At 39.8% G+C, this 144,179-nt stretch overlaps 4 protein-coding genes and 1 long non-coding RNA gene across 5 annotated transcripts; 2 read left to right on the top strand and 3 right to left on the bottom strand.

Moving 5' to 3' along the window:
• Positions 1 to 13,970: 13,970 nt before the first annotated feature.
• On the bottom strand, positions 13,971 to 36,997 carry SH3GLB1 (SH3 domain containing GRB2 like, endophilin B1). Its single transcript, XM_005146535.2, has 9 exons — positions 36,723 to 36,997; positions 32,213 to 32,354; positions 29,955 to 30,083; positions 28,110 to 28,243; positions 27,639 to 27,731; positions 21,180 to 21,269; positions 20,557 to 20,657; positions 15,105 to 15,336; positions 13,971 to 14,446 (listed from the first exon to the last, which is right to left on the bottom strand). The coding sequence occupies exons 1-9, from the start codon at positions 36,792 to 36,794 to the stop codon at positions 14,339 to 14,341; spliced, it is 1,101 nt and encodes a 366-aa protein (XP_005146592.1). The 5' UTR covers positions 36,795 to 36,997; the 3' UTR covers positions 13,971 to 14,338.
• A 1,552-nt stretch (positions 36,998 to 38,549) lies between these two features.
• Positions 38,550 to 62,377, top strand: LOC117436306 (uncharacterized). Its single transcript, XR_004549732.1, has 3 exons — positions 38,550 to 38,735; positions 41,437 to 41,570; positions 62,351 to 62,377. It is a non-coding gene; the product is annotated as an uncharacterized lncRNA (long non-coding RNA).
• On the bottom strand, positions 43,828 to 62,114 carry LOC101874175 (calcium-activated chloride channel regulator 1-like). Its single transcript, XM_005146554.3, has 14 exons — positions 61,956 to 62,114; positions 60,017 to 60,157; positions 59,641 to 59,791; positions 59,091 to 59,199; positions 58,196 to 58,367; positions 55,665 to 55,892; positions 54,372 to 54,596; positions 52,861 to 53,038; positions 51,084 to 51,190; positions 49,763 to 49,987; positions 49,359 to 49,626; positions 46,649 to 46,813; positions 45,889 to 46,107; positions 43,828 to 44,594 (listed from the first exon to the last, which is right to left on the bottom strand). Exons 1-14 carry the CDS (start codon positions 62,112 to 62,114, stop codon positions 44,170 to 44,172), a joined length of 2,772 nt encoding a protein of 923 aa, XP_005146611.2. The 3' UTR covers positions 43,828 to 44,169.
• Positions 62,378 to 69,745: 7,368 nt separating the features above from the next.
• ODF2L (outer dense fiber of sperm tails 2 like) lies at positions 69,746 to 90,960 on the top strand. Its single transcript, XM_034064143.1, is given in 15 exon segments — positions 69,746 to 69,869; positions 70,184 to 70,338; positions 71,046 to 71,186; positions 74,089 to 74,268; positions 77,162 to 77,283; positions 77,495 to 77,543; positions 77,546 to 77,716; positions 78,299 to 78,361; positions 78,933 to 78,994; positions 82,680 to 82,833; positions 84,786 to 84,871; positions 84,958 to 85,120; positions 86,459 to 86,584; positions 88,566 to 88,781; positions 90,281 to 90,960. Coding segments are annotated over 14 exon segments (1,728 nt in total). The 5' UTR covers positions 69,746 to 69,829; the 3' UTR covers positions 90,281 to 90,960.
• A 7,567-nt stretch (positions 90,961 to 98,527) lies between these two features.
• Positions 98,528 to 128,119, bottom strand: ABCD3 (ATP binding cassette subfamily D member 3). Its single transcript, XM_034063653.1, has 23 exons — positions 127,959 to 128,119; positions 115,240 to 115,276; positions 112,948 to 113,049; positions 111,282 to 111,370; positions 110,455 to 110,524; positions 109,562 to 109,659; positions 108,783 to 108,906; positions 107,763 to 107,819; positions 106,432 to 106,574; positions 106,022 to 106,091; positions 105,517 to 105,586; positions 105,294 to 105,391; positions 105,124 to 105,215; positions 104,557 to 104,645; positions 104,407 to 104,479; positions 103,397 to 103,460; positions 102,876 to 102,953; positions 102,722 to 102,787; positions 102,536 to 102,625; positions 102,200 to 102,319; positions 101,702 to 101,806; positions 100,314 to 100,370; positions 98,528 to 99,642 (listed from the first exon to the last, which is right to left on the bottom strand). The coding sequence occupies exons 1-23, from the start codon at positions 128,072 to 128,074 to the stop codon at positions 99,565 to 99,567; spliced, it is 1,986 nt and encodes a 661-aa protein (XP_033919544.1). The 5' UTR covers positions 128,075 to 128,119; the 3' UTR covers positions 98,528 to 99,564.
• Between the last annotated feature and the right edge of the window lie 16,060 nt (positions 128,120 to 144,179).

Below are 144,179 nucleotides of genomic sequence, written 5' to 3'. Positions count from 1 at the left end.
ATTGTGAACCAAAAGCTAATGCAGGCAATCTAACTCTGTCCCTTCCTATCTCCCCAATCAAAGTCTCCCTCCCAGCACAGCACCTGATCCCTGATGATACACATGCAAGGATGGGTATCATTGTCACCATTGTAAAACCACAGAGTAGGACTGTGAAGAAAGTGTATTTAGGACATTTGTCACACTGATACTTGCTACAGAATTGACTGGGTGACAAACAACTGCAGTAATCACCACCTAGACAGAACCAGCATTTGGCAGCATTGCCACAGAGTGGGCTACAATAACACACTCATCTCTACTTTTCTTCCCAAATGATGATCGCTTCAAAGCATTTAATTCCATCCAGAAAAGACCTTACAAATACATAAAATCAATGTACAAACCATCCCACTCAAACAGGCACATTTACAATGTTTCCTGGACTCAGACTCCTAAGTATGCTACACCTTGCAAGTACAAAGAACACATCACCCTTTCCTGAAACCAGAGCAAATAAAGGTTGGATTGAAAACACACAAAACTTTGCGTAAGCTGAGAGCAGCTCAGTGGAGCAAAGAAACTAATGCCACTGGCTCTGGTCCTCTATGGTCAGAGAAGCAGTGGCCTACAGAGGCTGCTAGGACAGAAAGTACCTGGAAATGTCCAGTCTAGGAAGAGCTACAGTGATCCAAATCTCCAGAGAATTAAACTACCTCAGTATTCATCTGGAACCAAAAATGTAAATAGCTCCCCAGTCAAACTCTTTAGTGCTTTAAAGACATTAAGCTACTAGTCTACTTCATCACACCCATCTGTGAACTGCCATTCACCCAGACTCCCCTCATCTCTAATCTTAACCAGTTTCCTTATTTACTCCATCAGCCATTCCATTGCTATTTAGGTGAACATTATTTAGCTTTAGGCATAGCTTTAAATTAAAAATCTTACACCAAATTCTGCAGATCACACTTTAACACAATTACCAAAAAGCTTTATGTTCCTTCCTTGTTATCACAGATTTCTCCAAACTTCTCAGCTTATACACCACAGAATCACAGAATCCCAAGGGTTGGAAGGGACCTCAAAAGATCATCTAGTCCAACCCCCTGCAAGAGCAGGGTAACCTAGAGTACATCACACAGGAAATTGTCCAGGCAGCCTTGAATATCTCCAATGTAGGAGACTCCACAACCCCCCTGGGCAACCTGTTCCAGTGCTCTGTCACTCTTACAGTAAAGAAGTTCTTCCTGATGTTAACGTGGAACCTCCTATGCTCCAGTTTACACCCATTGCCCCTTGTCCTATCACTGGATATCACTGAAAAAAACCCAGCTCCATCATCCTGACACCCACCCTTTACATATTTGTAAACACTGATGAGCTCACCCCTCAGTCTCCTCCAAGCTAAAGAGACCCAGCTCCCTCAGCCTCTCCTCATAAGGGAGGTGTTCCACTCCATTCATCATCTTTGTGGCTCTGCGCTGGACTCTTTCAAGCAATTCCCTGTCCTTCTTGAACTGAGGGGCCCAGAACTGGATGCAATATTCCAGATGCAGCCTCACCAAGGCAGAGTAGAGGGGGAGGAGAACCTCTCTTGCCCTACTAACCACACCCTTTCTAATGCACCCTAGGGTGCCATTTGCCTTCTTGGCCACAAGGGCACATTGCTGGCTCATGGTCATCCTCCTGTCCACCAGGACCTCCAGGTCCCTTTCCCCTTCACTCCTTTCCAGCAGGTCAACCCCCAACCTGTACTGGTACATGGGGTTGTTCTTCCCCAGATGCAAGACTCTACACTTGCCCTTGTTGAATTTCATCAAGTTTCTCCCTGCCCAAGTCTCCAGCCTGTCCAGGTCTTGCTGAATGGCAACACAGCCTTCTGGTGTGTCAGCCACTCCTCCCAGTTTAGTGTCATCAGAGAACTTGCTGAGGGTACACTCGGTTCCCTCATCCAGGTCGTTGATGAAAACATTAAACAGCACTGGTCCCAGCACCGACCCGTGAAGGACTCCACTAGTCACAGACCTCCAGCTAGATTCTGCCCCATTGACCACAACTCTCTGCCTTCTTCCTTTCAACCAGTTCTTGATCCACCTCACTACCTGATCATCAAGCCCACACTTTCTTAGCTTATCTATGAGGATGCTGTGGGAGACAGTATCAAATGCTTTACTGAAATCAAGAAAAACCACATCTACCGCTCTACCATCATCCCTCCACCTAGTCACTTCCTCATAGAAGGCTATAAGGTTGGTCAAACATGACTTCCACTTCATAAAACCATGTTGGCTGTTCTTAATAACCCCCTCATCCTTGATATGCCTAGAGATGGAGTCAAGAATAAGTTGTTCCATCACCTTTCCAGGGACGGAGGTAAGGCTGACTGGTCTATAATTACGCGGGTCCTCCTTCTTGTCCTTCTTATAGACTGGTGTGACATTTGCCATCCTCCAATCCTCAGGCACCTCTCCCGTTTCCCACAGTTTACCAAAGATGATGGAGAGTGGCCAAGCAATGACCTCCGCCAGCTCCCTCAGCACCCATGGGTGCATTCCATCCGGACCCATTGATTTATAGATGTCCAGATTGCATAGCTGATCCCTAACCCAATCCTCATCTACCAAAGCAAACTCCTCCTTTGTCCTGACTCCTTCTGCGGCTACAGGAATTTGGGGCCCCTGGGGAGAGTCTGCAGGAGTAAAGACAGAGGCAAAGAAAGCATTCAGCACTTCTGCCTTCTTTGTATCCTCTGTCTCCAGAGCACCCACCTTGTTCAACAGTGGGCCTATATTGCCTCTTGTGTTAGTTTTATTTGCTATGTATTTGAAGAAGCCCTTTCTATTGTCCTTAATCCGACTTGCAAGATTAAGTTCCAAGGAGGCCTTAGCTGTCCTAATTGCCTCCCTACATCCTCTAACAACTGTCCTATATTCCTCCCAAGTGGCCAGCCCCTCTTTCCATAATCCATAGATTCTCCTTTTCCACTTGAGTTTGCCCAGCAGTTCCTTGTTTAACCACGCTGGTCTCCTAGATCCCTTACTTGATTTCCTCTGATCCTGAGCTTGGAAGAAGTGGTCCTTGAATGCTGACCAACTATCATGAACCCCTTTACCACCTAGTACCCTTTCCCATGGGACTTCCCTTAGCAGTTGATTGAAGAGGCCAAAGTTGGCCCTTCGGAAATCCAGAACTGTGGCCTTGCTAGGTATTCTATTCCTCCCACACAGGATCCTAAACTCCACCATCTCATGGTCAACTGCAGCCAAGGCTGCCATTGACCATCACCACTTCAACCAAACCCTCCTTGTTGGTGAGTACTAAATCTAGCAGTGCTCCTCTCCTAGTTGGTTTGTCCACCATTTGCATTAAGAAGTTATCATCAATGCACTGGAGGAACCTCCTAGACTGTGAATGATTGGCTGTGTGAGTCTTCCAGCAAATATCAGGGTAGTTAAAATCCCCCATAAGGACTAAGGCATGCAGTTGTGAGGCTACTTCCAGTTGCCTGTAGAAAGCCTCATCAGCTCCTTCATCCTGATCAGGAGGTCTATAATAGACTCTCACAGCTGTATCACCTGTACCAGCCTGTCCCTTAATTCATACCCACAGACATTCCACTTTCTCCTCATCTGCCCCTGGACAGAACTCAATACATTCTAGTCGCTCTCTCACATAAAGAGCAACTCCACCACCTCGCTTTGCTGACCTATCTTTCCTAAAAAGGACACAGCCATCCATGACCACATTACAGTCACGTGAGCTGTCCCACCATGTCTCTGTAATTGCCACTAGGTCATAACCTTTAGACCGCACACAGACTTCTAACTCCTCCTGTTTATTCCCCATGCTGCGTGCATTGGTGTACAGGCATTTCAGGGGGTGAGCAGAGCATGCTGATGGCACCCTTGGGAGGTGGGAGGCCTTTTGGTCTTCATTAATAGTAGAACAATGCCTCACTAGTTCAGCTATGACCCCCTCGCACTTTGAATCTAACCTGAAGCTCTGTGAGTGAGCTCTGCTAACTCTTGTCCTAGTACCCTTCTTCCCCTGCAGGACAGGGTCTAAACTATCCTTTCCCACAAATGAAACAATAGATTGATAGTCCTCCCTAGTCTGCCATCCTTCAAGCCCTAGCATGTTTCTCTTGGGCTTGTCCCTAACAGGCTCAGTTAAATCCCCTCCCCCCTTCATATCTAGTTTAAAGCCCTGTCAATAAGCCCTGCTAACCCCTGCCCCAAAACCCTTTTCCCCCTCTGGGACTGGTGTATCCCACCTGCCACCAGCAAACCAGGTGTCTCATACAGCAGCCCATGATTGAAAAATCCAAAACCCTGCCTATGGCACCAGTCACGTAGCCATACATTAATCTGCAGAATCTTCCTATTTATTTCTTCACCCTTGCTTGTAACAGGTACAGAGGCAAACACCACTTGCACTCCAGACCCTTTAACCAGCTGCCCCAGGGCCCTGAAGTCTCTCTTCATTGCCCTTGCCCTCCTTGTAATAATTTCATCACTGCCAACCTGAAAAACCAGCAGCAGATAGTAGTCAGAGGGCTGCACCAGATCAGAGAGTTTCTTTTTAACATCTCTAATCCAAGCCCCAGGTAGGCAGCAGACTTCCCTGTGGGATGGATCCGGTCGACAAATGGGCCCTTCTGTTCCTCTCAGAAGGGAGTCACCCACCACAATTACTCTTTTCTTCTTGGTTGGGGAAGTTCTAAGGCATGGGGGTGAGTGACAAGCCCTAGGTGACTCACTAGATAGATGTACCTCTCCATCTCCATTTACCTGGCCCTCTAGTACCAAGACCTCATACCTGATATTAAAGGGCAGCTGGGAGGGAGGAAGGGATTGCAAGGGTTTTCTCTTACCTCTCCAAGAAGGGACCTCCCTCCATCCATCCTTGTCCCTTAAGTTCTCTCCTTCTGTCTGATGGTAGGAGGGAAGGGGATCCATCACTTGTTCAACCACTTCCCTCTGCCCCTGCCTTCAGGTGTGGCTCCACCAATCTATTTCACTTTCGCATTCCCTGATGGCTCTCAACCTTTCTACCTCCTCCCTCAGTTCAACCACCTGCCTGAGCAGATCATTTATTTGCTCACAGTGAACACAAGCAGTGTCACTGGCTCCCTCCAATACAAGTGCCGGGTTCAGGCATTCGCTGCAGCCAGAGACCTGCACGGCCGCATGTCTGCAGGAAGGCTCAGTCTGGATATCCACATTATTACTCACTACCGCTTTTGATCGTGTTGTAACCATGACCTATGTGGTCAATCGATCCGTCTACGTCTCTCCACACAAGCAAGCTCTCCTTCCCTTCCTGAGCTCCAGGCGAGTCCTGTTGATAAGGCGGTTACCCCGCTTGCCTGCCCGCGCGAACTGCTGTGCAAACTGCCTCGACCCGCTCTGTTTACCTGCTCTGTTGGCCTTGCTCCTGTTGGCCGCGCTCCCTGGGTAGGCTTTTAACCACTGGCAGCTGGTGCCAAGCCTCCTAGCTCTGCCCCCTGGTGAGTCACCTCCTCGGGTAGGCTGAGCTGCCAGCTCCTGGGCATGTCCTGTTGAGGACTTGGGGCTCCCTCCTCAGTGGCTCTTGTTGCTCTGAGCTGAAGCTCCTGGACACTGATCTCTTCCTGCTCCGCTCCGGTGTTGCAGGCGTCCTCTCTCCAGCTACTCACCTCAGCAAAATGATACTTTTGCTCACCAAATACATGTATTAGATAATGACCCCAGCTTGGATTGCAACTGGAACCACAGGGTCTTCCACTGCACACTGAAAACTCCAGGTTTGGGTTTTCTAATCATTCACTTCTCTCCATCCATAGCTTTACCCATCTCTTACCTTCTTGCCCACCAATGGGAGGGTTTGAGCCTGTCTGTGAAGCTGGAGGGAAGAATAATCTGCACTTCCAAGAAGCCATCTCCTGTGGCACAAACGCTGCAGAGGAACTTAAGACTCCAGTGGTACAGCAACAGAGCAGGTGTGGAGGAGTCAGGACTCACCCTTCGATTCACAGCTAGTGAAACCAGTCGTGTGAGCCCAGTCAGGTGCAGCTTGGCAATGCTTTAGGGTACTCATAGTGACTTGTAGATCTTCACCTGATACACTAGAGCATTACTTATGCTTTTAAATAAGCTGTTCAAGAGCCAAAGCCACAGAACAAAATGAAAGTTTGGGGAAATCAGAAACTAATGTCAGGGTCTCCTTGCAGGACAAGTGACAAAGAATTACATCTGAAGTGCTTTTTCCTTTTGCTTTAACACAAAATCTGAGCTTATCCCTTGAGAGATCATCTCTGAGCCAGCCTTTACAGGAGGATACAACTATGGCATAAGCCCTGAGGAAGTAGTAGGCTCAATCACTAATACAACATGGATGAATCATTCCTCACTCCTGTGCTGCAAGTTTCAACCAGGTAAGTGGACACAATGACACCTTTGTAAAGAAGATTGTGATCAGCAATATAGAGGCATTACACTGAAATTGATGAATAGTTTCTCTGCAAGGGGAACAGGATTAGAAACATAGAAACTCTCCTAGATGCTTCATATTCTCAACAGAGAAACACCAATGCTATTTCCACTGGATGGCATGTAAAGGTTGCTGTGGAAAACACAAAATTAAGCCTCAATGCATTGTCCTTTTTCTTTTCCAAAGATACATAGAACATAACTCCCCAAAATCTCCAAAGATACATAGAACATAACTCCCCAAAATGCTCAAAAAGGGGATTTCAGCACTTCAAATACTTCTAACATGCAAAAAAAGCCCTATGTGTAAGACTCCTGATAGGTATCAACATCACTGTTGAGTATCTAGAGCTAAAAGCAATTTAACTCAGAGAAGTAAAACTAGAAGATTATTTCTGGTTTCAAATGTTTCTCCTTTCGAAGAATCAATGTCCTCACTCATTATTCCAATCCCAGCACTTCTGCTGCTGCCTAGAACTGCATAAAAAGCTTTAATTCATTTTGCAGTTCTAAATAGCTTCCCTTAATCATTCATGTCAAACACCTATTCCACATTCCTGGAGAATTTATAAAACAATTCTGTGCTGTCAGGAGGAAAAAAAATCCTTAGCATTCAGATCATTAACTGCATGCAAACTCCCCCCATGCTAATGTGCTTCCTATCGCTCACTGCTGGCAGGAAGCTGTTTATAAGAAGGTGTAACATGCATACTCTGTATTCATGGTGCATTTTCTTAGCATTCTCTCAGCTAACATACAGAATTCCATTAAACTACCTGATTTGTTTGGAAGGGTTTCGCACTGCTACATGCTACCCTGAATGCTCCCTGTCACTGAACAATGGTAAGGGCAGTAGCACAGAAGACAACTGAGGTTGTGGCTGTCAGCCTGACTGATGCCTTTGCGTTTTCACCCAACACAAGCTTGCATGGCTAAGTGAAACTAACAAGCTTGCAATGTACGGCCTTGTACTTCCATTAACAGCTGTGTGATTAACTGGTTACAGCCCATTATATTAGAACATACACTGGTAGGAATTCTACTTAAAAAGGAAATTAATCAGGGTTGGTCTGCAGGCAAAGTTTTGCACGGATTTTCAGCAACTGATAAATTCTTAGGGTGAATGAAATGGAGCAAACGACTAAAACAGTTTTTCAAATAGGTCCGAGACATGGGGATTCAACTCTGGTCTCACACAACTCAGTAGACATTGACACTAAATAAATATATACATTGGGCAGTCCATTGAAAATAAGCCAGCCTAATTCTGCTGTCCTTGTCTAGACAGCACTTGTAACCATAGAGCCAGAAAGGCAGCAACTTAACTTCCCATCACCTCATACAGATACAAGCATCATCTGCTAATTCTCACAAGGAGGTTTTGTTAAACAAGACTCCAGGACTTAGTTTATTGATAACCATATCCCCATCCCTGAGGTATTTACTTCAGACAAGACCTGACCATCTAAAAGACTTTTAAAAGACTAAAAGCTTTGAATAAGGGAAGCCACAAACATATTATCTATCATCAACTACTGATTAGAAGTTTAAATGTTAAATCCTTTTGCTCTAAGTTTAATGTGCAGTTGCATGGCTAGGTGGAGACATGCCACAATCCATGAAAGATGGATTAACAATGTCATAGAGCTTCACTGCCTTCCACTGACAATTTCAGTCTCCATTTTTTGGGAGAACTGAAAGTCTGTTTCCCTTTATGCTCAAGTATTTTTTGCTGAATACAAGTGGGAACACTTTTACCTGTTCTAGGTGGAAGCATAAAAATTACTAATGGCACTCCTGATAAGTTTGAGTCAGAGAAATAATAATGATGTCTTTTCAATGGAGAACATTTGTTTCATAAGCCTTTCATATTTGTGGGTTGCCATGAGTGCCTTTCTATGTACTACACTGAAATGGCAAATTCTTGGGGATTCTGAAATGAAAACCAAAGAAGATGCAGTCTGTTGCTGTTTCCATACAACTCCACATCACTGCAGCACCGTTCTTAAACCCCAGAGGAATGATCTATTTCACCATGTCAAATTTTTGAGCCCTCCCAGCCTTCAAGGTAGGATGAAGCACAGTTTAGCTATTCCAATCGATTCTGATGGTATTATGTGACACTAGTACCAAAATTCTTTACAGTGAGCAATACCTTTGATTCTGAAACTCCAGACAAGGTGTTTGTACAGTGCACATAGCCAGCGTAAGTGCTAGCAAGTTCTATTTGTTCTCATGTTTTCTGAATTGCCATATATTCTTGGTATGTTCTACCATTCAGAAAGCCCATGCCAGCTCCTTGTAAAATCTGCAGTATCCACATCTTTACTCTGCAAAATACAGTTGAGGCCAATCCTGCCCAATTTGCTTTCCTAAGTCATCCTATATAAAACCCTGGCTATAATGCTACACGCATGAGTAAAGATGAGGCTTACTATCAGTAAGCTACCAGACCAGTTCAGCCCTCACCAAGCACACAGCAGTTTAAGTCCTAACTATAGTTTTCATCTAAACTTAGATTTCTATGAATAGAGGAGACTACATCCTGCACTGAAGAAACTTCTCTGTACTATATGCTGTGAATTTATCATTCACGTATCTTGCTGACTGGTGCATGTGCTCCCTTGTTCCTCATTGCCCTGTAGAAAACCCACAACAGGCTGTATGCAGGCTTTCTTCCAATACTGCAGTCTTTAAGAATTAGCAATTCCTGCCTTCCGAGCTGCTTATTTACTTCTAAATACTTGAGTTTGCTCTGGTGGGGAAGAGTTTTTGGAAAGCCTTGGTGGCCAGTTTCATAGCAACAGACACACCTGGGAGTAAGCTAAGAAAGGAAGACAAACAAAGTTAAATATAAATTCAAGGCACCTCTATATTCAGCACCGCCAGTTATAAATGAAAACAGAATTATTCCAAGACAGATGAGATAGCATGGCCAGACAGATTCCTAGAAACTGAGACCTTGGGCACCACCACTAATCTGGTTCTGTTCAATATATCATCTCTTAAATCTACCTTCCAGGGATTACTGGCATTATGCTGCAAAGATTCTGCACAAAGAAGACTTCTTGTCATATTAAATCTTCAATTCTAGCATAGATATCTTATTATTTAAAGGTATAATGTCTTCTGAAGAAAGAGCAAAACCATTATGAAGCAGCCCATATCCCCAGTGGATTCTGCCTGTGCTTGAAAGGAAACATTATAATGTCTTGTGTTGTTGCCAAGCCTAAAAGCCAGATGGACATACTGCTGACGGTGGAAACTCCTTGCTGGAGCCAGGCAATCATGACCATAATGAGTACTGCATATGTTGTACTTCTGATGCTTATTTTGTGGCACGACAGTGAGACCATCGTAAAAAGCATTGTTATGGGATGTTAAAATGACAATTGGTGTTGAAAGTGCCTCTATGGATGCACCAATGCAGATATTAAGGATGGGCAGAAAGCATTTGTCAAGCTCGCAGATGAACTTCAATGAAGCTGCTTGGTAAAAAGCATTCTTTTAAGAGGAGACTGGAACGGCCAGACGTAACATATGAAAAGCCACATTCTACACAAATGCACTGAAACTGCATACATTATATCAAGATTTTGGTATTGCTAATTTTTTTAACCACTGGAGAGGCAAATTAACTAATATTCATGTATTATCACACCTAGGTTCCAAGAACACACCTCAGGTCACTCTTGCACAATCTTCCATGAAGAACTGAGATCTACAAGGCCATTATTCAGTGCTGACAATCAAACATGCAGGAATTAATTGGTTTCTGGTTAATTTCTTTTAACCTATTGATGACTTTTAATTAATTCTCAATTAATCTCTAAATGTATTACTGATAACAGAACCAAAACAGTTTTAATGCTGTCTCTTCTTTGGGCAAGATTTGAAAGTAGAACTGTCATGCATTTTTCTTCTATTAAGAACAACATAGCTAATTGCAATTAGGAAGCTGCATCCTCTGGCCAAGTTAGGGTTCTACATCCGAAAAACTCAAGGTGCAACTACCATATGTTAAGTATTTAGTCTGAATTACTCTTACATTTTCTACCAATGGTGTGTTCCAGAATGCACCTATGCTTTCTCAGTGGTTACTTACTATAACCCATATGCTAAGCATATACATAAACTCCAATTACTTGCACAGTTTTGTCAAAGTATCTTTAGGTTTCACGTTTGAGCATTTTCCTTTTTGCTTCTCTTCCCCCAAAACATCACAACCATCTTTTGGAAGTATCAGTTGGACAAGGAATTGCTGGTCATTGGGTAAGCAGCTTGTAATTCTCTCAAGTTCTGTTGTAGCAGAGCACCTAAAGTCATTAAACTTAGTGCTTTAGTCTACTGCTACAGTAATCTGAAGATGTAAAAAATACTATCTGCATTGTGACAAGAAAGATGCTCTCCTTACAGTGTTCCTTAAAGGTATAGGATATCCTGACAACCAGAATATATGGGTTTAAGTCTACCCTTTCTCCCAACTTCCATAATGTTCAATAAATTGCACATTATAGAGGCACCTCAGCGAACACCTCTGACACTAAAAATTAATATGGCACCATACTAATTCACATACTGTGTGAGATCCAGAGATGCTAGCTCCAGTCACAAAGGCAGTAAAGCTGCAATAACAGTGTTGCTTGTGGGCTAATTATGCTTGCCTTTCAGAAGGCTAATTAGTTTCAGCAGAGCCTAAGTTCAGCAGAGCTAAGTTTGGTATCTTTGCATAGTCTTGTTCTTCATGGATATACTTCTTTCCTTCCTCCACCTTCCCACACACATTTGCCTGAATTAAGACACTATATACTGATGGTTTTACCTGTAGCCAAAATTTCCATATGGTAGAGAATTCTGCTCCAAGATACAACACTACTATAGAAAGAAACAGAATTAATAACACAATTATAAAAGCCTCATGGATTGCAAAAAGTCCAAACATGGAGTTACTTTTCAAGCTTAGTCTGACTAAGAAAGCATTAAAAACAGCAATTATGGTAGAAAATGGTTCAAGCTAGTATTTAGTTTTCCAAAAGCATTAATTTACACTAATGATGCCATATATTACCGTATCTGACACAAAACCTGTTAATCATTGATTTGTTCCATAGTATATAGGGGAAGGTTATTCTGGTTTAGAATCTCCAAAAATCTTAGTATTAATTAGAAAAATTAAGCAAAATGCCAGTAAATATAGGGAAAAGAAGGTATAGATTTAACAGCAATGGATATATTTATCACCTCATGCAAACATTTTCAGGTATCATTGAGAATTCACTTATCTTGTGAAACCAGTTATTAAATATAAGGTAATGCATATTCTATGCTTTTTTTCCACATTTGAAATCTTATTTCTCAAATGTCTGGAACTTTCATATGAGGTTCTTGTGGCCTGCTTTACCTTTTTTCCTTTATTTCAACTAATAAAGCTTATGCTAAGAAGAGGGAATTAACCAAAGAAATGAGAGCCCCAAAGCCAACTTCAGTTACCTTCATTGAGAAAGCAAAACCAAAGAAGTCCAGTCAATTTTTGTTTTAAAATTCCCCACAAAATGACACAGAGGTTGAGTGTTGGGACTACTTGCAATGAACTTCAATTTAACACTAGAATTAAATGAGCACTTTTCTCACAGCTTGCTTTCTCAATGATACAGAGAACCTCAGGATAGATGAGTTTAAGAAAACAGTAAGAACTTTAACTTCAGATGAAAATTACTTTTGGTTTAAAATCAAACAGAAAGAGGGAGGACTGAGAATATGGATTTGCAGTTTTGTTGGACTTAAAGATCAACTGCAGCTTTTCTTACACATAGCTTAAGCTGCTGCCAGATGTTGCTGTCACATAACTGTACCAATAAACAACCAACATCTTTTCAAACACTGCCATACAATATCTTTTATAGGAAGTAAATGGTCCAATATAGCAAAGAATCAACTAAATTTTGAGGTTTTTTATATATGTATTCTTCAATACTCCATAAATTAAGTAGAATGAATAATACTGATTTGAATTTAAACACAGTTGATGGCAGTTCATATTAGAGAGGACTGGAGAAAACCACCACTGCAGTTAAAGTTCTTTTTTTGCTTCTGAACTGCAGGGCTTTATCTTCCCATGAATTTTATTCAAAGCATCGTGAATTATTCATGGTTATTTCTAATTCATCAATAATTATTAGGATTGTTTCCTCTAATCCTTGCATTTAACAGACCGAATAAAACTAGGATTTTCTATTTAGTTACCCCAAGAAGGTTCCAATTGATGAACCAACTCCATGTATTTATTTTCATGTAACCTCTGTACTCTAAAGGTATTTCTGGAAGTGCAATTCAAAATCAAAACCATCACTTTTTAATTAAAACATCCCATTGCCAAAATGAATACAATTTTATCCATCCCACTGAAATGGGCTGGATATCTAGTATCACCGAGTTTCACAAAACATAGAAAGGTTTGTGTTGGAAAGGACCTGAAAGATTATCTAGTTCTGATGCCCCTGCATGGGCAGAGACACCTCACACTAGACCACTTCCACATCACTTCATGTTTGCAATGATAGAGCTAAAAATTCTTTAAAGAGTTATCGTAGCAAGGTTGCTGATAAGAGAGAGTTAGCTAAGCATCTGGTACCAGTGTACCCCAAGAGCTAAAGAGGACCCCTGTCAATGTTGGTTTTCTGCAAGGAGAATCATTTCCTTCCCAATTGAAAGAATTTCTCTCTGCAAGTCAAATCAATTAATTAAATACACTGGAACTTAAAATTATTCCCCTTAATCCATCCTTTTAATCTTTTTACAGCCTCGAAAATCTGCTACTTCTGGAACACTGAAGTGTGCAATGTTTTGGGAAAAGTTATGTTATTTGCAAATGAAACTAGCTTTGTCAGAGCCATTTTTAGGTTTAAAACTTTTTTTTCCTCCCCATGCATTTAAAGGAGGTCCTCTTGCAAAACCAGAAGAATGTAAGGCAACTTCCATCTAATGAGAACATGACAATCAGCTGTTGCATGAGAACTGTGTACGCAGATTTTCATTAAAATAGATCAACTGAACAAATGTATGCTCATCCATAGAACTACTAAGACATAGAGAGAGAGTGCATATTTGGGTAGCAAAATGCAGTGCTTAATTTAACTTAAAGGCTGATTTGCAATTGAAAGAGTACTTATAATTACTAATCAAAATTAATTATCCTCCTTTCTGGCAAGCAACAGAAAGGAAAAAATACAAGGCAAGACGAAAAACAAGTGAGAACATATGTCATTAGCTTGTGTCAATCCACCTAGGTGCAGTTTCAAGTCTTGACATACTAGCAATTGGTCTTAAATGTTCATACAGAAAACAACCTTTTCATTCTTCAAAGGTGATTAAATGCAGAAGTTACTCAGCAGATAACCATATATACCTCAGCACACAGTAATTCCACAATTGTTTGGGAACAGAACCATATGGACTTCTTTTAAGGTTTATGTTTCATGTTTAGATTTTGTTATTCAAATAATGTGCATTACACCTGCATCAGTTCACAATAAGTTTATTTTATGTGAAGAAAAGCTTTGCCATTAATGAAAAATTTCAGTAGAAAACAGTACCTCCTGCTTTCAATCTAGATTACTCAAAAGTATAAGCTTGTATTAGTGAAAACTTCAGTAGAAACAAATCTGTAGGAAACATGTTCTTGGCACATGAAGTAAAAGCTTTAAACACATTAAGTTTGAATAGAGTATTTACCATGCAACCATGCTGGCAGAAAAGCCAGTTTCTAATGGCTGGTATTTGTCCCTCAAGACAATAACATGGAAGACACTTAAAACCTGCTTACATAACGTTAATTGTATATAAATATGGTGTTGCCATAATTGACAGTCTTTATTCAGGCCAACCATTTAGTTTAGCAGTTCTAAATAAGTAATAGGCACTTTGCCTTTCTGATTTCCCCTTTCACCCATCAGCCAGTCTGAATCCATGCCAGGGATACTGTACACTGTTATCACCTAAAAAACAGAAACACATGATTATAACCTTTCCTTGCCTGGAAAAAGAACTACAGTCTGCCTTCATGTGATGCCCAAGGTCTTAGAATTGAGATTAACCACCAAGTCAAATAGAGCATTTAAAATAAACATCCATGAAACATAACCTAGTGTTTATAAAAACTATTTCACTGATCAATAGAAAAGTAACATTTTTTTCCCCTGATGAAATTCAATTCATTACTGTTTCTTTCATTTTGTTATCTATAAAACTTTCCAATCACCACCAATTGTAACAGGCAATCTAAAAGAAGGTTTGTTGGATCTTCAAGTGCATGACAGCAAGACAGATGCTGTTCACATGCTTTATCTTAACAGAAAATCTTAGGACACAGCTTCTAACTCACTGTCTAAATGAGAAAAAAAAAAGTCAGATAGAAATATTTTAATAATGCACATTTAAAATGCCAAGAAGTCTGAAAACTTTTTTTGCTGTTGTCTAGTAAATGCTCTTGCAAGCTAAGCTGGTGTAACATGGTAACTCCCAGTACAGAATATAGGATATACAGGTACAGAACAATGCTATAAGAGTACTACTGAGGTTTAATTAAAAATCAGCTACACAGATTTCTTGATGTAGCACATCTTAACTGGCTTAAGGTACATAGAAAACTCTTACCTCATCTGCAAGTAGTGATAATTCACTGCTGTTTGCAGCATCGTAATCGTAGAGAACTCTAGCTTTCCTGCTGCCACTTGATGACTTCAGTTCACTGATGCCTGAAGTAACTATTGAATTGCTTACTGAAGGCAATGAAGCAGGGGCTGAGGCCAAGACTGAGGGGGCAGAAACACTCTGCACAGGAGTTGAGGAAGACTGATTATTATTAGAGAGGAAAGTAGATGGAAAGCTGTGGGAGAAAATGAAACAAAGACTTCTGAGTGAATCAGTTCTACATGGGGAGTTGTACCTGCCTCCTTGCCTGAATCAGCATTCTTAAATTTATCAACTACAGAATAAACACCAGTAGACAGCAGTAATGGAATAGCACTGATAACCTATATAAATAAGGTATAACCTAAATAAAGATACTTTTTCCTAACCTGTAGTACAAATCAAACCAACATACTTAAAAAGAAATACTGCCATCTTAAAAAAAAAAAAAAAGACTTGGTAAATGCCTAAAACAAAAGCAAAGCCAAGAAAGCACTGTTGGTCAGACCCAATTCAGGCTTTAGTTTAATAAACATTGCTTTTGACATCTCTGCCAGTAAAAACAGCCTCCACCTCCTCCTGCTCATTCCTCAATTATGTAGCTACACACAAGAGTGCTGGTTAACCAAGACAGGGAAATATAATGCAGACTAAAAACACAGCTTCCCTCTGAAAGAATTCATGCCCCCCCCCAACTGTTTTTGTAATCCAGATCAGTTTGTTGATTCAGCTAACTGCATGATGTAAAACAAAACTATTTGTTATGCTAAGGATCAACTTATATCAACTTAAACCCCTCCTTTCTAGGTTACACTGATGCTTGTTCAGCAACAGCTGTAGTGCTTGCCAGACCCTTCTGTGAGGTCAATTCAATTCACTAACCTGCCTGGAGAAAAAGATAAAAAGGAAAGTGTATAATCTTCTACAAAGTTAATGAGCTGAATAAAAAATCCAACACTGATGAGAGCCAGAGCCAGTACAAGGGAAAGGACAGAGAATAACACGGCTGAGATGTGGAAAGAGCAGAAAGGAGAGCAAAGCAGCAAGTGGAAGAATAACCCCATGCACCAGTACAAGTTAGGGGTTGACCTGCTGGAATATAGCTCTACAGATCAGGAGCTGGGGGTCCTGGTGGACAACAGATTGTCAGTGAGCCAGACACGTGCCCTTGTGGCCAAGAGCAGCAATGTTATCCTGGGGTGCATTAGGAAGACCATTGCCAGCAGGTAGAGGACAGTTATCCTCTCTTATCAAGCCTGGTGAGGCTTCACCTGGAATACTGTGTCCAGTTCTAGCTCCCCAGTACAAGAGATATATGGAACTCCTGAAATAAGTCCAGCAAAGGGCTACTAGAATGATTAAGGGTCTGGAGCACCTCTCAGGCAAGGAAAGGCTGAAGGAACTGGTCTATTCTGCCCAGAGAAGCAAAGGCTCTAGGGATCTGATCAATGTGTATAATTATCTGGAGAGATGGTGTCAAGAGAATGGGGCCAGACTCATCTCAGTAGTGCCAGGCAGTTGGACAAGAGGCGACAGGCATAAACTAAAACACAGGAAGTTCCTGTGTTCCGGATATTCAAGACCTGTCTGGACACAATCCCCAGTAATGTCCCTTGGGTAACCCTGCTTAAGGAAGAGGTTGGACTAGATGCCCCCTCAGTAGTGCCTTTCAGGGTCAACCATTCTGTGATTCTGTGGGATAGGGGGAATGGAACAGCATGGGAGGCAATGATGAGCTGTGATACTCTCTCACATCATTCTGCCCTCTATCCTTGAATGCAGTTCTGGGGCAGACTAAGCTAACTTATCTAGCAGCTGATGTAGTCATTCCTCAGCCTTGTGCAACCTTTGTCCCAAAACTCATCTGATTCTACCTTAAAAGCAGGTCAATAAAGGTTTTGAAAAGTGGTACAGCTGATGCAATGTAAAAAGGTCAGTAACCAGGAGTTGCACAGTCAGGGGGAGGTGGAACTGCAGCTGCATTTCCTTTGATTCTTGTGAGCAGTCTACATATCCACTAGTCACTCCATTTCCACATAACTTTCCTCATCAATCCTCCTACATAGATACTTTTTCATTAACATCTGAGATGCAGACATGTCATTGCCTGCCCCCCCAACAGGGTGGCAGTGTAAATTTAACATACGAAGTACAGTTTTAAACCATACTCCTTCTCTGTGCAAATGCTCATTCTCTGTCATTTGAGTCAGATCCAGCAATCTATTGCTTTTGAGTTGATTCAACAACCTGATCTAACAAAAATCATTAGGATTACTAACTTTCCCTCAGAACAGCTTGTTTAACATATTCACCATTGTATCTGATTGAGGGAAAACAGCAGGAACATATTGCAAAGGACAGGATTACCCTTTTACAGTTAAGACTGAATTGCATATAAAAATTGAGTAGACTTTCAGGAGACTGTTATGAGTAAACATAACAGTTCAATACTGTCCAAAGGAGCAAGTCCCCACTTCCCTTCTGGTTTACCTTGACCCTATTTGATCATCAAGAACTGGTTCAACTCATAGAGAAGAGACTGCAACCCCACTGATTTTATTGTTTTCATTTGCCACATTAGATTGTCAAACCTATTCACCATGTTCCCAGAGCAAATCAAATGATCACAACAAAGGGAAGAAAAGCTAGACCCCACAGTTTTATAGGAATAACTGAGCTGTGCCTCATGATGTATTTATTACTTGGTTAGCTGGCATTCAAATAAAGGGATTTGAAATGACAATCAGCTGTTCCCCAATGTTGTTAAGTTACTGCTTAATACACTGCTAAACCTGTTCTGTTAACACAGTGATTATGTATAAATCATTCTCAGTTCAAAGGGTCACTGATTTGTACAGCTAGGGGAAAAGAAAGCCAGAGCTTTATAACCACTGTCAATCAGTGAAGCATTAAGTCCCACTTTTACAAAGCCAAAGTAGGCATGTTACTGGAAAGCTTCAGCCATACAGAGTTTGTCTGGGAGAACACTTGAGTAACAGAAGTTTCACAGTGTAGAGTAGGGGACTAGTGATGGGTAATTTGAAAGACACAATGATACCAACTCTTGGCTGTTAGGGAAGCTGAGAAAATTCAGAGCAAAAGCAGGTATCAGCAGGGAAAAAGCCAACAGCTGGAGTACCAGAATATTTTAAACAGATTTGTTTAGTTTATTCTGAGGAGCTAAGAAAAAAGAAGAAGAGAGATTGCTTTTAACCAGGGAGTTTCAATTTCTTAAGCAGCCCCACAGGAGAGGAATGCAGAAGGGGGACAAGCAGCTGGCACTGCCTTAAAGAGAAGCATCCATAAAACCATGTCTATTTATGTAAAGAGAATCGAGAACAAGTTTTCCCCCCACCTTCTCTACAGCTGACTCTGGAGAGTACATCAGGAAAGTCAGTACTCAGCTTTGGAACTTGAATACTCTCAGTAGGAACCAGGTTAGGGTTTATGCCCTAGATTCTGACCCAGGTAAAACATAACATACACATCTACTCTGAGAACCAGGTTTCTGTTTCAAGTAACAAACTGGATCACTTAAAGGCTGAACACCTTTGGTCCGCCAACAGCTTCAAAACAAAATGAAGTCACTCACAGGTCTTGGCTTTCATATGAGAATATGGCACAACATCATTCTTAGATGTGCAAAAAACACATGTAACTCGGTACTACAGATGCCTTACTAACCAACACAGCACTGGCAAATATAACCAAAATCTAGCTGAGCTGGCAAAGACTATTTGGTACTGCATCTGCCTACATGTAGCACAGGAAAACAATACGCATATCCTGATCATCTGTTTATTTAATGCAAGTGCTATGCACCCAATGCCTATAAACTGAGGAGTCTTCCAAAGCAAGGAGCACAACTTGAGACTTTGTCCCAGTGCTCTCTGTTACAGTTCAGTGGGACTTTTTTGCACAAGGAAGGAAAGACACACCCAAGATCTAATACCATGACTGTTTTAATAGGCAGAGAAAATTCATGTGGCTGTTGGAAGCACTGAAGATTCTGCAAAGCTTCCATGCTTTTGGTTGTCTAGCAGCCCCAGCAGTCTTATCAAAAACACTCATCAGATCACAGCCACATAAAGAAGCATCCTTCTGTTCTCCTGAAGGCAGTACTTTCTTCAAATACACTCTTTTACACTTGGTAGCAGTTTACACAAATTTTAAACAAAAACAGCTATTCTGGACATGCTGTACAACCTAAAGCAAGAAATTTTAAAGAAAAATACGTTCTTCCTCAGGCCAAGGGTATTATGCTTAAAGCTTTCAGCTTAGTAAAGAGATACGGATAAGAGTACAGACTTTAGACATCCTCTCAAAATAGCTGTGTAAATATACCTCACTTAACTTCTAAGAGGTGCTTGCCCTTAATCCAGTAAAGCTCTTTTCAAGCTTTCAGTAAATGTGTTTATGAGTTACCAAATTTTATGGTTGAATATTGTTTTGAATAGAATATAACTTTAAAGATGGAGAGTTTTTTTAAAGCAAACCAGTTTTAAAGACTTTAAGTACCCATTCAAACAAACTGAGGGAAGGAAATCAAACACCACAGGAAGCTGCAAGTCAGGAAAAGGACAAAACTCAAGAACACTTGTTTTTGCTTCCTTATGAAAAACATAAAAGGAGATACTTTATAGAGATAGTTGCTCAGAACAAACACTTCTAAGTACAGACAGTCCTTCAATGCATATGCTCACCCTACATAATATGATCTGGTATAACCCTAAGAAAGGCTGATTTGTGAAAAACAATTAGAAATGTGAAACTTCGTGAGAAGTATTTATGCAGATATCTTTCCATCACCAGGAGCACAAACTAACAATCAAATAGCTTTTTCTCTTACTTTAAAATGCTAAATCCACGAAACAGTAGAACTAGACAAACTTGCTCATTCCACTGCAAGCACTTTGGATTGCTGATTATAGATATTGTGGACTACACTTCTACCTAGACACAATACCTATATGCTGGTAATTCTCTTAACAATGAAGAACGCAGTTCCACTGAAAATCACGTAGTGCCCTGCAGCATATTAAGAGGTAAAAGGAATTTACAGAGAGTGCAAAACCTTATCCCACACTGCATAGCATAAAGCAGAAGACAAATGAATTATTATGTCTCCAGGAATTCCTTTTTATGCTGTTAAATGAGGTTACCATGGGCTCACCTTCCTCAATCAGGAAATGCACAAAATCTCAGTAAATTAACCCTCAAAAGGCACAAGTGCTGTGTGTAGGCTTAGGGATGTAGTTTGCACTAGCGTAATCACATATTAAATACCTGAGAAGAAATATATTTCCTTTCAGTCCAGCATGCCTCTGTGTTCACCACTCTTACATCAGTTTCCTACTATTCATAAGTGCTTAGGAAAAAATGTGTTTTTTCTCTGAAGTTTTTACAGTATTACTACCTTCCAAGTTGCTTCTGGAGATCCAACATATATTGGTAACACTGTGCATAATAGGTCATCTGAGCTTCAACAAAATCATTCAGACAGCGAAGATGATGTGCCTGCAATACAGAAAAAAAAAACAAGTTTTTAGTGTGTAGAAGTACTATGCTGCATTAGAATGGCTCGTCTCCTAGTCAGGTGATAACACTATTACATAGGGATTTATGCCCCATAGGCAGAGTGCCTCAATTTATCAGGTAACTGGGATAAAATTACACCAAAATTAATATTTGAGCACAAAAAATAGGTGCTGTACAAGCATCATGCCAGTTACCCATGTTGTTTCCACAACAGAGTAAATATTTTAGGATGTTTTTGCAGTTTCAACATTCAGTTAATCTGATGAACAGGAAGTTGAGTTTAAGGAACAAAAATGAAAGCACCTGTCTTTTCAAGCTTAACAGAAGACTGATTCAGTAGCTATTAAACTAGAACTCAAAAACCAAAACAAACAATAGTTTGATGCTTTACCACACTGAAGTGAAATCTCATAGCCCAAAGTTCCCAAATAGCTTAATGGAGCTATTTTTAGGAAGTGCCCCAATTTTGACTTTGCCCTTCTGTTTCTTCTGGGTACTCACATGCGTGCTGCTAATTCCTTCCAGCAGAAGCCTGGTAATTTCTGCTTGACGATCAAATTCACTCTGAGTAATCCGCACTTCCTGTTCAGACTAAAAGTAAGGATGAACATTAGGTATTTGTACAATGCACTCTTTTATACCTTCCAACTAAAACAGTTCCATTTTATTCAGAGCTACTCATACAAATGCATTCATCACAAGTTTAGGTGTTTGAAATGTGCTTTCGCTTTGCGGATCTAGGCAAAACAATAACTGTACTTGGGGTCAGAAACATTGAGGCCCTGTATATCAAGGAAACATCTTTATCATCAGACCCCTACCTCATGGAGTCATTGTATGCAAAAGGCAGGCATTTTTCTGCCCTCACCTCTCCCAGTTACAAACCAAGTGTTCACTGGCATAACAGTGTCTACACCAGGGCTCTGACCAAACAATTTAGGGTAAACCTCGCATTGTGTTTGTCTTGTAACCAAGCAGCAATCAGCTGTAACATAATTTCTTTGAGGACAAGTTTTAACAGGATAGTTCATAAATTATTGTCTTATACAGGCCACCAAGCTACTACAACTATTTCTGGAGCTTGTAATTGAGGTATCTTAAAATAAATCCAACTATAGCAAATGTTCTAACTTCAATTAGAGTAAAACTTCTATTAAAAATTACTTGCTTTAAGTTTCATATTTAAATAACTCAAATTCAAATTTATTCCTTGTTGCGTATCATTCTCAGCAATTTTTAACTATGTTAACGCTGTTACAGCAGTTTTAAAGGACTTGAATCTCACACAAGCAGGAATTACTTCAGAGTATTTGGGGCAGGGAGAGAAAGGAAAAGGACACTACTCAAAACCCCAAACACATAAAAATGTGTTGTAAGATTTACAACTTACTGTTCCAAGACAGAACACCCTCAGCCTGGAATCTGGATTCCCTTGCCTCAGTGCTTGTATGCACTTAGTAACTTGTTTCTAAAAACCAACCCAAAGGCAAGAATTTGCATCAAGTTCAAGATACAGCAATTACTGTTCTCAGCAAAACAGAGTAAGGAAATCTACTTCCAGGAAAACTCATAAGGTGATACCAACAGAACATTGGTTTCAAAAGGTTTTTGTGTGTCTGCAAACATTCTGCTTTTGCATTCAACTCATGCTGATCCATATGAAGAGTCACATGGAAGGATCTTAACCACAGCAATGAGTGCAGAACAATGCAGTTACCCAAGAAATGCTTTTCATATGAGGTCACAGCAGCTGGGAAGGCTTTCACACTAATCAAACAGTGAGGAAGCAGCTGTGTGTTTCTTACTGATAGAAGTGCATGTATCAACTTACAAGCCAATTAGGTTTTCAAAGTTTGTTGTCTCTGAAAAGCAAATAGTTTTATTCATTGTCTGATAGCATCAAGATTAGTTTTTGTTACAGCAGTACCGCTCCCCTGACATCTTTTTCCCCAACAGTACCAAGTACTCCAGCAGACACATTCACTTAAATAGCAAAATAGTTCTCAAACTTTAGGATCAAATGTGACCTAATCCTCCTCTTACAGTTCTAATCTCTAAACTCTCACACCCTACACGTACACCCTATGTTTGCACCATAACTCACAGAAAATTGGAGTAGAAAACCCTTCATTTATTTTATCTCACAACCCCAATGGTTTCGGCCAAAGCTCTACATCCCAGCTTCTAACAGCAAGTCCCTAACGCCTCCCACAGCTGCCTACCTAGTCCCTTTCTTTAAAAACCATACTCCAAAGCTCCTTCCCTACAACTACCCTGACTCTGTATCACTGCCCTTTGTTCTTATTTCCCATCCTCTACAGAAATTTGCCAAGAAATCTTTTCTTAATTGCTAGCACAGCATCCCACAGCCTGTTCCCATCACTGCTTTGTCAGTGCCAGTGCATCCAAGAACAGCCCGTCTTGTAGCACTAAAGAAGCTATCACCAATATTCCATTAGCTCCACTGACTGTGTCCCTGTGCAAAGGCTGGCATGACAAGAGAGAAGGCTTCAGACCCTCTCCCCAGTCTAATGCTCTATTTATGAACCAGCCTTCAGCCCAGGGGCTATTTTCACTTGCTTAAGCACAGCATTCTCTAGTGACACTGGGGAGAAAGGCAGGGAACAAAAAAAAACAACAAAAAAAAACAAACCCCAAACCCCAAACCACCAACCTCCAAAACTGAGTTTTCCAAGCTTCACGCACACACTGCAACATTTTAATTACTACTTCCTGTTGTGGGAAGTTGAACACCAGTGTTTTTGAGGACATTTTAGATTAGATTCCAACCTTTCTGAAAACTTTCAAATAAGCTCATTCTTAAGAGGTAATTTTTAACAGGATGGCATACCAGTACATTTGGAAGGAAGTCTTGTAGCTCTTTTTCTTTTGTATCTTGTTGCATGAGAATTATATGGTACTAAGAGAGAGTTGGCCAGAAACAGCTTACTATGAAACAAGCCTGGAAGTTTGAAACACCACTGGAGTTTGAAAGGCCCTAGAGGAAACCAGTGTATTCTGATGTAATGCAAAAGGCTGCCAACATTAGACTGAGTCAACAACATGCAATACCCTTTATTACATTAGACCCGCACAAGTTATAGTTTCAGAATTCTGCAACTTCTAGATAGTTTACTTACTTTCGTCACTTCCTCAGCCCATATCTAGTCAGCATTAAGGGGGGAGGGAGGAGAATAAAAACACAAACTTAGACATTGGTGGTGCTTCAATACAGGATGCAAGGATATTCTGGCTTTTAACCACTTTCCTGCCCTTAGAGCTTCACAGCAATTTAAGGAAGCATAAGTTAATTGACCAAAGCACTTCATATACAATGAAACTACGATGAGTATGGCTAGCACTACATCTGTGAAGTAAGTTAGGTACTGAAGAGTGTATGTATGACTTGTAGAACTTGCATGTTAAAGGAATCTATTTAAAACAAGCTATCACAACACAAGACATTACTTAGAAAATGAGGTGGATCATACAAACTGCATTACCTTATGGAGGAATTTAAGTTACCTTAATGTGTTAAAACACTGCAAAACTACAGAAAGCTATTCTCATTTAAACACCATGTTAAGTAAAGAATGAAAGAGATGAATGATTTCTCTTGCTAATTTCATTACGGGTTTCCTATTGCACAAGCATTTTTATTGAAACCTAAATTCAATTAAAAATGCTACAGAGGTACCTCGAACTGAGTATTACAGTAATGGCAAGTAGTACAGCAAAAATCACAGAACTGCAGGAAATTTACTCTAGAAGTTAATTACTTCAACTTGCTGTTCCAATTCCCTCTTGCAATGCAGCTCTCCTTTAACCTTCATTTTCTGCAGTTGTAAGAAGATGACACAGCTGGGACTTTGGTAGGAAGAAATGTGTATAAAGATTGCAAAAATCAAGTTATAACAAACAAGTTTATTTGCTCTTTTATCTACTTACAACTGAGAAACCTGGAACACTAATTAGATGAAACCCACTATACTGTGCGTATCCAAGACCCAAACCAAGTCAGGCTGAACAGTACAGTCTATGTTGTACATGATTAATTAACACCTTTTCCACTTCCACAATTATGGTGCTAAAACCAGCTAAGCTAACAAGTCCCTGCAACACATTTAGGATATACTGTACTCTAAGTTAAGCCATTAATTTATGTGACCTTTTCAGGTTGCAATTTGTAAAACATTACTTGAAAGGAATAATTTTTACCTATTTCTGGCACTTTCACATAATTCACTCTTACTCATATTGAAACAAAACCAGGAAAGTGAAGTAATTCCTGTTCCTTCAATGGGTGAAATTAATTTCAGCAGTGATAAAAAAAATCAACTCCTTTGCATCCTAAGTTTACATTCATAAACTCATAAAAATTAGAATATAATACTGTATATTAGAATATAATACTTCAACGTACCAGAAATATTCTGATAAAACCAACATCTAATGCTGTACTGACATAAGTGCACTTAGTACACTATACCAATTCAGTCTGGAACAGAAAACATCTGAAGCAAGACCAAAATGAGGTGGGTAGCAAGAGGAAACATTTGATAGGAAAATGAATGAACACAGGAGGCCAACAAACCTTTAGCCATTTTACATGCAGCAAGTTGAGCACGTAAGAGACATTTACCATAATGTTATTTTCTTCAGGCTGAGAGGTGTTTAGTTGCTTAAGTGCATAGATAAAAGACAAAAGCAAGTTAAAACACTGAATATAGCAGAACAGATTACTGGCACAAAGCACTGCAAGTTTAAGCTAAGCAAGATTGAACTGAGTATAGATAAAACTGTTCAGATTTCTATTTTAAATACTGATCTAAGCTACTTCAGTTGTACAGTAAGCATGCGAGAATATAATTTCAAATATTAAATATCCTTATAACAGGGAGAAAAATAAATGTAGATGAAATTTATCACTTTATCCTGTAAAAGAAAGTTTTAAGACATTAAAGTTTGCATCATAACTCAATACACTTTGCTAACCTATCAGTTCAGCACAGACTGTCAGATATCTTCCTTCATAAGTGAGCCAGGAGAAGATGAAACATTTACATCACATCTATATCCAAGTTAGCTCTCATCTTTGTATTGCAGAGGGTGACAAGATGCAATTTTTTCACTTCTCTGGAAATTCTACAATCCAATACTTCTCAAACATGCACACTGCTGTTAAATTGTCAATAAAATTGATGTACATGCAAGGTAAGCATGTAAGAGGCCTAGAGTTTTATGCTCTACCAGCACTAATTCATTTGTGCATAAACCTATGAATTACTTGATATGTGAATATTTAAGACTGCTCAAGCAGTAGCAGCAACTGGCAACAGTTTTGTCCAAGCACCAAGCTCTGGATGATTATTCTGGTTATATAATAAAAAACTCAAGTATAGAGCCTTTCTTTTAATACCAAGCCCAAGGGGAACTATTTCCCTATTGCTTTAGATAGTAAAGCATATACCTCCTACCAGATGACAAAAGGAAGTTAATAATGAAAATACCTTTTTCTTTTTTAAGCTTCATTGTGAACAAAGCCAAGCAAAGGAGTAAGTTCACTGTCCACTGCTTCCCCATACATTGCTTCCAAATCCCACTGCTAGCAGACCAGAACCCTGCCCTGCTCACCATTGCTAGTCTTACAAATTAAGAAAGCTTAACAAGTAGAAAAGTAACTTTTTTGCATAAAATTTACATAACCTAAGGGGAAATTCATGCATGGACTTAACCACAGACAATTTAAATACAAAAGGACAGTGTACCTGACAAGGAAGATTACAACACAGGTAGAGATAATGTTGTCCTCTTTAGAAGGATCACTATCCCAGGATGGGAGGTGCTTTATCTACAAAGCTGAGGTGAGTCTTCCAAGATCTTTCAGGACAGTGGTCCAATTGGAGAAGCCAACAGAATCTGACACCCCTGCTTCTGCCTCTTATACACTATCCCTGTGTATGTAAATTATCCATACTTCTTCAGCATCTGTGTGCATAAACCCTCATGGGAAAAAAAATACTTCACTATCAATCATTAACTGCTACACTTTAAGAAACACAGTCAAAAGATAGCTCTGAAAATAATATAAGCTGAAGCTGCATACATTCAATTATCTATTCCCTCATTTAGAAGCATTTTAAGAGTTTAAAAAGCAAGAGCTGTTAAGTCTATAGCAATTTTAATCTCCTTGAACAAGCATTTTGTGAGGTAATAAGAACAGTTACAAGATTTGAAACTTAAACGGCAGAGGTTTAGACTGGATATAAGGAAGAAGTTCTTTACTGTTAGGGTGGTGAGGCACTGGAATGGGTTGCCCAGGGAGGTAGTGAATGTTCCATCCCTGGCAGTGTTCAAGGCCAGGTTGGATGAAGCCTTGGGTGATATGGTTTAGTGTGAGGTGTCCCTGCCCATGGTAGGGGGGTTGGAACTAGACGATCCTAAGGTCCTTTCCAACTCTAACTATTCTATGATTCTATATGAGGCTGAGTCTTTGCACTGTTTGGTGGTGTGAAATAGTAAACAATATAGAAAGAGTAAACTACAAATACTTTTGATATAGAGAAGTATAGATAGGTCCATCAGTTGGAAATAATTATACATATGCTTGAACACTTCTGGAGATTCAAATGCCAAAACCTGAACTCTGTATGATTTGTATTCACAACCATCTTGGATGATTGTAGCAAATGGCAGTATAGGCTCATGTAGTATAGAATGAGGCAAGAATATTTACTTGTGACAAGTAAGTTCAACTTGATGAAATATCTACAAATAGAAGACTAACACCTTAACCAGTAATTCACTTTTGTTTCCTTGTGTTCTACTGAGGCATTTCTTACCAAACACCCAGAAAAATAGCAGGGGTAAGAAGTAAGGCTGGAAACATAACCAAGCAGTAAACTTTATAAATACATATCAATAAGTTAAAGAAAACCCGAACACACAAACTCTACTTACTGCAGCTCGAGCTTCTGCAACTTTTGCCTTCTTCAATCTGGTTTTTGCTGCATCCAAATCTAGTCTTTTATTTTGTAATAGCTTTCGTTCTTTCTGAAATAAGTGAAGTTATTTTGTGAAAATAGGTACATGTTCTCAGAAGCAAAAGCCTTATTACTTGAAAGTCTTTTTAATAATCACATACAAAAGCTTCTTCAGCTGAAGCAGCAGAATCAGATCTTAATTATTCTCACATTTTATACTGAAGATACATACATTTAAGAGAACAATAGTTACAAAAAGCAAGTTTTCAAAATTATTTGGATTTCACCTGATCAAAAAGGAGGCAAACACACCAAGGGCATTAATTCTACCTGAGTTTTTCTACATTAGTTTGAGGAAAGCAATAATGCCCTATTGTCATCTACTTCATTTTGAAGACCTACAGTTGAAATAGGTGTGAAATGCTGAAGAATGGACAATTTAACTTACAGTAATAGTTTTGTAATCTCCTTCAATAAAGTTTCTTAGGGGAGTGAGAAAATTTATAGCAGAAGTTTGAATGAGTTCTCTGTCTGCTGTCCCAATTCGCTTTTGTGTTTCTCCACATTTAATGAGTGCATTTCCTGCAGAGAAAAAACAAAAGCTAAGTTTCAGAGTGAGTCAGGCAGGTGGTGAAAAAAAAAAAAAAGACAAACCAGGTTTCTACAGGCAGGAAGGTTTAGGAAAGCAGTTTAGAAAATAATCCAATGCCACCACAAGGGCTCTCAAAAGAAATCTGAATAAGATACAAGAAAAACTGAAACAAATCAAACCCAAAGAAAAATCCCACATGCACCAAAATAAACAACCCCCCAAACCAAACAAACCCATGCACTAAACCAAACCATTTTATTAGTAACAATCACAGGTCAAAACAAGATTTCAGTGAGAACAGGTGCAGCTCTGCAAAAGTGCCATTAACTATGGCAAACTCCATTGTGAACACTTATTTAAGAAAGAGGTATCCCACCTAACTATTTTAAGCCAACAACCTCCTCCCCTTACGCTACATTTTTGTTTTAAGTCAAGAGTAGTTGGTAGCAATGAAAAGCTCACTTAGCTACTGGAAAAAAAAAAAAAGTGCCTTTTGCTATACCCATCTACTCCATCCCCATCTACTCTGACTTCTAAGCATGCATTTGTGGTCAATTAGACAATACTTCAGACACTTGGTTGTGAGTTTGGTATGGAATCTGAAGTTAGTGTATCAAGAATACATGTACTATGTTTCAACAGGCAGATACAGCTTAGTTAGAAAAGAAGCTAACTTCTCAGAGAACTAACATGTTTTGTGACACCACATGAAAGCTTACAGTGTATCTATCTGTATGCTGCTAGTTTGTGTTATATGCCTGAATTCTAAAAATTCTGCAAGTTAAGGGACAGTGTGCCTGAAAGCAGAGCTCTATCTGATGTTAAAAAGCAAGACTTGAGGCTGGGGATCAGAAGGAAGGCCACAGAGAGCAGCATAAACCATTAGGGTAAGAGAAACATACCCTGCCATTACTGATTTTGTGTCCATTACACCTTCTGTAAACTACTTACTTTTTTAAGTGCCCTTTCCTTGTTTTGAAAAAGAACACCATTATTTCCAGATATAAAGAAGTCATTCTTCCCAGAATGAAAGCTTTCCCTCCTATCAGACCTTAACTGCAGACTGTACTATAGACACCTATGCATTTCAGATGGTTAAATTATCTGCAAGATCTCTTATCAGCAACTTTAAGAGTTGTGGAGAACACTAGAATTAAGAATTCTAATTAATGCCAGTGTAAAAATATTAGCTATAACACCCCCAACCCTCCTGTCATGGGTATATATGTTTGCTGGAGAAGAAAGTTAGATTATGTTCTACACTCTCACTTTTAGCAAAATATTGTAGAATAAGAAAAGTAGGAATGCTGTAAAGTTCAAAGACTTCTTACTGAAGTTAATTTCACATAACATTGTCACTCTGCACCACAAATAAAATGCATAAATGTTGTCAGATGCATTCCTCCAATGAGGAAAATAAATTTCAGAATGATTTGATCTGGTAAGAAAATTATCCACCCACAAAGATGGTTATCATTCCAACAGCAGACTCTACATTATAAATATGGATAGAAGCCTCACCATTGATCCACTAATACTCAGAGATATACAGCAAGTCACTTCAAACTGACACAAAAATCACTGAATTGCTATCTAGAGGAAGACAAGAAATAGCATTTTATATCGTAAAGAGAAACAAGATCTGTGGATTTTTCCTCCCTTCATTTCTTGCAACACAAGACATATTAGTTTGCTACCTACCATAGGCTGTTCCCGGACCAAATTCATTCCCAGCATCAATCATATACTGGCCTAGTAATTCTGGATTGTTCATGCGACTTGGTGCTTTGCGGTCCAGCTTCTCATACACAAATTCTTCTATTCTGGCATCTAAAAAATGTTTATTTGAAACAATTACTGTCATTCAAAATACAAGTTAGAAACTTGTCCAGAAGTCTTTATTGTAAAAGTGTGATAGAACAACTTTCCTTAACAGAACCAAACACTCTTTTGCTTTATATATATATATATGATCATTAATCTCCATCTATCACAGTATTAAGCTACAGCATGTTGCTTTGGTAAAAAAGCCTTACGGACATAAACAGGGACACTTAATTACAATAGCAAACTCCTCAGATACAAAACCCCTTTTCTCTGACCAATTGTTCTGACTTCATAACTCACTCAACTTATTTACGCAGTCAGTATGAACTAATTTCAGCCTGCAGTAGTATAGACAACCACAAAGACAATGAACAAACCTGCCACTTTGATGCAACCAAAAATAATACTGTTAATTAGACAACCTTCATCAGCATTGGATTAAATAACTAGTCTCTCATGAAGGTCACAAAAATTAACCTGACACAAACACAGGTACCACTGCATCCCCTGGCACCAAGGTTAAAACAAAAATGATCCAGGTTCACTGGGTTTTCTTCATCCATAATATTTATTTTTCACTAAATGACAAAAGAACTGAGAAGTACTATAAAATTATTGGACTATTACATGGGTCTGACCTAAAGGGTCAATTAAAAATGTGACCAAAAGTAATTTTTCCTTCCCCAGACAGGGTCACTCCATTAACAACCAAAAGAAGCTCTCTATAGCATGTGATAGTTCTCCCAAACAGGCTGCCTAACAGCTGAAGTTACATTCACAGACGAAGACCAGTGCTTAACACTGAGTATTTTTAGCTATCAGAAAACTGATTGGTCAGCATAACTGAGACACTATCATATATTAGCCTCCTACTGAATCTTCCTCACACAGTGTCAGCAGCCTTCAGTTAGTGATTCAGTATTTCTCAATTACAAGTTTCTGAAAAAGACATATATTACAAACACTGAATTAAATTAATAAGACAACCATTTTCTCTGGCCTAGACAGAAGCAAAACTTTGAGATGTGACATTCTCTAAGTTCTGTTGCATCCTTCACATAGGATTAGTTGTTTTGGGGTTCACATTTGTTTTGTAAATACTGCTTTTCAAGAACTAAAGGATGCATCAGGCTTCAAAAATCATCCTTCAAAGATAAGCATTATAAAGAATTTCTCTATTTGACATTAGAGAAGTGCTATCAGTGCATTATTTATCTAGACTAATAAATCCTAACTCAGTTTGTCACTAGAAGGAATATATTTATGTTTTCAGTGCAGAGGTATTAGCAGCATTATAATTTTAACATTTGAACGAACCTAAAGGACATTTAGCTATTTTTGCTAATGGTAGTGACTAGACTGCACTTGAAATCCAGATTATATGCTAAGCAAATTCCTGTGGCTGCCAACTCTAGTACAACTGCCATGAAGGGCACAGATAACCATAGGATACGAGTCCTAAACCAGTATCTTCAACAGTATCACCCATAGCAGCAATTTCAGAAAGAACTATTTAACACACCAGAAAATTACTCTTCCTCTACCCATATTTTTTTCTGTGGTTTTGCATCAAGAGATTCACTATTGATGAAAGCAAATTTGAAACTTTATTGATATAACATACTTAAGCAATATAATCATTCTTTAGTAAAGAAATTGTTAAAGATAAGCTTTCCAGTTCATCTTGTCCACTTCAAGCTGAATAGTATTGTGCTGTTTAACGTAATGAAACAGTAATTAAATTTCTTAAGCCACTGCATCTGCCCCATGAACTTCAAAGTTCTTACAGCTACCTAAGATTTCTGGAATTAGAGTGGGAAATTCAATTAAACAGGAAACAGCTCAGAAACGAGTCAGCCTGAGGGTGAACAGAGTAGGGAACCAGTGCTGGAGTCTGAGAAACTCTGTCTAAGGCTTTTTCCAGTTGAAGGGTTAAGGAAGTAGCAGTAATTGGTGCAGTGTCTCTCATGCTCAGTAGCTCTTCAAAATGTGCTTTCCCTAATCCCAGCTTTCAAATTTTAAAACTGGTGTATTTAGTCATAACTTGTGTAATACCTATTGCAGTAAACATTCACATTGGCAAATCACAAGTTGCAAAAAAAAAAAAACAAAACACCTGAAGGGCTACCTACTTGGATTTGGCTGCAATAAGACTTCTGTTTGTTTCATTATTTTTTCTGTCCAGAGTTTTGTGCATTCTGCTTTGCCAAGAAGGTTCTCCAGGTGAGCATCCAGTTCAGTCTTCTCTGCTTGACCAAGCTTTTCTTCAGTGAACTATGAGTCAATCAGGTTGAAAATAGTTACAGAAATAATTTCTGAGGACATTCTTAAGACACTAACTATTCACTCAGTTACAGATCATGTTTTCAAAGACATAACTGTTATCCAGTCATCAATAAAAATCTAAGGATAAATTGGAAAGTTGGCAAATTCAACACTCTTACTATCAGGAATAAAAGGAGCAGGAGGGTATTAAGCAGACCAAAATGATGACAGTAACTTAAAACATTATGAAGAAATCCTCTGCTTAACTTGGTAGTAAGAGCTCTCACTTGACATTTTGCCCAGTTTTCATGGTGAACTTTGAAACATGAGCCAAAAGGAAAGAAAGTGCAAAGGTAACAAAGACAATTAAATCACTATATTCTGTATTTTGTAATTAAGTTTGTCCTTTCTCTCACAGTAAAACCTGAAGACACAACAGACTCTCATTGCAGCTACCTTTTAATGTGCTTAAGAAAAAATTGTCCTGTGCACAACAAGCAGGACAAAGGTAGTGAGTTTAAACTTCAGCATGAAGATTTATATTAGAATTAGACATTAGAGAAAGCTTTTAAAGGCAAGGATTAAAAGCTAAAATAAACTTCCCTGGGAAGTTGTGGATTATGTATCTTTGAGGCTGGGGGTATTTTGGTTTTTAGAATACAAGTCAGTGTTGGATGAACTGCTTAGATATAACTGATCCTGTTATGCCTTACAGAAACAGTAAGATGACCTCTGCTGTTTACTTCCAAGCTGACAATTCATTTCACTTGATATTAAATTCATGCCAAATCTTATCAATCCACAAGCAGCCTGTACTTCAGTTCCAGTTCTCTGTGCGAGGGGGAAGCCACAATTTCACATCAGGGAACCAAGCAAAACCGGAACTGAGGGTTTGGCCTGCTGCTTTCCAGAGCAGTAGTTCCTCATGACAATGATGACCTCATCACTTGACAGCCTGTTCAAAGTCAGGCATTTTCAGAAGAACCTGACTTATGACTCAATCTCTAACAAGCTTGCCTTTTAAGAATATAATAAGGCCAGAAGCATTCTGTCTAACTTCATTCTTTACAAGTTCTTCTGTGGGCAGTAACAAACAAGAATACACATAAACTACATTGCCTGAGTTTGTTTTAATTTCCATCATAAGTACAATAAAAACAACTTCAATAACATACTCACCTGAAGTCCAGATAAATCTTGTGGCATTTGCAGCTTTACATAAAAGCAAGCTGCCTTTACGAGAAAGTTTAGTAGCAGCATTGGGAAGAATAGAATTTATTTATGAATGTGTTACCACTGTTTAAAAAACTCTTCAAAAATATATCAGGTACTATAAGTTGTTCTCAAAAGCTTCATTACAATACAATATAAATGGTCTTGAGATTGGTTTTTACTAATTACAGAGAAGAGTATTTGTACACAAAAACAGGGTTTCCTGTTAATATTTCCATAAATCTTTTCAGCAGTGTGAAGACTGCTTAGTGAATATCACAGTGATAGATTTCACATATCACAATGATAGATTTCTTTAAGAAAAAACTTCATTTTAGCAATACTGAGCAGCATGTGAAATAGTAGTATGCAATAGTAAATAGAAGTATGGTTTCCAGCACCAATTTTATGGAAACAATGCTGCCACTCTTGATTTCCCATCTTGATTACCTTGAAGCCTAAATTTGAACTGTTTTTTCTGTAGGAAGGTAGTGCTACAAATCAACCATGTTTCGTCTGCTTAGAAGAATTGTTCCAACACAGGCAGATACTATTTTCTACTTTGATTAGAGCTCTGAAAGTTTTCCTTTTTACTAGAAGCTCAAAATATGTCAGTTACTTAATGTAAGCACCTGCTGGAACAAGCCATATCAGTAAGCCATCTAATCCACCCATCTATCTTTATTAAATTCAAAATATATACACAATTTGCCTGACTGTGACCAGCTCATGCAGAAGGAAATGGTACTGTTTTGCATACACCTGAGCTATCGCAGCTGAATTGACAGTTCAAGTCTACATTGCAAAATTACTAGGAGGAGAAACTGCATTAAAATAAGCCTCTAACTTCAGGTAGAGGTCTTGAACAATAAAAACGCTCCTGCCATCAAAGAGTAGAAACCCAGCTCATTCCTGATTGCAGCTTGTCAATTACAGAGTCTGGCAACAGGAAGGACCCACATTCCTGTTACTACACTCTATGGCGTTATTTATTTTACTCCAAATACCACTAACTATAACCATTTGCTACTTTGTTCTACAAACTGCAGCTATTGCAAGACTGACTCCCTCAAGCATCTTCTGCCTGCTAGAAGGAAGACTAGGCTTTGGAGTAAGTAAACTTAATTTTTCTGCAGATTGCTACATAGAGCATGACAGTCTAGACACAGTATAATCTCATCCACAGAAGGAAGAAGTTTCCTGGCACACGAATATCAGGTGGTTGTGGGTAAACCAGCCCCAGTCCCCTTGTAAAACAGAAGTCTGATAAGCCTGTGAAACAGTAACAAGGCATTCAACCTTTTCTAAATTAAAATAGAAGATTTTAAGTGGTTTTCCTACAGACCACTTTATGCTGTTGGATTGCTTTATAGGGTTTGGTGGGAGATTTCCATTTCCAATATCCCAAAGCAACTAATGACAGAACATAGCATGTCATCCAGTGAAGCCTGAACATAAGAGTTTAACTCGACATACAAATTTATAATTTTTACTGGAGGCCAGAAAATTTACATCCAGGCAATTTTAAGAAAAAACAAAACCAAAAATCATAATTCTTATCCAGCAACATTATCTGTAGGCCTTACATAGTTACTTAGGAAAACAGAAGAAACAACAGTAGCACACAGAACATGAGTTATTCAGACTGTAACAGCATGTCAGGGATTTGCTCCTTCCTCTCATGGCTTCCTTCTCATTCTAGGGGAAAGTGGCAGCTGGTAGAACAAAATTATTACTTCCACATTTCCCCTGAGTTTTAGTTTAGGTTAAGCAGATAACCAATGTAGTTATGCAGATGTAAACCAACAATGCAGATAGAGCATACTGCAGTAAAACACAGTTCACATCACCTTTAAACCATGTCAGACTGCAAAAACCTACCTTAGATTTAAGGCAATAAGCCGATTTAAATGTAAAAAGCCAAGATAAAAGGGACGAAATCACAAGGTCCCATCAGAGGATCTTGCAATGAAGAGTGAACATCTTTTTCTCCTTGTCCAGTCAGAAAAGGGAAAGGGGCGGGGGGTGGAAAGGAAGAGATGATCTGGGAAACATGCAGACCTGGCAGAAGCCGGGGAGGTGGGGGGGGAGCCGGGATTGAAGCATGTAAAGCCCTCCATCACAAAGAGAAGCCACAACGACTACTTTAATTTCATTTAAATTCGAACAACAATGTTTTCCGACGAGTTTGCATTTTCAGAACTCTACTGTGCTGCTGATCATTGGTTCTGCTTGAATATTGAGATTTAGGGCGATACATCAGGCCGATCAGACCAGATAACAGTGCTAATCACATTCCAAACTGCACAGTTTGACCCAGCGAGAACTCGGGAGAAACCCAAGTGCATTGCTACGCACTGCTTGGATGTCCCACCTCCCTACAGGAAATCTGTTCAGGTTTGGTTATATAAAGAAGGGCGATTACGGCTCAAGACAACAGCTAAGGAACAAAAGCCAATTACAGTGCCCTTTGCATGGAGAAAAGGAAGACTGGTTCAGAAACAATACGCTATCAAACAAGCTTAAAAACGAGACTAAAGCTCAAACAAAACCAAAAAAAAAGCCTAAGCAGACAAGATACTTTCACGTATCACATCGAGAGATCCAATTTTACTGATCAGACAGCGGAACACATTTTTAGCACCAACTTATTTCAGGCTAGACACACCTTCTGCCTCTCCACGACTAAATCCTATCCTATCTCCTCGCAGCTGATGCCTGCTCAACTCGTTCCCCCGCCTTCCCTCTGCCCAGGCGCCCTCTCCCCTTCTCGCCTGCCCTGACCTTGGGCTGCCCCAGCCTTCCCCCGGCTTTGCAACCGGCCTGGACAAAGTTCCGCCATGCCCAGGACTAGTAGGGGACCTGCGGGGAAGAAGCTGGCTGGAGGACGAGGCACTGACAGCAGCACATCGCTGCCCAGCCAGGCCAGGGCTCTGGGATCAACCCTCGCCAGCACAGCCACTCAGAGTTGGGCCCAACCACCACCCTAGCCCCTCCCGACCGCCGCTCCCCCGGTCCAGGGCGGAGCCGAGCTCCCCGGCCAACGCCCCACGCCGCGCCAGGCCCAGCGGCGGCCCCGCGGAGCTCGGCCCGCTTCCCCCAGCGAGGGCCGCGGCAGCGAAGCCCAGTCCCGGGAAGACCCCCGCAGGGACGGGCGGCGCGTACCTGCACGGCGCGGCTCAGAAAAGTACCAGCATCGGCCGCCAGTTTCTTCACGTTGAAGTCCATGATGTTCATCTTCGGCGGGGGACCGAACACCCACCGAACCCAGCCACCGGCGGCGTCGGCCGCTCCGGCCCGGCCCTGTGGGGAGCCGCCGGGGGGCGGTGCCAGGCCCGGCGCCGCCGCCGATTGGCAGCTACCACAGTGTCTGCCACAGAACCCGGATCAGCCGGTGGAGTGGTGGCGACGCCCGCCCCGCCCCGCCCCGCCGTGAGGGAAAGGTGGGCGGGGTCTCGGGGGTGAGGGGCTACCGCCCCTTAGTGTCCTGTGCTCGCCTTCGCGGAAGGGAGTCGTTGCCATTATCGGCGCGGTGCAGGGCCTACGAATCGCCCGCCGGCCGAGGGGGAAGCGGGACTCTGTGGAGCAGGCCGCGGCCTTCACCGTACAGATCGGCTAGAGGGGCGGGCAGAAAAGGCAGAATCCCCTTATGCGGTTGGTAGTGGCCCCCAGCGGCTGGAACCGTCTGACAAGTGTCCTCTGACGGTACAAGGTCCAGCCTCCCACCCTCAGCCCCCATTTCTTGAGTCCAGTTTTCTAAGTCAACCCTTGTCTTCATGAAGAACAGTGTTCAGGCGTGAAAATGTCAGCTGGGGAAGAGTTGTTAAGTTCAGGAAAAGGGTGTTTATTAAAAGAGCTTGTTTAGATAAATGTGAGTTTAGATAAATGCAACTGTGATAGAGCACCAAAGCATCAGAAAGGGAGAATATGTTGAGTTTAGGAACTTAATACCACCAAACGACCAGATTAGAAGAAGAAAATTGTCCCTAATATTAATAATTTCCATTATTTTAACATCTCACATGATGATTTGCAAATGCCCAAGAAAAAAAGAATGGACCTGCCTGGAGAATAGAAGCTGTGTGGAGACCTCAGAGCAGCTTCCAGTATCTGAAGGGGGCTACAGGGATGCTGGGGAGGGACTCTTCACTGGGGACTGTAGTGACAGGACAAGGGGTGATGGCTTCAAACTGAAACAGGGGAAGTTCAGGTTAGATCTAAGGCAGAAGCTCTTCCCTGTAAGGGTGCTGAGGCACTGGAACGGGTTGCCCAAGGAAGTTGTGAATGCTCCATCCCTGGCAGTGTTCAAGGCCAGGCCAAGTCTTGGGTGACTTGGTTTAGTGTGAGGTGTCCCTGCCCACGGCAGGGGTTGGGACTGGATGATCTTAAGGTCCTTTCCAACCCAAACCATTCTATGAGCCTACTATTCTATGATCTTTCACCTGGCCTAGCAATTAGAGACCACATTTATAATGTGACATCATTGGCAAAGAACTAATATATTCCCATTTTGAAAATGATCCTGGTCATTCAGTTGTTTACCTCATAATCCAAATAGTAAGTACTGTTTGGCTAAATTTGATAAAGTCGGAGGAAATCCTAGGGCATTATGACAAGAAGGGAATTCCAGTAAAAGGAAGTAACTGTAACAATCAAAGCAATATTGCTTACATGCTGGTTAGATTCCAGGAATTAAAACCAACACAAAACCAGGCTCTGTAAAGTTCCCATTGTACCCTTAGTACTGATAAGGAGAGGGCCTGAAAGCTATTGTGTGTATGTGTTTGCTTTGCTCGAATGTTTTACCTTTTTTAGGTTTTATTGTCTTATTTATGTGCAGATGTAAGTGCTTATATGTAAAAATTATATAGCAAGTTTCCATTGCTTAAAATGAGTTTTACTGGTATATAAAAATCTTATGAGTCTCTCTTGTAATGCTCAGCGCTATATGGTCTATAAAAGCTGATTATGATTTCTTCTGATATCAGTGTAGGACGTGAAGGGACAGCAACATCGAAGATTTTAAATGTGGACACACAGATGCAATTAGATCACTTCATAGATTTCACTGGTGCTAAGCATCAGCAGTTCCCGTTGATGGAGTTCCAGAAAAAGACAAAGATGCCAAACAACTTGAGAGCAGCAGTGCCTGGCTGTGAGGCAGAAGCACCACCCCAGGTAAGACCTGTACCCCAGTAATGCCTTGGGAGAGGGGTATCGTAAGGGTGGAATTGGCAGCAACCATCACAGTCTAGCTCTTCCCAAGACAAAATACTGCTGGTTCTTTCCTGAAGAGCCCTGCTCCTGCCCATGACATGTGAGCCTCACCTGAGAGAGAGGGATGTGTTGCTTTCTGGGGTTATATTGACTGACAGCCTTGACACTCTGCTTTTTCCTTCAGAAAATGGCTTGATACCTCTCCTTTCTAGCATACCCTGGATAGAAGAAGAAGACTCCCATCCTTTAAGCTCCCGTGGGTTAGAATGTTCTTGTAGGATTTGGAATGCCTACTTTTAATTGCTGCTTTCCTAAGGAGCCCTAAACAAAACAGTACTATTTCTTAGGAAAATGTGGGAGGTAGATGGTACTTCCGCCTTTAGCAGATGGGCTGTTTGGCATAAGTGGGGCATCAGATGTGTTTTTTTTCAGTTCTCACTTTTAACATCCTTCCTCCTTTCATGAATGTTTAAGCAGTCAGAATGTGAGTGAGAGGGAGAAAGCAACTCTTCAGGCTAATAGTTGCTACATTTATCTAAGAGGAAGATGTGTTTTAATGTATGTTTATGAATTTTATCTAAACTCACAGTTTGGAACGTTTTTCCCTATTTAATCCTATAACATAAAAATAAATCCTGTTGTTAGATCACAACCTTCAACTACATGCTTGAGTCCCACAGTATTCCACTGCTCTTAAAATACTTCCAAGTTACTCCCTTTCTTGAAATTCTCTTCGTCCACATCCTGTAGGCCTATAACACAGTGTTCAGGGGAAACTAGATTTTATTACTATTGTTAATTTTACATCCTAGAAGGAACAGACATTCAGGTGTTAAGGGCTGAACCCTGAAGATTCCTGCAGTCATTTGAAGAGATTACCACATGCTGGCTGTCTGCCCCATCTTTAGTGGAAGCTTCAGTACCTGGTTCTAGGATGAAATGGTGGTTCCTTTCTACAGCTGCTGTTCAGAGCCAGAAGCATTGTCAGGGTTTTGAGTTTGGGATAAAGTGATACACTTGGTTCAGGTAAAGAGAGACATACCTAGCATGTGGGCTTAGTTACAAGCTAGATACTGACCTAGAGAGCTCTGCAGGTATATTCAAAGATCCTGTAGCTCCTTCTGATAAAATCAGCTGCAAACAGCTGAGGAGTCAGCATTTTTACTACTGCTACCTGTGCTGGAGGAGCAGTAACTTCCTTCAGAAGCGTAGGGTAGAGAGCAGGGCTAGTCATTTGTAAAAGTGCTGGAGTATAAGCCATGAGAGAATCTACACAATTGTCTCAGGCTGAAAAAAAAAAATTGAAGCATGGCATGTCCTCTCATCTCTGATGATTATGAAAAGAGTTGGTGACCAGTGCACCACCAGATATGGTGAACACCATACTTTGCCTACTGCCTGATCTTCAGCCTTGCTTATAACATATCCAGATAGAAGAAATAACCTTTTACAGCATGGTGCTGTTGGATATAAGCAGACTCTGAAACATTCCTGTCCATGATCAGAAGTAGAATTTATGTAAAGAGCTTGGTAATTGAGTGAGGACTTCGAAGATTTCTGATTACAATTCCCTGAAGTGGGAGACAAATAAGACCAGTGGTTAGAATCACTGTAGTTTTAGCCTTTTGTATCTCTCTAGATCATCATATTTGTCTACCTAAGTCTTGGTCATGTAGCTGTAAAGCTTTGCAGTGAAGTATTACATTGGAATACACTGTTAAAATAGGGTAGGAAGCTTGAGATCTGTAGGTTGAATGACTAGATGCTGCAGCACAGTTGCTGTTATTAACTCTGCTAACTTTGCTTTTGTGTCAGGCTTATCAATGAAAAAATTCATCTTAAGGTTTTATTTCTTGTCATTAGACTTTTCTTGAGAAACTTTATGATAATCAAGAGTATTGAATATGTGTGGAATCTTGAGCATTTTTTAAGGTAAATTTCCAGAAACATTGTAAGCCTGGCACAGTTTAGTATGGTTCAGAATGGCTTGATAGATAACATCCATCTTTGTTGACCTTGCCATTAAGGTGTGCTTTAATTTTAAGGAATGTATGATTGTTTTAAATTATTTGAATTTTAAAACAATCCTTTGACTACCACATGCCAATATCTAGTGTATCCACTGGGAGGGATTTCAGTATTCTTTCCTTGGTGCTAACCAGTGTTGGACCACATCCTTAAAGACTTATGCTTACAAACAAACTAAACAAAATTATATTAATGTAAAGCTTTATAGTTTAATGAATAAAATACTTTTATAGAGAGAATAATAGCTTGTAACTTAAATGCTTCTAAGCTGACTCCCAGAACTGCTTTCTGACTGTACGAGAAAGTAGTGTTTAAATCAAAAGCTTCGGGGTAAAAGATTTAATGAAGGCAAAAAACAACCCCCAAAATGTCTCCATAAGTCAGTTTATATCATTGTGAAAGCACATTAAAATAAGTAAACACATTTTTGTAGCATGTCTAATCCCAATAATGTAGTATCTATGTTGGGTTTCATACGTATTTAGTTCTATAATACCTAGAGTTTTATGAGTCCCATCTTGTGTCACTGTGTATCTACACTACTCCCCATTCATTATTATCTAGCTTCAGCATATATTGGTATAAAACAACTGTTTTATTAATTTTTATGTATTTATGTAATCTTTTAATGCAGTTAAGCAGCAGAAATGGAAGACTTCTGGCAGTTTATTACCAGTCACAGCTCTGCAGAACTCCAACTAATACTTTGAAGAACAGCAGCAATCCTGGAACCAGAGTTTCAAAATAAATGTGCATGAAAATCTGAAGGTAACTTTGATTTAACATTTATTAATGGAGTGAAAAGACATATAAAAATAAAAAAAGAATGTGTCATTTAAAATGAAAATTATTAAATTATAACTCTATTTAATAGTCAAACTTGTTCTATTAAAATAGGCAAATGCATTTGTTTGTGTGTGAGTGTATAGCTTCTGTGCCAACATTAACAACTGTGAGCTTAGCTTGATGATAACCAGTCAAAGATTATAAAAGCAGTAGTGCCAGCTGCCTGGCCTGTGTACAATCAGGCTTTCATGAAAAATCTGGAGCCTGGATTTGACAGAACCAGAAAGCAGCTGTTCTCAACAGCAGCTTCCGCTCAGAAACTGCAGCTATCCCAGTGAGAATTAATGCTCCCTTTCACTTAGTGCACTCTTCTACTGGTCCTTATGGCAGCTGTTGCTGTGCTTCCCCTAAACACTTCAACAAGGATGTACTACAACTGCAGGCAGCAACCGACAAAAGAGTTAGCTGGCAAAAGTCTTGACATTTCAGGGAACTGGACTAGGTAAATCATGTGTTCTTTTTGTGGTCTTTGTCCTTTCAGTATCATACTCCCTGGGGCCACAGCAGGTTAGTTTGGTACCCAGGCAGGATCATAATTTGGTCCCACACCCCAGCTGTCTGTCTTAGAAGAAGCTCTGTATCTTATACTTGGAGGAAGATTATATGGAAAATTCTATAGGCTATAACTGGCCCCTAGGGAAATAAAAACAAAGTTTTGGGATTTCTTCCTTTTACTCTGCAATAACAGTTTAGTGACTGGACGTATATTTGCAGCTCTTCACTTCCCTGCTGATGACTGCAAGAAAGTCACTTTATCACATGGTACTACATTCTCTTTACAAGTGGCATAGGAATAATCAAACTTACCTTCTCCACGGAACACCATTAGGTCTGTATAGGAGGCTGGAAGCTTAGGTTATTTTAAGAGCATTGGGAAGAACATATTGAGGAACAAAGCTTATACAGTTTTGACTTTAACTATCACATCTTTTCAGGCCAGTCTGAACTGGCATGTGGCAGTTGTGTCAGTGATTGGGACCCCAGCCCACATAGCTTTTGAGCGTACATACTGTTGGTGTAAACATAATCATTGAAGTCAGTCAGTCTTACCCTGTCATTTTGCTCTTCATGAAAGAGCAAATTTTGTTTGTGTTTTCCCCACTTTGGGGAGGTGCAGAATCCTGTGTTACTTGAACAGAGTCCTTTAGAGATTTTACCATAGCAAGGGTGCAGTAAAGTGAAGCTCTGAATTAAAATAAATCTTCATACTCCTATAGTAAGAACCAGCCGTAAATGCTAAATTCAGTCTTTGACTATTCATATTTGATTGTACTTTTAAATATACATTTATATGAAAGTCAGAACATCCCGGAGAGCAATGCTTTGATCTAAACTGAATTTTAGAGCATTTGGGAAAACCGTAAGTTTTGTTGGAGCCCACTAGGTGTCATTGCCTACACACCATAGACTACTGCAGTTCTGGTCGCTAGGCAAGGTAGGACTGGGAGTTTTGAGAGTAATGGATGAGTAATGGATGGAGATAGGCTATAGCCTATCTGTCATACTTTTATGTAACCCTAGAAAATAGTTCCAGGAACACTGCTGCAACGCATTTATTCTGATTCTATGTATGATGTAGTCCTACAAATTTATATGCAGTAGAAATACTTTAGGGAATAAGAAGATGCATCAGGAGCAAATGAAAGGAAATATTTCTGAATAAATGGACATTTGGTGACCTAAAATCTGTTAGAGGAAACTGATATCAGCAAATAGTACTTTGATTTCTGACTCTTCTCCAAAGGCGTCTCTCTCCTCTAAAATGTGACAGCTATTCTGGCCTTGATAGGAACTAAAATTACAATGTTTGTTATTGTTTGGCGAAATGGAATTTTAGATCTGAAAACATATCCAATAGTAAGGTTCATTAAGAGAAGAACAGAGGAACATTTTCCATGTGCTCATTTGCATTTAATCTGCAACTCTTGTTCTGGAAATATTTATATACTCAACTCTTCTACACACTTATAGGTAGACATACTTCAATATTAAAAATAAAATAATCATCTTGGAGATACATATTTTAAAATATTTTTTGAAAAATAAACAGCTTTGAGGTACATACCTGAAAACAGGTGGAATATATATAGGAAGTCTTTGCACTAACCAAAGATATTTCTGATCTCTTTACCGCCTTGCCTTACTTGATTGTTATGTGGAGAATAAGGGAACTCTCATATTCCTTTGCCTTCTTTATTTAAGAAAGAAAACTACATTACATTGGAATAATATTGCAACAGAAGAGTTGAGTATTTCTATCACCTAGAAACAAATGAGAGTACACATATTATACTTTACTGTATTTCTGAGTACATGCTTTCATGTTTAACATTTAACCAGTGTACAGGTACTTGAATATGAGATACTTTTGAACATTTACATCTATAAGCCTATCAGAAAAGAAAATACATCTGCTGGAAATCAGTGCTCTTATTTTTTTAATGCACAAATACCTCTTTCCCTACTTTCAAACTTGTGTAGCAAAAATTGCAGTAAATTCCTTCTATTTTTTCATTTTATTTTACACATGCCTTTGCATTTTTTCAATCTCCAGTCTTCCCTTCTTTTTGCTAAAAACATACAAAGTTGAATTTATGATAGTACAGACAACTGCTACACACAGAGCTGCTACTGCCACTATTACTGGAATGTTGACACCACTAGTGCTGCCTTGATGATTTAAAGGCACAAATGCTTTTGGAGGAAGGAACCATGTGGTTTGAGCTATATTAGACACCTCTGAAATCAAGTTGGTATCATCAACAGCACATATAGCAAAGTAGATTTTGGTGCCATTTTCTGTTTTATTTTCTGGTTGAATTTCAAATGATTCTTCTCTACCAGCTTCCTTAGGTATGAGATTAGAGCAATTCACAGAAGTAGCACGATCAAAGTTATTCCTTAGGTGCAGAAGATTTTCACTGGTTTTTATTATGTAGTGATCAGCTAGGGGGGAAAAAAGCATTTTAATAGCAAGCAAGTATAAATGTTTTCACATCCTTTCTTGCTGTGACAGTATAGTACTTCTAGAGCCATTTTGTAAAAAAAAATCTGCTAATGATTCCTGTTTTACTACTGACTATTACTCAGCATGGAGGATTGGCAAGTTTGCTTCTAAGCCTTATTGTCAAAGGTCTGTCGTGGCTGGGTCTGGGAACTCCTTCTCAATTCAAAAATGAAATTGAATGTGCCTTAGAGATATGATTTCACCAACACTCCTAGCTTTGTGCAGATCTGTGCAAAACGTAGCTGAATGAGAAACTGTGTTGTCCAAGTGCAAACATAAGATGAAATGGCAATTAAAGTATATTTGTATATTTGTAGATAGCAGGGGCAAGCTTTGCATCTGATCTGTATTCTCTCTCTTAGCACAAGCTATGTAGTGAGGTGGGGTCAGTCTCTTCTCCCAAGGAACAAGGGATAGGACAGGAGGAAATGGCCTCAAGCTGCACCAAGGGAGGTTTAGACTGGAGATTAGGAGCAATTTCTTCCCCAGAGAGTGCTCAGCATTGGATCAGGCTACCCAGGGCAGTGGTGGAGTCACCATCCCTGGAAGTGTTCACACATGGTGTAGACCTGCTATCTTAAACTATAGTGCAATAGTTTTAGGTTAAAAGTGTTTTAGACATAGAGTTGCTGAATAACAATGAAAGAAGTTGAGATTTGCGGGTTTTGGGATGATTTTTTTTTCCTTGTATGGCTATTAAGAATTTTAGATAAATGTAAGGTTTTCACCTGAAACTGTAAGCTGCATAACTGTAGACTGTAGATTTTAACATATAATCTCTGGCTTATGCAAGGAAATGCTTGTACATTTCATCTGGAATTAGTTTTCATTTTTCCTGTACAACAACCTTAAAAGGGGTATTTTAGATAGAACATTACTACATATCTGTGGTCCTTTTACATCTTTGAAAACAGAGTAAAGATTTATATCTTCCATGTTGGTGTTATGCACAGCCATGGACAATCTACGTATCTCTAGTGGTTGTACTATAATTTTATTTATTTGATTTGCTTATAATATTTCTTGGTTTACTAGTTGGCTGTTTAGGGCTTTTTTTTAACATGAAAAACAAGGAGAACTGAAACAGGTACTATGCAACAAGGTAAGTTTCTGTTTGGTTACATTTTCAGGCAGGAAAGATGTAGCCCTCACCCCTGAGTGTTGGTTCTGAGGGTGTGTCCTTCCAGATAAAAATATCAATCTCATCTCATAGCAGTGTAGTGTCTCACTCACCTTTTCCATTGTCAAAGTCACCTCCTGGAGCTGTCCAAGACAACACTATTGTTCTGTTTTCTATACGAGCATGAAGGTCTGTAATTTTACAGGGTGGATAAATAGGAGCAGGATCTCCTGTACTCACTACGAAAGAACCTGTTGAAATTCTGCTGAAACTTCCCAGCTGGACTTCTTCATCAACAAATCCAGGTCTTGGTGCAGTCAAGTAAATTTTACCTGTTTAAAACATTTTTCAACTTTCATTGTGACAGAAGTCTGAATTGCATATTCTTCTCATTTTTATTATCTCTTCTCATCCTATACATTTTCTTTAGCTTATTCAAATATAGTGGAAAGTTAGTGAAGTAAAGGCAGAAAAGAAGGTGATGTCACGATTCTCAGCATAAAATAAACCCCAAAACCAGACAAAGTCTGAAATGTGTAAAAATTAGAAATGATGCAACCAGTAAAGCAGGTTGCAGATGTTGGTGAGCCAAGGCTGCAATAAGGTATTTTCATCCATATCTTTACCCATATTGCAGGCCTTAAGAGAGTTTTGGTTAAATAGAATGTACTTTGTGAGGTTTTAAACTATTTTTATCCTGATTTTTCTAAATTTCACAATGTAAAAGTGTAAAAATGCTACCTTTTAATATAATAGATGGGACACCTTTTAAGATGAGATGTCGTTTTTGTGAATCTAAATGATCTCATTTGCTAACCTTTACACACCCCTCCATACAAACAAAGAACTGTCTGTTTCATAAACTCTCCGTACCATTTTCTCTGTAGCCTGAATTATAGAAGGCTTGATTTCGCTTGAGGCTAAGACTGGTGGTTGCATTTCTCCCATGGGACTTCACTTTTAGACTGTATCTTCCAGTGCCTTGTAAAGAAGTAAAGTATCTTGAATAGATTCCATCATTCTTCATCATGTCAGCACCTTGGTATAGAATTATTGAGAATTACTAACTTAAAATACCTGCTGGTAAACAAGGTTATTTTTGCTCTTCATAGATAAACATAAACCCTGAACACTACTATGCAGAAAACCTGGCAGCGTTTTGTAATCTGTACATCTTTAACAACAGGAATGGCCCCACTATGACAGCCTGTGTTTCATATATATTTTGTTTAAAAGAACCATTTTGCATTAACACCTTTAGGTAAATCTCTTGTTACTGTATGGAACCACCAAGTTAATACTTATTAGCCATCTACTACATAAAGCACCTTTAAATTAGAGAAGTGTCATAATTTCCCCTTTGGCCAGGAATTTATCAAGGATTTCTTCTCTTTAAGTGTACTTCTGCAGTTGTACCTGACTGGCTGCAGTAGGTGATCTACTGGTGGCATCCAAGCTCACAATTAAAATTTGCAAGCCTGGCAGCAATGTAAAAATAACTTCACAGGTTTCAGACTACAGAAGATGTTCAAAAAACAAAGGGTAGCACACTGAAATTTTGTTATTGTCCTGGGTTCAGCAGTAGCAGTCATTTTTTCTCCTTCTTGGTAGCTGGTGCAGTGCTGTGTTTTGATTTTTGGGCTGGGAATGGTTGCTGATAGCAAGTATGTTTTGAGTTACTGCTCAAATGTTTGGTTTGTCCAAGGGCTTTTCTGAGCTCATGCTCTGCCAGGGAGGAGGGGAAGCCGGGAGGAAGGAGAGACAGGACACCTGACCCAGGCTAGCCAAAGAGGTATTCCATACCATAGCACGTCATACCCAGGATGTAACCAAGAGTTACCCGGAAGGGCTAGAGAGCTCTGGGGGATGGAGGAGGTATCGGTCGGTGCTCAGTTGGGCAGGGTGGGGTGAGTTATGGGTCAGTGGCTGGTGAGGTGTTGTATTCTCTTCACTTGTTATTGGCTTTATCATTATTATTTTGTAGTAGTAGTAGCAGTAGTGATTTGTGGTATACCTTAGTTATTAAACTGTTCTTATCTCAACCCGTGGGGGCTACATTCTTTGGATTCTCCTTCCTAACTCTGCGGGAGTTGGGGGAGGAAGGGGGGAAGTGAGTGAATGAGCTGTGTGGACTTGGTTTTAAACCACAACAGTTATATATATATGTGAAAGCAAGGACAGAATTAGGAGGCACTGCTGGCTACTGCTGCACTTACAAAGCTACAGATCTACAGGACTGGTGAGAGAAAAGAAGAGGAGAGATGAAAAGAGATTTGAGGGATGCTGAATGCCAGGAATGTCTTACTGTTGTTCTAAGAAAGAGTATTCTTGAAAATAATTGAATAATTTAAATGCAATAAAATAAATAATGCAATTATAAATAATGCATATATAAAAACAGAGATGAAGCTGCAAGGTCCTACGCCTGGATTGGGGCAATCCCAGGCACAGATACAAGTTGGGCAGAGAAGTGATTCAGAGCAGCCTGAGGAGAAGGACTTCGGGGTGTTGCTTGATGAGAAACTGAACATGAGCTGTTTCAGTGTGTGCTTGAGCCCAAAACCCCCCCCGGGTGCTAGGCTGCATCAACAGGAGCATGAGGGAGGTGATCCTGCCCCTCTGCTCTGCTCTGTTCTCATGAGATCCCACTTGCAGCACTGTGTGCAGTGCTGGTGTCCTCAACATAAAAAGGACATGGAACTGCTGGAACAAGTCCAGGGGAGGCCACAAGGATGATCAGGGGCTGGAGCACTTCCTGTATGGAGACAGGCTGAGAACATTGAGGCTGTTCAGCCTGGAGAAGAGAAGCTGTGTGGAGACCTCAGGGCAGCTTCCAATGTCTGAAGGGGGCTACAGGGTTGCTGGTGAGGGACTCTCCATCAGGGACTGTAGCGATAGAACAGGTTAGTTCTAAGTTCAGTTTAGATCTAAGGCAGAAGCTCTTCCCTGTGAAGGTCCTGAGGCTCTGGCATAGGTTGCCCAGAGAAGCTATGGCTGCCCCATCCCTGCCAGTGCTCAAGGCTGGGTTGGACAGGGCTTGGAGCAACCTGGTCTAGTGTGTGATGTCTCCTGCCCGTGGCAGGGGGTTGGAACTGGATGAGCTTTAAGGTCACTTCCAACCCTTACCATTCTGCAATTCTAAAGCTAACATTTAGTGAACAAATTTTAAGACTGTAGTCCAGCTTTATAGAATATGAGATGGACTGACAAAACTGTTTACATTTTAGTTTGCCTCTTGAGGGCAGATAATTACGTGAAGTACACTTTCAGAAAGTATGTATGAGCAATATACTGTCTACCATGCACAGTTCTTCTGTATTCACCCCCAATAATAGCACAGGAAAGAAAGTAGAACAATTCTGCAATTCTGCAGGTAAAGATCCATGTCTGTTTTCCTCCACAAGTTTTGTGGCTTACTTCCATCCTAAAGCAGTAGGATTCTCTGAATCCTTTTTCATTTTTCTTCTTGATATAGGGCATAGCTGTGCCTCAGTCCTTAGTGATACATCTGAGGGGAACCTGTAGACTTGGATTCCAAAATGCATAACTGCTAATGTTTTTACTATTATATATGGAATCTTACCTGCACCATTATCAAGAAGTTCAAGGGTTACTGCTGTAGCATCATCCTTCTCTATAGTGGCTGTCACTGTTGCACCAAGAACAGGCCAAAACCCTTGGCTAACCTCTGCATAAACAACCACTGGATTAAATGCTGTATTTGCCCTGTTCATGTGAGCTGCAGCAATCACAGGAGCAACATCGTAACGTGCTGGTCGAGAGGTAGCTGTTACTGATATACCTTGAGTCACTGTATGAACATTTTTAATATAAAACTGCCAATCACCCACCTGTAAATAAAATACAAACTATAAAAACTAGAGAAAAAGCTTCATGTTCTAACAGGACAATAATAAAAAAGTAATTAAAGAAAACCTGTATGCTAGTCTATAGGGAATGTCAATTCAGAAAATGTTTAGTTTTTACCTCTGCAGTGCCACTTATGTGGAGTCTAGCTGTGTAGGTGTTTGAATTATCAACTGTAAAGTCTGAGCTTCCATATTCTTTTCCTTTAGGGTCCCTCAGGAAAAAAAATGGCTGAGACAGGTTCCATGCAATGCTGAAGTAAGTGTCATTTCCCACAGTTTTGTCAACAGGCACAGTAGTGTTCATCCATGCAGAATGCTGAACAACTAGCTCTTTGCTTTCAAGCTGTGGATAGAGAAATGAAGCTTGTTCCTATTTAGTAAAGAAGTATTTAACATATTTTCAGAGTGATTCCTTGTCCATTGCACAATATGGTATCCTTTCACTGCTGACTTAAAATGGATTAGTCTTGGAGAAGGGAATTGAAAAGCATTTATGCCTTTTGGAAACTACCATGAAAAAAGATCCCTGCTTAAGTGTTTCTAACTCAGAGTTATATAGAAAAGATGGGAGGCTTTCTATTTCTGCTCTACCTACAGGAAAATTAAGAGCTATCTGGCCAGCTGTTGAATGAAGAAAACTAATAAAATCACAGGTTCACTTTATGAAATGGCTGCTTGCATAGTAACATTGATTTCAAGTGTAAAATTGTAATAAACAGAATAAGTTATAGTAAGTCCTTCATTTCTGTATCTATTTATCTGCCTATCTAAAGCATTGTGCCAGTAAGCTGTATTTCCACTGCAGTCATAAGCTTAGATCTTTTTCCTTGTATAAGTGGGACAGAAGAATCAATTAAAGACAGTAAAACAATTCAAAATATCGCAGATCCAATTTTCTAACCTACATTAACTGCTGCTTATAATCTAGCTATCTCTGTGAGTGGTATATACATAAGTCCAGATCTGTATTAAATATTAACAAAATGAGGAATGCATTGCTAAATTCTAATTATCAGTTGTTCTAGATTAAAAGTCTGAAAGTTTATATGTTAAAATTATACATATGTCTTAGGAGAGAAGTTGTATTTTTAGTTGTATCTTTGTTGCTTGAATTAGACTGTTGAAATGCTCTAAAAGGTAATGTTTCAGATAGGAGTGAACTAAATGTCCTGTGGGGTTTCTACTTGCTTTTCTCTCAAAGTCTCTTGGACTTTGACAACTGTGATAAATAATTTTCTTGATATTTTTGAAATCAAGAATTATAGAAGTTATTAAAATTATAGATTTATTTCCTTGAAGTGAAATGTGGGAGATCACTCAGAAATGGACTTGCTTTTTTTTTTTCCGAGATTGAGCCACTGAGCACATCCGTGTCTAAATGAATTCTATTACTGATCACCTAAAAGCATAAGAGGAAACACAAATGTTGAAATTCAAACCTGAATAGCTTGTTCAGAAATATCTCCATTTCCTGAGGTAATTGCACTGAATACTTCAGTTAATTTGCTGGGAATAGCTCCATCTAGAGCACAAAGCTTTAAACCTCCTGAAAGATAAGAGCAAAAGAATTAGAAATACTAATTTTGACTCTAAAATTGCTCAGTTTTATGTGACTTCTGGTACTGAATGTTCTACTGAGGCAGCCAATTTGTTACAAAATCAAAATGTATATTTTTATTAATGTGTCAATGCATGTGTCATAGTAAATTCTGGCTCATGCAATCACTTCATTTTATCTCATTGGTAAAGATGCAGCATGTCATCAAGTACAGTATTTTCAGACTTCTAGTGCTTTTGGAGTCACATATTATCCTTTCAGTGAAATTCTGCTCTGAAATACCTGTGTAGGAAAAACACAGTGGCATATCATGGTTTTTAACTCTTAAAATCCAGATCATCTTTATTTCCAAACATGAAGTTTATATCTCTTTGCATGCAGTCTGAGTTCAAGCAGCCCTAGTCCATTGGAAGTTCTCATACTAGTGCAGGGCTGTTAATGAATTCATTGTGAATATGGCTTCATACTGTTCCACTGAGGCTCATGTCTCACCATCTGCACTTCATGCACTTGTCACAAGTCTCTCTCAAACTAGGATCATACGCGTCAGACATAAACTGAGCCATCACTGTGCTCTAACTCACAAGTTATCCCTCTCCCTACCACCTAATGCCTCTCACCCCTGTCCCTCTTGCACACACTGACATAAGGTGTGCAGGTTACATCAGGTGTATGGCTGTGTCCCATGAGAGAACACATGGAGTAATAGGAGCTGGAGGAGGTCTTACCTGAGAGATCTATTTAGTAACTTTGCAAAACTGACTCTTGTTTCTAAGCAGGAAGACCTGCCAGTTGACAACTACATGCTGAAGGATTATCTGGGTTCTTTCTGCCCCAAAAAATCATTCTTAATAGACGGAGAGCTTAAACAACAAATTTGGTCTTAAAATACAAGCCAGGACAGAATTAAAATCTGTACTCCACCATTGTCCTTGTCATGTTGATCTAATAATGTTGAAGGGTGTGTAAGGGTATTTCAAGTTATTTAAATTTGTAAAACAAGTGGATTGTACTCTGAAAATGCACAGCATGTGCACCCTCAAATAAGAATCTTTATTCAGTGTATTTGTCTGGAGTCAGCTTGCTTTCTATATCTACTCAAGAAGTTCTCATTCTTCCCTGGCACTTCCGGGTGCAGTAGCATGAAGCAACACCTCTATGGACAGTTTTTAAATGGTTGTTTTCAAACTAATTATGTAGCTTCAGCTATGTTTGCTAATGACAAGGGTAGTCACTGTGCTTACAATTTCCTAGCCAGTGCACTTCAGCTGCAACAGCTGAAATCATTATTCTTTGTGTACTAAAAATGCTTACGAATAAAAGCATATAGAAAGTTCTAGTCATTGCATGTAATGCCAGAAATAAAACTCTAGACATTTCTTTTCATGTTAGAGAACAATATCATAAGAAAACTTCTTAGTAATAGGGTATTGTCATGTTTTAAACCAAGACAGCTTTTAAAGGATAACTATGGATCTAAAGAGTTCTGCTTGCCTGCATTAAAAAAAGCTGCTCATGATAACAAAATTTCCTTAAAACTAGATTAGTTTTTAATTTCTACATTTAAATCTAAAATTCCAGACCGATGGCATTTCCATGCTTTTACATTTTCATACTTGAACATGTCAGAGAGCGAGAGTGTGTTGTAGAATATTTACCTGTTAGTTCTGAAAGTTCTTCTAGTTTCTTGTCTGCCTGTGGCCCCAGTGCAATGGTGTGAATTTTAGCCCCACTTTGTTTCACCAAATTAAAGCAAGCTGCTATCCCTGGGTCCTCTCCATCTGTCAATAACACAATTTCTGAACCATATGTAGTATTCATTTTATTTGCAATTACCTGCATCGAGAAAATAATTCATGATATAAGCAGCAGAATAATTTTTAAATACTAGTTTATCCGAGGACACAGTCAATGTATGCATTTGGGCTGTTAACTTTCAATATAAGACAAATTCATTCTTTAAGAAGTGTTTGAGATTTTATTTAATGCTAGAACTATTACAATATTAATTATTGCAATTGATATTGCGGGCTTTAAATGCTCAGATTAGTAAGTGTTCAGTTATAAATAGTGAATATTTAATATATGCTTTTCTGGGGCAGGAAACTGTCCCAAATTTAAGATGTCAAAAGCATTTTGCCTGCATATGCTTTGCTAGTTCGGGGACTGGATATTTAAGGGCATCATATTAAACACTTCTGTCCACTGTCCAGAACTACTCTTTATTCTCCAGTCAAAATTTCAGGAGTACAGAAGGACAGACTTCTGTCTAAGGATGGACTCTGAGGTAACTGAAGGTGGGGCATAAAGGGGTAGGAGGCTGTTCCATCCCTGTCTGGTTGCCGGTCGTCATTCTGATGTCTCCCTGTCTTGAGCCTCCTCCCTGCTCTGGACTCTCAGCCACCTTGGAAGTCTCATCCTTCTTTGTGCAATTTCTCTCCTTCCCTTCCTTTCTTTTTCCTACATGCTGTTCCTTATTTTCAGGTTTGCATCTGAATAAGGTAACATCTGGGACTTCAAACTGCCAGCCCAAGGAAGTATAACAAACAAATAAATAATAATCATAGACTCATATAATGGTTTGGGTTGGAAAGCACCTTAAAATCATGTAGTTCCAACCCCTTGCCATGGGCAGGGACACCTCACACTAAATGGTGTCACCCAAGACTCCATCCAGCCTGGCCTTGAACACTGCCAGGGATGGAGCATTTGCCACTTCTTTTGGCAACCTGTTCCAGTGCCTCACTACCTTCACAGTAAAGAACTTCTTCCTTATATCTAACCTGAACTTCCCTGTTTCCTGGTCTCCCAAGCTCATGAGATGTATGTGGTTTCACAGTTTTAGGGGTTTGATTCATGACTACTGAGCTGTGGGAATTATTCACAAATCTAGATCACTCTTGTAGTTAATTTTGGAATTTCATCTTCTTTTTCAACAGCCTTTTAAAGCATGGACTTTAAGACACATCTGGACTGTCTTCTAGCTATACTCTTCCTAACACCATATAATGGTAATGCCAATTTCTATACCAAATTTTCTTCTGAGAGATTCAAGAATCATCTTATCTTTCTTAACTCTACCATTGCATCAGAAGTCCATGTAGAAGTACGTTTCTCACTTCTTCCTCACTTCCCTACATCCCAAGGATATTTCCACATTGTACTTTACCTTAAGTCCTTTATGTATCCCTGCACAGATATTGGTCAGTCCACTAGGAATTGTAGGCAAAAATTGCACAAGTTTTTGGCGTGTCTTATCATCAGTTATTTGTTGCAAATGAGCTCTTTCAGTTGCATCAGAGTCAAATGTGACAATTGCAACCCAGGAGCCAGTTTCAATAATGTGGAGCAGATACGTCTCTGCAGCAGTACGGAGGTTTTCCATGCGGTTGTGCTGTATGTGAAAAAAAACATCCTTAGAATGCAGTCTCTTTGAAAAGTTGTGGCTATGAACAACATGTAGGATTTATTGATGTTGTCAGGTTGTAATTAAAAACTATCTGCCATAATGTAACTCGTGTATGCTCAGTTTGAGAAGAGAGGAGATGTAAACCATGTCCTGGTCTTGTGAAATCACAGCAAATTGCAGCTTCTAAGAAAGATGTAACCAGGCAAAGTTCATCTTCTGATGTCACAACTTCATTCCTAATCAAGGTTTTTGTCACTTTTTATTGGGTTTGATAGCATGATGGCAATGCAAAAGGACAAAACGTATGATGCATGAGCAGTAGATTAGTCTAGAGACTAAGTATTTTGAAATTAGAAATAATACTCTAGTAAAATTATGGCTATTTTAAATGCAAATATTTGAAGGGATTACTAAAAAATATTATCTTTTAAAGCATTTATCATTGAGGTGTGAAGTCTACTAATAAATTATGAGACAGTTGCCTTACCTACCCAGATAATTTTTTCATCTTTCTACAAGATGATCCAATTTATGCAGATTTATAAAAGTATGAGGATATTTATGGAAATAAGCCTATATTCAGGGATGTTTACTAAACCTTGCATCCATAAACAAGCTCAGTATCTCATGCCACAAGAAGCTGTAAAAGAATAAACCTATGCAAAGTTTATGGAAGAAAAGGGAAAAATACCCCCAGCTATGTTAAAATTACATAACATTACTTCAGCTTACATTCTTGATTCCGAAGAGCAATATTGTAATGAGGAAAGAACATCTAATTTATTAATGTATCATGACCTACATATTTACTTTAAAATTTAGAATCTTTCATAACAAAAATACAGTGTGAAACTCCATCTATGATATATTGCTGCTAGGAAGAAATACAAGGGCATTTTCATTCTAGGACTGGAAGAAAGGTAGGAAAGGATATAAAATTGATATTTGGCAACAAAAGAAAGACAAAGTCTGCCCTACAACTCTCAATACTTTCAAGTGATATCTTGCTGGGAATTTTTGCTAAAAAATTGCTTATAAAATGCATATTCTTACCATTCTCATGCTCCCAGAAATATCCAGTACTAAACAAATTACTCTTTCTTGGGCTTGTAGTAGCCTGAATGTAGTCTCAGAGGAGGGTGCAGAAGTATTTAGAACAGTCGAGTTGCGAAAGTCATCAGATTCCATAATTACCTCCCACGTGCTTTTGTGGTTGCATATCTTATTCTGCATATTTGGAGCCTTGCTGTTGTGAGTGTTTTGATCACAAAATTCAACCACCTAGAAAGTCAGATTGAAGCGGATAATAATTCTGATCCCAACAGTATGAGCATAAGAAAATATCTCAGAAAAAATGAAGTTTGTGGTGGGAGACAGGACAGATGGAGGTGTTCTTCTCCATTGAATGTACTCTGTGCCCTGGTGCCTGGCTAGCTAGGATCTTAGAAGAGGCAAGTGAAGAAAGCGCTCGCAAAGAACTTACCTCAGATTCTACATAAGCACCAGTGTGTTGTGACATGTAGAAAGCAAGCATTTTATCTATGAGTACTGAGATCTTTGGAGTGAATGCTTCATGGAGGTCCTACTAGATTTAAGCCTGCTAACATAGATAGTGTGGCTGAACAGCATGGAGGTCAGTTCAAGTTAGCAACCTGAAAATTCAACCAACTTCTTGGGTTAAGCTGGTGTTCTTAGACTGGTTCATGTAAGTTTTCTTGAGTCAAATAAGGAAATATGCTGTTGTGGTTTAAAACCAAACTGCACAGCTCGTCAACTCACTCCCCCCCTCGCTCCCCCAACTCCTGGAGAGTTAGGAAGGAGAATCCAAAGAATGTAGCCCCCACGGGTTGAGATAAGAACAGTTTAATAACTAAGGTATACCACAAATCACTACTGCTACTACAAACAGTAATGATAAAGCCAATAATGAGTGAAGAGAATACAACACCTCACCAGCCACCGACCCATAACTCACCCCACCCTGCCTGACCGAGCACCGACCGATACCTCCTCCATCCCCCAGAGCTCTCTAGCCCTTCCGGGTAACTCTCGGTTACATCCTGGGCATGACGTGCTATGGTATGGAATACCTCTTTGGCTAGCCTGGGTCAGGTGTCCTGTCTCTCCTTCCTCCCGGCTTCCCCTCCTCCCTGGCAGAGCATGAGGCTCAGAAAAGGCCTTGGACAAACCAAACATTTGAGCAGTAACTCAAAACATACTTGCTATCAGCAACCATTCCCAGCCCGAAAGTCAAAACACAGCACTGCACCAGCTACCAAGAAGGAGAAAAAATGACTGCTACTGCTGAACCCAGGACATATGCAAAAGATACAAAATCAGGATTTTGAGAGAAGCAGAAATTAATGTTTTAGATGTTTCAGGATGTCCATGGCATACTGCTAAGGGAAGACCATGACCTATCATGAGTTAACCATGGAGGACATGTTAAGTACCACTCTTCCTCCCGTGCCCCAGTAGGATGGGAGAAGAGCAAAGGAGGAATAAAAGCAAGAAAACTTTACTGTCAAGATTAAACAAAAGAAAGCAAGAAAAAAGTCATTTAGTAAGAGAAGGATAAGTGAAAGAAAAGAAACAAAGTAAGTGATGCAAAGGCAATCTCTTAACACCTCCCATGGGTAGACCAATGCCTAGGAAGTTCCAGAGCATATATGGCCAAGCCTCCTAAAGCCCCCTCTTTTCCATTTATTGCTGAGCATGACTCCAAATGATGTAGAATATCTCTGAGGTTAGTTTGGGTCATTTGCCTGGTTTTCTCCCTTACAGCCTACTGTGCACCCTCCAGACTATTCATTAGTAGAGGCAGAGTGAGAAAAAGAAGACCTTGATGCTGTTCAGCTAAAGCTAGAACATTAGTGTGCTATTGGTACTCTTTTGGTCAAAAATCTAAAACACAGCATCATATCATTCATTATGAAGAAAGTTATTGTATCCCAGTCAAGCCCAGTACACCCAGGAAGTTCTTGGAAAGAGCTTGCCAAAGAAATAAAGGTGATAGCTGGAGGAATTTTGATACCATACCACAGAAACCTAGCCTTCAAGGATACTGTCCATCCTGCTAACTCCTGTCTCAAACATTGCCTGGTTATTCTGGCTGTTTTCAAGATAAGTGGGCTGCTGCTTCCCTGTTAAGGCTAGATAGACACACCAGATTGCTCTGCAATGGAGTGTAATAGAGCTAACCAGGTAACACAGTTCAGGAGCCAGTTTTCATAAGGAGTGATCAAAAACTACAGTTACCTTATGGACATGGCATTTGGCAAGAATGCTTCACTTTTATGCTTCACTTTTATGCCTGTTAACCTGATTTTCCAAACACGAAGAAATAAGGATTCTGAGGCTGCTGTACATCTCTCCCTTATTGACACGAAACAGCTCTCAAATAATTTCTAGTAGCTCCTTTGTCTTCCATTTTGAGCAGATTTTAATAGAACTGGTAGCATCCTCCATAGTCTTTGGAATTAATTAAAGAAGCACGTGACTGATCATTCTTCCCAGCAGAAATCACTGGTTAGACCCTAAATGTTACAAAATTCTTAAGTCCAGAAGGGTATAGTAATACTTACAGGACGTGCATATTGCATATACATAATAGAACACGAGATATTTTGGCGTATATCAGGAATAAATACACATCCTTTTTCATATAGCTGGCCATCATATCTACAGCTTCTTGGCTTACATATGTCTCCTCTGCAGTCTTGGAAAACAGGAATACCAGTCACACCAGCTGGACAGCTAAGGGAAGAGAACATAAACAGGGCTGCTTAAGAACCCATAATATAGTCTGTAACTGGTTATTTATTTGAATTTTGACTGCCCAAAGCCAAATTGCTGTTGACACACCACTGCACTAGGTGCTGCACAAGTCCATATGTAGGCTTTCTCTGTGCCTGGCAGGGTCCTCAAACTAATCTATAAATAGTTGAAATCATAAAACCATTGTGGTCTTTCGTGATCTTTCTTGTGATAATCATAGGCTATGCAGAAAAGACATCCTTGCAGTACAAAAGATTGTATTGGTATGCCTGAGCTAGGAAAAAAGGCAAGCCTGAACTAATTCTCTATATTTATTTAGTTATTGTCCCTTTTTGTAGAAACTGTTTAAAATCACAGTGGTTTCAGTAGGCAATTTCAGTGCTGATGATGACTGCTCTTTGATAAAATCAGGTCAAATAGGTACGAAACAAATAGTGGCTGAAGTCTGCAGTTGCACACAGAGAAAAGATTGTCCACCCTCATCTCCTGAACCTGTTACAAAACAACACCAAATGCAGCTGTGGTTTTCTGGGCTGCTGAGCAGGCAGTAGATGTTGCTGGCTAAGTATCTTTAAATCACATGAGCAGGTCGTGGACAATCTGCAAAGTACAGACTCAACACAGATGACAAATGTAATGAAACAGTTATTGAAATGTTTAAACTTGAGTAATGTAAAAGCAAAAAGAGGAAAAACATACTACCTTGTTGCTTCAATAGTTGCTTTTTCAGACACATAAAAAGGCATGTCTCTGCTGTATTCATCAAACACTCCCCACCGAAAGTGAGCCCATTCATGGACAAATACTCGACCTGTTGAAATAGAATAGCATATGCGCATTCTAAATAAAACTGCTTAAAAGCTGCTCAATGTTTTCCTTAGACTTTTTAACAAATTGAAGTAATTCTTCTTGGAGGTAATAGAGGAAGATTGAGAAATATTTACTAATTAAGGAATAACTATTTAAAGTTTTCAAAGGAATGAACAACTCCTGGGTAAAGGTTGGACTTGATGATCTTAAAGGTCTTTTCCAACCTGGTTGATTCTATGATTCTATGGATCCAGTGTTTGAATATTTAACTTCAGATATTTCACAGGTATTTACTACTTCTGAAAAATATGTCTCAGAGGTTTTTGCATTTTAACAAGCAAATTAAAGTATCCATATTCATTATTCACTAAGGAAAATCTTGGCCTTTTTTGCATGAACAATAAAACAGGCAATTAAATTAAATAGTATTAAATAGTATTACCTTTTTCTCCATAAACATTAGTCAGATTTTCATTTAACAGGAAGTTAGGTGTGAAATGGATGTACCGTCCTTTCATCTTACATCCTTCATACAGTAAGGTATAAGGATCATCTACATGTTTCATATAATAATCTGCTATGATGACATCTGCCTGAAAAAGTAAGACCAAAGTTATACATGACATGGGTGTAGAGAAGAGTTGGGTTATTCTTGTTGAATAAATTCAGTCCTGCAATTCTTTTTACCCTAAAAGCACACTCGACAATTTTGAGTAAGAACTACCAGAGTCAGTCCTACATCTTGCCGTGATTTGTAATATAGCCTCATCAGCATAGGTTTTCCTTGTTCTAATCATAAAAAGTTCTCTAAATCATACCTGATCATATGATTCTGTTTTTATTCTTGAGTAGTTGGTGGTTTTCTTCCATGTTTTAGGAATTATAATTTTTACAGACTTGAAGAAAAATCGATGTTTTGTCATTTCAAACAAGTAATTAGAAGCATTTTTAATCATGTTCTGGGGTATGAAAGAAAACAAGATATCAACATTAGTATTAAACATTTGACTGTATGTGCAATAAGCCTTATCAAGAAACAGCAGTGCAGAAAAGTAGAAGTACATAGCACAAAACTAAGAAAGTATTACAATCTTTGCTAAGAAAAGAATAAACAAAAAAGCCAAGGACTAAGCTGTCATTCTTGGAATTTCTCAGCGGTTCTATAATCCTGTTCTTAATCAGAGATTGTGATAAAACTCCCACTCTAGCCTTCATGTGAGGTGAAAACTACTAAATACAGGGATTTTAGCCTTAAATTTATACTGGCCTGGCAGCACATGTGGGCAAGATTCAGCACTGCACCTGCTTTTCATTTATCTGACCAATGTCATATTTTCCCCCTCAAATTCACCATTTCTCATTTCTTCTTATTTGTATGATAGTTACTATATGTCACCATGACTTTCCTTTCCTCGTGATCTTTCACCACTTCTGTTGGAGTAGAGGCATCAGAAAAAGCTTTCTCTTTCTTTGTTTTTCTCTCCACTAACAACCAAGTGTTCAGTGGAAAAAAAAAACAATCAGGAAGGAGGGACCTGAAATCTGTCTCGCAGGCTTTTTTTTCATCATCTAAGAAACAAGCTCAGACAAGAGGCTCTGGAATCAAATGTCCATGTTACATGTACATAAAAGTCAGCTAAAGGGGATTTCTTTAAGCAATTCAATTTGCCAGGACTGAGAGTGACAGTGAGTGCTAACCCATGAGAAGTTAAGAAGTAATGGGGCATGACACATCAGCTGTCCCCATGTGACCCCTTGCATGCTTTTCAGGTAGAACAGACCAATTTGACTAGCTCAAGGGAACTGAAAGAATGGTGTAAGAGCAAGTCTCATAAGGTCAGCCCTAATGTGAATTTGGTATGTGCTAGGTATCTCACACTAAGAGTAACCATCAGTCATACACTTCTGTCTTAAAACACACTCTCAGTGGTTTTCTCCTTAGTGAAAGTTGAGTGATCTAAACTCTACTTACTCTTAAAAACAGGGATAGCCAGTAACTGAAATCACCTCCACTTTTACTCCATGTAAACCTCCTCTCACAAGATAAAAGAAATCTGGAAATGTTAAAAATTTGATGGTATCCATTGTACTTGATCTTATGGATGACATGGGACTGATACAGTCCTACGTCAGGTCTAGCAGGCATTAGAAATACTGCAGAACTTGGGCATTTGTCAGAAGTGTCCTGTTGAGACAGTTTGCTCTAAAATGGTTTCACTTGGTGGAAAACAGTGTCTTTGCCTTGAGAGCTGGCTAGCATTCCAGTGGCATTTATACACTGAGGCAGCTATGTTAACTGGAATAAAACTTAAGCCCAGAAATATCACTAAACCAAACCTTTTTTTTTTCTCGTTTTGTTTGCTTTTTTCTCTCATTTACAATTTTTAAAGGAGCATAATAAGACATATTACCTAATGAAAGAACAGTAGTATAATCAATGGCTATTAAACAAGCATTAGCAAGACATTCTTTCAGGTAAACATAATTTGGAAAGCTACTTAAAAGAATCTCACTCTGCCTCTCAACAGATATTAAAGCATTGTCTGAGAGAATTAATGTCTTAGTAGCAACAACATATGGCAAGATGAATTACAAATTACTATTTTAGTAACTATGGGATTGATCCATGACTAAGTCAAAACAACATGAAAAACCTATAGATGAGTGACAGCTGGACCTGATTCATGCTACTTTCCAAGGAGAAAAGTCAAGTCCCAAATGCCAAGAAACAAAGCATATAAATGCAGACTTTCTTACCATTGTGTTCAGGATTATGTTGGCATCTTCTGGCACCTGGGGATTAATTGCAACAACCAGATCCTCGTAGCCATTCTCATTTAGCCATACTGTAGAACCTTTTATCACCTGCAAGAGCTGAAAAGATAGCAAAAATATCACACTCTGAGTCACCCCCATTACTTGTCTCTGACTGGGAGATTCTTGGATAGAAAAGTGATGGCTTTATCAGTCTTATTTATATGACTGCGTGTAACGCAAGACTTTGTTATGATAACCCAGAACAGTTCACCTCCCCCATCCGAGTATGTAGAGTCCCAAGCACATCTTATCTTTTTGTTACAGCAGCTAGGATAGTTTCGTTCTTCCCATCTGACTACATGGAGTCCCAAGCGTGTCTTATCTTGTTGTCACAGGTCATCTGCTTCCCCCCATTGCTTGGCCACCAGCATGACAGCCAGCTGTGGATCTCAGAAGTCAGACAACAGGACCTGCATTACATCAGTGAGTTTGCTAGTGAGCCAAACAGCACACCTCATATGTAGGATATGTTAACCAGCACAAGTTTCACTTTGCCTTAAACTTCACTCCTGAGCAGGTCCCCGCTTTGATCTATGTCAGTGTCCTGGGGCTCCCACCATGATAACAATACACTTTCCATAAAGTCAAAGCTTTCACTCCCTGAGGGATTCATACCTTCTTTTCACTCCTGACACTGCCTTTGTGCTGAAAAGAGGTGCAACAGTCTGTAACAAGACACTGATGTTCTATGCAAGTACAGTTGTATCAGATATGTTGGCTGCATTTAGTTATGTGCCAATTTTAGGAAGAAACAGTTCATATTTTACTGTGTACTAAAAAAAAAAATAAATCAATTTTCTTATGACTCTTCAGGTGATCTATGTTCTGCTATTTATTTTATAAGAGAAATAATTGCAAAAGCACACTTGGAATTTCCTGGAAAAAAAATCGGAACAATGCATTAATTGTGTAGTGCGGAATTGAAACAATAGAAAAAAAAAACCCCAGATTAGATCAGTGAGACAGTAAAATGCCAATAAATTCTATATTTGCGATGTAAAGTCTCACATTTAAAATGTCATCGTTTGCCTTTATATGAATAACCAGATTACTCTGTGTGGCTCTCCTATGTCATCTTTCACTTCATACTTGAAGAAACTTGTCCAAAAGTGGCTTTATATTTACTCCAATTCCTTGTTAAAGTATTTCATAGCATCACCCCAAAACCCTGATTCACAATCAGTTGAGAAATGTCTATTAGATGATGATTCCCTATCAGACACTTCTTGAGATGTCTCAGCTAGGTAGTTCCTAATTTCTATAGGAGGTGCTTGCTTAATCCCACATAGCACTGTGTTTGGAATGGGGCTATCACACAGTAATCAGTTCACAAATATCTTATGATATAGTGGTATTGTTAGTTAAATTCATAATTCCATTAAAATAATAAAAATGGAATGAATGTGCTACTGATTGACACTGGTTATATTTTCATCCTTTAATACATTATTGATGGAATTTCTGTATAAGTAATTTCCTGAGCCAGTCCCTGATAAAATGATATTATCAAATTTTATTATGTCATCAAGTTTAATAATTTTACATGGTGGATGGAAACACATCAGCTTTAGGTCCCAATAGTACTGTAGATATTATGAAGAAGCCTTCTGCAGCTATGGAAACCTCCTCTTCTGATATGAATATCATTTTTAATAACTGAGGGTCTTGATGGGTCCATCTTGATTTTACCTAAAGCAGTAAAAAATGCAGATTAATCTTGACTATAAGCGCACTCCTGTAGTATGCAGGTGACCTGAACTACACCTCATTTATATGTTTTTAAATCTGAAAAATCCATTAACCTAAATGAAGTGCAATAATTTCTACTGCAATAGCTATTTCTGTAGTTTCAAGAGTGGTAATTACTAAGAAAGCCAATATTAAATGGAAGTAACTGTTACTTGTTATAAAATAATTACAGGAGAGTTTAATTTACTAAAACTTTAACAGTTTTTAATTTAAAATGACTGATTATAATATTTCAGTTAACAAACCTACAATTACTCTTTTCACAGGCAAAACACAAATCCTGTCTATCTGTATTACATAGGCATAGCTCTATTATAGAGTTCACAGTCTATTTTAAATATTCTTCTGGAGAATACTGACTTTCCAGGTTTTGAAAAGCATTCAAAACTAAACAGCTCTTACTTGGGCTATTGTTGCTCTAATGCTACTGCAAGTACTTATAAAGGGACTTGATGTATAGAGGTGCTGGAATACATAACTATGTCATTTTCTCTGTGTTACTTTGCAGTTCTGTTTTGTACACGACCTGGTATAGACATGGCATGACTCCATGGCACTGCAGACTGTGGCACGATAGTTCTGTTAGCTTGGATGTGAACTTTCAAGCTGTATCTGCTTTTCTCAAGAAAAGCAAACAAATACTTGAAATAGATCCCATCATTCTTAACAATATCAGAACTTAGATATAAAAATTACATCAATTAACATCAAACAGAAATTGGTGTATTTATTATGCTTTTTAGATTAATTTATCTAGAAAATAAGAATAACAGGAAAATTAATCTTTGATATGGTGAGGCACTGGAATGGGTTGCCCAAGGAAGTTGTGAATGCTCCATCCCTGGCAGTGTTCAAGGCCAGGGTGGATGGAGCCTTGGGCGTTATGGTCTAGTGTGAGACGTCCCTGCCAATGGCAGGGAGGTTGGAACTGGGTGATCTTAAGATCCTTTACAACCCTAACTATTCTATGATCCTATGATATGCAACCTGTGCAGCTCCTGGTTTTGATGGTATGTTAAAACTGTTAAAGACAACTGCAGTCTGAAGTAAGATGTCTTTTGGTACTGTGTTTTAACTCAAAGAAATGCAATTTTCTTAACAAAATCATCTGTTATTTCATTAGAAGCTAAAGAACAGATGACTTTCAAAATCAGACCAGCTTTTAATTGCTTCTTATATGCTTCTATAGTCACATATTTGATTCTGTTATGATTGAGTTCTACTTATGCTCATTTCAGAATTCAGCCAACTATGATGATAAACAAATAGGCAAAAATCAGAAGTAAGCAACAGAAGGGTAACAGATAAAAGCAGTGGTGAAAATAAATCTTCACTGCTGATTTAGGTAGTTGAAACATCAGCTGATGGTAAATCTCATTTTACATTAATAACAGTATGCATTACGGTTGATTTACTTACATAAAGATTGAAATGAATGTTACATTTAAAAAAGGAAGAACAAATTTTGTAAGAGAATGTTTCATTGAAAGAAATCTGTTCTTATGTGTTTATACATACAGATTATAAACTTTGGATATACATTATCAATGATTCCGCAGTTTGATTTCATTCAGGAGTACATACAAAGCCTTCCTCAAAAAGCCATGTTGGCCTATTAACAACACAATGTCCTTCAAAGCAGGATTTTTTTTCACATATGTAGATGCCAGGAAGATCAGAGGAACACCTGAGGATAAAACAGAATATATTTCCTCTTTAAAACCCTACCTGATAACCAGAAGCACCAAACCCCAAACCTTCCCATAAGCATGAAGGATGCCTGAGTGGAGCTAGCACGGGGTGCAGAAGCCTGCAGCTCCATGCATAGGAGGGTAAAGTGGGTACCTGCCAGGCTCCCCTCCCTGGCTAGCTCTGCCCCAGGAGCAGCTTCCCACTGCTTCCTCAGTGATGCCCACCTTCTTCCTGGTTTCCCACCATGGGATGAGTCAGGGTCTTTCTGGCCCATCTCTCTCTGCCAGAAAGTAGCTGGCAAAATCCTGAGAGCTGGAGCCCACCAGTGTCCCAGTGGGGCTGACCTCTGCAAAGGCACGGCCAGGCTTGTGCTAACCATAGGCAAGTGAGGTCAGCCCTCCCTCCATAGAAAAGCAGGAGTTTTTAGCTATAGGGACTGCTGCTCCCTCAGAGAGTATGCAGGACTGGGGAACCCATAGCCTACCGGGGCTTGAGGAGAGATTTGATAAATCCCTGAGCAGCACCCTGAACAACCAGCTGAGGATGGGATCCCTGCTGTTACACAGAGAGAATGGCTTGATGTTGTTATGGTGTGTTACATCCACCCAGGCATCTGCTCACAGTTCCAGCTGGCCACATAAAGCACTTCTAATGAATTTCCCATTTTCCTGTAGGTATTGTTTGTGTCCAGCTAACTGCAGCCAGCTATCTGCTCCACCCATGCACAAAAGGTTCTCTGCCTCCACTCCCTGCAAGGCAGAACTTCCATGGCTACTCATTAATGGCCTGTCACTGATAGGAGAGAGAATTTGGCCAGATAAAGGCTCATGCCTTCCCAAAATCTGTCAAAAGTTGAAGTTATATGTTTGAGTGTGCCCCTTTTTCTTGGAAAGGAATTTCTGTAAGTAAACTATATTAATACAAATTAAGCTATCTTGATCTTGCAAATACAATGTGCTTTCCATTGTTCCTACCCTTTTGCTTGAAACTCCACTTTGTAATGAGTCCTCTTGCTTTTTCCTCCATCCTTAAGGTGTCTATCACATAGTCCAAGTCTTGAACACATTCCTATAGTACCTGTCCCAGTTCTGGGACCTCAACAGGCTCTCTGGTCATTTTCCAGTGTAGAAAAGGGGCTGTAGCCATTTAGGAACTGGAGCAAGCAGTTTTGCAGGAGATGAGCATCCTAAGGAAGAGGAACGAACAGGGTTCATGTTCACCCCCTGAGTTGCTCTCACAAGTTTAAATTGAGGAACAAATGCAAGTGGATTTAAGGACTGCTTAATAAAAGAGAAATGCATTAAAGATAGTTTCACCTCCTCTGAAGATCTGAAGTCTTCTGCAAACAATTAGTGTCTGAGCTGGAAGCGATTCACATGGAAATGAGGAGTGGCACCAGTGCAGTTGGATTTATGGTGAATAATTAGCACTGGGAACTCTGATCCAGGAAAGTCAATACATGCAATAAGGAAAGTTCTGCATCACCTTAGCTGCTATAACTTGCATCTGGGGTAAGGTGTTTCCAGACATCCTTGGCTAAAACCTAAGAAGACCAACACTGAATTATCAATCTCCATATGAAGGACTCCTAGACCTGCTGCCATGTAAAATCCCTTGCTACTAGTAGGGCCTCCCTGCTACTTCTCTGCATCTTGGAATTGACTTTTATTTCTTCCATGCCATAAGTGTGTACAGAAACACCCGCTGCTGCTCTTTGAACAGCAAAGATGATCTACTGCTCAAGTCTGTGCAAAGAGATTCGGTCCTGGAGTGGGTGACTATGGGGAACTCCACAGCACTACAGCATCATAACTCCAAGTGGCAGCTCACCCCAGTGCCCACTACCTCGATACACTATAGAGTGAAGGACTTTGGTGTCTCCCTGCTTGAGAAGTGGCACGCTATGAGATGAAGCGGGAGATGCTGAGAAACAGGCCAAGGAAGTAGCAAAACCCACCATACCTATTTTACAAAGAGTGTATGGGAAGGAAGGTCACTGCTTCACCTGTGTGAGATATATATTTCTATGTAAGATAGTGAGTGTCTAAGCATTGCTGAAAGAAATTCTGGTCAGTATCATGTGCATGAAAGGATGGAGAAGGAACAGCATATAAACAGGGTCACAGCAAATCTGCTGCTTTTGTGAGACTTTTGTGCTACCAGGCTATTGCTAAAATTAAGCAATGAGCAAAGAAAGGCATTGGAGTCGTGAATTTATGATACAGAAGCTAAAGGTTCCTTTAGAGCAGATATAGTCATGAGCCATGACAAACACTTGGCAGAGCTCCTGTGGTATGTAAAGAAGCCTCTCTCCAGCACTTCTCTTTTGTTAAGGCTTGCAATCATGTCATCGTGGAACTTTGTCCTATTTCCTTTAATTATTTTCCACTCTGTGGATTGTGCCAGTGTCATTAAAATGTGCTTTAAAGGACTGACTCTGTTCTCTGTTCATGAGATACAGAGTGCAATGCTAACTATCATGCAAATTAGCCTCACCAATAGGTAGTGGATGCTTTATTATGTAAACAATAATCACATTTTTAGACAATTGCAGCAATTTGTTGCTTTCTTTTTAAATTAAGGCACTCATATAGCAAGTTCTGGGAAGCTGGGATGAAGACTTGTGTCTGAGCTGACTATGAGAGACCAAAGGCACAGCTCACAAAACAAGCAAAGGTCTGGCTGAGGTGGTTAGTTCACTATTCATCTCTTCTATAGAGACCAAAACATTAGGCATATGAAAAGAAAACATACCCCTTGTCATTTGGGTACAAACAGGTACTCACTCCAGCATGGATAATGGAGTGATTTCATCACTACTAGAAAAAGAAAATATTGAAATTTAGCCTTTGATTTTTATTACTGTGTACACATCATAGAATCACAGAACCACAGGATGGTTTCGGTTGGAAGGGACCAGTTCCATCCCTTCCCATGGGCAGGGACACCTTCCAACAGAGCAGGTTGCTCCAAGGCCCTGTGTCCAACCTGGCCTTGAGCACTGCCAGGGATGGGGCAGCCACAGCTTCTCTGGGTACCCTGTGCCAGCGCCTCAGCACCCTCACAAGGAAGAGCTTCTGCCTGAGAGCTCATCTCAGCCTCTCCTCTGGCAGGTTAAAGCCATTCCCCTTGTCCTGTCCCTACAGACCCTTGTCAAGATCCCACTGGCCTGCGCTCCCTCGTGTCACCAGGCCCCCAACAGGCCCGCCCCGTGGGGAGGGTGCCACAGCCTCGTCTCGCCCGCCGCGGCTGGAGCGGGCTGCGGCAACGGCCGGTTGCCAGCAACGGCTCTTGGCGGACAGCGGCAGTGAGGTGAGAGGGTGCCGAGGGGCCGCGCTGAGGGGAGGCTGCCCCGGGGCCGCGGGCAGCCGGGCAGAGGGGCGTTTGGAAGAGGCGACGGTGCCGCGGTGACAGGCGCTGGTGGTTGGCCCGGGCCCTTGCGGTTTGCCGCTGCGAGCTTTACTCCTTTGGTGTGCGTTGACGTTTGTGCTGCTGAGGGGTTTAGTTTCCGTGCGCTATATGTGTGAATTCAGTGCTGCTTCAGTGCTTACAGGTTACGAATACGTGTGCAAGGTCTCAGCTGCATGATCAGTGTTAAATATCTGATGGGTTCACCTGGTCTGGTACACTGTATTTGCTAGTGTGAACGACCTGGGACGCTGGTAATGTATCAGTTACTATTCTTGTTAACATATACTGTCTTGTTACACAGTGTTAACTCAAGACTGTCATCATCACTGCCATGATCCTCATATTTACCTGTACGTAATTGTACTGCACCTCTGTGGGACTAGGATCTTCAGGGGAAGGTGCTTCTTCATGCCACTGAGGCAAGTTCATTCTGTTCCGTTCAGCTTGATTTTTTCATACTGTTTCCTTTGTTAACAAGATTCAAAACGTATTTCACAACAACCTAACGACTGATGGGAAGTACATGATATTTCAAAAAGTGGACATCAAAATGGTATACTGAAACTATGGAAGAAAAGTGTTATGTTATTTTCCACTTACACAGACGGGCTGGGATAAATCAAAGACAAAGTTTAATCTTTCGAGATGCTATTTTCACTAGAAGTAATTAAATTCGAGAACTTAGTTTTGTTTAGATAACCAAGAAAAACCTGTAGAGACCTGTGCTGTGTTGCACAAATTGAGGTCTGCTAGGAAACGTAAGCCTGTAATAAACCAAGATACATAACCAGAGTGTAGTATCTGCCTTATGGCAACAGTTGAAAGCAGACCAGTCTACATTCTGATTCTGTGAGGAAGTGTTTGGAGAAGGGGTGAAGGCGATAGTGGTGCATAACAAGGAAGTGGTGGGGGAACAGGATGCACTTAGGTAGTAGGCACTGACAGTTGGCTCTGGACTTGCCATGACACGGGCAGCATCGTGTTCCTGTGCAGCTCTGCCTGGTGAGGAGCTTTTAGCTCTTCCAAACTGGGAAAAGAGAAATGCCATTGCTGCCTCCAGATTGGAAGAACTCTGCTGTGGTACATAACATTGGTGTCTGAGCAGGAGCTGGCCTCCACCTTTGCTGAAGGCAAATTGCATACCTTTGTACTATATGGATTAGGTGTGTTCTGTGAGTGATTAGTTTGAGTTTTAATCACTTCTTGTGATTCTGCTGAAGAGCTGACTTGTTTTATGTTGATATCCTTGAATTAGTAAGATCAGTGTCCAAACTGTGAATGATACTAATGTTACATAATTATGAATGCTGTTTCAGGGAAAAATGGATGTGCCACCTGGAGAAGCACCTGTTCGCTGATTCAACCATGTGAAAAGGATTACCACAGAACTACACAAGACATCAAAGATGGAAAATATTTTATTGATCTAGGCAAAGAATCTGACAGCCTAGAACACCAAGTAAGAAAATATGTAAGGCATAAACATAGAACCAGTATGAGTGTACATTTCTTATATGAGTCTTAAACAGTCTTATTACCTTCTTTAATAGATCTGTTGGGAAGATTTTTTTTTGTTATGTCCTATGTACTAAATTGGACAGGACATAACAAAGTTGGAAGGCATTTGGTGGGCTAAATCAATTATCATCTTAAGTATTTTTCAATGTTTCCTACTTGTCTTGCAGTTAAACAGTAAAAACATGGACATGCTGATGCAGAATTTAAATAAAACCATGTTCCAAAATGCTCTAAGTAAATTAAAATTTCTGTCTCTCTTTGTTCTGTGCTTGTACATCTGAAAATGGCTGCATCATGGGATCATACAGTTTGAAGTGACAGTGGCAAAGTGGGAATCTTTGTGATGTATCATTGCAATGTAGGATCTTAGGGTCTTTCATCTTATAGCTGAAATGTTAATCATTGTGCAGTAGTGTTGCATTGCTGTGTTAAGACATTCAAATAATGTTTGGGGGTTTGTTTTTTTTTTTTCCAATGAAGATTCTCAGGAGAAAAACACATGAAAGGGAGAAACAGGTTAAAGAACTTACATCCAGGCTTCAGCTCGAAAAAATGAGTGATCAGTTGTGTTGGAATCCATATCTTCTCCCAGTGTAATAAATAGCATCATACGGCATGTTTCCATAGACTAATAGATCTCTGTTTATTTCTTCTTCTTAGGCCAATGTACAAAAGGGAGACCATTTGTCAAGATCAGCAAAGATCATTGACCGTTTGTCAAGATCAGCAAAGTACCAACTTCACCTGCAACATCAGATTCAAAGAAAAGAAGCAGAAAATTAATTAAAAGAGAAAATACAGGTCAACATAGTTTTTAAATTGTGCTAATTAATAAACCCCTTAATACTGACTAAAAGAGAAACACTTTAGAATAATGCCTAACCTCTGTTTAAGGTAGCTGGAATTCCATTTCCTATTCTATAAAATGAGGTAAATTTGGGCATTTGCTTCAGTTACTGACTTTAGAACAAGGCAAGGAAGAGGTGTTGTGTCAGAGGCTGGAGCATACATACCCTCAAATTTCAGTGTTTGAAACTTGTCAAGAGCACAGGCATGACTGAGAAAACATTGGCTAAAAAAGAATGTATTTCTAACTTCTAAACTTTTTTTTAGTAGCATATATCCCCTATTAATTTAATAATTTGTTAAGGAATCTATAGCAACTCAGTTTCCAAAAAAGTAATGTATGTCTATGTCTGTATTAAAACCTCTTTTTCTCCTAAATAAAAATTGCTTACTTGTTCTACTTAGTACAACTACAGAATTCCAACAGCATTTTCATTAAAGTAACTTGTTATATAACTGTATTTTCATTCAATCTTAATTTACAATCTTGACTCACAAGTTTTGTTTGTTTGCTCTTCAAAATGTGCTGAGGTCAGTTGATAGCTTAAAGCCTGTTGATGATTTTGTTAATAATCTGGACAAAAGCTTGCGAAAGCTTAGCAATACCCTTATGAAATCAATCCTTCATGAAAGTTTACCTCAACCACTGAATAAGGCCCAGAGCACTTATTGTTAGTGTGACTGTGACATGCTGTGGTTATAACAAGCGATAACAGCTGTGTGCTTAAACCAACATTTAAAGAGACCTTACATAGACTCTGATTTTCTATTTGTTCTGTTTACTGAAGGTGTTCTTCTGCTGCCCTGCCCAAATCATGTCTTTGTTCATCAAATGCCTTATAAGCATCTATATATGAGAAGTGCTTCCAGCCTATTTGGGTTTTTTTATCATTTTTTGAAGCAGTACTGTACCTGAGACCCTCTTTTACTTGGAAAACCACACACATTTTTCATTAATTGTGGAAATGTTTTGGGGCCATTAGCAGGACCTATTCTGACAAATACCCTGTCATATGCATAATATGTGTATTTTATATCAACTGGGAAATAGTAGCTTGAATATAAGGCTGGCACATCAACATAGTAGGTAAATGGCATGTCATTCTGGTCTTTATTCATGTAGAACATAATTAAGTGTCAGACCTAGACTCAAAGGAAGAAAACAGATGCATTAATCATTCTTAACAATTAGGATTTTTATCAGTGACTTGAGAAATTAATTTACACTACTAGCTTACTTACATATCTGTAGTTTGGCAAATTAATAAGTGGTAAGACTGGAACTTGCACTTGTCTTTATGAGGGTAGTTGTCTACTGGTAGCTTGGTCATATTTTTGATTAAGTTGTACGTACCACCTTATGAAGAATCAAATCTGAGATTCTCTTTGAAGTAGAGTCCAGTATTGCTTTTATTATATGTCATTGTGCAGTGTTTTAATGTCTGGTGTTTTTTTCTCATTCATATTTAAATAACAAATTATATGTAGATGAAAAATACAAAAGTAACGAAATTAGAGAGGTTAATAATCTTAATTATCTTCCTGGACTGGACGGGGTTAATTCATTGCCTTCATCGGAGTGATGTAAAAATCCAGTTAGTCAGAAATATTAACAGTGGTAGAAAAGATAATATAATGACAGTTGTAGAACCCAGTTCTCATCTCAATTGCATTGTACACATTTCATAATATGATTAAATGCATTAAAAATACATTTAATGCAAATGTATCTTATTTCCTGAGTGTTGCAAGTTCAAGCACTCAGGAAATTATAAGTTGTCCTTACAATGTGTGATTCAGTGCTGTGGGTTAAGCTTTATCACAGCCTGGTTTAATTATCTTTAAACAATTGTCTGCTGTGGGCAAGGCAGTGCTTAATTGCCACGGAATGGACTCAGTCAGAGATCAGTATGATCAGACAAAGAGCCATTTATTGCAAAGAATTAACTCCTTATATACTATTGTTTACACACACCTACAGCAGTTTGGCATATCATGATTGGATACTTGTCTTGAAGACCCTTAGTGACTAACATATAATTGGTTAAGCACAGGTGTGAGAACTTGACCTCAAGCTTGCCAACAGTCCACAGTTCTCATCACTCAGTGAATTCCAGCTTCTTCTTATCTTGCTTGCTTAAGCCTCCTCGGGCCTCTCACGGCCTTGCTGTATCTTTCAGTTACTCAGAGTTCATGTACCAAATATCCATTCTCCTGTGAGAACACTGTCTCCACACTTAATCTTTTCTTTTACATTTTCTCCTTCACTATCTGTTGAATACAAAATACAACTTTCCATAAAAAATTGTTTCTCTTTCCATAAAAAATAGTTTCTTCACTAAAAATTCTGTTTCATTATTACAGTGGGGCCATTATATGCATGGGAAAAAATCAGAGATCTTTCAAGAAGATAGTGTATTGTCATCTCATACCAGACCATATCATAATGTGTGTATTCAAGAAAGACCCCAGCCTTTCCTAGCTTCTTGACTTAAAAAAGCCCAAATCCAAGATTTAAACTTTCATATGTCAATTTCATATGCAGTTATACTGATGTCCAGCCCTAGTTATGTGCATGCTCACCACAAATTCAGAGCACATACTGCTACTACATCGGTGAATATCACGTCCCTCATATTCTTGATCATCTTTGTCCTGAGTTTTCCAATAGGTATTTTCTCTTGCTTACTTCTGTATCTATCTTGACCAGCTCTTTGTATCAACAGTAAGGTTTGAGGTACAAAGATATTATGGAAACAGATTTTAAATGTAATTGGTATTTCTGATGCCTGTTATGTCACAAAATGATCTGTAAGGTACAGAAATTTAAAAGATTTGATGTTTCGTTATTCTGCAGACTCTACAGAAGAAAATAGCAGCATGGAAACTTCAGTTTGGTGAATACAAGCATCAGATGTTAGCCTTAAAGGAAGCAAGTAAGCAAAAGGAGACTGCTCTGAAAAATGCAATCAGGTGCCAGAAACAAAGAGCTCAGCACTTCGAAGCAGCTGTGGAAAAATTAACCTCCAAAATAATAGTATGTGTGAGTGACTACGCCGTAAGCAATTGGGAGACTTTCTCCTGTAGAAACAGGAAGAGCTGGTTGGTCAGTCCTGCTGTGTTTGTATCTCTTTTTTTCCTCTTTGGTTAAGGAAAAGCTTGCTATAACTGACATGCAAGCTGTTACTACATTTTTTTTGTTAAAATTCAGTGAATGTCTTAATCCATGAAGTTGTACAGACTGCAAAGGTCAGTAGCATCTTTCCTGATCTTCCTGTTAGACCTTTATCACAGAATCCCAGAATCCCAAGGGTAGGAAGGGACCTCGAAAGATCATCTAGTCCAACCCCCCTGCAAGAGCAGGGTAACCTAGAGTACATCACACAGGAACTTGTCCAGGTGGGCCTTGAATATCTCCAATGTAGGAGACTCCATAACCCTCCTGGGCAACCTGTTCCAGTGCTCTGTCACTCTTAGAGTAAAGAAGTTCTTCCTGATGTTAACGTGGAACCTCCTATGCTCCAGTTTACACCCATTGCCCCTTGTCCTATCACTGGATATCACTGAAAAAAGCCTAGCTCCATCATCCTGACACCCACCCTTTACATATTTGTAAACACTGATGAGCTCACCCCTCAGTCTCCTCCAAGCTAAAGAGACCCAGCTCCCTCAGCCTCTCCTCATAAGGGAGGTGTTCCACTCCATTCATCATCTTTGTGGCTCTGCGCTGGACTCTTTCAAGCAATTCCCTGTCCTTCTTGAACTGAGGGGCCCAGAACTGGATGCAATATTCCAGATGCGGCCTCACCAAGGCAGAGTAGAGGGGGAGGAGAACCTCTCTTGCCCTACTAACCACACCCTTTCTAATGCACCCTAGGATACCATTTGCCTTCTTGGCCACAAGGGCACATTGCTGGCTCATGGTCATCCTCCTATCCACCAGGACCCCCAGGTCCCTTTCCCCTTCACTCCTTTCCAGCAGGTCAACCCCCAACCTGTACTGGTACATGGGGTTGTTCTTCCCCAGATGCAAGACTCTACACTTGCCCTTGTTGAATTTCATCAAGTTTCTCCCTGCCCAAGTCTCCAGCCTGTCCAGGTCTCACTGAATGGCAACACAGCCTTCTGGTGTGTCAGCCACTCCTCCCAGTTTAGTGTCATCAGCGAACTTGCTGAGGGTACACTCGGTTCCCTCATCCAGGTCGTTGATGAAAATATTAAACAGCACTGGTCCCAGCACCGACCCCTGAGGGACCCCACTAGTCACAGACCTCCAGCTAGATTCTGCCCCATTGACCACAACTCTCTGCCTTCTTCCTTTCAACCAGTTCTTGATCCACCTCACTACCTGCTCATCAAGCCCACACTTCCTTAGCTTATCTATGAGAATGCTGTGGGAGACTATCAAATGCCTTACTGAAATCAAGAAAAAACACATCTACCACTCTACCATCATCCCTCCACCTAGTCACTTCCTCACAGAAGGCTATAAGGTTGGTCAAACATGACTTCCACTTCATGAAACCATGTTGGCTTTTCTTAATAACCCCCTCATCCTTGATATGCCTAGAGATGGAGTCAAGAATTAGTTGTTCCGTCACCTTTCCAGGGACGGAGGTAAGGCTGACTGGTCTATAATTACCCGGGTCCTCCTTCTTGTCCTTCTTATAGACTGGTGTGACATTTGCAATCCTCCAATCCTCAGGCACCTCTCCCGTTTCCCACAGTTTACCAAAGATGATGGAGAGTGGCCTAGCAATGACCTCCGCCAGCTCCCTCAGCACCCGTGGGTGCATTCCACCCAGACCCATCGATTTATAGATGTCCAGATTGCATAGCTGATCCCTAACCCAATCCTCATCTACCAAAGCAAACTCCTCCTTTGTCCTGACTCCTTCTGGGGCTATAGGAATATGAATATTATGTATATTATGAATATACACTGACTTAACTCAGAAGTACAGTTTACTGAGGATTCATGATTGGGGTTTGAAGTCTTTGTTTTCTTTATCAGTGTAAGACATCTCATGTCACACTTATACTTCATTTTCTGTTTCTAAGCTGCTTGCTCTGAACCTTTTCAAAGTCCAAGCAGAAAATTTCTTTCATCCAAATTGTTCCTTAGATTCTTGCATTGCATATCCCCACAGCGTGTCATTGTTCAAAAAGGCCAGGTGGATCAGAACTGTGCTGAGATCTTTATTGCCTTATTTAGGCTTCCTAGGAAGAGTATATTTTCATGCCTTCAGATGTGTTGCCATAATTTTGGATATGTCAGTATTAAAGGTACATTTTTCCAGTTATTATGCCAGGAGATGATTAAAAATGGGGTGTTTTTTGTTGTTTTCTTTGGTCTTTGTGAGAAGACAGTAGTGGATCCTTACCTACACTTAGTAGTACAGAGGGATGACAGCTAACTCCTGGACTTTTGATGTTTTGTAGTCACACTGTTGTTTTCGTTCCCCATTGACCTAGTATGTGCTGGTTAATTATTCATACTTCTTTGAAGGACTTTACCTAACTTTGCATTTCTTACTCAGTAGTTATTTTTTATCCTTAAACTGTTTTAGGAGGATTTTGGTTTTGCATAGATTTTTGTAATTTCTATGCAGTAGAGATGTAGTGGAGACAAATACTTCTGTTGGAAGAAAAAGTTTTAATCTTAAATTTTGAACTAAATGGTTGTATTCTACAGTGCCAGTGTGACTCTCCCTTGAAAGTAAGTCTCAATTTAGACTTCAGTTGTTTAAAATGTGAGTAGTTTTGTTCACTTTCTCTTGAGACAAAATTGTCATTGCTTTGTACCAGGGAGATCCAATAAAGCCATCTTATATTAAATTACTCTTGTGTTTAGAAAAATGGGTAGAACGAGATGGCATTTTTCAGTGGCATTCTTTTGTTTCATAATCTGTAATTCCTGTATTGCTTAGGAAGCCAAACTGTCTGAGATACTGTCAGCTTCTAGCACCTGGAAGAAGCAGCATGATAGAGTGGTTAAAGAAAAAACAATGTTAGGAATTCAAATAGAAGATCTTATGAAGTAAGTTAAACTGTTGATCTGTTCTTTTGTTTCTGTAGTCACGCTGTTGATATTTAGTAGTGCAGCACTCAGTGCTGACAGTGTAAACATGTTTCTGTAGTCACATTCCTAAATTCTGAGCAGAATTTAGAAGTTGCAAACTGCCACAGATTTCAAGATTTTTGGCCTCCTCTGCTGTATTTCACAACTTGTTTTAAAACATTTTATGATAAGAACACTGAAGAAGTATGTTAAGGTACAATTTAATATGCACAGTTAGAGTTTTGGAAGTATTGTGTATTTTACTGAAGTTCTTGCCTATCTAACAAGGCAGACCACAAGGCTTTTGGAAGACCTGAGAAGAAAGGAGGAATGGAGAAGAAACTCAGATGAGGAGATTCTTGGAAAGCTAAATGCTGTTGATTCTGAAAATGAAAAGATTTACATTGAAAATGAAAAATTAAAGGTGAGGCCATTATAAATCATTGTTGAGTGGCTTTGCATTTGTGATACAATAATGAAATAATCACAGTAATTTCCTTTGGACTTTCTGTATAGAGATCCCAAACCTGTTGAATAAATTTTGCTATCCAGTTTTTACAGGAAGTGAAAATGAGACAGAAAATTTATCAGTGAAAGTCTATGGCAGAGCTAGGAACAGGGTTCATCTAGACTGCTAGACTGTCTATTCATCTGTCTGTTAACCAGGATGCCATTTATTTCACTGTCAGTAACTACACAATTGCTTAGCTAGAAGTTGTTATTTTACGTTTGTAAAACTTCCTTTCAGATTAAAGAACTGAGTTTAGCTCAGTTATTAATTTCAACTTTTGAGGGGTTTACAGGTTCTTTGGTTTATTTATCCTCCAAAGTAAATGCTCTCATGAACTGACAAACCAGCTGTGGGCTCTCATTTTTGCTTGACAGGATAAATAACTGTGTCAACCTTTTGAATGCCTGTAGGTCACTTGATATTGGTATCATATGGTAGATTGTGTTCTTTTAATAACACTCTTAGAAATCTTGTATTTTCCATGTTTTTATCAAGGCTTATCTTGACACATTGAAAAGCAATACTGTTTCTGTTGAAAATGAGCTGCAAAATCTGCAAGTGTCCTGGGTTCAGCAGTAGCAATCATTTTTTCTCCTTCTTGGTAGCTGGTGCAGTGCTGTGTTTTGACTTTCGGGCTGAGAAAGGTTGCTGATAGCAAGTATGTTTTGAGTTACTGCTCAAATGTTTGGTTTGTCCAAGGCCTTTCTGAGATCATGCTCTGCCAGGGAGGAGGGGAAGCCGGGAGGAAGGAGAGACAGGACACCTGACCCAGGATTCCATACCATAGCACATCATACCCAGGATGTAACCGGGAGAGACCCGGAAGGGCTGGAACTCTGGGGGGATGGAGGAGGTATCGGTTGGTGCTCGGTCGGGCAGGGTGGGACGAGTTATGGGTCGGTGGCTGGTGAGGTGTTGTATTCTCTTCACTTGTTATTTCCTTTATCATTATTAGTATTATTGGTAGTAGCAGTAATGATTTATGTTATACCTTAATTATTAAACTGTTCTTATCTCAACCTGTGGGAGCTACATTCTTTGGATTCTCCTCCCCAGCTCTCTGGGAGTTGGGGGAGGAAAGGGGGGAGTGAGTGAACGAGCTGTGCAGATTGGGATTAAACCACGACAGCAAGAAAAGGCAAAACTGCAGGAAAACCTTGTTAAACAATACAAAAATCAGGTGACTAGCATGTTTGAAATATTCATATATGGCTTTTAAATTATAAGCAGTTTTGAGAAAATTATAAAGGTTTTGTTCGTAGTAAACAAGAACTGTTGTTATGGTGACTGTAATACTGTTGTAACATTTGGGATGAGAGAAGAAAGTACCATTACAAGCCATATCCAAAGAGTCTTCACACTACTACTGGTACACTTAATCGTAAGTGTATTGTGTGAAGCCCAGCTGAAGCTCATTGAAGCCAACAGAGCCAGTTACATAGTGGATTAGTAAAGATTTGCTTCCTAAAACACAAGTTTGCAACCCAGTAAACTATATATAAAAAGCAAAATTTGAGTCTGGTGGCTTTAGTGGACAAATTCAATTATATTTTACCTCCCCTTTGTTAAGGAGTAGGACTTTGGGGTGTTGATTGACAAGAAGCTCAACATGAGCCAGCAATATGTACTTGCAGCCCAGGAAGCCAGCTATGTCCTGGGCTGCATCAAAAGAAGAGTGACCAGCAGGTTGAGGGATTAATCCTGCCCCTCTGCTCTGATCTCATGAGACCCTACCTGGAGTACTGAGTTCAGCTCTCGGGCCCCCAACACAAGAAGGATGTGGAGCTGTTGGGATGAGTCCCGAGGAGGGCCGTGAAGATGCTCCAAGGGCTGGAGCATCCCTCCTATAGAGACAGGCTGAGAGAGTTGGAGTTATTCAGACTGGAGAAGAAGAACCTTCAGGGAGACCTCGTAGCAGCCTTCCAGTACCTAAAGGGACTGACAAGAAAGCTTGAGAGGGACTTTTGACAAGTAGTGACAGGACAAGGGGGAATTGCTTTAAATGATGGAAGGTAGACTTAGGTTAGATCTTAGGCAGAAATTCTCCCCTGTGAGGGTGCTGAGGCGCTGGCACAGGGTGCTCAGAGAAGCTGTGGCTGCCCCATCCCTGGCAGTGTTCAAGGCCAGGTTGGATGGGGCTTGAAGCAACTTGCTCCAGTGCAAGGTGGCCCTGCCTGTGGCAGGGGGTTGGACTGGATGAGCTTTAAGGTCTCTTCCAACCCAAACCAGTTGGGATTCTATGGCATCTTTATTTCCACATTTCTAAGAACATCAAGACAGCATTCAAGTATTGTTATAAGTGGTTTTATTTATGCAGGTAGTTTCACACTGAAAATACGAGCAAAAAAAAAATCAGACTTAAAATAGGCTTTTTGTATTTGCCTTTATTCACAGATAAAACGTTTTAGAACTTTGATTCTACATTGTATATATTTCTGCACTAGTACAGGCACCATTTCACTGAGTCTTCACTTATCTCTTGTAAAAATTACTGAAAGACATGATACAAAAACTAAGTAAAATTAGTGTGTCTTGTCTGTAGAATGCATCACCACGATTAAAGTTGTTGCCAGGTTTAAGATGGGAAACATAGTTCCAGGAAATAATCAGCCTTAAGCAGTGAGTGGAATGAAATTCCTCGGCTTGTAGCTGTGGTGACTCCAGATGGGAACTGCTGGTGGTACTTGTTATCTGAAGGGTGAGTCATGCTGGCTGCTTCTGTAGCACAAGTGTAGCTCATTCTCCATAGTTGAACACGAAGTGTTGATATCAGAGTAATCTTTACCCAGTTACCTTTTTATATGTGCTATAGTGAGTAAGAAAATTAAAATAAATAACTCATATTATGACAGATACTGAGGTTCTGTTTAGAAATCAAAGGTTTTCCTTTATGCTTCATACAAATGATTCTGTATTTTCTGCATGTAAAAGAAACACCTTTCAAAAGCATGTGAAAATTATATCTTGTCCTAGTTACAAGAATTACAAACAGCAGTAGAAGAACTGAAATCCAGATGTGCAACAGCCTTAACTGAAAAGATAAGAATAATAGAAGACAAAAGCTTGGAATTAGATCAGGTAAGTTTCGCAATAATAAAGCATGTTTCCAAACATGCTCTAGGGCATTGATCTTTCCTACACTTTTGTGTAGGATCCACTTAAAAGTCACAAAGTACTGGCTCTTTTTCCATGTATAAAACTGTTTTAAAATTCACTAGGTGTTTTACTGCCTCATGTGAGCTGGTGTGTTTTGGTTACCACATAATTGCAAAAGGTGAGAAATGGTTCCTAGAGTAATGATGGAGTTGGGCTGCTGTTGTGGAATTTCAGGATCTTTTTATCATTTTAAAAATGGGATTTTGTTGATGCTTTTAAAGCTACATCTCTCAACAGTACAGCTGTGAAAATTGCATCCAGAAGCAAACCTACCGTAAGACTGCTTTGTCTGTTTTAACTAGCAGTTAAACTAGCAGTTAAACTAGCAGTTAAAACAGAACATCCATACAGAGATGAGTTTTAAGTGTTTCAGCAGATGGAGTTAATAATTGAAAAGAGTTAGCACATTCTTAAGCATCAGAAAACAATACAAAACTGATAGGAAAATCATTTTCCTCAGTTCCCCATGGTTCATCAAAACACATATTCTTTAAAGCTATAAAACTGCAGCAGGGATAGGTTTTGCATTGCCTGCAATGTTCTGTTTTAGAGAACAGAATTAATCCCCACAGGGAACATCTTAGATATACATTTTATTTCATACTAACTTTATTTTTCCATATTTGAGTTGTAGAATGGAGAAAAATACTTTCTGAACTCCAAAATAGTACTTGCACATCATTTTATGTGGCTTCACATGGCATTAGGTGTTGCCCTCTTTTCCAGTAGTTGTATGGTGTCGTGGTTTAAACCAAGTCCCCCAACTCCTGGAGAGTTAGGAAGGAAAATCCAAAGAATGTAGCCCCCACGGATTGAGATAAGAACAGTTTAATAGCTAAGGCATAACACAAAATCTCTGCTGCCATTACCACTACAAATAATAATGATAAAGCCAATAACAAGCGAAAAGAATACAACACCCCACCAGCCACCGACCCATAACTCATCCCACCCTGCCCGGCCGAGCACTGCGTGCTCCCTCCTCCATTTTCCTCCAGAGCTCCACCCCTCCAGCTCTCTCTCTCCCAGTTGCATCCTGGGCATCACGTGCTATGGTATGGAATACCTCATTGGCTAGCCTGGGTCAGGTGTCCTGTCTCTCCTTCCTCCCGGCCTCCCCTCCTCCACCTGGCTGGAGCACGTGCTCAGAAAAGGCCCTGAACAAAAACACCCTCAAAACATGCTCGCTATCAAGCAACTATTCCCAGCCCAGAAGTCAAAACACAGCACTGCACCAGCTACAAGAAGGAGAAAAATGACTGCCACGGCTGAACCCATGACATATGGTCAGCAGTTTTCCTGTCAGCTGTTTAATGTGGCTGTATGCCATCTCCCAAAATATATTGCCATAAAGACAAAATCAAAATTTGGGTATTGCATGATGAACTGCTACCACTTGCATTATTTTGTACATATTCGTTACGAATGTTACTGGTTCTTTCATGAAATACAGTCAGAGATGGAAATTTCTCCAGTGGTGAACTTCTAACTTTGTCAGTATTTTATAAAATCATTGATATTCTGCAACTTGTGTAGGATTTTAGATTTATTACTTAAGAAAAGTAATCAAGTATTATAAGAATTAAGTTATGGTTTTACATTCACATTTTTCTCCTGTGATGCTACTATGCCGGTGAGTTTACCCTGCTCTTGCAGCAGCGTTGGACTAGATGATGTTTCGAGGTCCCTTCCAACCTTTGGGATTCTGGGATTCTGTGAGGGACAACGTGGAGCCTGAGTTAAAGGAGTTAGACCATGGGTTTGAGTTGATGAAAGCACCTGAGGAAAACCAGCAATCCCCTCAGACAAAGCTTGTATCCTGGGAAAGGATCCATGCACAGAAATGCAAAACCCTTAGGAAGCTCCTGGTTCAGGTGCTTAGAATATGCTTATTTTTAAAGATAAATGAGAAAATTCCATGGAAGAAAGTCTCTGGGCCATTTTTTTCTTATTAGCATGTGTGACAGTCGTGTAGTTTCCTTTCTTATTTGCTTCATATGTCAGGAGTTTCTTCTGTAGAAATAGCATAATGCAAATAAAACTATTGCCAACAGTATTTATGTGAATTCAGTATTCAACAAGACTAGTTACTTCTAAATTCTGTATCTTTTCAGTGTGTATATTCTTGATCCTTTTGAATACTTAGGGCCTGAGATGTGTTGCAGAATTCTTCCCTGGAAATAAATGTGCAAGCCTAGTTATTGTTTTTATCTGGTGGAATAATTTAATTCCACGGTCATTTTGTTTTTAATGACTAATTTATAAACCAGACAATATTTGCTCAGACAAATAGTCATAAATTATATTGCTGCTGATGGATAACGTTAACATTTTAATGATTACATTGTGTTGCTTGATAAAATGTTATAAATTATGCTTTAATAGGATCATATCTATTTTAGCAGCATGTCAGCACTACTGCTTGTGTTTGCTGTAAAGCCCAAATATGAATATTCCTCAGCTTTCTTTTCTGTGCCATTGGTTTCAACGGCAGGGCTAAACTTGAGGGAATACTCTTCTAGCATGAATGACAAAGGTGTTTGAATCAGTAGGGTGGGAAAGGGACTTAATCTTCTTGCTGAGTCAGTGGGAAAACAGCTGAAGCACAGTGAGGATCTATGTCCCCACAGACTTATATGCTTATAAAAGACATCAGCTTTTGATTTTATTTTAGATTTCTTGTCAAGATGATGTTCACACCATCAGATCTGGTTCTTGTTTGTATCATTTTAAATACTTCCAGGAATGCTCATAAGCTCATAAATCCATCTTTGCTTAGCAAAACACTTCAGCAACAGTTAATTTTGAGGTGTATATATAAAATGATGTACGTAATTTTAATCTAACTATATGTTTTCTCGAATAGATGCAAAAAAGTTATTAAGTATAGCTAAGGATTTGGGAATATGATCACTAGTCTGATGGAAGAGTAGTTAAATTTCAGCATTAAATCCTGGTGATGCCCTTCAGAGATTCTGACCCATAATCCTATGACCAGAATTTAGCAAGATTCTTTTTGAAGTAACAGGACCCTGAGCAGAAAATCTCTTCTAGGTTCAGCTAAACCAGGACATCAATTTCCTACCCCTCTGCTGGACATTTCTGCTACCCCTGGTCTGCTGGTTTAACAGCCTGCGATCCACATGAACAAAACCAGATTAGCTCAGATTACTGGACAGAACTGCTTGTGGTAGTTCAGTGAATGATGGAGCTGCCAGCAGGCTGTTGATGCGGCTGTTTGTTGCTCGTTTTCTGTGTGCTAGCAAGAGCAATCATCACTACTGTTAATGAGATATAAAAGGAAACATGTCAAAGGTTGTCAGTCTGGATGCTGTGCAAGGGAACAGTTTGACTTCTTGCTTTCTTCAATTTGTGAGATAAATCTGATCATCTTTTCTGATATTCAGCACTTTCTGACATTCTTTGCCAGTCCTACACTGTATATAAATGTGCACTATTACTTTTATGCTTCCTAGGACTGTAGTGTGAGGGAACTGATTTTTGCTGGAATCTCAAGCTTAAGGAAGGAGGTGGACGAACTCGTCATTCCTACACAAGGCCCCATGAGCAGCACGTGGGTTTTGTTCAAGCTTTCCTGTTACATAGAAGGGTTTCAGCCTTAAAGTGTTCACATAAAGTTTTAGTCTGCTACTTTGGTGGCATTTTATTTGTTTTAAATGCAATAGCATCTATACCCAAATATAACATAGTGTTTACTTGGAATTACAGCTGAATTGCTCAGTTGGAGTTTAACAGGCAAGCTGATTGTACTCCATAATACCCTGTGTATAGGTGTCCAACTAAAAATGGATTGTCACTTTCACAGGAGGAATACAGTGCAACTTCTGTGGGTTTTCATTCCTTAGAAGAAGAAAACTGTAACATTGAGAAGAAATATGAAGATCTTAAAAGGTAACTGCTTAAAAACCTGACTGCAGTTAATTCCTACACGTGTCTGCTGTAGTGAATTACAATGCATTGATCTGTTCTGCATAAAGGCAATTAGAAAAGATGGAGATTGAAAATGAAGGACTTGCTTGTCAGCTCAAAAAGGAAGATGAGAGTCTGCAGTGCAGTCAATTGCAGCTGGAAGAGAAAACTGCAGAATATAATGGATTAACCAGACAACTGGAATCAGCTTTGGAAGAAGGGAGAAAAATGGTATTGATGATTTAATACATCTCTTCAACTTGCTTGCATTGTTACTTAAACACAGCATTAAAACCAAACGTGCTTGAGAAGAAAAGATGGGACAAGATTGTTTTACACAAGGGGAGCAGTACTAAAATGTGACTGGGAATTCTGGAATGTTTAAATATGGATTGCACAGTTCAGTTCAGAAATGAATGACAAAGTTCAGAGGACAAACAGTCCCCTATCATTTTATTTGAAGACAAATCAAAATGCTTCAACCACCCAATATCGAATCCCACAGAAAAGCCTCTGAACAAAACCTGATTTTTTCCTTATTTTCTTTGAAACAGGCAGCCCACAAGAACTTTGGTGGGAAGGTCTCATTTTATAGGAAGGCTTTGCACACTTCCAGTATTAAGCAGAAATTTGTTATCTCTAGGAAGGATGCACCCAGTAAATCAAATGGGAGAGGAAATGAGATTGCAGTTATTTGTTTCATGAGAAAATACATATGAAATTGTCATTTCCCAGATTAATCGTGTTGGAATAAACTTGAATTTCCTCAGTACTGAGGATATTGGTTTGGGTTTGAAAAAAATTGCAACTTTGGCTTAACTTACAAATGAGTAACAAAAGTAAGAGCTGCTCCCTCCTCACGTTTTTATCCAAATTGGAATTTCTTTCCGATTTTGCTAGAATATTTCCAAGGTTTGTTTGGTTTGTTCTGTGCATGGGAAATAACTCCCCACTTGCAGCACTGTGTGCAGTTCTGGTGTCCTCAACATGAGAAGGACACGGAGCTGTTGGAGCAAGTCCAGAGGGGCCCACGAGGATGATCAGGGGCTGGAGCACTTCCTGTATGAAGACAGGCTGAGAACATTGTTCAGCCTGGGGAACAGAAGCTGTGTGGAGACCTCAGAGCAGCTTCCAGTGTCTGAAGGGGGCTCCAAGGATGCTGGAGAGGGACTCTTCGTCAGGGACTGCAGCAGTAGAACAAGGGGTGATGGGTTCAAACTGAAACAGGGCAAGTTCAGGTTAGACCTAAGGCAGAAGCTCTTCCCTGTGAGGGTGCTGAGGCGCTGGCACAGGGTGCCCAGAGAAGTGGTAAATGCCCCATGCCTGGCAGTGTTCAAGGCCAGGTTGGACGGAGTCCTGGGTGACATGGTCTAGGGTGAGGTGTGCCTTCCCATGGCAGGGGTTGGAACTGGATGATCTTAAGGTCCTTTCCAACCCAAACTATTCTATAATTCTATTAGCTGTCAGGACAGGCAGTGGAGCTGTTAATGCTAAGGTATAAGAACATACTTTGCTTTGGGTTTGAAGTGAAAGTAAATGTACCTCGTTTCTCTCTCATTACCCTTACAGGGGGCTGAAGAACTGGAAAAGATGTCATGCAGAGAACAAGCCCTTCAGACAAAGATGCTGTTTCTTGAGGCTGAAGTGAGAAAGGGGCAAGAAAAGAAAAACCAACTCCTCTGTATATTTCACCACGTGAGTAAATAACACTGCTTATGACCTCAGGAATTACTGCATCAGCACTTATGATCCAAGTTCCTTTTACTGAAACACACGCTGCTGATGAAATTGATACACACTTTTGGGAACAGCAAATGAATTCTATTTGACAATAGACTTTGGATATTGACATTTCTAATAGACTTAAAAGATGCCCAGTCTAACTAAATCACTCGAGTAATACTGAGTTTACAGCTCTTATTCAAGCCAGTTTTCCTAGCAAGGCAAAAATCAAAGAATATGTATGAAGTTGTAATTTCCTTCTCATGTTGAATGAGCACAGCTGGATTTCAGTAAATGCATGATGGATCCATAATGACACAGTGGCATCTTTTTAGTTGTTCCTGATTTGATGACAAGATTCAGATCTCACTGGAATTTGTGAGAAGCTTTCATCTTCTGATGTTGCACAGAAACAGAGTTGGTAACAAAAGACATGGTCTCAGTTTTCAAAGCATCGGGCCTTTAAATGCCCAGGATTTGTATGTTGTTCCTTACCTCTTCAGCAAAGCCACAGTCTGAGAAGGATTTGGGGTGAGTAATGTTCTCTGCAGATAAACAAAGGAATCTGTTCCATTGTTTTGTCTAAGCCAGAAAATTTCAGCACATTTTCTATTAATAAAATACCACACACAGTTGAATTCTCCAGACCAGTGCTGGCAAATCCTGTGCTTTAACCAAAGCTTTGATTCAGTCAGAGGTTTGTCCTGTGATCAGTAATAATAAGCTACAAAGCCATTTCAAGTTAATAGAGAAGACACTGGAAAGGTTTCCTATCACTCTCCTAGGCTTCCAAAACCAATGTTGTGTATTCTGACTTGCAGCATTCAAGGTTACATTCAAGCCAATCGAATGCAAACCCTATTCAAGATTTAATAAGACCTCAGAGATGTGGTTCTGAATTCAGTGTACTTTCATCAGTTTTGATCTGTATCAAGTGCAACTTCCCATCTGCTTTTACCCTAAGACAAAAGTGCTCTTAAAACAAGATCAGACATTGGCTGGTTGATTCTATTGCTAGTAATTTGTCTTTCTTAGGAAATTCTTGCTGTGTTAAAGTAAAATAGAAAAGAAATTGTCTTGTATTGGGTCCCAGAAAAACTCTCAGGATGTTTTCAGGTGGTTTCTATTTGAAGTTCACAGGTAAAATATAAATGAGAGAGATCTTTATGTCTGAGAGAGCTGCTCTATATTAATTAAATGCTTTTTATTCCAATTATGCTTACACATAACTGAGGATGCATTATGGAAAACAAGGAAACGGCTTTATTCCTGTTGTAGTGAAACTGGGAAAAACAGGGCTGTGAAGGTAACTTTATTCAGTTACTGACATGATTACTTTGTGCCAAGGCTGGATTGCAATCTGAGGTTGTAATTCCAGTTTTTTAAGAATGAATTTATATCAACAAATCAGCGTCTGGAGTCTGTAATAGATAAAGCAGTAAATACCTGGGTATCTGCAGCATGTACACAGCATATATATATATGTATATAACATATAATCTATGATGTGCACCAGGGATGGAACTAGTGAGCAGGTAGGATTGCTATCAGCCATCTTTTTTTGTATAAGGAACTATAGGCATCAAAAATCACATCAAATACCAATAGCGGATGTTTATTGACAAATCAAGATGAGAGAGAGCGCTGAGCCCAGGACAGGTTTAAGTTGCCACAAATCTCTCATGGGAGAATTCAGGCAGTGAGTTCTTACATTCCCAGGCCTTTTCCCGATTATCAGCCCAGTCAAATACATTCACTTCAGTCCTGACAGAACATAAACAAAGCCTTGAGATTTTGTGGCCTTTTTGGAACCCTTCGGTTTTGTGGAGCCTCTGAAACCTTTCCCAGGTAAATGGCACTTCCAACAACCAGGTACCAGCCACCTTACTTGATTACTGATTGATTTGTGGTTTACTTCTAAGCTCATTGCATTTCTCTTTGTGTTTTCCTTTAGAACAAAAAGCACCATGAAGTACATTTGAAGGAGCTGGAGAACAGCCTGCAGAAGTCCGAGAACAAGAGCCAGAGCATGCAGAATTATGTGCAGTTCCTGAGAGCCTCCTACACCCTCACGTTTGGCTCAATTCTGGATTGGATTATAAAGAAACTTCCCAAGGTTTGGCTCTCGGCCTTGCTGTGGGCAGGGCAGACTGCAGGACAGCAGCGATAGGTGTGTAAGTGCGAGCTGTGCACACAGAGCTGTGCGGTGCTCTGTGCATTTACTGTGTGTTAGGTCCTGTGCTCTAAAACCTTACGTGTAGCCTTTAGCCCGTGGTAAATACAGGGAATCACAGATTCCCCTTCAGTTCACGTGGGGGAAAAGAACAGCCATGGGTGGGCTGCACAGGACTTTGCCTGTTTTAGTTATTAATAATTAGATGATATTCATCAGACCTCACACTTCTGTAACTGTAGAAATCCGGTTGCCCAAGATAATGACATCTGTCCTGTTAAGAGAGACAAGAATTGAAGGAGCAGTCGGTTCCCTTCCTTTCTGTTCCCTGTAGCTCAGCACCAATGCAGCACGCACAGCTGCTCTGCAGAGGTTGAAGCCATCCCAAGGCTGTCCCAGTCTTTCGCTAGGGGGCACGTTTGCTGCCATCCCTCCGCTAGGGGGCGCCGCCCCGGTCCTGACCTTCCCCAGCTAGCGGGGGCCGAGGGGTGGGGCAGGAGCCGTGCCCGGGGTCCCCTCTGGTGCGATCAGTGCTGTTTTGGGGCGGGTTTGCGGTTTAAGGTCCCCGCGAGCCACACGTGCTGCGGGATTCGCTGCATCCCACAATGAGCCACGCTCTGTTCCCAGCCCTGCACAAGCCAGGACACCCAGGCACGACCTCGGCATCGGGACCTGCACGGGGGAGTGAGTGACTGAGATTCCTGGGGGTCTCCAAACGGCGGGAGCAGAAAGTAGGCGGCTGCAGCTCGTTACTGCCCGGTAACGGTGAGCAGCCAAAGGCACTGAACCGCCTCCTGCGGCTGGCTTTGTCCGCAGCTGCTGCTGGTTCCCTGAGCTGGCTGCGGGCTCCCTCCTCCCCTGCTGCTTCCTGCTCCCAGCTCTTTCCTGGAGCAGCTGCCGGGAGCACAGCGTCCCCAGTCCAGCGCTGGCCCCACTGAAGCCACGAAGAGCTGGGACCAATGCGTGTGGGAGAGGCTGCACGGAATTGGTTCCACCGGGGCGAGGATGCCACAGAGCCGGTGCTCAGCTCAGGAGGCAGGAGCCGGCACTGGCAAGGCCCGACCCAGACCCCAGCGCTGGTTGGTGCTGCTGGGGAGCAGCTCCGGTGCTCTTGGGGCCAGGCTGCACCCGTTCCTGCCCAGGGATGAACAGGGGCAGGCAGAGGTACCCCAGATGCAGTGTGTGTGGGGTGTGAAGCCCCAAGAAGCAGCTTTGACACAGCTCCAGGTTGGGGACTTGGTGTGTGTGGGGGTGTTCTGAGGTTGTGTTTGGTTTGGGTTTGCTGGTTTGATTTTGGGTTGGTTTTGGTGTTGGTTCAGCCACAGCTCCTGGACATCTCCAGTTCAGTTCTGGCTCTGGGTTAGGCTCCTGGCTGCGGTGGCTGCAGCTCATTTGCAGCTCCAGGGCAGTGGGTTCTGTCCCAATAGCTCCAGCTCATGCATGGCTCGGGCTCGATTGCAGCCTCAGGTCTCTATTTCTGCCCTCCTGTTTTTCAGGCGCAGCTCTTGGATGACTCCAGTTCCATCGTGGCTGCAGCTCGTGTCCATCTCCAGCCCCAGGTAGTTACAGCTTGTGCTTGCTGAACTGAGCCTGGCTTGTGGCCAGTCCTAAACCAGTCCCTGTCACGATGCAGATGAACAGGAGCTGTCAGAACTGCTCATGTCCAGCCCTGAAGTAACAAAGAGTAAACAAAGAGTTGGCCCCAAGCACACCGTGAAAAGCTCCTTTTGCCTCAGAGACCAACTCAGCCTGGTGCACGCCAGGGTCCCGGCACTGGGGACCCCCCACTCCGGAGGGGGCCCATGCACTAGCCCCCTCCCCCAACACATATGCCCGCCAAGGCCCCAAACCCCCTTCACAGCCTCAACCCCCCCGAGCCCGGCCCCAGAAACCCCCAACAGCGGCTCGTTTCTGGGGCCAAAGCCGCAGGACTCGGGCTCCGGCCCAGCCCCGGGGCCGTGCTACAGAGACCCGGCTCCAGGTCCCGAGCACCCTCCTGTGCACTCAAACACGTTCCAAAGCCCCCAGACCACGTCGTGAGACCAGACCGGCCCTGAGCCGCAACCCCGCACCGGCTGGCCCCGCACCCCGTGTGCTGTGCGATGGCCCCGCAGCCCCGCCGAGCCGGGGGATGCTTGCGAACCGTGTGTGGGAGCTGCACGAGCCCGGCTGCTGGCGCCAAACTCAGTGCTGGGGCCCCGCGCCCGAGCCCTGAACGAGGCCGCACGACCCGGATGTGAGCCCCCGGAGCGCGGGGCTGCTGCCCGGGTCAGGCCCCAGAGCCTGCTCTGGGCACCGGAGCGCAGCCTTGGTCTCTGGGCTTAGCTCAGCTCCGGCCGCAGGAGCCCGGATCCCAGCATGCACACGGGGCTCGGTCTCTGTTTCAAGGCCCCCAGACGGAGCTTTGGGCTCTCCTGGGGAGCCTCAAAACGGGCTGAGGGACCCTGGTGCCGAGCACCCACAATGCAGCACATGGTCTCAGTTTCTGAGCCCTAGGATGGGGCACATCATCCTCTTCCCAGGCTCCAAGACACAGCACCTGGGTCTCCCTTTCTCAGCTCTAAGAGCAGTCCCAGGAGCCCATTTTTCAACCCCCCTTGTTGTTTCACAGCATTCAGTCCCATTGTGTGCCCCAAAATGCAGGATTTTGGGTTTGAGCCCTACATTTGGCCAAATGAGCTGGGTTTGAGCCCTCCAAACACAGCACTTAGTCATTTTTTGGGTGAGCCCTAAAACTGGCTGAGTGACCCAGGGTTCACACTCCAGGAACACAGCACTTGGTCTGTTTCTGAGCCCTGAACCTGGCCCACAAATCACAGGACTTAGTCTCTATTTCTCAGCCCTAAATCTGCCCATATGAGCCCTCAGAATGCAGTACTTACTGGGAGTTCATTTGTGTTAGAGCTGGCTAAGGAGTCTGGGGTCAAGCTCCCCAAACTCAGGACTTGTTCTCTTTGTGTAAGCCCCAAAGCTGGCTAAGGGAGTGTGGTTTTGAGCCCCCAGAGTGCAGGACTTGGTCTGTATTTCTGAGCCCCAACATCAGCACCAGCTTTTGGTCTGGGCGCCTGAGGCTCAGCACCAGGCTCTGGACCTTCACACTTGGGGAGCTGATTCCTGGGGCACCTGATGGTGCTCTCCAGAGAGGCTTTACCCAGATGGAAGTTTAGGGACTGGTCCCAGGGCTGAGGGAGCAGTTGGGGATGAACCGGCTCCTCGCTGCCATGGGAAACATCGCCCCGTGCCCACCATCCCCAAGGAGCAGCTGTGGGCTGGGTCCCAGCCCCGGGACACTCCAGGACCCCTGACCCCCTGTGAGCCATCTCTACAGTGTTAATTCTGCATCTGTGGGGCTGGGCTTATGTTTCATGTGGCTGAAAAGGGTGGCCCCAAGGGGCAAAAAAAGGCATAATCAGCATGTCCCAATCCAGGTTTTCCTACATCACCTCCACCCTGCTTGAAGCCAGGTTTCACCCAAATTTGAAGGAAAAAGGTACATGATATTTGTTAAATCTTCCCTTTGCTAACAATGAAAAGCACCACTTTGAGCAGCTCAGTGAGGTCTGGCAGGAGGGGCAGAAGCAGCTCTCCCCCTGAACACTCCTATCTTCCATTCTGCCTGTGCTTCCCTTTGCCGGGTTCTCCCTGCCCACTTCTCAAGCGCTGCTGGAAACAAGGCCCCAGCTGACAATCCAACAGGCAGCAACAAGTGCTTCTTGTACCCATCGTTTGCACACTGGGGTTAAAGCCTGCAGAAAAACATTCTCCCTTCTCCTGACAAAGTTCTACTTTAATCTCAGAACACTCGAGAGCAGATGAGAACTGGGAGACTTTTACACTGAACATTAAGCTTCTTATCAGAGTTTTTTCCCTTGCTGTAGTTCAAACAGAAAACAGATTCCTCCTGCTGCTGTTAACTCTTAGAGGAATGGACTGAGCACCTCAGGGCAGGGACTGAAGTTTTCTAGGAGCACTGGAAATGTGTTACCACTGCCCCTGTCCAGTTGAGCTGTAAAAGTCCTCCAAGTCATGCTGAAGTACAAGCTATGTTTGGAGCTGTGATAACCTGCTATCAGTTCAGCGGCAAGGAAAAGAAAGGCAAGGGTGGGAATAGCTGGAATGCAGCCATGTCTGTACCTGGGGCTATTTTGGGCTTCCTGTGCTCCGAGTTCTTTTGAGAGTGTGACCCTGCACTCAGGGACAGCAACAGTCACGTGAGTCGGAAGAGCTCCCAGCAGAGGGGCTGCTCCTCTGCACTGAGTCTCAGGTGGATCACTAAGCTGTGTAACAGCCACAGGGACAATAATACACATGGTGTACACAGGGATTATTACTACTGCCCCTCAGACCCACCTTCTGTCCCACCAGCAGGATGCACCCCAGTGCTTCAGAGGCGACACCCTGAGCACGAGGAGGTTTCTGTTAACACTGAAGCAGTGACCTCAAGCAGCCTTTCCAGGTTCCCTGCTCAGGGCTGTTATAAATACAACATTTCCAATAAAACAAACCCCTACTTTAAATGTTTTAATGACCTGGTTGGCATCTGTGGGTTAAAACAAGGAAAGAATGTCCATCTGTAGGTTTGACCTTGGTCTTTAATTCCCTCCTAAGCCCCAGAACAATGTGCTAGCAGCTCCTGGCTTTCCAGAAGTCTTGCTGCAATATGGGAGATTGCAGCTGAGTTTTAAGAAGCCTCTCACACACATGCCTTTCTTTTTAACCACTGCCTTCCCACATCCCTCTGCTCATCAGCCCCTCTGGAGATACTTCATTATCTGTCAGTGCTCTGCTGAGTCTGTCACACTGGCAACCTCTGGCACAGCAGGTTTTAGAGCTGTTGCTTTTATGCCAATACATTCCTGCAGTAGAACACCACAATGAAGTAACTAAATAAAGGCTTATTCACAGAACTCACCTTGTCATGAGTCACCCCAATTAAAATTAGTCAAATGGGGCTTAGCACCTGCTTGCACTCAACAGCTCAGTCTAAGGAAAGGGTGTATTTGGTTACATACATCTCTTCAATTGCTTCTGTGCAGTGCCCTTTTCCAGAGCAGCATTCCCCACACTTTCTATTATCCAGCTTAAAAAAAATCAGCTTTGATCTGTGCCAAACTCTACAGGTATCCTAAAGCAGAAAACTGGCTCAGTCATGGAGTGGAGTTCCCTGTTTCTACCCAAGTAAACCAACCTCAGCAGTGTGAGTTTTGTCTGGACAGTACTGAACTTGTTTTCCCAGTTCTGTGCTATTTTGGTGCAGCACCATGTGTGGATGCCATTTGCTTCCCAGAATGAGGGAAGGGTGGGTAAGAAGGATGTTGGTTTGTGGACAAGCAGAGTGGGGAATGGGCCTGGGCACTACAGCACCAGAGCTCCTTCTGCCAGGAAAAGCAAATTCTTTTCCCTTTCTTTTTGTATTCCATCTCAAGATGAAACCAGTTTCATTTGATGCCTGAACGCATGTGATGGGATGGGTCTGACAAACAGATTCTAGGAACCTGTAACATGCACAGCCATCCTGACCTTCCAAGTGAAGTTTGAGGCATCATTAATACATGTCTGTCTGTATCCAGAGCATGAACAAAAGCCTGGAACCCCAACATGGGAAGGGAAAGCCAACCAACCGCCTCCCAAAAGAGCTGCCCATCACTGATTCATAAAACTAAGAAACCTCTTTCCATGCTCATGAAAAGGACTGGCATAAGCCAACTGCTATCTACACCTAATAAGGCAGCAAATACATTATACCTTGATGTAAGTGTTCTGAACAGCGGCTGTTTATAAGTGGAAATGTGCACTTCCACATTATTGGTTTTCTTCTTGGCAGATAAAAGTTGCCCTTTATTTTTTCTATAAAAGCAAGGTAACTTTTCCCCCTACTGTTTCTCAAAGTTGGACTGCAGGTGCTCGTTAGCATGGCTGTTTCTATGGACATGTCACAGTATCTGTGACAGCTATATATACACTTTAATAATGAATTTTTAACTTCTACCTTGATGACAGGCCAATCTCAATGAGTTTTTCACATTTCTACAGCACTTCAGAACACCAAGGGTTAGGTGATGCACTGGTATCTGTTGAGTGTGCCAAAAACTGCATCCAATGGAAGAATCACTAAATTAGTTCATTTTCTTCACTACAGAAATACCACAGGGTATTTCTTCTTTCTAGATTTAAGAAACATGAACACTGAATTTCCTGGTCTGCAGAAACATAAGTCATATGTCAACACTAGATGGGATTGAATGAAAAAGCCTGTCACGTGTCACAGTAGCACTCCATGCTGCACTGTTTCTCTTCCCTAGTCATTCTCATCTTCCCTAGTACACAGTACAGAGCTAATGCAGCAGCACTATATCTAGAATTTTCTTACAGTACAAATCACTTTGAAATGATGCTAAAGTAATCTTGTATTTGGGATGTGCAGCCACGTGTGTCTACTCCACTACTGGTGCCACATTTGGGCAAGAAACTTCCCTGCAGCAATGCAGACTGGCTGTGAGAGACTAAGCTGAAACCAGATTTCACTGTCCGTTGTCTAAAAGATTGGTATGCGAAGTGGAGATGAGATTCCACCATCCATTGCCTGAGAGGGGGTGGGAGAATCTGAGACAAAAATCTTCCATCCATTATCTTAAGGACTGTTGTGAGGAATTGCTGCCCATTACCTCAAAAATTGCAATAGATGAGCAGCTGAAAAGCTGGCTGCAAGACCAGTGAAACTGCTCCACCAGGAACATGTTGTACCTTATATTAAGAACAGAAGTACTCCCCCAACTCATAATAAAAGGGAGAAAGGTAATCACCATTGGAACACCCACCTCCAACGACTACTACAGACCCTGGAGGCACTACCTCTAATGCTGACTATAGACCCTGGAGGACTCCCACCGCTGAGGACAACAACTAGACCATCAGGACACCTCTGGATCCATGCTGGTGACTATCTCCCTGCACCCCAATTCTGTCTCCATTTCTCTCTTTTTTCTGATCTGTCCTATCTCTGTATTTTATTCTTTTTTAATAATAATTGTCTTTTTGTAATAAACCAACAGATCGATTACAGTACTTGACCTCCTTTGTGTCTTAATTTCACTCTGGCAATCACAAAACAAAATGGGTTTTTCACCAGTCAGACCCTGGCACTGGCTAGGATGCCAGCTTTTCCCAGAAGAATTCAAACTCTGCACCAGGGCCTCTCAACATCCTCAAAAGATGGTGGATTGATCCTTGATAAAGAGCTGGAATTTGTTTCTTCGTGGCTTCAGTTCTACTGTTCCAGGAACTGATGTTTTCACTCTACATAAGGAAGAATCAAAGTGTTGAGGCACACAAACCAAGCATTTGGAATGACCTGCATAGCAGAGCCCAGAGTTAACAGCTGATGGGCACATTCAGGCATCTCTTAGTTTCACTCTTACACTACTAAGTTTCAAGTATCCTGACAGCTTGTATGTCAAAGGAAAACCATTAAAAATCACCCGTATAATAAAGGTGGAGAGTAATTATCCTATTTTCCTCGTTAGTAAGATTAAAGAAAACTCAAAAGAATCACCACAATCTGATACATTTTAACCTTATTCAGGCCTATGCTCTTCTACAAACAATGAACTTGAAGTGGCCAGTGGATAATGGTGAGAGGTCAGAATCAGTGCAGACTTAGAGCAGATTAATGCATCTATGATCCATTCACCAAATAACCAGAGGTTTGCTGAGCATGCATTCGCTGTATTGCTACAAAATTTGTGATCACATCATCAAGAAACATAAAAAGCCTAGATGTATTTTATCTTTAGATTTATTATTTTTTGAGGCACTTAATGTCTTACATTTATATAGCGCCATTTCCCCCTCCAAAACACTTTACAGTATATACATACAGGAATGTTTCCCACCACTGTTGAAATGCAGCCATCTGACTATTACCAGTACCATCTTCAAAACACCAACCATTTCAGACTGGAAATCCTCAATACTTTGTCTAACTAGTTCAGAATTCCCATGTACAAACTTCCAACTTGTGCTATTAAAAAGACATAACAGCTAAAATACAGTATCACAGTGCAATTCTGCAACAGAACTGAGACTTGGAACATTGTCATTAGATTTGTTACAATCTTTCATTAGATCAAGTCTATCTCAAAATACTTTAATGTAAGGCCTTTTAAGAATTATCATTCTAAAACATTATTCTTGTTTATACTTTCTTCATAAGCCTCTCTTACAATCAAGCACAGAAGAATGTTCTTCTTTCCTTCCACTATATTCAAAAACACTTAGTCCTGGCCCTAAGGAGATATTAGCATCCTCAGTTCCGGTGAACTTCATGGCATCTAAAGGCAAACCTATTCCTCCTTGCTTATGGAGGTGGATTTTTAGGTTGATTTTAGTATTTGAAATTAATCCGAGATCACACACAATTCTGTTATTAGCCAATTTAAATGTAAAGTACCTTGGGATTGGCTGCTGGGGTGCCATGGAAGTGTGTTGTGTGGGGGTTTGCTTGCCAGCCTTAAAATACATTAAAGTATCCCAAGTTCACTATTCCATTGCAAAGCCTGCCCTAGTCACAAAGATAACAGCAGCTTTCTCACTTTAGAGATTTTTAACTTGTATATCTAAAAAGGTTACTAAAAGATCCCTTCCAAGAGAAGTTGCATTTGTGCTGAGAACTTTCACAAAAAAGGAACAAAACCAAGCCCCCAAAACCCCACGCAGCAAACTACCTGGCATCCCTACTGTCATGGTTACCATTACTGTGAGAATACAGCATGCTGCTACCTGCTACGTTATAGCTGATGTGGGAATCTGAAGGAATAGAAAGAAAATTAGTAAAATGAGATAGCTATTTGCCTTCTTGTGGATCAAGCATGAAAATTTATTCAGGTACCTTACTCTCTTGAATACATTACACCTCAGAAAGGCTTTTCCGATTTTCGTTGATGCATTATACTACGAATCTAATGTGGTCACTAGATTCTTATACCAGTGTAGCTGTTTGCATTTGAGTACTATGAAAGAATAATAGCACTAACAAGAATGGGCAAGGACTAGGATAAAAGGAAAAGTATTAACAGGTAGTGATTTCAACACAAAAGATGATGACTGATCAAACCTGGTAAAAACTAACAGAGAGAAGTGCATCTAAATACGTACCCATTTTATAAAAAACTTGGTTTGTTTTTCATCTATACCCTTGATAAAAGATGCACAGAGCACAGATATATTGCATATTTTATGCATGCCTTCATGTAGTGCATTCCTACATTGTATCTTATATGGAACACTAAAAAACGACTAGACCTTCACTGTACAACATGTATTGGTAATTTGTGTTTTAAAGCCTAAAGAGTGATTCAGTTTGAGTTACACACCTTCCTCTGCCCTGATCACACACACAAAATCACCTTGCTGCATTTATGTTTGTCAAAGTCACATGGCAACCACAAAATAATTTGTAGAGAGAGAACAGTTGCAGTAAACTATCTAAAGAGTTGGGTTTCTGCAAGGGGATTTGGCAGCTTCAACAAGAAAACCAGCAGGGACTAGAGATCCTTAGACAACGGGGAGAATCACTGGTGAATCATTTGTATCAGAAATCAAGAAACCTCATGACAAATAAGAGGATAAAGATGAAGGATGAAAGCATCATTGTAGGCTTTACAGCCTAAATGACCAAACAAGTGCCATTATCACTTAGTTTCAGTCTCATATCTGAAAGGCAGCTAAAACCATGATGAGAGCTCTTTTTTTTTTTGAAGAGGGAAACAGGAATTTGGAAAAAGCAACTGCTGTATTACAGGACTGAACACACAAACGACAGACAACAGTCTGCTGTTTCACAGTTTAACATTCTGGAGTCCATGCTAACCCTTTCTGATTTCAAGAGAAGAGTGACTTGACCCACATTCTCTTCTCTGGTTCTACTTGTGGAGCCATTCATTTCTTCTGAGCTGAAAATATCCATGAGATTGTTTGATACAAGAGACATGACTACTCTTTCTTTTTTCCCCCCGGTTATTTCTTCCATCTCTCAACCTCCTCTCAACTCATTACCAAAGTATTTCTCTGACACAAAAGGGCTGCTGGGGTGGGAGATGAAGCTCTTGCTAAATTGAGAATGGGATTGCTGAGCAGAAGAGAGAACTGCATGGACAAAGAGATGTTAAAGAGAATTCAAAACCCAGCAAAGAACAAGTTCAATTTTTTACCAGAAGGAATTAGTTTTGTCTTTTAGGTTCAGTCCATCCTTTATCAGCAAGGGCATATTGGCTACATCACAAGGCTTGGTTCAAGGAAAAGGCTCTTTCATTTAACTGGGCACAGATCTCAAGATGGGAGAATGTCCTACACTGTGTGAGATATCTCAGAAATATGCATAGAACAGAGCAAAAATCCAAGACTGCTTTGCAGGAACAAGAGAGGTAGCAACCCTAATTTTAACAGGGCTTTTCACTCAAGGGAAAGAAGGTCTACAAAAGTCAAATCAGCTGATTTCAAATGGTTTGCATCCCAGGATGAATCAGATTACACTGATTTAAGCCCAATTTAATTTAGGCAGGTTTTTAAACCACAAGAATAAGGACATTCTTAGTACATATCAATAATTAAACCAACATATACACAATTAGCAATATCCTACATAATAGTAAATGCTTAACAGCTTGTTTTGGGTTATCCTAGTTAATTTGTTTAGAAGACAAGCTGAGTAGTTGTATTGTACAATGTCTGCCTCACTACACACTTCCTGTAATCAGTCTCTGTAGCAGCTCAGTTCATGATTTTAAGATCCAAATTCAACTGTGTCTTCAGTTATTTTCTTGAACTCGTAGTTTCCTCTGCCATCCATATGCAAGTAAAACTGAAATAGAAGAGCATATGTTAGCAATCACTTAAAAATTACCAGGTCTTTAACTTCTCCCTCCTCATATTTCATTAAATTCAACTGCCTCTGGAAAGAAGTTGAACTCTGTTGTTTTTTTCCCTTAGTATCATCCATCACTCCGCTAATGGTCACAGCTAGACTTAACACTGCTGTCTTGGGCTTTGTGATAATATACTTAAGTTACACATTCATCCCTGTGTATTAATTCAATATTTTCCACACATACATACAGTCTCTTTGCATAAAAAGTAATAGCAATAGTAAAATCTCAGCTTGGAAGAAAAGAAGTATTACACAGTATTACAGTAATACAGATTAACTTTTCAGCATGGATATATTAAGCATCTTGAAAGCAAAACTTCATGCTGTTTACTGGGTTCTGGTTGAAGCAGTTTTTGAGACTAAGAAAGAAGACTTAAGTACCTAATGAGTCTTCTATAGTTTTGAGGCATTTAAGGACTTTGGGTGAGTTTTCATAACTAGAAGCATAAGAGTATTTCAAATAAGCCACTGGATTATGAAACTAAAACATTTTTGAAACAACAGATCATCATCTCTTAAGAACCTAAAGGGAGAACACCTTGAAAGCCAAACAACAAAACCCCTACAACCCACAGATACCCTTAGCAAAAACAAAGGCTACATACATCATGATGTTTCCAGAGTGACTTTCTGTGGGAGACAGTGAAGAGAGTGATGCCAACCTACATGAAGAAAATACACACAATAAAGCAGTTAATTTGCCTCATGGGTTAGGTGTTGGTTATTTGTCAGCATCAGCTGAAGAGCTTACATTCATAAACACAAACTTCCAGATCCTATTATTAATAGTATACATATCCAGTCTTTGTATAAAATTTTGCAGATGAATAAATAAATTGAAAAGCAGGAGGGATTTCTCTTTTTTAATTGATTTCACCATTCTTTTGCTCCTAATCATTTGGCAAGACATACACTGAGCAAAGGAGGCAAGGTAGGAGGTGGGTAAACCAACAAACCTGGTAATTGAAAGAAGTGCACTTTAACAGCAAAAACACCCCAAACCACAAAAACTATTAATACATTCTAAAGTAACAATTTAAACCTGAATAATCTTCCTTAGTTTCCTTGCAACTCAGCTGATTACGGATCCCTAACAGCAGCACCAATTAAAAGCCAAAATGGCTCTGATGATAAAGCAGGGTAGCATTTTTAATTACTGCAAGGACAGCTTAACCGGGAATTTTATTTTCCAGGAACATGTATTAGCCACTTGACAACAGGAACTGTAAGTCACGAGCGAACATTCAAACTAACAGAATAACAAGTATACGCAAAACAGACATAGAAAGTTGTCAGGGTATTGGTATTAATGTGGTAAAATTAAGAAATTATGTCCATTCTTTTGCAGAGTCCTCATCAGTGTGAATTTACTACCACAGAAAGCTCCTTAAGTTCCCACTTCAAGTTTCGAGCACATATTTCAGTGGATGCATAGCTTCATTCTGTGAATATTATTGCTGAACAGTTAATGTTATTTCAAGTCAATTCTTTCCTAGGCTGAGGGGGTGAAATTGAATTCTATTAATATTTCACATTGCACTACACAGAATCTGAAATGGTGAGTTTAATAGAGAAAGGAAGAAGCATATTCAACATATTGAACATATTCAATATCATCATGTTTTCCTGGAGTGCTTGGCTTTTCGTATCTCAAAATAGATGGAAATGCTAATTTCCACCCTCTCATTTTGATGTCCTGGCCAACAGAGGGCTCTTGAGCAACAACAAAAAAGTATGAAATCTTAGATTATTTGATCTTTACTTGACATTAAGAGTTTATCTGGAGTAGTAAAGTTACTTAGCAGTTAGTAAGCGTTCTCTGATATACAGAGGTCACATGTACCTCTAAATTATCCTAAGGCTACAAAACAATTACTGAATTCTAGTGTGCATAAAGGGTCCTTGCATGCCCTTCTAAGCTTTTGGGTGTCTTTTAGCATTTTAGGTTTCCTCTTAACATACAGAGATAGAATTCTAGTGACAAAGAGCTTACCTTCCGGCAGTGGCTGTAAATGTAGCCTTCTACATCAACACTAACAGCACTGGTGCATTCATCCAGAATTGCAAACTGGGGCTTATGATAGAATAACCTTGCCATCTGAAATGCAAACCAAAAGGCTATTGTGGAGATAACACTACAATCAAGGCAGTGTTACAAGTGACACTAAGACTTAGCATCCAAAAATTTACTGTGGCAAGGGAATTTCGTTTAGGTTGGCACCCACTGGTGAACATCTGTTTATATAACCAAAGTGTAATGGGTGACAAAAGGTCAATATTTCCTATTGAATTTTTTATACTAACAACACTATTTTAGTTTGGTTTCTTTTTTTTTCCCTCAGTATTCAGGTATTTCATATTTTGAGGGCTCCTTTTAAGGAAAATACTAATATTTAGTTAAACAGGAATTGCTTACAATTTAGGTTACAGTTTTGACCAGGTCCTGTATTTAGTATTTACACTTTTGAGACATAGAATCATAGGCACATACTGCCATCCTCTGCTTCTCTCCCCCGCTGAGTACATCCATCCAATCCTGAACAATATCCCAGCCTCCTTCACGTTCCAAGATGTGACCCAGCTGGACATTGTCCAAATATTCCTTCAGCACCTTTTAATGAAACAGAAATGACAAGTAGAGCTTAAGTGAACTTAAAGAAATGACTGAAGAAGGTTATAAAGGGTTATACTATTATACTGGTGTACTATCAACCCTGATAAACATTAAACAAAATGCAGCAAGTTTAACAGCAGTTTCAGGATTTTTAAATATGAAAAATTACACATCATAAGCAAGAGAAAGGGTTAATGATTGGATTATCATTACCTGGTCAGAAATACCTTTCTTTCTCTGATCTTCTAAAGTATCTGGATATATAACTTGATCTCTGAGTGTTCCAAGAGTCATATATGGTCTCTGAGATACAGACAGAAACAAAAAGGTAGGTCAAATATTTGTAAGCATAGCCAAAGTAGGAAGAAAAACTACTGTCAACTAATTACTTTGCCTCACCTGGGGAACATAGAACAACTTTCCTCTTACAGGCTTTGTTAAACGCCCACCAAACAAAGGCCACAACTGCAACAAGAGAAAGATTTAAACTTGACTGGAAAAAGTCCAATTACAATTTGGAGTCTCTGCTGTTCATTTTCACAAGTTTCCTTACCTCACCAAGAACACGGAAAAGTGAGCTCTTTCCACACCCATTTGGTCCACAAATCAATACATTTGCACCAGATCGAACCTAAAAATGCAAAGCCAACACATAAATGTAGTGAGGAAGTACTGGTGAAAGCCTTTGCAAACAGTAAGACAAGCTGGTATTCTTGTAGGCTTGTACCTAGCACCTTCTGACACTACAAGGACTGATTTCCAGTAATCATTTAGTTTTTCTCTTTTCCAACTAGTCTAGCACCAACTGCAGCTGGAAAAAAAAACCAACAAAACAAAACAAAACAACATACTTGTAACAATTAAAAACACTTTTGGGCAAATAGCTCATTGCCTTTTTATTTTCTCATTTGGAACTAAAATGAGGATTATTTTTGTTCCCATTTAAGCATACCATACAAGCACCTCTCTAGCTTTGATTGTACATGCATTTATAAATCAGATTACCTCTGAAATTACCATATTCCCTTTAAAACTTTAGACGAATATTGTTTTCTATGGTATTAAGAAACTTACCTCAAAGTTAAGGTCTTGAATCAAAACATCTCCATTAGGTGTCACCAACGGAACATGATCAAACCTGTGTTGCAATATTTAAAATATAAGGCAATTAACAGCTAAGGAAGTTCTGGAACCACAAGTGGTACCTTAGTGTTTAACAACTATTTCTAGTTTGTTGGTAGGTTTTTTGTCTTCATATATTTGCTTTTTGAATCCTTCTAAGCCTTTGGTCTCCAAAACACCTTGTGGATAAAAACCCACATTTAAAGATGCTCTTCGTTTTAAACCTGATAGTGGAAGTTTCGTCCATTTAGTTCCAGGATACACAATGAATGTTCTCTGCTCTTCCTACTTTTGCTTCTCTCCCTTGCTTTTGTTTGCTTCTTTTCCCCCCTCAATAAAAATAATAAAAGTAACTCTACCATCTCCTTTCTCCTCTCACTCCCCTCCACTCCACCATGTGATTTCCACATTGTCCAGATTGAGGCTATTTCATCTATTATCTGGCTTTACTCCACATCTTCAGGTAGTATTACTATGCCAATACTATGACCCTCAAACTGCAAAAACCTGAGGAACTGATTGTTACTTGAGTACATCAGTGAAGGGTACAAGCATGCAGATATACAAACTGAATACAGACTTGCCCCTGAATTTTACTGCCAATTTATTTCATGGAATAAAATCTGTAACCAACTTATTTCTAAGAAGAAGTTTGATAAAGTGTTAACAAAAAGGTCTGGGAGGTCATATTCCAAAGGATAGCTGGAAATACTTCTATACAGGCTATGGAAAGACAGCATATTATGTCTTCTGCTAAGGTGAGAGGACAAGGACTGACTTACACAATAGAAATGCTGACAGGGAGCAAGGCAGAATTATATGTAAATAAACTATAGCACAACAGGAGCTGCATATTGTAATAATGTGTATTAAAACCTCCATTAACAGAGGCAGAGGGAATGACTTATGTCTTTCTAGGCTAAGTTAAAAATACTGAAGTTGTGGAAACTTTGTAAACATACTTGATAAGGTTATCAGTGTTGATAATTTCTCCAGATCCAGGTATCAAAGGCAAAGCTGGCTTTTTATCTGTATCTTAAAATAAGAAGAAAGCATTAGAGACCGGAACGCTACGGAGAGATGCATATACAGCATATTAATGTTGTATCTACCTTTTTCCTGTGATACCATGGTACGCTGATATTTGCCACCATTTAAGTCCTTCAGAACCTGCATTAATTCTGTAATTCGAGCTGTGAAACTAAAAACAAACCACACAAAAACCATAAAATTAACCATAATTAATCTTTAGAAGTTTCAGAAATCAATAGTAACTCTAATGAGTATAATTACTAAATGACAAAGGTATTCAACCCAGCACAGAAACAGAACTTTAACATTTCAGTTGTACTAAGGTTGTCCAATATTCACAATACTTTCAAGAACCTTTTCCTGTAATAGGCAAGTATTTGGTAGCTTTCTTCTTAGACGTTGTTTCAATTCAACATTCAAACTGTATGCAGCTACTGTTCAGATACAAAATTACTACTGAACATAATTATCACAGCTTCAGATTTATTTTCAGCACCAAGTATTTTTAACCCCTAGATTTCTAGGATGCTGCAGTGAACAAATCACACAAAACCATTTTAATTCTGAGTCAGTTTGGTGAAATGAGAAGAAAAACAGCAACATAACTCTAAGAAAGGAAACTTGACACAACTACTTATGAAGCTTACCCAGCCAATCTTGTCATTTCACGGCCTGCTAGAACTATTCTGCCCAAGGCTTGAGACATTCTCAGTAACATTCTTCCACTTTGGTAGTAATCCTAGAGTAGAAGAACGTTTCTTTATGTAGACTAACAGAATTTAAATTCACAAAATGGTTTTAATTCTGCTGTACCTACCTCCAAAAGTTCTGCATGAGTACTGTTCTGGTGGCGAGGATCAGCCAGGTTCAGAAACGGGCGACTAACAACCAGGTAACCAACCACAGTGGCAAGGTCTGAAGTTTAAGAGTAAATATTAAGCTACACATTAATTAAAGCAGTAAGAAAAAAAGATTTCTCATTTTAAAATTTAAGCACTTTGTTATTTATAGCAATCCATTAGCACTGGATAAACACTTACATTTGGCAATGATGGTATCAATGAAACCCATTGAGAACCTGAACAGGATGAAATTATGCAAGTGTTCCACCTGGTAAGTTACAGAAGAAACAAGGTCAAATTAGATCAGTACCTTTTTTATTAGCTTTTATTATTTTACAGACATTTGATTCAGAACAATTATTTTTCCCTAAGTCACAGATACCTCAACACACCTATAATGATGACAAGCACTGCACAAATGTCTCTGCTGGCAAAGACCTGCATTCCAACACAACCTACACTTGAAACAGAGCAGTGAAAGAATAGTTTTTGTAGTGAAAAGGAGGTAAGTGGCAAGAGAAAGACCATTTTATCAGAAACCTGGCTTCTGCTTACAGCCTACTAATTTTTAAATCTAATGACTGTAGCAGCATAAGCATCAAGCCACTATAATTCAATTTATACTAAAATACTTCAAGAATCACCATCATAAAATTAACTGAAGTTTTGATTAAAATGTTTTAAAAGATAAAAGAAGTTTTACCAGTTTACGGAAGGTTTTGTGAATAGTCTGTTTTTCTCTCAAGTTTCCATTATAAAAAGCAATTTCTTCACTAAAAAAAAGAAAAACAATTTTTTTCCATCAGTCTTTAAAGAAGTCAGCCATAAAACACAGGAATATATCTCCCATTTCAGTCACTTTAGAAAATAAGAGTCTGTATATTTTCACAGCAGTAGAACATAAGCTTTTTATACCCCAGCTACAGTTTGTCTCTTAATTAGGAATATAATGCACATATAAATTAGTTAAAAATAATCCTCATAAAGATGCAAACACTTTGCTCTCAACCGATAGCATTAGACTTTCCAAATACATATGTTAACATAAAGCTTTTCCATTTATACCACACCATTACTTTGTCACTTGTATCTTGCATCCAAGTAAATCAATACCTGTTTGTAATAAGTCGTGAGTTGACATATCTGTATTCCCCTTCATATTTCTGTTCTATAACAGTCATCTTGCCAATTGGTCGTCTTAAACGGGTAAGGAAGAACCCCGAAATAATCAAGTAAGCCATCATGCTAGCTGGACCCTGTGAGCATCAAACCAGAAGAGAAGCTTACCATCTAGATGGTCTCAAATTGTAACATCTATATATAAAATGCCGAGAAAGCATGAATCCCTGGATTCTCACCTTCTATGTGTCTATGTTACCACTTCAGTTACCCTTGAAATTCATATCATGTTCCTTTCTTTTAGGTTGTAGATATTATTTAATAATGTTACCAATTCTCTGTCCCTAGATGCCCTTCCCATCCCAGCCTTCTACTCAAGTTCTATGCCACCTGTGTGTCCTACTGTCCTGGCTTATTTCACTATGAATTTCCTTGTTTTTTTCTCATTTCCTTTCCTTCATTTCTACCTACTTCATTTTCTCTGTATTTGCTACATTGTCGTAGCAGTCAATATTTCAATCCCATTCTCTTCTTTGATCCATACATCTCCCAACACTCTTCTCTCAAGCAATCCTTATGGGGAACTCTTATTCTTCTGCATCCTAAGATTCAATAGACCAGGGCTCTCAAACAGCATGCTTAAATACTACTGAAGTATGGCACAGTGTAAAACCAAAGGCATAAACTGAATTTGGCATAAACTGCCAGTAATAACTAAATACTTCAGTGAGCAATGCTAAGACAGAGATTACACAAATTACCTAGATTCAGCTAAGCCTTACACTGCAGTCTGTTCCAACAAAATCATGTGTCCCAGAAACACTTCTTGTCAAACCCTGAACATTTCTGATACTGCACTGTTTTATTAAGCTGAACATTCATGAAATTATTCAGTTCGTGGTAGAGGAAATATAATGGTCATACATCTGAATGCAGGGAATTACTCCTTTATAGAGGCTGCAATGTAACAGAAAACTTATTTTGTCCCTTAAATGGAAGCCATGCAAGATATAGTAGCCAGAAGGGTACTCTACTAAATATGATTTCCAAGTAACTGCCAGAAGAAAATAAAGAATTTTCTTGTTTCTTCAAATTGTTGGTCGAAATCCTGCAAGTGCTGTTTTCATTTTGCTTGTCTCAAGATAAGAGAGCACTAAAGCATGTAAAACATGAAGTGTAAAAGCATAGTTCCAGTATAACCCTTCAAATTATGGCTTAATCTGCAATTAACATGTAGAGTTTTCCTTAGGCTCTAAACAGGTACAAGGGCTATAACCAAACAAAAGAACATTTTCTTATAATGCTAAAAAACCCACTCAATTTACCTGAGCTCCTATTGCACTTGTTAGCTTGAAGATATACAAAACTATATCCAAGAAAGGCTGTAAGAGAAGCAGAGGAAAAAAGGCATTAGAACACCAACATAAACAAAACCTGCCCAGAAACCACCAACCACCCCAATAACAGTTATAGCTCTGCATTAGAAGCACAATACTGTTTAACTTATACAAACTAAATCTATTAAAACAAAAAGAATCCCAGCCCCATGACATGCTCCTGAAAACATTCACTCAAGAACTGAACATAAATGCATTGTATCTTCAGATAAAGTACATAAGAGTACTTCACTATCTGAGGTCTGTAATAACACCCTGCTCATGAAGCAAAGTTGAACTAGACCCTATGGTTACTTAACTGAAGTAATTGTGAGGAATACTGGGCAGAAGGATAATGTCATCTAGTTGCCTATGTACCTAACATAAGCAACATTCCAATTTGCAAGCATCCTATTCCATTCCCTCTCAAAGCTAGAGCAGTTGAACTACAGGTTTCACATGCAGAATTTCTGAACGCATCGACTTGTATTTTGCTTTATACTTCTGCCTAAATGAACAAAACAGCATCAAAAAAACCCCCAAACCTAGTTCAAAAATGTCAAGAGTATTCTACTTCACTACCTAAACCCCTAAAATTTACACTACAGAGTGAAAAGTTTATTCAACCACACCTCCCTATACAAAATATTCTTACGTAACTAAAAGACAGCCACTGATTTTCTTCTGAAGCCTAACTAGCTGAGAAAGTGTACTCATCATTGTTCAACTGGAAAACAACGTGCCAAGTTCTTTAAAAGGAAATTTAATACAAATTGCAAAAACCCACAGCTGTGCTTTAGCAGAGGTCATGGAAACCACAGAGTGTGAAATACTACAATATCATGAACAGGGTTTTCAGCACCATACTCCAAGCAATACACATACAAATGTAAGTAATTGTTTTGAGCTCTGACATCACGTCCTAAACATCCACAGTTATCCCTCAAAGTTCTATCTGGATAAACTTACCTTGCTCAGGTTTGAATACAAGTCCACTACACTGTTACAGAATTTTTCCACATCCTGTGTAAGGAGTTGATCTGGATTAGCTATTCTGTTGTCCAGATTTCCCATTTTGTAGTATGTATAAGATCTGAGATAAAACAAGGCAGGAAAAAAAAAATAACTTTTTTTGATCTGAAATAATTGGAACTCCCTGCTTCATGCAACCAAGATGGAAAGTAGTGCAAATATTACATGGCTGCACGGAGTAAAAATAAACTGTGCTTCTGCCTGACCAGATCCATACTAAATCCTGTAGAACTGTTTAGGGCCTGAAAACACCTTAGTTGAAACTCAGACTGCTCTATGCACTGCTGCTGCACTTACAGCTATAAAACTCTCACAAACTCTGCATCACTGCATGCAACAACCAAAATTCAGTGCAGAAGGTCATGAGCAGCTACTCAGTTTTATGCATTCAATTTAATCTGCAGGATTATTACCACTGTGTGAAAGCAACTTAAGTACTTTGGAAGCTGACCCACTAGTGGAAGCAGCAGGATTTCCCCACCCACCACCACCCCCAATTTAGACAACTTTGCTATCTTTCTGTCTGTGCTATCTACAACCTGGATAAGTCACTCATCCTTAACTGCAAGGTAGTTGCAACCAAAACCCTTTTCTAAACAGTATACCTGCCCTATAAAGCACCTTGTTACCTTCTTACTATGTATTTAAAATTACCTGGTTTGATGTTAATCAATTTAATATTTAAAACCTTTAGAGATTAACAAGGTGTTACTTACTTAAGATATTCCTCATAGAGGTATCTGGTAAGTCTTACTCGGAAGCAAAGTTTCAATTCATTTAGACCATACTTCAGGAAGCTATTCACTAAAGAGATCTAAAAATAAGAGACAGCATTTCAATATTTACCTAGCAAGATTTAATATACTTAGACAAGTCTGCAGCACAAATAGTGCAAACATTTTAGAACAGATGAATTTTCCCCTTGAAGTCAGTAATACTATTAACACACTGAAGACCAATCATGTAGCATGTGCAGGACCTCTGATTAGGTTTCAGTCTACGTTACTGAAAATTAAAGTATATCTTGAGCTCTTCTGATAAGTTCTAGAAAAGAGACACCATTTGACAACCACTACTTTACATTTATCAATTTGCTTCTAAATCTATTGTAAAGCAGGTACAATATCTATTAAGCAGTAACAAGTACATCTGCTGCTGGTCAGAGATGTTGACAAGCTGAAAAGAAGTTAAAGGGAGAAGGAAAAACATAACAAACCTTGGAAAAAGCTGTAAGAGATCTAAAAACTAGAAAGAAAACTTCATCTTCAGTGGTGTCAAAAGAATCTCAAACCTACAATGCTGAAGCATCATCTAAGCCATAAGACATTACGCAGGCCTGAAGGTGGCATGTTAAGCTATCAGCCAAAATTACTATCAACAAAAATAACCTAAAACCCTAAATATATCTGAGAGAAAGATAGCTGCAACCAATAACAAAACATGCTGATGAGGTCCCCCCCACTGAGGCCAAAAATTTAAATACAGACCTGCACATAAAATAGCTAATTTCTACAGGTATTAGGCCACTTATTTGAAAGCTTATCCTCAAATTCTTGATTTGCATTTAAAATATGTTCTGCTTAAGGGCTGGCACAAGAAAAGCACTTACAGCAGGCATTGCAGCGATGAAGTTGAACAAGTATTTCTTGAAATCTTTTCTGCTGCGCCCAATGATAGCACTGAAAACAACCATCAGCTAAGAGTTAGTCACAGAAGAGACAAGAAAGTATAAACTATAGCATGTCTTAAGTGGATAAATTCTCAGTGGACCACACGAAGAAAACAAAAATTATTGTGAAAATCTGTAGTATCAGCTGTAGGATTAAATACAACAGACTTCTGCACATGGTACGTGACAGACTAAGCAGCTATCTTCTACTCCTCCAATAATTGTCTGCATTAAAGGCTCATAAATTCATGGGCATAGAATACCAGTTCCTTCCCTTCTTTGCTTTCATGGATTCTCATCAGAGAAACAAAGCAGTCCTTCAATTCCACTGATAATCTCTCCTGAAATAGAGTAACATTTTGAGTTCACATTTCAAGACAGATTCTGACTTGCTTCAATCAGCAACAAGAGAATCAAGAAAAATCAGAAGCATAGAAAATACTTTCTAAACCAGTAAGACTGGAAACATTGTGTTTATCAATCTAAAGAACAAGCAGCTCAGTAGGAAGAAGTAACAGTCCTAATATCCAAGCAACATGTCTGAGTCTATAACACAGAACCACTGTGCCACTATCCTAAAGTGCCTTCTTGGCCATTCAGATAACTATTTAGTCTTTAAGTGTACAAAATGTGACCAAAAGAACTGAAAATCATTTAATAGGAAAATTTTGGTTAAACAAATAGTAAAATTTTATCCAACAGCAGAAAAACAGTTGACTAAATGTATTTCTTTAAAAAAAAAAGAAAACCAACAAGTTTATAGTTACCTTTCAATGACCGTTCCATTTTGAATCATCCAGATATCACAATAGGTGCGGACTACCAGCATCACAGCAATAAGCAGTAAATAACCTGTCTAGTACAAAAAATAGAAGTGTAACACTTAAACAAGGGATAATATTCACCACTTTTTCCTACTAAGAGGCCTAACCATATCTAGCAGAAAAGTATTACCTTGCTGCTCCCACCTAATGTAGTATTTGCTGACTTTGCAGAAAACACATTACTATATACTATACAGTATATTTGATAAAATGCTGATTACATTTTTACGGAGAAGGTTTGTCTTTTAAAAAGCTGCATTTGGTTGATACATACATTGGACACATCCTATAAGTATTGCAGGGACAAAGAAGCTACTGCTATTTTGAGACACCTTTCTGCCATAAGCATAGCAGGTTGCAAGGGATCCCTGAAGGTCACCCTACTTCAATTCCCCACTGAAACAGGGCCACTAGTAACCAGTTATCACTCAGACCTTGCACCACTGATGAAAAACTTTGAAGTCCACAGTCTTCCAGTTTTCCATCCATCTCGTTCTCTACTCACCCAGCCAATTTGGTTTGGCTATCAGGGCAGTAGGTGAGACCTTAGTCTCAAAGCCTTACTGAAATAAAAAATCAAAGCATTTAACATCCTCTGTTCTGCCCTTATGAGCATGGCCAGTCATCTCATCACTGAAAGCAATCAGGTTAGTAAGGCTGTTCACAATCACCTTTTAGTCCTTCATGTGGCCGGAGTTAGCTTCCAAGAGGATTTGATCACAGCATGACCAAGCATACTTTGAGGCTGACCAGCCTGCAGCTTCCAGTACACTTGTTTTCAAAGACGGAAGTGATGTTTGTTTTTTTGGGGGGATTATCAATAACCTCTCCTGAAGGCCATGACCTTTTGATCCTGATTGAGGCCAGCTCTGTCAGCACTCTCAGAAGCATTAGAGAACATTGCCATCCATGCTTCTACCTTATGCATATTTCCTGTTTGCAAACAGGCTGTCAAAGATCCCTTTTCATCCAGGCTAACCAGCTGCCATGCTTGCTCTACATTGCATACACTAGAATTCACTGCTTTTGTGCCTGATGTACACTGAAGTTCTAATATATTGCAATTCATCACTTAAGTTCTGAGCTCAACTAATACTCCTTTCAAAAAGGCATTCTAGAAAGCATGAGAAAGATGCCAAAGCAAATTATTTTACCTTGCTAAAATTTAGTCTGCATATCTTTCCCGAAATGATGCTGATAGATTTTTGGAAAAAGTCACTTTCTAATAAGGGCTGGCCTAGATGTAAGTTAAAAAAAACAAAATCTGGATGAACAGCATGCTATTTAAAGATAGGAAGCATTTGCACAGAGAAGTGTACTGCCTTGCACGGAACCAAGCAAAGCTCTGATGCCCTTTTAAAAGATATGCAGACAGCACTTACTAGCTCACTGTAAATGGCTTATCTTGTAATGGAAAACAGAATGCAACTTTGTACTGATCTAACAACTGAACTGTAGATTTCTATATTAATAAGTTGCTACTTTAAAACATTTAGTATCATTTTATTCAAGTAATGTATACGCTTTTGTTTAAATTCTGACCTAACTACAAAAAAAAACGTGACTCCAAAAATGCCCATTTGTATTTGTTACTGCAGGCAATGCTTACCTCTTTACAAAGAGTTCGAGGGACCATTATTTTCAGGATTCGACATATTCTTGTAATAAACACTCTGTCCACCACTGCTCGCTCCTTCTTTCCCTCTTTCTGCTGCACATCAAACAAGCAAAACAAGAAAAGTGAGGTTTTTCTGTAAGGTATTATTTAAATGTGATTGTGATATTTTCCCCATCCAAGCTATTTATAGCTATGTTCCTTCTGCAGCGTTTGCAGCATTTCCCTCCAATTAAAGACTTGCTCACAAAAGTTGAATGAAATACAAGAATCAGGGGCATATGCCCTCAGAGCTAAAAGAATACTAAGTAAGTGATTTAGCCTATCAAAACAAATTGCAGTAAGTTGCTGTCACAATACTAAAGAATATATTTCAAATCTACACTAAAAGGGATAAACAAACAATGCAGACCACAACATTAAAACATTCAATTACAACTTTTAATGCCATCTGCAATCTCCTAACATTGCTTGTCTCTAGAAGATGCCATCAGCCAAAGACGCCTTCCATCATTTGTCCAGACCATCACTGGTTTAAATCTCTTGACTGTACAGCCCAAACTTGCTTCAAGTGAAACCAGAATGTGGTATTCCTTTACTTCTAAAAACCAATGCAACATCCTTCTAGTGATCTAAATCTATACACTTAAAAACCCTCAGGTAGCCAAACAGCTTTGATTTAGGTCAGATGCATTTGTTTACTCTATATAACCCTATCTTCTACCTTGACTAACCTCAAGATGTTTTTTAACAAGTCCATGTATCTTTTCTTTCTTTCCTTTGTTTTCAGTTTTCCCCTTCACAGTTGGGACATAAGAATTCAGTCCTGAAAGCAGACTAAAAGGGTACACATGTGTACTTAAAACAAGTCCTGTCTAATCAACCTAATCCTGCTATCTTTGCTAACCAAGACTCATGTGAAGTATAAATTATCCATGCCTATAGCAATTCTACAACATACTCAAGACAGGAAACCTGAAAGGAAAAACTAGGGAGACAGGATAGGGAAGACAAAGAAAGTAGCCCGTGATTCAGCATTAATCAACTCAGACAATCCTATCAAGCACTCTATTTTTATTCCCAAGGGTGACTACACCACAGAAACATGCACAAAGAGCTCAGCTTAATCTCTTCCCTTGCTGTTTACATATGCTATGCGATGGGCAAAAAGTGGAAAGCTCTGAGCTCTAGCGAACACAGATTTACTCTGAATGTGAATAAGCCTACAACTACTTTTCATGGGATTAAGACAACTCCAGTCCTGCCCTTATAAAATAATCATGTGTATGCCAACTGTAGATAAAAATTCCAGCTGGACAGGATATTATACAGTAGATAAAATTATTTTCATTAAAAAATATTTATCCAAAACCTCAAGCAATCCCAACAACTAAAGATTACCTTCCAGGCCTAATGAAGCATGACCCTACAGGTTACTGCTTTAGTGTAACAGAACAGACAAACACAATGGCTGTCCCAAAGGCTTTTCCTTAGACTGTTAATTCCTCATTCATAATACTTATATCCAAGGTGGGTAGGAACAAGAGAAAGTTGCTTAAGATTTCTACAAATAGGTATATAGCTATGCAAAATACAAGTGTTTATGGCATATAGTGCAGTCAAGGTCTGGCTAAAAGTGAACATGATGCTTGCATACACCTTTAGCCAGTGCAAGGCTTAAGTTAACAGCTAAGATGGAAGTATGTGGAATAGTTATTTATTCATGTCATCATATGACCAAATATCTTAACTCATGGGCTCTGCCCTTTGGACTGACTGTTGTATTTTATTTGAACATGGAACAAAAACCTTGACTTAAAGGGCTGTAATATAACCTTTCCAAATAAATTGTCACACAAAAGACCAGGGAAATGCCAAACCTCCTACCAGAAGTTTGTAGTACTTTTCCAAAATTATCCGACTCTACATCTTGTTCCATACTTTCTTTTAAGGAAAAGGCAAATATGAGTCATAGCAAACCTACAGACAGCATGCATACAGCCAAACTTACATTAGTCTTTAAATAATAATAAGGCACAAAGATGAAAAAGCACATGGTACACATCAAGTGCATATCATTATGCAATCAAACTTCAACTACATGTGGTTGACCTGATTCTTCCACTTGTTTAACCAATGCAAGAAGTCTTAAAGTATCATTCAAACCACATTCGCACCATAGCCATAATTCTGTCCAAAATAAAGCTACAATTATGACTTAAAAGTTAAAAAGAAAAAAAAAAAATCAGTATTGTTAAAAATATATTACATGAAGAAATAATTTACCTCATTATTCTGCAATGCTTGTTTTCCGCTTCTTTTACTGCATAGGAAAAAACAAAGTATTTTACTTGTCATCAACACACTTGTCTTTGTTAATCTCTACATAGAAGAGACAAAAAGGAGAGTTTGGGATTTTACCCCTATCAATCTCTTTCAAAGCAGTCCAGCATCTTCACAGCAGAGCTACCTTTTATGTCAAACTCATGTGCTGGTTTTATACAATTTAAATGAAACCCAACTTCTTAGAGCATTAAGTTTCACATATGGTAAATGCACCTTGCTCTCTGACCTCCAAGTTTTGCTTTACCTTGGCTTATGTATCATGAACTTCTTGTGGTTTTATGTTTCTCACATACACGTTGCAAGCATGGCTACATGGTTCCACTAACCACAAATGAAAAATAATGAATGCAGATTCAGCAATCCGAGCAACCCAACTTTGATGTTTTGCACTATCTCCTTAAGCCAGACAGATCTGTTTTGCATTATATTTGACTTCCAAATAACATTTTACTATATATAAAGATTATACATAGTAAAATATGCTGCCGGGAAGGGGGGGGAAATAAAGTCAGATCCTATAAAACCAAGTTCATGCAATGGTGTGCATTGGAAGGGGAGCTAGTTTTCATTCTGTCTTTTCCTTCCCCAGCATTTTACAGAACAGGTAGAAGAAAAATATCTACTGCTAAACAAATATTTCAAAGTACAATGCTATTCTTTTGTCCTCTCCTTTTAAGAAAGGCAAGCTGACATATGAGACATTTTAGTTTGTCTTCCTTTCCGACCATTCAAGCATCAGGCAAGCACATGAAGCTGTAGGGAGAGCTTATGCATTTATGTAGTTTAAAAGTGACAGCTAACCACATTAAATTGTAACCTTCCATTTCTCAATCATCATAATATAACACTGAGAGCAGGCTGCCTTCAGCCTACAATGTTCATATGCTTTCAAGACAGCACCTAGGAAATTACAGGGAAGCAGAAACCATGTGAGACACTGCTCCTTCCACCTTCAACATCAAAACAGCAGCAGACTGCCACCCAACCAGTTATCCTGCAACTTTATTGGCAGCATCATTTCACACTTGTACCTTAAGCCTGAGCAAAGAAAATATCTAGGATGAAACCATGCCTATTTTAATTTATGATGATTAGAAAGATCTGTAACTGTCACTGACCAGTGAAGAGAAATAACTTATAATGGAAGAAACAGCAAGGTATCAGAAGAATATGAGAAAAGAAGGGAAGGAGGAGACCATGAAAGTGAGAAGGGAGAGATGCCAGTTTAGCAAGAAGTTAATTACAGGTAATGACGAGAGGGAAACCTGAGAGAAGATAAAAATCTTGTAAGACTACTTGTGTGAAAAACAAGACAAAGACCATGAAGGGCAGCAGAGTGCAGACTGGGGAGAAATGCTTTAATAGAAGCTCAGAAGAGATAAAACACTTAATCAGGCAATGATGGAAGTATGTCTGCAGAAGTGGAAACAGTGTGCAAAGTCTAAGAAACAATGCAGTTAGAGACTACATCCTGGCCATGCAGGAGCAATGTATTGCTGGCACAAGAAACTTCTCAATACACATGTTGTAATTTTTCAAAGTATAAAAACCTGGCATATTTTGGAAGTGTCCTTGAGTATGGATCTGTCCAATGACACCTGTTTTGGACTAGGAGAAAAGGAGTCTTCTTAAGTGTTAAGTTGCTATCAAGCTATGGGGGTACTTCCCATTGCGATTTATAACTTGCTATAATGCAGAATCAAAGTATGCTGCTCTTCCAGATATGCTGCAACAATTCCTGGCTTTGCTGCTTCAAGGCCTGCCAATGTTTGAAGTTACAAGATCTGTAATAAATAACCATTTCAGCTCTGAAAGGATTAGAAGTGATTACACTCAAATAGTAATATAGTAAGAAGACGAGGCCCAAAATTACTCTGGCAGCCGAATACCCTTGATGTATTTGTTGATAATTTTTTTCCTGCAGTAGGCCTAATTGAGATAAATTCAGCAGCTGGAACTACTGAGCCAAAACTGATTATCCATTAAAGGACTGTTCAGAAATACTGATATTATACTTAATTGTGAACTCCACTCAATTAGAGTTTATAAAGGTTTAAAGTATTTGTAAAATCAAAATCTAATGAAAAAGAGCTTTAAGTGTTTTGCTCTATTTTTCTAAAATAAATAATTAAATAAATTAATAAATCAAAACAAGACTATAGTTCAATAAGAAAGGAGACACTGCTATATATGAAGTCTGGATTATCTAGAGGCAGAGAAACCAATGTAGCTACATAGCTCCAAACACATTGTTCTTGCTATTAAAAATAAATAGATCTATTTTTATTTTAACAAGTAAAACCATTTTACTTGGAACAAAAGACTGTGCCACAGTTCTGCTAGGAGTAAAACTTCCACAGAACTTTTCCTTCCCAAGAGCCTCATTTTTTTTTTCAGTCCAATACCTGTTGGCACTACTCCAGACTCCATTATACTCTCACAGACTTACCTTTGTGAGAATTGTGGTTGCATTTGCATTGAATTTAAAGCCTAAATAACACCCTCAATTAGTCAGCAAGAATACATCAAGACTATCTAGTTACAGCAGAGAACTCTCACTTTGCAATAAATTCAAGCTCCCTATTAGAGACCTCTCATTTGCTTAATGCTGGAGCATCACAAGCCTTATTATGAAGCTGAAGGCAACTGCTACATGCTATCCAAATTCTCTATTGCAAGTAATTCCTCTGGTATAGGTGCCCTCGTTGAGCAGCACAACATAAGGACTATTTGGAATAGAAACATAAAGCTGCCTTTTTCTGCAGTGTCAACTTTAGAGATTACCCTATGCACACATATCGCTTTCCACTCTGGGTTGAACTGTGCTTTTTTTATGACAGGAATGCCCTGAAGCTCGCATGCTACTAATGTTTGACATAGTGCTGTGGTAGAACAACAGGTATGATGCAGCTCAAGTTAGTGTAATTCATCACATGCTTATTCTATCAAGATTATTACAATTCAGGCAGCTATTATGAAACTGCAGAAAAGCTCTTCTTTTGATCTTTACTGTAGTTACTTCATCACAAGTTACTCATTATGAAAGCCCTCCCTGAGTGTATGTATTGAGACTGAAGCTGGTCTGGCTGGGGCAATGAAAGATCTCAAGGTAAAAACAACTTCTGACACTGAATGGGAGCAGCAGTGATGCAGAACATGCCCCGTATGGAACCCATCTATATTGTTCTCTACCTTGAAGTCAGAACTGTGCAGTGACTGTTCACCATTCATTTCTCCCCTTCTATATTGGAAAGTCCTGAGATACTTTCCTTGCCCTTCCTTGCGTTTGGATTCCTTTTTTACTTCCAGCCATCAGTTTCCCATGGGCATTAGATTTTAGCAAAAATAATTCAATAATTACAGTTACTAAGAGAATATATGACCTTGCTTTAGGTGATCAAAATAAGGTATGGTGACAAAATAATACAAGAACAAGCATGGCAAGAGAAAAAACATGGCATACATCATGAAGCCATCTAATTCAGGAAAATAATTTATGACATTTTTGAACATATGAATGCCTAAGTGCAGCTTGAAAATTGTGATTTTAAACTGAATCACTGTCCTGGTTTCAGCTGGGATAGAGTTAATTCTCCTCTTAGTACCTGGTGTAGTGCTGTGGTTTGGCTTTAGTCTAAAAACAATGCTGATAACACATTGATGTTTCCATTGTTGCTCAGTGATGCTTACCCAGATCAAGGACTTTTCAGTCTCACGCTCTGCCAGTGAGGAGAGGCACAAGAAGCTGTGAGGAAGCAGAGACAGGACACCTGACCCAAACTAGCCAAAGGGTATTCCATACCACAGCATGTTATACCCAATATAGAAACTGGGGGGAGTCACCCAGAAGGGGCCAATTGCTGCTGGGTTTGGGCTGGGTATCAAGCAGCAGGTGGTGAGAGAATGTGTTGTACACCACCTGTTTACTCTTTCCTCTATTCCCTATTATCATATTTTACTTTTATTTCAATTATTAAAATTGTTCTTACCTATACCATGATTTTTTACTTCCCTGCCCCTCAATTTGAAATACAATAACCACAACAGTTTACATTTGGAAAGAATGTTTTGAAAGCATGAGTCAAGCATAAACTAATACAGTAACAGTTGCCCAGAACTACACAAAACCTTTTATATTGAGCTGCTCTATTAATCTGAAATAATAAACCCCATAGAAATAGAAAAGCCAGCTTTCTTCCAAGCTCTTATTGTACCAACAGAATCCTAAGTTGTGTAGCAGAATCATTTAACTTACTATAACTCATCTCCAACACCTGCTTGCTTTCAGTTTTCCACATGGAACATGCTAGACTGAAACCAAGTTTACTGGCAGGGAATTAGGAAAAATGCCCTGCCAACACAGTAATGAAATAACAGAAATCACCAAAGTAGATGATGTGCAGACTAGCTTTCGAGCTTCCTTCATGCCCTCACAGCCACGGAAGGGTGCTGATGACAAGGTTATTTAAAAGGGTTACCCAGAGAATATGCGGATAAGAAAAATTATGGTACTGAAATACTTCTAACACTGAGTGAAATCTATTGGTTTAAATAGGAATAGTTCTAGGTAAGGACAAGAACATAGAATATTCCAGGATGAAACAACACTTAAAAGTGTTCCTGCATAGTTTCTTTACAATTTTCTATGGAAGCATTAGAAATCTTAATCATATAAACCTCTCTGACTCTATTCAGCAGGTACAACTTCTACACTAGTCAAGTCTTTCTCCAAACTCCCACAGTCTCAGGCTTAAGTTTTAAAGCAGTCAGTAAGTCAAATTCTACTTTCAAATACAGAACTTCATCCATAGGTCACCATGGTTAATGCTGCAACTCTTCTGCAGCAATGCAGATCACAAACCCAAGAACAGATCATGTAGAATGAGACACAAAATACGCTCGATTCCAATGATCTGTCTATGGAATAAGCTTCCAGAATACATAGACTAAGTAATTCTATAAAAGTCTGCCTTTGTACTGAGAAGGAGGAGAGAAGGAACTTCTATAAAGACTTAGAATAATAACAGTAATAATAGTAGTAATAATAATAATAATAATAATTTAAGGACCTGCAACTTTTATCTGCTTCACATGACCATCTATGGTAAATAAAGATCAGAGTGAGTTTAGTCTGCATCAATTTTCATGATGTTTCTTCTGATTGCTACCTTCATGCTAAACAAATCAAAGCATTCTTTCAAATTTATTCTCTATGCTCATGGTGTTTAAGGTCAGATCCAAACAAATGCTTCTAATGCAAACTAATGTAATGTCTTATACATTCCTTATCAAGGTTACCATTTATGATAGGGAGTCCCAAGATTAGTTTCGGACCACCAATACAAAAAAAAAAAGGTGCAGAGGGCTATGGTGATAGTCAGGAGGGTGGAGCATTAGCCCAGTAAGGGGAAGCTGAGGGAAGAACGTTTGATCATCCTAGAGAAAAGCAGCATTGCGAGAACCTAATAGAAGTTTTCCATTACCTAAGATGCCACTGAGACAGCACTGGACTCTTTATATGGGCACACAACAGAGGAGAGACAACAGATTTGAACTGAATCAGGGAGGTTCTAATTGGATCCGAGTATTAAAAACAAACAAAAAAGAAAAAACAAGACAAAAATTTGATAATCCCATGCAATTTCAGTCTCCAAATAAGTGCTGGTCACAGCATTCCATCTTTGGGTCTAACTCTATTTCTGTACCAGTGAAGCTATTCTCTCTAAAGAAGCATGTAACAGTGGTCGCTACTCATTCTCAACACTGCTGAAGAAGAAAGTGATTTGAGAAACTGGGAAGTCTTCAAGAGGCCATTGAGGCTAGTTCCTAAAGGTCTCAGGAATATTAGTGCTGTGGTGCTTACTAGCAAACAGGAAGAAGTTAAAAGGGCAGCTACCTTTGGTAATACCTGCCTTCTTCCAGAACAAAGTTCAGCAGAAGCAATCTACACCCAACTAAGAATAACAAAATCGCAGAGAAGACTTCCTCTTGCAGATAAACAAGCCTTCCAGTTTAATGACAGGTGAAAAGAAAACACGGGGTTGAAAAACCTTATGTTGTGCTTGACTGCAAAAACAGCTACATGTTTCAGGTCATGCTACCTTCCTTCTGTAGAGGAGGATGACTAGCTTCTGCTCATCATAGTGCAAAAGAAAAATATCTGGTTTAGGGTTAAGTGGAGCTTTTCGAAGAGCTGTTACCTCTAAGCAACCTTTGTATTTTGCAAACCTTACATTCTAGAATGGTACTGGGCAATTTTTATAGCTTAAAAAAACCCCTAACAATACACAATCAAAAAAAACCACTAAAGGTGAACAATTTTGTAGTAGCCCACAGTTATTTGTGCAGTTTTCAGGTTAGCATTGCAGTCAAGGTACTACTGGGACACTGTAAAAACAGAACACAATTCAAATTACTAAAGACTGAATGCAACAGCGTACCTTGGTTACCATGTGAAAAAATAACAGCTACAAGAAAAGTACAGTGCCACTCACAGCACACTCACTGGTAGACACAGCTTCATACTGCATACCCCACACAAAGTAACAGAGCAACTTTACAGTTATTTTAGGTCATGGGCAGCAACCTTACTCAGAAGCCTGGGCACAGTCCAAAAGCATGCCCATTTACACAGTGCACTCTGAGCACACATAGATACCAAGAGCACTATTTTCTTGGCTCTAGGTTGGTGGCTAGTTGCAACATGAGCAAAAATAATGTGAGGGGAATGCATTCCGGACTCCAAGAAGGCCAGATATGTCACTGCAAGCAAGGGCCCTGAATTGCTCTGAAAGTTTCTGCAAACATTTGAGAAGGCAGCAAGAAAGCACAACTGTTGCAGAGGAAGTTTTAACTTCCAGTAGCAGTCTGCATCTCAATAAAGTAACATGTAAAGAAAAACCTTAGAGCTGTTAGTTTTTCCACACACTTGTGCTTTGGCCTCAGCTGTGGTTCTAGCTCTCCCTCAAGGGAGACAGTGGAAGACTTCAAGCTAGTTCCCTGCAAAGTGAAAAATAAAAGTTTCACACTGTTACATACACTTACACTAGAGCTTGGCTTAGACAGCAATAATTTTATGCAACTTAATAAGAAAGAAACCACTAATTAACTATCCAGGCCCCAAAAAAGGCAGTCTGAATGCTAAGAGCAGGGTTGAGTCATCTGGTATCTCCTGTCTCCATACCCTCCAGCTGGAAACAGGTTTTCTTGAGCCTCAGGCAGGCTTTTCTACAAGTTTAGATTTTAGATTCATTTACTAAGCAATCCTATGTGTATGTTTTGTCTTTTTGTTCTGTTTTATAATGCTAGTGCATATACAGAAAGCAGAAGGCTTAAGAGTCACATTCACATTCTGGAGTAACCTACTTTAATGTAGTTGGCATAGAGCTTCTTGGCTGGTTGGTTTTGTTTTAGTTTGACACCTGCCTGCTTTTCACAAAGCAGCCTGGGTTCCCCTTAAGGCTTTTACATACATGGAAGCAGTCTATTAACGTAGAGCAGTATCATTTCACCCTGCTTGTCACAGGAGACTCATATAAAATAGGTCCCTTTATGCAAAGTACACTAGTAAAGCTCACCCAAACATCTTCAGAACCTACAGAGATGAGGCAAACAAAAGATAACATCAGAAATGTAAAAAAAAACAGAACAAAAATGCATGACCTCCTTCAAGTTATAACAGCCACTTACTATATTTAAACTTGTGTTACATTTAAAAGCTTCTCCCAGTGTCTGAACATGTGTCCATCACTGCTGATTGTCCTTGTATCAATCACTGTCAAACAAGGTTCATGGGCAGGCCAGCTGACGATGTAAGCAGAACATCTACTTCTGCGCTGTCAGAAGAAAGACGATGAGAAGCCCAACAACAGCCAAGTGCATACCTCGTGTCATAGTTCATCTTAACTGTGCAAAACCTTATTTGATGTACCCTGTGTTAACAAAAGAAGCGTGACCAGCAGGTCAAAGGAGGTGATCCTGCCCCTCTACTCTGCTCTCATGAGACCTCACTTGTAGTATTGTGTGCAGTTCTGGTGTCCTCAACATAAAAAGGACATGGAACTGTTAGAACAAGTCCAGAGAAGGGCCATGAGGATGATCAGGGGACTGGAGCACCTCCTATATGAAGACAGGCTGAGAAAGTTGGAGCTGTTCAGCCTGGAGAAGAGAAGGCTGTGTGGAGACCTCAGAGCAGCCTTCCAGTATCTGAAGGGGGCCTACAGGGATGCTGGGGAGGGACTATTCATTAGGGACTGTAGTGATATGACAAGGGGTAATGGGTTGAAAAAAAATTAAATGTCCGTACCCTAGTATACTTTCAGATTCTAATGGACACAACCAGGTGATAGGAAAGGCCATAGTGTCCTGGAGCAGCTTCTAAAATCTTTCACTTCTAACCTGTTACAAATTCCTTCCCGTTAACTCCATTCTGTTAATTTCTTTTACCTAATCTTGCAATTCCAAACTCCCTAGCCTAATTACCTCCTATTATGCCTTCTTCCAGCATAAAGCTGTATGAATTAAATACCTTCTTTCTGAGAGCAATGCGAATTCTTTCTCCACTTGTGTAAGTACTTTATTTTAAACTACACAGATATTCAGGAACAATTCCCACTAGAGATATAACAGACAATATCCAGCTCCTTTATGTAACAACCCTTAAGGTTTTATTTCCAAACCAACCAAATTTTCAGCAAATATTCTGCTGCTTCTTGTTTGAGGCAGGATTAGGGAAAAGAAATAAACAGAATGGAGTGATTGTTTTTTTCCTGCATCACATACCCAGGATAATGGAGCTTCTCAAACAAGACAACTTCTTACAATTCTAAAAAATCCAAATACTACAACTGAAGTTGTAACTGCATTTTCATATAACTTTCCCCCTCCCAAGAAGAAAGGAAGCTTTTCCAAGGAAACAGACTTACAGAGAGAAGCAACTCAAACACAGAAACACTATTTTTCTTTCTGTGTTTTACTCCAAGGAAGTAACATGGAACACTATCACGTTGCTATAAGCAAACAATGCTGTGTCATTCCGTTTTGGAGGATTTTAGAAAACTGTGGTTAAAATATACTGTAAACTGCAAGTGATACCACCTCTCAGTATTGCAAAACTCAGCAGCAGTGTAACAGCTCTTGCAGAAGAACATCTGTGACTAACACAGCTAGCGCTAATTGAGTGATCTTTGCCCTACTAAGGCAGGTTAGCATAACATATACAGCTTAATTATTCATACATTACTACTTGATAGGAGTTGTACTGGACCTTGCCCCTATTGTCTAACAGCAGGAAAGTAGGAGAAAGTTGCCTCTTCTTTCCTTCCTGCTATCATTTCTAGAACTGATTATTCTATATAAAAAGAAAACGCACACAACATGAGAAGCCCAAGTGAGATAACTTTTGTTACATATTCAAATGCATTTGATTTGCTCAAAGAAGACTATGTCCTTTTAATTTATATGTTATTTCCTTGTCAACTTTGGCCAGCAGTGACACTGACCTATGGCTGCCATTCCAGCCAAACTTTAAAAGCATTCACCTTTGTCTTTAGAAGTAAAAAACTAAAATTTCACCTTCCAGAATTCAAGCAACTGAAATTCATCTCCCACTAACATGACACAACATTTTTAGGCTTTACATATCAAGCTTAACAAAGAAATTCGCATATATAAAAATAAACCACCACTATTCCTCACAGGCTTTACTCAGTCAAGCTCAAGCATCAGATATATTACCAATCCTCTTTCACACTGTCTAGATTGCCAAGTGAAATTTTTCTCGATAGGAATAAAAAAAAATAAATTTAGGATGGTTATACCGTCCTAGCTTCTCTTTCTTCCCAAAGAGACAGGGAGAAATTCAACACAGAAATAAGAGGGTACACTAAACCCTGGAGATTTTTACCCCTACTGCGCCAAGGTTTACCACTTGTTATTATATGTCAGCATCATATACCACAAGGATGCAGAATCCTTTCTGAAAGTATGCTATAATTGACATGAGCAACAATCCTTTAAGAAATTAATGAATGATACACAAATTAATGAGACTAAAGGAGGACATGGCAGTGGTAATAACTAGATGCTTTTGTCACGGCTGGTTATGTAGGCAATGTAGCTTTTGTACTGCCCAAACCTGACAGCCCTTGGCCAGGTGTGCCTCATAAGGAAACACAGAGAAAAGAATGAACACCAGTGGACAAACCCCATCCTCAAAAATAGAATTCTCATAGCAGTACAACTATTACTGAAACAACTGAATGCTGGATGCTAGATTTCAGAATCCATGACCACAATACAGTACCAGTAGTAATTAAGAGCTAAGCTGTGCAGAGACTAAAAGCATAAAGCAGCATATACGCATGAGTGGAACAATCAAGTTTGCAAGCATGCCACTTATTTTAGCAACTGCATTTCTGAGAATGCAAAATGGCTTTAGAGAGGAAGATTACAGAAGTAAAGAAGTACTAGAAAGACTGCACTACAGATAAAAGAGAAGGGGACAGATCATGTCAGGCTCTCACAACTCCAACTGCTAAACCACCTAGAATATAATTTATAAATCATCTCCACTTTCCAATTCTCACTAATCTTGTAATAGCATTTAGTCTACTTAATACATATGAACATCTTAGATTTTTACCAGTGTACCTAGTAAAATCAAAGGTTCATATGGGAAGCACACATTCCAAACAGTCTTCAGTATCAAGGCTAACACTCCCTTTCAGTATATTGACTCTCAAGCTAATAGATGTGTTGCCACTGTGAAGTCATGCAGATCAGCATCAGAAGATCTGCAAGCAAAACAGTTATGGGGACAACCAAGGATCCACATAATATTAATTTCAGGGATAGATGGATTACTCTGGACAAGTTCTAACCTGCTGCTGTCAACTGAATGCTACAGGTAGTGGGAATAAAGTGCAATGTGCCTGCATTTACATTTGAAGATGTGCTCTGATCTGAATCTAACCTAGTTCCAAGATCACTCCTCAAAAAAAGCAGAGCAAGGTAAATGTGGACAACTGGGAGAGTCACTTTAAAAGAATACGCTTGATCTGAATTAAAACGTAGATGCTCCCATGCAGAACATCTATACAGCTTAGCCTTTCTTTAAAACACCATTGTAACACCGTAAGCATGAATATCTTGCACTACAGTGTCAATAACTCCCCCAGCTCACCATTTTATGCCTTTCTATATAGCTTTTCTCTTTTTTTTTACATTACTAAATTAAGCCAGGATACCTGAAAAATATGATCCCTCCCTACAAGTCTGATAGAAGAGTAAGTCTCAGCAATGGTTTGGGATCTTGTGGTTTTGACTTTCATACAAACAATGCAAGGTAGCAAACACATAAATTGCCAGCAGCATATTAATTGCTGACATATGACAAGGTTACCTAACTTCACAAAGCTCTTAAAAAGACCATCATGTGTATGAAAGGAATTAGTTAAAATAAAACTAGATTGTTGCTTAATCGCAGGTATGTTATTACTTAATTCTGTTGAGTAAGTCCATTTCACTGTCAAGATCTAGCACCAGCACAAATTTGTAGCGACTACATGATAACTGTGCTACTGTAACATAGCAGGTCTTTAACATACGGTCAATAATCCACAGCCTAGAATATGCTAAAAATCACAGAAGTACTGAACCTCAGGTACACTTTTCATCTTACATACCTCATAGTACCCAAGTGTTTCACAGGAGATTAACAAATAGACACCCTAGCACACATACACCTGGAAGCTATCCTTATAAACAACATAACCATATACTACATATTCGAAACTGTTACCTGTGTACCTTACACGGCAGCACTACAAAAGCTGAAGCCCATGTGCAGATAAGGCATCCTAGGACATCCCTATTAGTCAAGTGTCTAACGTGTCCTTTTTGATCCAAGACCTTGGAAGAAGCTACGAAAGTTTGTAAATACTCAAATCCTGTGTCCAATTCTGGCCCCCTCACTCAAGAGAGACACTGAGGTGCTGGAGTGGGGCCAGAGAAGGGCAATGGAGCTGGTGCAGGGCCTGGAGCACAACTGTGATGGGAATGGCTGAGGGACCTGGGGGGTTCAGTCTGGAGAAGGCTCAGGGGGGACCTTATCGCTCCCTACAACTGCCTGACAGGAGGATGGAGCCAGGAGAGGGCTGGACTCTGCTCCCAAGGAACAAGGGATGGGACAAGAGGAAACGTCCTCAAGCTGCACCAGGGCAGGTTTGGATGGAGCTGAGGAACAATTCCTTCCCCAGAGGGTGCTCAGGCATTGGAACAGGCTGCCCAGGGCAGGGCTGCAGTCACCGTCCCTGCAAGTGTTCACACACCGTGGAGACGAGGCCTCAGTGCCATGGGTTAGTGGTGGCCTTGGCAGTGCTGGGGTAAGGGTTGGACTGGGTGAGCTTAAAGGGCTTTTCCAACCTGGGTCATTCTACGGTTCCATGACTGCGCCCCAGGCAAGGCGGGAAGGGGAACGCAGCCGCCTGACCCCTCTCCAGAGCCGACACCTCCCCAGCTGGACGGTGCCCGGAGGCCGGTGCATGCAGCAGCCGCGCCCGCGGGTGCCCCCTCTGCCAGGCCACAGCCCTCCCCGGCCTCAGCCCGGCAGCGCCGGCCCCGCGCCTGTCCCCGGCTCTCCTCCCGCTCCGCGGCCTCACCCGTGCTGCGCTGCCGCCCGCCGCTTGCCAAGCACCCCGAGGAGCGCGCAGGCGGCGGCGGCGGCCCCGGCGATGGCGGAGTGGCGCGCGGTGAGGTACTTGCTGTAGGCGGCCATGGCGCGACTGCAGCCCCAGAGAGCAGCCGAGCGGAGCCGAGCCCAGCCGCGCGGGCGCAGGGAATGCCGGGAGCGGGGCGGGGGCGGGGCCCGCCGGGGCCCGTCCGACCGCTCCCCCCCAGACGGGACGGATCGAGGGGAGCGTCGCCTGATGAGTGATGGCGAGGGTGGGTTGTGCAGCGGTAGTCAATGCTTCTTTCCCTGTGTCCCATGCCAGCGGGCGCGTCTCAAGGCCCGGGAGCGGGTGAAAGGAAAGGGGCCGGGCTTCTCAGTCTGTGCCTTCATTACCTCAGGCACCTCCGGCTTGGCGCCTCCTGCTCCGGTCACTCGCTTTCCGGGGGCGTACAGTCTGATACCCGAGTGTGACTTTTGAATGTCATATAAAAATGGAGACAACACGAAATAAACTGCTAACAGAGACTTTGATGTAAGTTTTGCCATGCTGTTTGCGGGTTTTGTTTGTTTGTTTGTTTGTTTTAGGGCCATGAAAGGAGTTGCTGAGATTGAGTTCCAGACAGGGGGTGGAATGAGTTGTCACTTGTCTAAAATGAGGAAAACAATTCCAATCAGGAGCAGATCCGCACCAGGTACAGCAGGAGATACCAGCCTGCCTCCTCCTATAAAACCAGTTACACTCGCAGAGCAGAGTTAATAACAGCCTGCCCAGCCAAGCTATACCAGCAAAAACACCCATGCCAGCATAACTTAACTGGCTCTTCCCCTGCGGTCATATTCCTCAGTAAGACATCTGATAATCTACAAATGGCTGTACTTTTTACAGGAACTGGTCAGTTAAATATATAAAGCCTGTATTGCTGCAGCGGTTAATACTGAAATGGCAGAACGATTTCTGTGGTCAAACTGCAACTGGATCAAAATGCAACTGGAATCAAAGTATTCTTTTAGTCTAAAAAATGTTTTCATGCAAGCTTTTAAATACCTTTCAGTGTTGTGTTTTTGTTACTGTGATGTAGGAGTGTGTGCATAGGTCACTGTTTTATCAGCTATTCCTGTTTCTTTGAAATATGTCTTCCTGGAATAGCAAGGCCACTGTAGTTTGATGAGAAGAAATCTCTCTTCATTGTGAATCACTACATGTACTTTCCTTTCTTACTCCCTCTCCCCATCCTTGGCATCATCAGACATTTGGGGGAAGTTTATGTTGTAGTATAAAGGATGGAGTCTCAAAACATCAAAGTGTTCACATTTTCTAAAGCACTAGAGTCAATGCTGCTGAATCTACTTCTTTGGCACTTGTTCTGTGACTTTGGAGAAATTGGTAACCTCCCTACTTTCAAATACCTGCTGCACATTGGTGGGTTTGAGGGGATAAATATCAAAAACTATTTAAAGTGTTTCTTGTCCTCAGGAAAACATAGAGCAGAATGACACAGCATTAATAAATTCCTCTTGGTTTATAAGATAGATGTTTGTAAAAATGCCATGTTTTTTTAAATCTTAGATACTTCGGCAGTAGGTAAATGTGAGAGCCCAAGAAGAGGTAGTTTCTTCAACAAAGTAAGCTTCCTACACCCTAATCGTTACAAAAATGGATTTTTTTACAAGTTTTACTACAGGCTTACTAATCTTTAAAGTACAGTTTTGCTGCTACTTTGAATCTCAATATCTGTGTGGAGATCAAGAGCGCTTCAAGTCCTCTTCTGTCCTTAAGCTTAGGTTGGTTGTAACCTTCCACAGAACTAGTTACCTGATATAACCTAACCTTGTTTACATAAAATGTCCATCGTTCTAGGTCATGCTGACCATGGTTGTTTGCAGACTTGCCTTCTTCTGTGTTTGTCTCCTGCAGTGTCCTTATCCCACTTTTTGAGGGTAGCCAATAATGTCCTATTATGTAATTTATTTATCTTCTAACATTTCCTTAAATAATTTCACATACACTTATAATCTAAAAAATTTGTCTCCTGCATCCAGTCCTCTACTGTTTCTTCTACTGCTTCCACTCCTGAATGTTACCTTTTTTTTCAGAATAACTTTGTTAGCATGATTGATAAAGGGGCACTTAATGCAAAACATTAGGTTTTTATTGATCCATTATTTCATCAATTTCCAGCACTCATGGCTAAACATATTCTTGATAAAGTCACCCACACTGATCAAATTCTTTTGTGACAAATTGAGTCACAAAATTTCTGCAATTTGAGACCTGCTGCACTTACACGTACTTTATACATTGTAGCTCTTTTGTTTTCTTGTATTCTCAGTACAAGTCAACTGTGAGAGTTTTCCAAGTTAGCAAATGACAGCAACATTAATGCAAATGCATTCCAAATGTAAAAGGTAGAGGTGGAGCGGGAGCCTGGAAGAAGTCAAAGAGTGCCACGCCTGTCACATGGATTAATAATAGTGTGTAGTTTCTCTGAAGAAACAAGATGAAGTTGGCAACTGTGCTTTTAATATGGTCTATGGTATGGCTCAAACTTCTTTCTGGCTAAGCGAGAACATCAATAGAAAGCAAGCTATTTAAACTAGAAAGTGCATTCCAGAAGACAGAAGCCTGTAGGAAGAAAAATGCATATTTGCTGTTGAAGCCTGAAAGCTCTATAAAGGGCATCAGGAGATCTCATAACAACGAGAATCAGGCTATGGTGCTGTATCTGAAGTGTTAAACAGCAGTATCTGCCTAAGCAGTTCTTCAGTTTCCACAATTAAAAAAACCCCAAGTCTCTGCTTAATAAAAAGCAGTAACAAAATTGCTAAACAGTAATAAAATTGCTAAACATGTCCTCAGTCAACCTTGATTTTAGCCAGTTGAGTTTTAAGGAGTCAAAGTCAAGAATACAATAAATTTTTATGGAGTGAATGTTTTGTCCCACAAATAGTTATGGAAATAAATTTTTTTAATGGAGTCTGGGTTAACAAATCAAAAGATGCTCTGATTTGGTTTCTCTCAGAACAGGAAGAACCTGTATTATTTGCTGTTGGCACTTGGCATACAACACCCAACTATGTTCTGAGAACAACATATCATCTAATAATTAAATGAAAAAATATAGGTCCAATGTAACATACATTAATATCATGGAGAGCAATTTACACATATTGTGAAAGGTAGCAGAAGAATGAGATTCATTTATGTCAGTTGAGGTAAGCTCTAAGATGCAAACTGTGACATGTATGCTAGTTAAGTTTTAAGGTAATTTGTATAGTGCTAGTCTCCATTCTGTAGACTTGCACTTGCTTAATTTTTAAGTCCTCATAAATTGAGCAAGATTGTTCTCTTGTTTAATGTTAAGTACTATGACAGTTGAAAACTTAATAACCAGTGGAGCTAGAAGGACTCTTCCAGGGATTGATGTGGTCTCTTTTGTGAAATCTGTGTTATCTCTTAGGAATATCTTAGTTGCAGAATTTGGCATGGTTTGTGGGGAAATTAATGAACTGCTCTATTAATGTTGTCATCAGTGTTAAGTGATAAGGTTTTGTCATTCTCTTGAAGTGCTACAGCAGAGTATTGGCTTGTTACTTGATTTTTAAGGGAAAGAAATTACGCATCTGAAGTTGAGCTGCATTTAATTATGTATCAGTTCATTTATGTGTACATGTATGTATCTGAATAATGATACAGACTATTCCCAATGGCAACCTCATCAGTACAGCTAATATCAACCAAATCTTATCACTAGATGTTTAGTCACTTCATACAACTTGAAATTCCAGTGTGGGTGAAGTAGTGTGGAATGGTATCAGCCACTCAAAACCCACAAGCCTCCATGCCCAAGAAACATAATGCTGATTATAACACAGGTTTGATCTTAAGAGTGGGGCCTACAGAGTAAAGTTGAAATGGACATAAACTTGCTCTGATCTCCAGAACAGAGAGAGAAGAAATGTTTCCTTTTCTTTGTATCTCATGTTTTCTCTTCTTGTACTTGCCCTTTTCTTACCCACCTCCTTCATGCCCCTCAGATGACTGGGATGTTACAGGAATTTAAGATGTGGGAAAATAGTCATTCTGAGCTGAAAGTAGAATTTGGGACTAATGTGGGGAGAAGATAAGGGGTGTATATTAAAAAATAAAAAAGCTTAGAGAGCTTAAGATGAACAGAACATTAGCTTAAATACATTAGGTTGCAGACTTTCTGTGCCATTTCTGCTTTACTTCCCCACTGTCTGGGGATAGGAGTACATGTTGTAACTGACACCATAACCTGCAAGAGCTTAATTGCTACACACAATTCTACTTTCTGCATTTCCTTGATTTCTGACCATATTTTTTGCTCTGTACATCTGTTGTTTTTAATGTGTCTGTGGTGGCTCCTCTGTAAAAACAACTCTTACCTCTACTTAATACCTTATGCTTTTCCAAAATACAAGACAACAGATCAGTTTTTGTAAGCACAGCTCATAAATTTGAAAGTCCAGGTGAAAATGTGAAAGTACATAGGACGTACAATTGTTAAACCAGACTGAGAAATTATCTGCTCTCCTGTCTGTGCATGGATCGTATCAGATACCATAGGAAACAGTATAGGCTTCACACATCTGCTTTCATAGTGGATCTTATTCTATCTAATCCCAAAAATTTACATGTTGAGTTAGTTCTAAAGTATGGTGTTTGACATCCATTCTAATTTTGGTTGTCATCAAGTATTATAATTACTCATATTCTCGTATTCTGCTGCCCCAGAAAGCACACCTAGCATTTCACATGAGAGCAAACCAGTGGTCTGTAGTAAGAATTCAGTTTTATTTTGCTTAACTGTTTTCATTTGCTTTCCCTCTCAGTTAGTTTCTGGTTTTGGCTTTACAGAAATATGTTTTCACCGAGCCATCCACAGTGATGTTTAGATTCCTTTTGTGAGCCAATGTAACTGGACAATCTGTATGAAATAAATCCAGAGTTAGATTTTCCCTCCAAAATGTAGTACTCCATGTTCCTGAGCAGTCAGTGTCAGTCAGCATTTTGTGCCTCACTTGCCTACCTTGTTTGGACTAGGTGAGTGGGTAGAAAAATGGTAACTGAAACTAAATGTTCCTGTTTAGCTTGCTCAGTCTTTCCTGAAATGAATCACAGCTCAATTTGATCTTGACATCTTTTAGTGATCTGAAAGTCAAGGTATTGCACTGCTCAACATTTATTTCTCTTATCTCAAATATTATGTTGGTTTGTTAGATACATAAAATAGAAGACCAGGAGTCATTAATCAATGTTGACTTCATATTGTATACTTAGAATAATTCTTGGTTAGAAAACTGTTCCCTTTTTTCATCAAAAAATGAGAAAACTGAAAGAAGTTTTTAAGGAATATTTTACTGAAAAGGCGTTCTTGAACAGTATAATGGCTCTTTGCAAAGTCAAGGTGTCAAGTTTGATATCTGAATTCAGTAATTTAAACCAAGCATTTAAAATAGGTTTATAACTAAGTCCTTTTTCCTGGATAGAGCTGGAATTCTTCTGTTGAGATTGCCCCACAATTCCCTTAGCAGGAGGGCTTTTCAGCTCTTTATGTCTGTCTTTGCTGATTTATAGTGGCGCAAACTGAAGGTTGGCAGAAATTTTCTGCCTCACCTTATTAATTTATTTAATAAAAGATGTCATGCCATTGGGGTCCAACTATTTCTGAGAATGAGGCAATGGAAAAATAAAATACTTTCAGTATAATATGAAAATGTAACAAGCTTTTAGATCATTATGCTTTCCTTTTTATTTAGGCGATGAAGCTTGAATTGTTACAACCATTCAAAAAGGAATCATATCACGCTTACATATTTGGTCAAGTTGTATCAGATATTAGATTTAAACCATAATAACGTTATCAGACCCATCTCTCTGTTTTCCAGGAGCTATGGCCACAAATACACATTATGATCATAGAATCATAGAATAGTTAGGGTTGGAAAGGACCTTAGGATCATCTAGTTCCAAGCTTGTTTTTAACACTGGTAATGTAGAAAGGATGCTAATAGAACAGAACAAGGATTTTAATACATTCTGTGTGCAGATCTATTTGCATAGTTAATCGCCATGAAAAATTAGTAGTGAGGGTCCAATTTTTAGACTATGCAGAACTGTACTCCCTGTTGGCATATCCCTGGGAACTATTGTCTCCTAATTCCTCTCACCACTGGGACTTTCAAACTATTTAGTATTTAGTACTTTTTACACATTAAACATCTTGGCAAGTACAGTATTTCTTAATTATTGTTTTGAGTCAATATAGTTCAGATTTTTTTTTTGAGAATTAACATAGTCTTAGAACTTCTCCTCTTGCATTTATTAGCACTTAGGCTCAGTTACCATTTTGCTGCACACCCACCAGCTGAAGAAAGATAGAAGGTGAAGGGGCAATGTGGTAACTTGAAGTCTCTGCCTTCCTCCATACAGACTAAGCAGTCAGCTGTTGATCAAGTGCTATGCAAGCTCAAAGGCCTTTCATGCAGTGGGTGTTATGCCAAAATGAAGCTAGACATGGCAACTCAGCATGGGTAACATGTTTTGGCTTTAATAATGAGCTCACTGATCTGAAGGCACATAAGGGATTAAAGAAATGTACTGGGATGAGACAAGATTGAGAGTGGAAGAGAAATAAATGGCTTGACAAGAAATGAGTGAAGAAGGGCTACAGAAACTGCAGTGGCTTAGCGAGATAGTATTTAGGAAAGGAGGCTGAGCTGCCTTGTGCCGGGAAGCCAGTGGAAGGAGGACATAGAGACCAGTTGAACAAGGAGATTAGAGAGGTGATTCTGGTATTGGATAGGAATTAAGTGATTAGGCAAGAAAAGCAGACTGTATCTGTGTTGCAAAACATGAGAGTGACACTTGGAGCTATTGAGCAAAATGGGAAGGAGGGATTTAGTTCCTTGACTGAAGAAGAAAAAGGTTGAAAGAAGGAAATTTAAATTTGAGATGGAACTGGCTAGGCCAGGAACTTGTGGTACCTGAGCTAGCAATTTATGGTGGAAGAGATGAGGGAAATGTGGTAGGAGAACTATTTGACAGAGAGGTCAAGTGTGGATCTTAGAATTATAGGATAATTTAAGTTGGGAAAGACCTTTGAGGTCATCGAGTCCAGCTGTAAACCTAACACTGCAAAGTCCAGTACTAAACCTTCTCCCCAAGTGTCACGTCTACATGTCTTTTCAATATCTCCAGGGACTCAACCACTGCCCTGGGAAGCCCGTTCCAATGCTTGACAACCCTTTTGGTGAAGAAATTATTCCTAATATCCAGTCTAAACCTCCCCTGGGGCAGCTTGAAGCCATTTCCTCTTGTCCTATTGCTTGTCCCTAGGGAGAGGAGACTGACAGCCACCTCACTACAACCTCCTTTCAGGTAGCTGTAGCAGTAAGACTCCTATAGGAGCAATAAGGTATCCCCTCAGCCCCATTTTCCTCAGGCTAAACAATCCCAGTTGCCTTCTTGCATGAACCTGTACTGGATTAAGATTGCACAGCAACAGCCTACAGGCCTGCCCTGTCATATATTACAAACATTTTAAGACACAGCATATGAGGCTTCCCATATGATGGGAAGAAAAATTATAGTTCTATGGCTAAGGCAGATAAATGCTGATAAAATGATCTGAACTACCACTTCAGCTCTGCCACAGAATCCCTGTTGGGATTACCTTGCTGTGGGCAAGTTATCTAAACACATTCAAAGCTGGCCTATAATTGCATAATTTCATATTTTCAGACTATCAGTAGGTATAACAGAGAGGTATTTGCAGAAGTATTCTGTGTAAGTGGTTGCAGGTAGGTGGAGCTTTCTTTAAACATAGTAATTTTTAAAATACTTGGCATTTAATATGTGTTTTTAAACTTTGCCTTGTATTTTGGTGGTGGTCATTAAACTCTAGTGCTGATTTCAAATGCACTTAATAGTAGAAATGAATACTAAATAACTGTCTACTTACTGAATGAGGCAGCAATCCTCTGGTAAAAACATATGAAGCCATATAATTAAAGGTTGCATCCTGATACAGCCTTAATTAAAGCTTCTTGGGCAGTTTTAGATCACTTCTGTGGCAGACTTCTTTGGGACTATTCCTGGAGACACGTGCAGAATCCAGCCGCTTTACTTAGCCACACTTTCTGCAAAAAGGTGTTTTACTAGTGCATGCACTGCCTTCCAGTAGTTGCCATAATGAGATGTTGGTTTAGATCTGTACCCTTAGGATCTAAAAGCCTTCCCATAGATAGGCTCTAGGTGCCTTCTTTCTCAAAGCATTTGGTTTTACTCACAATTTTGGAAGGAAATGTTAACAGAGTAGAAAGCAGCAAGGAAAGGTGTGAATAATGAATGGCTGATACTTGTCTAGTGCTAAGAAAATAGAGAATGCAGTGGAACTGTACAGAAGGTACAGAAGTGGTAGATCTTAAATATGATTGAGAAAACTGAGAGAGACTTCAGATCTCAGTGTTTATTTAAGATCACAGAACCATAAAAACCAGGGCTAGATGATACCTTCAGAATCATCTAGATGGTCTCCAATAAAGATAATACAGAATGAGAGGCATTAAAAAGACCAGAGAAACAAGGTTATTAACTGAAAAAAACTCTTAGTTGTATGGAACAAACAGGAAGAGATATGTTGCTAATACATTGTAGAATAGGTAACAAAATACGTTCCAGAAACATGAAACAAAGTAGGCTTTTGTTAAATAAGCATAAGAATAATAACAGTAGAGGAAGAAGCAGAAAGTAGACCCCTGAAGAATGTGAAGAAAATAGTAAAGTTCTTAAGATATATGAAGCTCCTCTCCATGAATATACATAGAGACTGCTGTTGTTCTACTTTTTAAGAAAGGATGTTACTGCTATATGTTGTTACTACTACTTAATAATACTACATATTGCTGCTAATAGCTGCTACTAATAATTTCTTGGTAATAATTAATACTAATAGTTTGTGCTACTACTGATGGATAGACATTTAAAGTCAGATCACTAGGTGAAATTATTTAGATTGATAGTACCCAAGAAATTGCTAGCAGTTAAACATCTTCTAAGGTACTGCTTATGGGGATTTCTAGTATAGCTCATGCCCACTGGAAATTAAAATTTGAAACTGAATTCAACAGGGAATATAATGTACATAACTGTCCAAATGTGATGCCAATCAGGACAGTTGCCCTCCTGCTACAAAGACCAGTGTTTGACATGTTTGATGAAAACCGTGGTGAACATTTCTGCAGGTATGTAAATATACATGTGTGCATGTGTATAATATAAATACACAGATACATGCACACACTTTCTCCTTTTCTGGTACAGAAAATAAATTCTTCTTTCATTCACGGGAAAAAATAAAGAGTGAAGTTTCATCCCATTCTAGCAGGAGGAATGCAAAGTTGTATTACCCTTCAGCCTTGAGGAATAAAGTTGTATGTCTGTAACTAATGTGAGAAAATTCTCTGTTTCTTCCTACATAGAGCTGCACCCTAAGCCACAGCTGAAAGCTCATCTTCTCTGCCTGCCACCTAAGGCAGTTTATAAGGTAGGGCAGGAGTCTTTGCTCCTGCTCAGCAACACTGAACCCACACAGTTCATCTGAATACAGAATACATAAATAGAAGGTACACAGTTTAACTATTAAGTAAATAATCACCCAAATTACATCATTCCAAGTCAAACATCAACTGCCCTGTTATCTGAAATAAGATGAGAGTGAGTTTTTACCACAAGTAAAGACATGTTTCCATGTTATTATCACGGCTTAGTTCACACCCTAGTTTATCTCATACTAACTGGATGGGAATAGCATCAACAGGCAGCAGAAGTAACCAAATACTAAGCATGGACCAAAGCTTTAATGGCTGTGTATGTTCACTAAGCAAAAAGAAATGTAAATTTAATCCTCCTAATTTTTTTTGTAAACTTAGCTGTGCCATACATTTGATGTTCAGAAACACTTGTGCTATCTTTAAGCTTATTATTATATATTCCTTTTTGTAATCTGAAATTGTAAAAATCATAGGGCTTGACTCATAGGACTACCATGGTAAATGAGAAGCAGAGGAATTGTTATCCAGACTGTACTGCTGAAATACCTTTCAGTCCAAGAAGCCCTGTAGTCCTGCAGAAGAGGAGGATGAAAGAAACTGCTAAAAGCAGGCACAACATCAAGACACACAAGTACTGAGTAGTTCTTGTAGGCACATTTTGCAGAGTTTACTTTAGGCATCACTAAAATTGCCTTTTCTAAGATGGATGTTCAACAGGCTCATCTTCTGTACTATCTCACAGCTTAAAGCAGTTTTTCCAATGACAGAGGGACCTCATGTCTTAAGTAACATGTGTGTCTACTTTTTCCAAGATCTCAGTAAGGAAAATCTGAAGCTTTTGTTCATAATGGGGGAAGTAGGGCTCGTGTAGCAATGTAACACAATAGCCTGTGCTCTCTCTGTTGCTGGGAAGATAATATCTGTGAGGAAAAGATTACATCCTGGAATAATATAGGAAAGCAGGGCACTGACTCTTACTTTGGATAAAGGAAGGAAGCAAAGTAGTAATTGAAATCTCAAAAGGAAAGGTTAAGACAAGCAAGAAAAGTCTAGGGAAGGAGGAAAGACAAAAGGCAGGAGGAGGTTCTTATAAAGTCATAATGGTTGTTCCTTAGAAGTTCTAGAGGTAGAAGATGGGACCACCCATTGGCAATAGCAGGTTTTAGACTCCAAGTTTATTCAGTTCTGTTGTGATCACATAAACATTACCTGGCTGGTTCAAAAAAATTTAACTTACCTTCCACACTTTTGGATAATGATCCAAACTAACTTCAAAGGTCTTCTCCTAAAGTTCTGGATTCATCATCTTCCATTTCAATGCAAAATGCAATCCCACAGTGAGCATAGTGTTAACACTGTGAGGATGTTCGCACTTGTGCTCTTGGAATGTGCTGTTTTCAGAACTCCATCATTGAAGTAAAATAAAATCACAACAAATTGCAATAGAGCTAATAGAAAAATGGAGCAAATGTGAGAACAGGGATTAAAATGCTCTCAAAGTTCACGTTAAAGCTACATACTCTCCCTCCAACAGCAAGAAATGCTTTGACTAACACCCAAGCAAAACACAATAGTTTTCTTCTCAGATACTGGTTAATAAAAACAGTGTTCTGAAAATGAACTCAAAATTACTGTATAGGTGGAAGTGAATTATCAGGCTGGGAAGCCAGACTGTCTCTTCGCATATTCAGTGTGACTGTTTGCTTAGTTTGGTTGTGGGCTTTGTTTGTTTGCTTTTCCAAGACAATATTAATGCATACAAGAACCTATAGTAGCACAAAACTCAGTCAACCTATGCCATAAAACCAGAAATTTCACTATGCTTGTGACCATTCACTGTACAGAGATTTTATTTAACTATATTCTTACCTTTTGAAGGTAGTATTCAGCTGCTTCTTAGCTGGCTCTAATAAATGAGCACATCCTACCAGTCTTTAGTTGATAAGATTATCTTGGAAATATCAAATCCACCACAGGTAAGGCTGGGCTGACAACTTATGAAGTCAACATTTCCTGAAGCATAGTTTGTTCAATATTGATACTAGGGAGAGTGGTGCTATGTGGGACACTGTGCTGTATAGCTTGGGGTTTCTCCCCAGAAGTATTCTTGTCAGCTGGGGGCTAAAACACAAATAGTGTAAGGCTGATAAATTCACATTATAAGGTCATATTAGTAAAAAGGCACCATTAGTTAGTCTTCAGAATAACAGTATAAGAATACAAACCTGGAAGAGATGTAGATCAAGTCCAGTTCTTGTTACTGGAGGCACTGTAGCTACCTGTTTCTTCTGTTTAAATTCACCACTGAACATTTTGCTCCCATGTTCCAATGGAAATCTGTTCTAGAAACTCACTTCTCTGGGATAGTATTTTTAGTATCCTAAATTCTAGTATCCTAATTTAGTATCCTAAATTCTAATCTTAATTTACAAATTGGCATTTTATACCAGATTATTTTTCCTCATCACTGATTGCCCTTTTGATTTAGCAGATCTCCCACCTTCGTGCTTACCTGGTTAATGTCTTTACACGCTACAGCTGTGTCTGGTCTTAGCGATTTTTCTTTTACCTCCTCTTGATCACCCCAGTAATCATTTCTGCACATGTGCCAGTGATGCATGTCTTTTCTGCATATTGATTTACTTGAATATTCCATTTTAAAGTCTTAGTATCACTCCTGTTTCTGCAGGAAATACCTCTGGTGGCAGGTAAATCCTGCTCTTCTTACAACTCTATCACACTTGTCATCATCCTTTATGGGCTAGATCAACCTGTTTTGCTATTTCCAAATACTGTGTTCTCCTTATAGTGCACCTTTTGTTATTATTGTCCAGAAGCATGATTTGTAGTTGGTCTTGTAGAATTTCACTCTCTTATGCCTCTGTTTCTTAGGATAAACCTTTTTTTTCACTGTATAATATTAATGATATCCTCAAATGTTTTTGTCAACAGAGCAACAGTTACATTTATGTGAGGTCACTATTGACTATATTAAAATCTAGTAGCTTTCTTGTAGCTGGATTCACTGTTCAAAAATCATCCACTACCTTACCACGGTTAGCAGTTCCTTGCCTGTATTACAATCCTTATAAAAATTATCAACTTTGACAGCTTCATTGATACACTTCTGAGTGCCCTCATATAATGTGTTTTATGAATATGCACTTGAATAGAGTGTCAAGTTATATTTAGGGAAAACCAAACCAAACCTAAAAAAAACCCACCTAAGTCCAGTACAATCTTGTCTACTTTTACATCTGATTAGTCACTATTTGCTTTAAATTCAGGTTCCTTTCAGACATTCATCATCTCTGTCCCCTCCCTCCTTTATACAGTCAGACACTGTATTGCCTATTCTCCACCCATATACCACCCTGACTTTATATGTTTACTTGAAGTACTTCCTACAGAACCAATCCCAGTCTTCTTATTATAGTTTGCTTCAGGATTTAGGGATGAAGATTTTCAGCCCATCCAGTCCGAGTTTGTCTTCTTCAAACCCATAGCTGCCAATTCTGTATTTTATGTGTATTAATCACACTAGCCATGGGTTGAAGAGTATGTTTTAATCAGTTTTAGGACAGTAGGGAAAACTCTCTTCCCTTCAAACCACTTTAAATTGTAGCAGTCATGCAATTCTCAGCTATGCCACAGGATGGTGCCATGAGGTTACAGTTGTAAACCGTCAGCTGCTACTTAGATTAACGTTCTAAAAAAGCAAATTATAAACGAAATAATCCATGCAAATACGATACACTTCATGGCGGGATATATATGCATTTGCTGTCATCTTGGCAGATAATTTAAATGCTACAGTTAGGTTTGTATTCACCTTCATTTCGAAGTCTCTCGTGTGTGTTAGAGGTGACTGTGGACTAGCTACAGTGGAAGGGAACGTGTACACTACAGGCTTATTGCTAGTGAAACAGCGTAGCCCTCTTTGCCTCCGTAACTTTGATATTATGGAATATCTGTAAAACACATTGTGCAGAAATAATATTGGTAGTGTAACTACGAAGCTAATAACCTACAGATCTCATTTAATTTACTAAAAGTGTATTTAATAAGCATATTCCTTCTGGTGTCATAGCAGTTAAACCAATGAATAAGCTGACATAAACAAGACACTTGAGAAACAGGTATTCCATTCCTTTTCTGGAATGGAAAAAAGCAAGTTAACTTAATCTTTTGAGCTTAAGAAGAAAATGATACCATAATTGTCACTCTGGTAGGAGCCCTGTACATGTTTAAGACCCCTTTGTCTCAAGTTTATATTAATTACAAGCAGTTACATTACTGGAGCTATAGCTTCCAGGATCTCTGAATAAAACCACAAATACAGACTTGTTGATTCAGGCTGTACCAAGAGTATACAATGTACCATAACTATATGGAGTTTCCAAAAAAGCAATGTTTGTGTAGAATATAAGTTCTATTTATAAGTAAAATAGAATCATTAATATTCTCACTCTGGTTCTTATCATGCTGTTTTGCAGTCTTACACATTTTTACTTCTTTCAGAGTAATGTCTACCATGGGTTTAGAGCCTTGAAGGCCTTCTGGCCTTACTGGATTTGCATTTCTGCAGTGGACATATGAATAAAGAGTTATCACTGGTCTATGTTGAAACTTCCTCTGGCTACCTCTGCAATACTACGATGAGCTGATGCCTAGTGCAACTCCCCGATGCGTCACCAAACCATCCAAATGTTCTCTAGGAAGAAACTGCTTTCAGTGCTATTCCAGAGTCTTTCTCTGTAACAACATTATTGTTTCACTTCACTTGGAACAGAATTGGCCAACATGAGGGAGGTTTCAAAGCTTATTACAAACTACTTCCTACCTAATGGTAGGAATAGAACAAGTCCAAGAAGAGCATTGAGGAATTACCTTGAGTCTGGATGCTTAATTATTTTTCTTTTCCTAGTTGAATTGTCTAGCTGCTTCTTTGGAAAAGAGTATAAACTTCTTGTTTTCATATCAGTTCAGGCTTAGAATCTTGGGACTCCTTTTGACATTCTGTGTAAATGGTATCTGTAACCACAGAAATGGGGAGTTAGGACCCAGCGTACTGACTGACAATGTTCTGTGATGGGAATCATTGTCCAAATAGCTCTGCAAAGTTTCACCCACCTTGTGGACTAAATACTGCACACCTGATCATGGATTGGAATGGACATTTCCCTATTTTACCATCAGTGAAAGCAAACCAGCAGCATTCCCTTCTCCATACAAACCTTTAATTGTAAAGGAAGTAATTCAAAATGTCACTCATAACCACAACTTAGTACAACAAACAGTTCTTTATCTTTCATATATCTGTTCTTAGTCTTTAGGGAAGAATTATGGTAGATGACACCTACAGCCTCAAACTTTTATAGGCACAGGAACACCCAGGAAACTCATAAATCTTCAGGCACAAGTAAAGCTGCTCATGACCATGGGACTGGGTGCAATCATCCCTTTCCATCAGAAAGAAAGCATGGTGCCTTTTTCCATAGGTATTTTATTAACTGGCAGGAATTCAGGCAGTGGCCTCCAGGTGAAGATAATCCTACCAGATCTGGAATGTGTTGGGAGCAATTCAGTGACTAGTTACAAAGGAAGGAATGTGTCCTGCTTTTCCTTGTTAGGGCTTGCTACCACCCCAGGTTCAACGGAACTGTTTATTTTCCTCCTGGAGTGGGGGAAAAAAACCTAACAAGCTTTATGTTGCATCTGAAGCAGGTAATCTGAGCAGTTTAGCCCTTCCTACTCTATCTGGTATTTTCAAAAGCATTACTTTGCATGGCTTCTTTCATTTTCCTTTTGAAATGCACAGATGCAAAGCAGGAAAAATCTGATCTTCCATACCATCTACCTGCAAGTTTCTCTGTCTGTACTGGAGGCTACAGGGAATCAGTACTTTCTGTCGGAATTCCAAAAAAGAAACCCATTTCTGTTCTGCATCCCAGTGCACAGGCAGTGCTAGAGGTCCAGAGTGGTAGCAGCTTCTCCCTTATTTGGTAACACTGCTACACACTAAAATTGAAAACAGAACTTCATGGAAAGGAAACAAAAATATGAATGGAATTTTAACTACAGCCCTGTGCACTCTGGCACCAGAGGGGACCACAGAGCACACACAAGTGTGCTGTATCATGCACTTTCAAAATGTCTTCACATGGTCATTTTGATGTGCAAGATCATATGCTGCTGCTGTTTCCTTCTCCTTTATATCTTGTTTCACACATTGCACTGGAGCATGGAGGACCTGCTCTTGCATCTTGTTCTGACAGAGACTGCCTTCCCAGGCGTTGTGGCAGGAGCCAGAGTCAGAAGCCCAGGCTGAATCTCAGCACAGTAGCTGTGACTCTCAGATGTCTAAAATGGGGAGGTGGAGGGGTAGCAGTTCTTCACAGTGTTTGTAAAGCTGAGAACTCCCTGCTGTTGTGTTTGCTAGAAGTTTGGTTTCAGGAAAGCTCAAGTTCTCCCAGGTTCTTGGGAGAAGAATTCCCTGAAAATGAGTAGATAGGCAGAAATTCTGCTTAGCTCAGGAAGTTTCTCAGTTGCAGACAGCTGGAAGCTCAAGGAAAGTGTTATAAATTCCTGTTCAGTGTTTCATATCTTCCTTAAGCATCCACTTACAGCTATT

Source organism: Melopsittacus undulatus, chromosome 6 (assembly GCF_012275295.1).
Source record: "Melopsittacus undulatus isolate bMelUnd1 chromosome 6, bMelUnd1.mat.Z, whole genome shotgun sequence".
Lineage (NCBI taxonomy): Eukaryota > Metazoa > Chordata > Aves > Psittaciformes > Psittaculidae > Melopsittacus > Melopsittacus undulatus.
This window is presented reverse-complemented; position numbering and strand designations above follow the sequence as displayed.

Bases quoted from the DNA above. Each gene is read 5' to 3' on its own strand.
- SH3GLB1 (XM_005146535.2), bottom strand. From the start codon at position 36,794: ATGAACATCATGGACTTCAACGTGAAGAAACTGGCGGCCGATGCTGGT. The intron at 20,658-21,179 runs GTGAGTACCCAG...TCTGTATTGCAG, and splicing joins AAGGAATTAGCAGCACGCAT to GCACATCATCTTCGCTGTCT. The intron at 15,337-20,556 runs GTAGTAATACTG...TTTCTCCCACAG, and splicing joins CTCCAGAAGCAACTTGGAAG to CTTTCCATCTACTTTCCTCT.
- LOC101874175 (XM_005146554.3), bottom strand. From the start codon at position 62,114: ATGGGGGTGACTCAGAGTGTGATATTTTTGCTATCTTTTCAGCTCTTG. The intron at 58,368-59,090 runs GTAGTATGTTTT...CTCTTCCCTTAG, and splicing joins GCAACTATTGAAGCAACAAG to CTGTCCAGCTGGTGTGACTG. The intron at 46,814-49,358 runs GTAAGATTCCAT...TTCTATACCAAG, and splicing joins ACTTCTTGATAATGGTGCAG to GTGCTGACATGATGAAGAAT.
- ABCD3 (XM_034063653.1), bottom strand. From the start codon at position 128,074: ATGGCCGCCTACAGCAAGTACCTCACCGCGCGCCACTCCGCCATCGCC. The intron at 105,216-105,293 runs GTAGGTACAGCA...CTTCTACTCTAG, and splicing joins CTCATGCAGAACTTTTGGAG to GATTACTACCAAAGTGGAAG. The intron at 104,646-105,123 runs GTAAGCTTCATA...GTTTGTTTTTAG, and splicing joins GAAATGACAAGATTGGCTGG to TTTCACAGCTCGAATTACAG.